Raw genomic sequence first — 144,179 nt, 5'->3', positions numbered from 1 at the left:
GTGATAATAATAACAATATTAAAAGTGACTGAGGTGATAATAATAACAATAATAATAGTGACTGAAGTGATAATAATAACAATAGTAATAGTGACTGAAGTGATAATAATAACAATAGTAATAGTGACTGAGGTGATAATAATAACAATAGTAATAGTGACTGAGGTAATAATAATAACAATAGTAATAGTGACTGAGGTGATAATAATAACAATAGTAATAGTGACTGAAGTGATAATAATAACAATAGTAATAGTGACTGAAGTGATAATAATAACAGTATTAATAGTGACTGAGGTGATAATAATAACAGTATTAATAGTGACTGAGGTGATAGTAATAACAATATTAATAGTGACTGAGGTGATAATAATGTGAGATATTTTGTAAATATCTGAGGCTTCCTAGTGATTAGCCGGTAACAAGCCAGGGCTTTGAAAATCTAGCTTTTCACAGGAAAGCTGATGCATATGAGTGGGATTTGTGATCATGTGCTCCGCAGGTAACTCAAATATAAGTAGGACTGTGAGCATGCGTTCCATTTCTAACTCACATAGGAGGATTGTTTGTGAACATGTGCTCTGTTTATGACTGGTATGTGAGTGAGATCTGTGAGTTTAGTCCCTAAAAAGCTTGATGACCTATCAGTTATACTGCATTAGGCATCCAAAGAGCAACTTTAAACTGTAACTGGAGAAAGCAAGCTACTTCCTGTCAAACCCCTCCCTACAATTTAACATGGAATTGTCTAACCTCAGCACTGGCTAGATGTGGTGACTACTCAATGCAAATGATTGAATTGCTTTATTGTTGATGCTATCACTAAAGATTCACATCACAAACTGTCTAGAAGCCTAGTTGTGATTCATTCATGATTAAGCGAAGGTTTGAATTCAAGTTTGTCTTCCATGCTTTATCTTTATCAAACACAAGAAAAAAAGCATTTGCTTTATTTTAATGATGGAAAAAGTTCAATTCAATCTATTTGAATTAAACAACAGATAATTGCAGACGGTGCACATTTCCACCTTTTCATTTCAAAGCAAAAGGTAGAAAAGCTATATATAATTATATTATATATAGCCATTATGTTATATATCATATATATAATTTATAATTTTGATTTATATGAACTGATAAAAAGAATACGCTCATTAGTTACTTTAATTTTTTTACAAATTTCAACCAGTTGTAACATCTTAATAAAAGTACTAAATTCATAAAAATATAGAGCAGCTTTCTCTCAGCTATAAAATTGATTATTAATAAATCAAACAAATCTAATATGATCAAGGTCAAATAAAGGTCGTTTATATTACTCATAACTTGGGAGACCTTCACTTAGTAAGAAAACCAAGACAGAGTAAACTACGTTTGAATGAGGGTTTAGTGGAATGAACTACTAGTTACTAAGAGCAAATGCTAGTTGTTAGCAGCTGTTAGTAAATGATAGGAACAGTTACTAGTGGGTAGGAATTGTTACTAGCTGGTACTAATAGTTACCAGTTGGTAATAGCAGCAACTAGCTGGTAGTAACTGTTACTACATGTAGTTGATAGTAGTAGTTACTCGTTGATAGTAACAGTTACTAGTGGGTAGTGACAGTACTAGTTGGTAGAAACAGTCACTAGTTAGTAGTAATAGTTACTCGTTGATAGTAGCAGTTGCTAGTTGGTAATGGCAGTTACTAGTTGTTAGTAACAGTCACTACTTAGTAGGAATCGTCGGTAGTAACAGTTACTAGCTGATGGTAATAGTTACTAGCTAGTACAGCTAGTAACTATTAGCTAGAACAGTTATTAGCAGAAGCTGTTGATAGTCAGTAGTGATGAAGAGTGAGTAACTACAAAAACATCGGAGTGAATCTCTCAGTCGAGTAAGCATTCAAGTCAGTGGTTGCAGTATGTTGTTCTGGATACTGAGAGGGCGTCGATGTAGAGGGAGCAGCAGGAGAAGCTTGCATAGTCTGGTTATCTATTATAGGCTGCCTTGCCACATATTGGGAATTGCTAAAAGAGGTAATAGACTCAGAAGGTAAAGAACGATTGTGTGCAGCTCTTGTTGGCTCATCAGAAAATCGCTGATAAGGATTGGGTCTACGGGCACTCCGTAGAGCAATTGTCGCTTCAAGCAGGCAAGACTGAGCTGAAATTCGTCTGTTAAAATATCACATAAGTATTTATTTGCGAGAAAAATGTTTAAATAAAATTTTAATTTGATAATCGAGACGATATGAGCCAATTGAAATCAAGTTTCTTGACCTGAATTCAAAACTAGAAAGTCAGTTAGAATAATTTGGACAGATAACGTACCTGACGGCCAAGCAGTAAACAGTCAGAGTAACTCCTATGATTAGAAAGATGGCTACCACTCCAACACTCGCGCTTACTACAAATATTCATACCAACTTTTATCTCTTAACCAGGAGAGAAGTTAGATGATACACTTTAAGCAGCACAAGTTGCTCATCTCCTTCGACGGAGAGGAGTGGCAAACTACCAACAATCAAATTGATGAGAGTAACTTTAGCTAAACTCCTCTCCTCTATCATTCATCTAGTAGGGCAAAGTACTATAAAGGGAGAGATTAACCAGCGCAGCGTCCCATTCAGTGATGATTAGCTAAAGCCCTAATTACTTATTTAAAAACTTGTTATCTAGCATTTTATTCTTCATCTCGTGAAGTAAGAGGCAGATAGGATGGCTTCTCTGATTGGGTAAGATGGGCAGCGTCAGCTTAAACATGAACTTGCACAAACCTTTTGTAGATTTCATCGAGAAGAATCGATATTTTTTGATCAATTTCGATTGTTTTTGTTGTTTGAGATGATTTGATTGTTATGATGTTTCTAGAATAAAATTAATAAAACTTAATTGCGATTAAAAAACACAGAAAAAAAATAACATGCGAAATAACATCATATGCTGTTATAGTTGTGACAGTTAATATCAACTATCGTGTTCAAGTTAAAGTATTACATGTTTCTATTCTGGTGGTCTCTTTGCAATTATAGATGCCATATCACACTTTCGATTGATCTGAGAATTCTATTTGCAATCAAGAATTGTCAATTTTATCTTAAACCATCCTAGCAGTCAGATTACCTCGAACATCAAAAACAATGGTGAATGATAAAAAATATCGTCGTTTTAATGAAATTTATTAAAATTTCATGCGAGTTCACCTTTAAAGAAGACTAGCAGGAAGTCGGGCAATGCCCGAGGTTTCTTTTATTTTCAATCAGATAGCCTGCAGCTGGGTATTAAAGACCGGGTGGGTTCAAGACAGTCTCAGTAACCAGATGGAGTTTAGAAACCAACTATTTTTGCGACCTGGCGGAAGGCACGTAGCATATGCATGTAAAGTTTTGTCAAAATTGGTACCGAAATGGGAAAATACATAGCGTTTAGGCAGACTAGCAAAAACACGTACGCTCGCAGGCACACACGCGCTCACACGCATACACACTCACGCACACACACACACACGCACATACGCACGCACAAACACACACACACGCACGCACGTACGCACACACAAACACACACACACCAATATACATTGTAGCTTTGGTTCAAACCCATACACCAGCTATTTATAAGACGTCTGTCTGTTTGTCAGCGGAAGGGAATAGAAATGCCCGAGTTTCACAATAATTGTATTTGTTTTGCTAAATCACCGAGTAGATGAAAATGGCCGACTTCTAACAACTCTTATCTTCTTACCCACAATAGTGACTGAACCAGAAATGGCTCCTTTACTTTGGGATTGCGTGCTTCTTCCTCCTCTTGCTGTGAATATAAGACTAGGTGAGAGCTATAATAATAGATGGTTGATTGACAATATGCAGTGTGACAGTACTCCATTTCATTACCTACCCACTCGATTTGGTCTGATCGTGGAAGTGCTAGAATAAGGGTCCAGTGTAGTAGTCAGACAATCCCATGCTGTAATCAGATCCAATAAAACACTTGAAGGCTTGAAAGAAGTGGTATTGCTGATACAGAGCCTCGAAGCATATTACGTTGCTTTTATCCAACTCCATGCGACTGAAGCGATCTCAGAGACAAAGTTATAACAGTATTCAAATAACGCTATAAAATGTATTCATAAATGTATCCATAAAAGTATCTATAAATGTATTCATAAAATTATCCATAAACACTGTAGCTAAGAAGCATTAGAGTTGTAGTCTGATTTAATTTTTGCTGAGCGGATTACGTTTTTGTACTAAATGCTTTGTGGTTTGTTCAACCTTAAACCCATTTCAACTCTCTGCCAACATATTTTTTTAATTGGGACATCATTAATTTTCTGAAACTTTGCTATTTTGGACATGGACCAACATTTTTTTCATTTGAAAAGTATTCGTCTAATATGATAATGATCGGTATATCTTTTCCTACAATATGATCAACAGTTTTATCAGGGCTTTATATCAAGGCTATTATCACCACTGATAAACCACTCTGGTTTGTCAGTTGTAATAATAGCTCTAGTTTTGCTAAAAGTTGAAATAAGAAAATTGAAATTTGCTGTGAAATATTTCACTCCACTTTCCCTTCCACCACAAAATCACAGTCAGCATCTGAATAATCAGATTCACTGCTACTATTACTACTAAATGAAGTCTCAGAGCCAGTATGAGATGAATATTAGCAACAACTTATGCACAAAATTGAGATGTACTCTCTTCGTAATCGGCATCTATCTTTTTGAAAGAAAGCATCGAGTCAGACAATTTTATTTTCACATTTCTAATTTTGAAATGAGCATAACAATTGGTCAGATGAAATACTGTTTTGTTCATTTTTTGGAAACAAAAAATTAAAGGTTTACTCCTATTACAAGTCAAGCGATACAAGTTTTACCATTCTAAAGCGGTTCCTAAAGTGACTAACAGAACTCAACAAATCACCCAACAAGTCACAAAAGTGGTTTTGCTGTATCATAAGAGTTGAATTATTACACTTCTATGGTTTACCGAATTTCCGGTGAGCAAAACACAAAAAATCTAGTGCATACTTACCATCCATATTTCCAATCCAATTTAAAAGACTTTCATCACCTGCCCATAGGAAGGAGCAGTCATACCCTCTTCTTGGTGCCATGACACCACACTTGACAGTTAGTGGTAGTTGTGGTTCTGAAAAGAATTCTTTCCAAGCAAGATTACTTTGCCCACTTGCTTCTGTTTACAAGTCATTGCTATCTTATGTGTTGACAAAAATAAATACTTATTTTAGAATAATTTAAAATAGAAAGATGAAGCAAAATTATAAATGTTATTCAAGTGCTACCAGCAGCGCAGGGTTAACCAGGCAGAAGAAATTTATCTTCAGTTTCACTATACTTAGTAAATTGATTAGAATTGCTTAGTTTATGAGCTGTTAGTTACAGTCGGAGTCTGTAGCCATAACAAGCTGCTAGTTACAGTCAGAGTCTGTAGTCATAATAAGCTGCTAGTTACAGTCAGTGTCTGTATAGCCATAACAAGCTGCTAGTTACAGTCAGAGTCTGTAGTCATAATAAGCTGCTAGTTACAGTCAGAGTCTGTAGTCATAACAAGCTGCTAGTTACAGTCAGAGTCTGTAGTCATAACAAGCTGCTAGTTACAGTCAGAGTCTGTAGTCATAACAAGCTGCATCATTGAATATATTCCTCTATTCTAGTTGTATTATAAAATCATTTTTATTAATTGCAGAACTATTAAGATGGCAAATAAAGTTCACAAATGCAGAAGTCTACAATATGGTGTATTGCGTTTCTCAAATGAAAAATACATGTTTTGCAGACATCACTATTTGTTCTTGTTAAGAAGTTCATTCTAATGCTAGTTAAGATATGACAGAGGTGTCACAAGTTTCAAAAGTGTCAGATGTGTCAGAAGTGTAAGATGTGTCAGAATTTTCAGAAGTGGCAGAGGTATTAGGCCTGTCAGAAGTTTGAAAAGTGTCAGATGTGTCAGATATGTCAGCGGTTTAAAAAGTGTCGGACGTGTCAGAAGTTTCAATAGGGTCTGAAGTGTCAGAAATTCCAGAAAGTGTTAGAAGTTTTGAAGGTGTCAGAAGTGTCAGAAGTTTTGAAGGTGTCAGAAGTGTCAGAAGTTTTGACGGTGTCAGAAGTGTCAGAAGTGTCAGACATGTCAGAAGGAATGATACTTATTGTTGGTTTACATTTTTATCTTATAAGTAGATTTTGAAGAAATAGAAAATATGAAAATTTAAAGTAGACATAAATTACAAATAGATTTAAATGTAAAAAGATTTTGGTTTTATCTGAGTGAACTTTGAGCAAAGCACCATTTGGTGTTTTGTCCTGCAGAGACTTTGTAGTGAAGTTTATAGCCAGCTTTTCACCTGGTAGAAATGTTAGTACTGTTGTATTTGTCAGATTGCACCATTTTTCTACAAATTTTAAAGCATATTTGAGTTGCATGAGTTTAGTAGTAGTAATAATAGTAATAGTAACAGTAATATGAATGTAATAGTAATAACAGTAGTAATAGTTATAATAGTAGTAATTGCAGTTATAATAGTAATAATATATCTAGACTTTGGCTATGCTCAGAACCAGTAATGATCATATTAGCCTCAGTGGTGTGGTCGAACTACACTAATATCGGTTTAGTGCGGTTGTTTTACTTTGAAGGAAAAATCCTAGTAAAAATTTAAGACTAAAGAAGACAACTCTTACTGAAAATCTTAAACTTATAGTCGTTCAAACCATGTAGTAGAATGAACCTCACACAAAAAGACCGCACATATTTTTGATGACTCTCCATACTGAAACACAACTTAATAAAGTGATTTGCTACAAGCATCACCAATATCACCTGGCATCGCTTGTCAGATAAAATGGGATTAAATTAGAAGGAGAGCAGTGTTAGTCACTAACCTCAACATTGGATAGTTTTGTAAAGATTATACAGTAAAATAAACTCTCACTATAATAATAAACTTTTAAAAAGCAGTTTTCCATTACCAATATTTTATGCTCGTTTTGGTTAAAAGACAAGTGAATATAGAGTTTTATCACAATGGAAGTCTTCCAATAAACTTAGGTAAAATTCCGATACATAGGAACTTTAAATGATATGTCAAGAATCACTTGTAAAACCTAGATTAACCAGCCTAATTTTCTAATTTTAATGAGATAGCGGATGTTATCTTCATCGCCGGATTGTGCCAACTTCTGTGGGCCTAAAGCTATGACTAGCTGCAGCGCTACTGCATGTGGGCCTCATCATGCTTTTGTATGTAGAACTTAAGCATTCATTTTCTTTTTCCATTAATTCGATATTGTAACTATATTTATTTTTGAACAATGTTATATTCATAGTAATAGATTAAACAAATCACACACCGCACCACACACCCACCAACACAAACACCTACACACACGCACGCCCACACACACCTCCACCCACCCACACACACATCCACCCACACACTCTCACCCACACACTTTCACCCACACACACACACACACGCAGTCTTGTAAACGCATGCAATTGGGGACGCGATATTTTTACCATCACTTTGAGGACATTTTTCATCTATCATTAAGAGCTTTAAAAAATAACATATTAAAACAGTTTTTGTTGGGTTTACAAATGCACTGATTTTTGGAGCTGTCATCTTATCCATTTTTCAGTTATAGCTCATGAGAATTTAACACTAACTTTGGGGACATCACATCACACACATGTATGAATTTTTTATCTAATAAACGGGGACTTTTGCGTAGAGAAGATAACTCTGGCTTATTTTTGTTTTTTTCAACCATTTTGGAGTTGTCGGTATGTGATACTTTTCCCACACTTTCGTAAATGTACTTGTAAAAGTTATCCATCACTAAATTTTTCCCCAAATGTCAACTTAGAAGTTTAATAGTTCTTTATTAAACCTATTTAAAGTACTAATTCTACACATGTATGGTGCGCAAAGGTTGAATCGACCTTAGACTTTTATGTTTAGTAATAAATTCAGTGTAATCAATTGCTTCACAGAATTTACGGTGATCTGTTCCAGTTAAAGTTTTGAATTGCAAACAGCCAGGCCTGGGTTGCAGGCTGATGTCTATCTAGATTTAAGACTTTTCAACATTTAACGCGAGTATGTTCAAGGTAAACATTTTAACATAGTTTTCATAGAACTCTTAAGCCCTGAATAGGCAACAAATTTAATTACTATAATCGATAAAGTATTTTGCTACATCTCATTTTATCACTACCAAGAGCCGCCATAGGAAAATTTACATTGCGCGATCATGAGTTAACTTTTTTTAACAAAAGTAAAAATAACCAGGCAAGCAAATGTGAGTAATTTCTTTTAAATCAGGAAATAAAATAAATTTGGATACAGTTAATTTTAGTCGTACTTTTCTGTTTGGTTGCACATGATGATTACCACTTTTAATTTAAACTTTTGCGCAATTCCTTTGTTTGTAAGCCATGCATGAAAAGCCAAGCATAGGCAGAGACATATTAGAATCAAGCTTTGGAAATGAAGCATTGGTATCTCCAATATGCCTAATGTAAGCCCAATAACTTTTACCTTATAAAAATATAATTATGTTTAATAAAGCGTGTTATCCGTACCAAAAATTTGCCTTCTATTACATTTTCTTAAAAATATATTGAGTTGCCCATCTTTGCAAAAACCATATATTTAATTGTAATCTATTCAAAAGTTTAATAACAAGATTGACTCAATTTTTAGTGCAGATATGACCAAAAGTATGCAAAATATTTTAACCATTAGCTTGGGAGTGTTAAATAAATACTATCACTGCACACACTGATTTGAGCTATCTCGGTACTATTGAAATAAACTTTGTTTCATTTGAAGGCGTGTACGTCATCCAAATTATGTATGATACTACAGCCAATGTTTTTTGAAGTAATTGGCCAGTTATTGTAACTGCAAACCGTCAAAAATAGTCTCAAATATGTTGTCATACAATTTTTCTGATGTATGATGTAAACATAAAAGAAAAGTGTGTTGGTATCAGTATACAAGTATATTCGTTATTTAGGTACAATTGACAAACTATTACAAGTGCACACGATATCATAAATTCGCTCAATGCTAGTCTAATAGGGAGTCTGTACTTTTTACCATCAACTATTTAGAGGGCAATATGAACACAAAGGAATATTTGGTATTTTAATCAGCAAGTTTGTAACCATTAGTTGAACAAATTAGTAGAAATATTATCATAAAGAGATATCCCCGTATTGGTTGTAGAAAAATTATCGCAGGTGTGTATGATATTTTTATCATTGATTTGGGGACATTGACTGATTATTTTATTTGATATCACAGTCATAAATATTCCTAATACAATTGCTGCAAGATGTTCCAAATTTAATGCCAAAATACCAACCTCGATGAATATGCTTCTTAAGCAGTTTCCTGAGCACATTGAACAATTATAACAAAAGAACACAGTCAGTCATAGAGTATGTCAACACCATTGCAACGATATGTCCCCGATTTGATGGTAAAATTATTCTCACAGGTGTGTATGATATTTTAACCATTGATTTGGGGACATTGACTGATTATCTCATTTGAGATCACAGTCATGATTATTCCTAATACCATTGCTGCAAGATGTTCCAAATTTAATGCCAAAATATCAACCTCGATGAATATGCTTCTTAAGCAGTCTCCTGAGCACATTGAACAATTATAACAAAATAACTCAGTCAGTCATAGAATATGTCAACTCCATTGCAACAATATGTCCCCAATTTGATGGTAAAATTATTCTCACAGATGTGCATGATATTTTAACCATTGATTTGGGGACATTGACTGATTATCTTATTTGATATCACAGTCATGAATATTACTAAAACCATTGCTGCTAGATGTTCCAAATTTAATGCCAAAATACCAACCCAATAAATATGCTTCTTAAGCAGTTTCCTGAGCACATTGACCAATTATAACAAAAGAACACAGTCAGTCATAGAATATGTCAACACCATTGCAACAATATGTCCCCAATTTGATGGTAAAATTATTCTCACAGATGTGCATGATATTTTAACCATTGATTTGGGGACATTGACTGATTATCTTATTTGATATCACAGTCATGAATATTACTAAAACCATTGCTGCTAGATGTTCCAAATTTAATGCCAAAATACCAACCCCAATAAATATGCTTCTTAAGCAGTTTCCTGAGCACATTGACCAATTATAACAAAAGAACACAGTCAGTCATAGAATATGTCAACACCATTGCAACGATATGTCCCCGATTTGATGGTAAAATTATTCTCACAGGTGTGTATGATATTTTAACCATTGATTTGGGGACATTGACTGATTATTTTATTTGAAATCACAGTCATCATCGTTCCTAATACCATTGCTGCTCGATGTTCCAAATTTAATGCCAAAATATCAATCCCAATAATTATGCTTATTAAGCAGTTTCCTGAGCACATTGATCAATTATAACAAAAGAACACAGCCAGTCATAGAATATGTCAACACCATTGCAACGATATGTCCCCAATTTGATGGTAAAATTATTCTCACAGGTGTGTATGATATTTTAACCATTGATTTGGGGACATTGACTGATTATTTTATTTGAAATCACAGTCATCATCGTTCCTAATACCATTGCTGCAAGATGTTCCAAATTTAATGCCAAAATATCAATCCCAATAATTATGCTTATTAAGCAGTTTCCTGAGCACATTGATCAATTATAACAAAAGAACACAGTCAGTCATAGAATATGCCAACACCATTGCAACAATATGTCCCCAATTTGATGGTAAAATTATTCTCACAGGTGTGTATGATATTTTAACCATTGATTTGGGGACATTGACTGATTATTTTATTTGAAATCACAGTCATCATCGTTCCTAATACCATTGCTGCAAGATGTTCCAAATTTAATGCCAAAATATCAATCCCAATAATTATGCTTATTAAGCAGTTTCCTGAGCACATTGATCAATTATAACAAAAGAACACAGTCAGTCATAGACAATATCAACACCATTGCAACAATATGTCCCCAATTTGATGGTAAAATTATTCTCACAGGTGTGTATGATATTTTAACCATTGATTTGGGGACATTGACTGATTATTTTATTTGAAATCACAGTCATCATCGTTCCTAATACCATTGCTGCAAGATGTTCCAAATTTAATGCCAAAATATCAATCCCAATAATTATGCTTATTAAGCAGTTTCCTGAGCACATTGATCAATTATAACAAAAGAACACAGTCAGTCATAGACAATATCAACACCATTGCAACAATATGTCCCCAATTTGATGGTAAAATTATTCTCACAGGTGTGTATGATATTTTAACCATTGATTTGGGGACATTGACTGATTATTTTATTTGAAATCACAGTCATCATCGCTCCTAATACCATTGCTGCAAGATGTTCCAAATTTAATGCCAAAATATCAATCCCAATAATTATGCTTATTAAGCAGTTTCCTGAGCACATTGAACAATTATAACAAAAGAACACAGTCAGTCATAGACAATATCAACACCATTGCAACAATATGTCCCCAATTTGATGGTAAAATTATTCTCACAGGCGTGTATGATATTTTAACCATTAATTTGGGGACATTGACTGATTATTTTATTTGAAATCACAGTCATCATTATTCCTAATACCATTGATGCTCGATGTTCCAAATCTATTGCCAAAATATCAATCCCAATAATTATGCTTCTTAAGCAGTTTCCTGAACACATTGATCAATTATAAAAAAAGAACACAGTAGTCATAGAATATGTCAACACCATTGCAACAATATGTCCCCAATTTGATGGTAAACTTATTCTCACAGGCGTGTATGATATTTTAACCATTAATTTGGGGACATCGACTGATTATTTTATTTGAAATCACAGTCATCATTATTCCTAATACCATTGATGCTCGATGTTCCAAATCTATTGCCAAAATATCAATCCCAATAATTATGCTTCTTAAGCAGTTTCCTGAACACATTGATCAATTATAACAAAAGAACACAGTAGTCATAGAATATGTCAACACCATTGCAACCATATGTCCCCGATTTGTTGGTAAAATTATTCTCACAGGTGTGTATGATATTTTAACCATTGATTTGGGGACATTGACTGATTATTTTATTTGAAATCACAGTCATCATTATTCCTAATACCATTGATGCTCGATGTTCCAAATCTATTGCCAAAATATCAATCCCAATAATTATGCTTCTTAAGCAGTTTCCTGAACACATTGATCAATTATAACAAAAGAACACAGTCAGTCATAGAATATGTCAACACCATTGCAACAATATGTCCCCAATTTGATGGTAAAATTATTCTCACAGATGTGCATGATATTTTAACCATTGATTTGGGGACATTGACTGATTATCTTATTTGATATCACAGTCATGAATATTACTAAAACCATTGCTGCTAGATGTTCCAAATTTAATGCCAAAATACCAACCCCAATAAATATGCTTCTTAAGCAGTTTCCTGAGCACATTGACCAATTATAACAAAAGAACACAGTCAGTCATAGAATATGTCAACACCATTGCAACGATATGTCCCCGATTTGATGGTAAAATTATTCTCACAGGTGTGTATGATATTTTAACCATTGATTTGGGGACATTGACTGATTATTTTATTTGAAATCACAGTCATCATCGTTCCTAATACCATTGCTGCTCGATGTTCCAAATTTAATGCCAAAATATCAATCCCAATAATTATGCTTATTAAGCAGTTTCCTGAGCACATTGATCAATTATAACAAAAGAACACAGTCAGTCATAGAATATGCCAACACCATTGCAACAATATGTCCCCAATTTGATGGTAAAATTATTCTCACAGGTGTGTATGATATTTTAACCATTGATTTGGGGACATTGACTGATTATTTTATTTGAAATCACAGTCATCATCGTTCCTAATACCATTGCTGCAAGATGTTCCAAATTTAATGCCAAAATATCAATCCCAATAATTATGCTTATTAAGCAGTTTCCTGAGCACATTGATCAATTATAACAAAAGAACACAGTCAGTCATAGACAATATCAACACCATTGCAACAATATGTCCCCAATTTGATGGTAAAATTATTCTCACAGGTGTGTATGATATTTTAACCATTGATTTGGGGACATTGACTGATTATTTTATTTGAAATCACAGTCATCATCGTTCCTAATACCATTGCTGCAAGATGTTCCAAATTTAATGCCAAAATATCAATCCCAATAATTATGCTTATTAAGCAGTTTCCTGAGCACATTGATCAATTATAACAAAAGAACACAGTCAGTCATAGACAATATCAACACCATTGCAACAATATGTCCCCAATTTGATGGTAAAATTATTCTCACAGGTGTGTATGATATTTTAACCATTGATTTGGGGACATTGACTGATTATTTTATTTGAAATCACAGTCATCATCGCTCCTAATACCATTGCTGCAAGATGTTCCAAATTTAATGCCAAAATATCAATCCCAATAATTATGCTTATTAAGCAGTTTCCTGAGCACATTGAACAATTATAACAAAAGAACACAGTCAGTCATAGACAATATCAACACCATTGCAACAATATGTCCCCAATTTGATGGTAAAATTATTCTCACAGGCGTGTATGATATTTTAACCATTAATTTGGGGACATTGACTGATTATTTTATTTGAAATCACAGTCATCATTATTCCTAATACCATTGATGCTCGATGTTCCAAATCTATTGCCAAAATATCAATCCCAATAATTATGCTTCTTAAGCAGTTTCCTGAACACATTGATCAATTATAAAAAAAGAACACAGTAGTCATAGAATATGTCAACACCATTGCAACAATATGTCCCCCAATTTGATGGTAAACTTATTCTCACAGGCGTGTATGATATTTTAACCATTAATTTGGGGACATCGACTGATTATTTTATTTGAAATCACAGTCATCATTATTCCTAATACCATTGATGCTCGATGTTCCAAATCTATTGCCAAAATATCAATCCCAATAATTATGCTTCTTAAGCAGTTTCCTGAACACATTGATCAATTATAACAAAAGAACACAGTAGTCATAGAATATGTCAACACCATTGCAACCATATGTCCCCGATTTGTTGGTAAAATTATTCTCACAGGTGTGTATGATATTTTAACCATTGATTTGGGGACATTGACTGATTATTTTATTTGAAATCACAGTCATCATTATTCCTAATACCATTGATGCTCGATGTTCCAAATCTATTGCCAAAATATCAATCCCAATAATTATGCTTCTTAAGCAGTTTCCTGAACACATTGATCAATTATAACAAAAGAACACAGTCAGTCATAGACAATGTCAACACCATTGCAACAATATGTCCCCAATTTGATGGTAAAATTATTTTCACAGGTGTGTATGATATTTTAACCATTAATTTGGGGACATAGAACAATTATTATGTGTGAACTCACAGTCATGAACAATCTAAAAACCGTTGCTGTAAGATGGCCGTTATTTGACAGCCAAATATCTTAGACACGTTTACGCTATTTTAAACATTTGTATGGTCGCGTTAACCAATTATGATAAAATAATGTGCAGTTTTAAGCCATGTAAATTCATCATGCCAAGATGTCTCAATTTGATCACAGAACTATTATCACATATGCATATGACTTTACACATTTTTGTAAGTTCACTTACAGTCACTAATCATTTCAAAGCATCTGGGCTGAGGAAAAATCTCTCTAATTTAATGGCACAAATATCACAGGAAGTTTTAGTTATATTTGAACCATTAGCTTAAAAAAATTGATCTATAATTGTAAGTGCACACTTATTGGCCAACCATCTTAAAGCGAATGTGTGAGAAGACTTCACCAATTTTGTGCTAAAACTAATATTGCAACTGTGAATGATTTTGCTTCCATTAGATTGAAACATTGATCAATTATTACCAATCTACACACAGTGATCAAGCATCTCATAGCTATTGTGACAAGATGTCCCCAAATAGATGCTAAAATAACATCACCAGTGTTTATAATTATGTAACTATTCTGGGAAGTTGGCCAACATGCAACTCCGCTCACAGTCGTAAAACATCTCAAAGTATCTGTAATAAAATGTCCCTAATGCTCGCTTCATTATCTCCACAAAGCTTGTATGATTTTTTAACCATTTGCTCGGGGATATTGAGCAATTATTACAAAAGCAGGTTGAGTGATATAGCATCTCAACGCCATTGTGCTATGTTGTTGCTAATTTGAGGCTTCAAATATAACCACGAGTTTGCATGATCTTTTAACCATTGGTTTGAAATAATTGTCAAAATTTACTGGTGCATACATAGTATTAATTCATATCAAGGATGTTACAAAAAGTTTCCTTCAGTTTGTTGTTACATTTGATGACAAAGAATAAAATACCTCTAATTTGGAAATATGAATACCACAAAAAATACTTATTATATTACAACCATTAGTTTGGAACATTACACAATGATTATAAGAGCACAATTAGTCGCCACAAATCTCAAAACATTTGTAATAAGATGTTCCCAAATTGATGGTAAAAATATCAGTGCATGAACATTTGCTTGTATGGCCATTGGTTTAAAAACATAAAGCAAATATCATAACTGTACATATAGTCATAAAATTTTTCAATTCTGTTTCAATAACTACGAATATTATCAAAACCATTAATTAAAATACAACCATTACTTTTAAAATATTAATGAATAAATTAAGTATACTTTCATCCATAAAAAATTCATGAAACATTGAGAAATTGGAGATGTGTTTGTTGTTTCAACGATTAATTTTGCAAACATTAGTTTAACCAAATAATAGAAATAGCATTGCGATAATATATCCTCATTTCGGTTTTGGAATTATTATCATGGGTGTGTATGTCATTTAACCTATTAGTTTGGGATTTTTACCAATTCTTGTACAAAAATTATTAGGTGTATTAAAAAATATTTATTTTCTTTCAAATATTTGCATGATAAAAACTATTGAGCCCATAATTGGCACACATACACAAGACAACAACACTAATGCAATACAAATATAATATAATTTGTGTACAGCTAAAAGACAATATTGCAACTAAAGGTGATTTGCTGTCCGCTAAGTAGGTATTTGCCAGAATTATTTATCTTCAGAATCTGTGAAACAAAATACAACCTGTCAAACACATTTCACTTGCTATGCCTGTTTGGCTTTTAATTCATATTGAAGTTTTTAAAAATAAAAATAGACAGTAACTATCAAATTCTTTAAGTATTTAATAAATTTTTAAGTATAACATTTCAACGTGAAACCTTCGGCAATATTTAACTAAGTCAGTATTGTTTATGATAATAATCATCTATGTGAGCAACATCCAATAATATGAAATATTTTGAAAAGGTGATTCGTCTTTACCGTTAACTGTTGTTCACTTTACTTTTTCGATTCAAAACACATGGCATAACTCTTTGGCAACTGTGCAGTAAGTTGATGGATTGTGAAAGCTGTTAAGATTGGCAAATATGTACGCATGTCTTTAAAAAAATGGGCATAGTGGAAACCATGTGATATAAAATAAAAGTGAGCATGACTATCTGATGTTGCAAATAAAGTTTAAAATCTTGTGCCTAGGTAGATTTTCGACAAATTATTTGCAGTGTCTGTGAGATTTACAAGCTACCATTTCATTAACAACATGTCTCACTCACTGAATCTGCTTGGTTTTTAGCTAACCATAAAGCCGCGCACAGAATAGAATATTATAGAACTGCGTAGACATAAAATGCTAAGTTCATTTAATATTTGTAAAGCGTCTATGCTATTGAGCACAAACTTTATAAGAGTTTAGGATCTTATTTGTCTTTGATTTAGTGTACAAGCAGAAAATGTTATAATCTTGTCATTGTGCATGAGCAGCGCTGAACTTTACTGATTGCAGTATTGAATAAGTCTCTTTGTTCCCTAAGTTTAATTGATCCTTCTTCAATATTACATAATCATAAGCAGAACAAGACATGTTCAATGTATGACAGGCAAAGTTTCAACAGTCATAAACATGTTGGCTCAGAAAACTCTTAAACAGAGCAGAAAGTTTATCAATGCTGTGAGACTTTTTCAAAGCATTTATTAATAAAAAGGGGTGGCTATATACATGTATGAGCTACGCAAAGTAAAGTGAGATGAGTTTTCCAATCTTTAAAACTATAGGTAAGCTTTTCAACAAAGGTAGTGAATGGCCAGCTATAGAATAATTCTAAAAAAAATGTTTAGTTCAAATTAGCAATCACAATAGAACAATAAGTAGGTTATTGCACTATTGCTATTGATATCTAAAATTATTTTCTTACAATGCAATTTCTAAAAAGACTTGAGTAGTTTTTCAAACAAGATTACAAATTGACAAAACAGGAGTTTTGGCTTGTGACCTTCCTAGAGTAAAAGACCAAAAGTAATAACTTTGTCAGCAGTAATAACAAACAGTTGACAAGGATCTTCAGGCAATTTTGCAAGTGTGCTTTTGCGAATTTTCTACAAGGGATCTACCAGTTGGTAATTATTGGTGCTCAACACAAGTTTTTGTTTAACTTCGTGTCTAAATTATCAGAAATACTTTTGCAAATTGGTATCATTCCTGCAGACTTTTTATTATTGTGAATTTTATAAGCAATTATCAGCCTCTCTTGCTTCATATAAAATTAGCATTGTAATTAAAACCGTTAAATATTTTTAAGTGTAGTATGTTATGGAGAGCATATCTTTAAAGAAAAAATTTCTTCTCTGGATGAGAGACTGTGTATAAGTCGCAAACCATATGATCTTATTATTGCCTGCAAGTAACCGTATTGCATAATTTCCTTTGTTCTATTAATAGATCTTGTTGCTGTTTGATGTTGCATCATGATTACCTGGACCCTTGCTGCTTAATGTTTAGCAGAAAATAAGTGGAAAGTAATAATATTTACTTGGTTCAGGAGATTCTCTACCAACACTGAAAGTATACCAAAACGACGGTATTAAACAAAAATTATTACAAAAACAACGACACTAGAAAACAACTTTGCAATAATCACTCACTATTAAAGTTCTTGCTGTGCAAGCCGGTACATCAACCGAACTATCTAATGTGATGCAAAAGAAAAAAACTTTGGAAGTGTGATATTTCAACAATCAACTTTGAGAATCATGCATTTTGGGTTTAAAAGATTTTTTCCAATTGCAATTTAAATTAAAAACTAAAGCAAGTCAGTAAATACATGACTTCAAACCTTTCGTAGTTAGGGTGATCTAATTCTATTGTCTATCATAATTTTCTTCTGGTATAAGTTGCTCATAGTTAAATTGCATTAAAATTGTCAAAATACTAAATTTCTCTTGAGAAATTGAAAAAGGTTTTATAAGAAATACCCTTCATATTTGTTTTAAAATGTAACTGTTCAACTCTTTGTAAATTTGATAGTCCAATTAAAGAATTAATTCTGTGTTCCTTAAATGGGCTTAGTGAAAATCATGTGATCTGAAATGAACGTGAGCATGACTATCATTAATCCAAAACAAATGTAATATTTCCTGTTTGAGGCTAGCTAGGTGATGTTGCAAATAAAGTTTAAAACCTGGCACCTGGGTAGATTCTTAAAAACTATTTGCAGTGTCTGGGGATTTTGAAGCCACCATAGCATTTACAGCATGTCTCACTTGCTGAGTCTGCTTGCATTTTAGCTAACCATAAAGCTTTGCGCAGAATAGAATACTGTAGAGCAAAGTAGACAGAAAATACTAAATTCATCAAATATTTGTAAATTGTATATGCTAGCAAGAGCAAACTTTATGAGAGTAAACATTTGATTTGTCTTTGATTGGTGTATAAAGCATCAAATGTTATAATCTTGTTATTGTATATGACCAGCAGTACTGAATAAGTTTCTTTGTTCTCCAGATTTAACTCCTGATTCTTCGATATTACATAATCATAAGCAAGACACTACAGGCTCAAGGTATGACAGGCAAAGATTGAGAAGCGATAACATGTTGGGTCAGACAAATCGTAAACAGCATCAAATATTCACTAATGCCGAGAGGCTTTTTCAAAGTAATTATGGGAAAAAGAGCAACTATCAGTAACACAAAGTAGAATTAGATGGGTTTTCCAAACATTGAAACTGTAGATAAAATTTACAACCGAAGTTGTCAATGACCAGTTATAAAATAATTCTCATAAAACTGATTAGTTCAAATTAGCAATCACAATAACAATAGAACAATAAGTAAATTATTGCACTATTGATATCTAAAATTAGTTTGCTACACTGCAATCTATAAAAAATTCTTGCGAATGTCAAATAGGATGTTTCCATGGGAAATATTTGACAACATTGATCTATGTCTGTATAGTTTATGATAACAGTGATCTTTGTGTGCAACATCAATTCAGATGTAATATTTTGAAAATATGATCCGGCTTGATTATTACAGGTGGTTCACTTTATTTTCTCTATATAAAACGTATAACATTACTCTTTGGCGCCTGAGCAGTAATTTGATGCATTTTTAAAACTGTTTATATTGGCAAATAAGTACGCATTTTCTTAAAAAGATTGGCATAGTAAAAACAATGTGATTTAAAGTGAATGTGAACAAGAGTATCATTAATACAAAACAAATACAATTTGTTCTGTTTGAGGCTAACTGGGTGATATTGCAAATGAAGTTCAAAATCTCACGCCTAGGTAAATTATTGACAAATTATTTGCAGTGTCTGTGAAATTTACAAGCTACTATTTTATTAAAAACATGTCTCACTCACTGCATCTGCTTGATTTTAATTAACAATAAAGCCTTGTGCGAATAGAATATTATAGAATGGAGTAAATGGAAAATAATAAACTCATTGAATATTTGTAAATTGCATAGCACAAATTTTATGGAAGTAAACATCTTATTTGTCTTTGATTTGGTGCATAAAGCATCCAATGTTATAATCTTGTTATTACAGATGACCAGCAGTACTGAATAAGTTTCTTTGTTTTCTATATTTAACTTGTGGTTCTGCGATGTTACATAATCATAAGCAAGACACTACAGGCTAAATGTATGACGGGCAAAGGTTGAGAAGCGATAACATGTTGGCTCAAACAAATCTCAAATAGCACGAAAATTTTACCAATGCTGTGAGAGTTTTTTAAAGTAACTGTTAGAAAAACAAGCAACTATGACCAACAAAAAGTTAAATGAGTCGGTTTTTCAAACATTAAAACTGTAGGTAAGCTTTCCAACAGAAGTAGTCAATGGCCCGCTATAGAATAATTCTCATAAAACTGTTTACTTCAAATTAGGAATCACTATAACAACAGCGCCATAATTAGTTTATTGCCCTATCGCTATTGATATCTAAAATTAGTTTGTTACAATGCAATCTATAAAAAATAATTGCAAAGTTTTTGGAACAAAATTAAAAATAGCAAAATAACAAACGTTTACCTGTAAACTTTTTTAATTAAAACAGCGCAAGTAATAACTTTGTCAAGAATAATTAAAAAAACAGTTAACAAGAAATTGCTAGCAGTTTTGCCAGTGTGATTTTGAAAATCTTTGACCAGGGATCTACTATTTGGTATCTTTTGGTGATCAACAGAAGTTTTACTTTCATTTTGTGTTTTAATTATAAAAATGTTTTTCTTTATATTGGTCTAACTTCTTTAGATTTTTTATTGTTGTGAATTTTTACAAATAGGTAGCAGCCTCTCTTGCTTTATATAAAACAAGCAGATTGCCCGATTTTGCACGGGTAATAAAAATGACGGTTTCAAATGAAGGTGTTTTTTTTATCTCTGTGTACTGCATTTATTTCTGTGTACTTTTTATATATTTGTGTAATTTATACTGTGCCTGTTTCAGTTCTACTACAGCTCTCTACTGATTGCAATATTCTTGCTTATCATATCAATCAAGCTTATGAGAGAGTCATGTAAGTTATGCATTGTTATGTTAAAACAATGCATACTTATTATAAATGAACATACAATAAAAGACAAAAAGACACTGATATTTATATATAGATTTTCAGTATGCATTGCTTAAGCGCTGAGACGTTAGCTAAGCGCATTTGGCTTTGTATCGTATAACAAACAAAGTTTCATGCATTCACTGAACCGTATTAGGCTCTTACATATATACACTACTGAAATCCAGCTAAAATTATATATGATGAATACTACAATAAAATTAAAAAAATTTTAATATGTTGCATTCCCATGAATGAAGTAAAAATAAACATTAAAAAATCATTCATGTTGACGATTATTTGCGGTCAGTATTTCACACCCATTTAACACCCCAAAAAATATTTTTATTGTTTGCGAGTATGCAAAAACACTTTGCTTTTTTGTATACTTAATTTTTTGCCAATTTCATGTGCTTGGTGGACAATTTCATGTGCAATCTCATGTGCACACTTTCACAATTATGCTATTAAAAGTTATGCATGACTTCATTTCTACTTCAAACTCAGTTCAAAAGTTCTATAGTTGTCTATGAAATCTTTGTTGAGTAATAAATATACATATTATGACACTTTTTTAATTTACTTTTAGGAACTATTAATGATGATACACATGTATGATGTACAAAGGATAACTCAGCGTTAAGCCATTAGCGATTGACATAAACAGACAACAAATTTAATTACGTTACTGAATTAATTTTGTTGCCGTATCTCATTTTATACTGCTAGCAATGCCAGTCATCAACATATTTACATTGCGTCAGCATGAGTTAACTATTATAAACAAAAGTAAAAAGAACAGGTGAGGTGATGACAAGCACTTTTTCAAAAATCCAAAAGCCAAAAAGAATTAAATATATTCATTAAATGTTGACACTGCTGCTTAGTTTTACACATTGATAACCGCAATTGGTTAAACTAGAAACTTGTATAATTCCATTGTTTTCAAGCCATACATGAAAAGCAAGCATAGGGACATAAGAGTTTAATTACAATCAAGCTTTAGATAAAGAAATTGGTATTGTTAACATACTCAATATAAACTTGATGAAATATATATATTTTCTAAAACAACTATAAGTATTTTCGATGAGGAGCGATAAATGTATGGCAGAATTTTCCATGTAGCTGTTTCATTCTCTAAAGATATACTACCTTGTCAAACAGCAACGAAAGTTTTTTAGTGGAGCTGATGAAAGAATATTACATAGTAAAAAAGTTCAATGATGGACCGTTGGTCTGAGAAAGAAAAAACAGAAAATTTCATTGAATTCTAACAACATACAGATCTCAGATTACAAATTTGCAGAGACACTTGAAATTGGTTTAATAATGTTTGTTTTAAATGTTTTGAACCAAAATTATCAGACATTCAAGTTAACTTTTAAAATATATTTTAAATCAGAATTTTGACCATTATTATTCATAGATATAGAAAAAATGTAAACGAGTTAGAGAAAGCATTGGAGGCTACATGTTTTATTTTAATATTTTATTCAGTCTAAAAATATCAAGGAAAAATGATGTAGTAAAGTTCTTGCAAAGACATACAATGGATCAAGATTTGAAGTCAATAAAGTACATGTACAGAGATCTTATGCTTAAGACTATGTGAAATTAACCTGAGATTTTATGCAGCTATAACTTATGTAAGAAATGTAAGTAATGAGTTCAAACAAATCTTTTGAATAATAAAGCGCAATTTTTTTTTATTGCGTATAAACTACAACCATACTTAAAATAAAAGCTATTAAGTAAAGAAGGATGCATATGTGAGAATATTTGAAAAAGTACAAAAGCTCTCAAGGATTATTAAAGGCCTGAACTATTGAAGGAAGCAAACGAGACACACTTTCAAATGTCTGCTGAGCGTGTATAACTGCTGACCAAATACATTATATTGTAAAAAAAACTCTGCAAATGCTAAACTACAAAATACATTTGTAATGCAGAAGAGCAAATATCGCCTTTAGCTAAACATAAGTTCAAAAATAGTGTAAACGCTCAATTTGCTTCCGAAGCTACATTTAAAAAAAAACTCACAAATATTGTGACTTTTCACTCACAAATATTGTGAGTTTTCATCTCTTGTAATTTCATTCTTGTAGCAACGCGCAAATATTGTGAGTTTTTACAAGGTAGAAATTAGCTCCCCAATAAGATATAATGTCCCCAATTGTTAGGTAAAAAGTTTCTATGAGAAGAAAACTCCGAAAATATTTGCCTACTCACAAATGGAAACAGGTCAAATGTGTGTAAGAATTTAACAAACTTAATGGGGACTTACATATTTTTTCACACACCCACACTCACAGATGTTCTCGTACAATTGCAGGCAATTGGGGACAGTGCTCAGATTTTGTCGGGAGTTGGATTAAACTATATATTTTTTAGTTTTTTATAAGAAAAAAGGGTTTAAAAGATTGGGGACGTCCCCAATTTGTCTGTTAAATTCCGGTGTGAGTCCCCAATTGCATGCATTTACAAGTTCACACTCACTCACACCACCCATACACATGCACACACTATAACAAAGGACTATAATTAGTGCAAGGAGGCGCGTCAGTTGAAGGTGAAAAGGCATAGTCCTATGATAAACGATAACATTTCTTTCCCAGACTTTGCATCTTCTCATTTTACCTGCTATTTTCTTACTATTCTAAATGTTTATTTTATGTTCTTTAAATATTAAACAAAGTGCATACAATATATAATAATCGCTTTGAAAATATCATTGCTAGCTGCTTTAACAATTTTTTACCTAATATCCGCTCTCTTAGCACAGAAAAGTATTTTAAATGCTATATATCAAACTATTTATTCGATTTTAGTGGCTAACTGTTACCCTGTTTTTTCTTTTTCTGTTTTAGTATTGTTGTATAGTTTAATGGTATATGGTATATATAACATATTGTTGTTTGGCATAGTTTGAAAAACATTTTCATTTGAAATGAAATTATTGTCAATAAAGTAATATACTCGTATGTATATACATGTATATATTAGGTATATTATATATAAAATATATAGTACATATTATGTATCTTATATATCTTATATATAATTATTGCCAATAAAATAATATGCCTACAGTAAAATACAACTATATAGCATCAATGATTTTGGAGAGAAAACGATGTCTTAAAATCAACTGAAGACCAACAGAAAAGAGAGGCTAGTCAGAGGTCAACAGAGAAGAGATTCAACAAGAACATAATCTTAACATAAACATGAAGCACTCTTGCTAAACAAGCATCTTACAAGTCTCTTCGATTCGCATCAATAACTAGTAATGATTGATAACAGAGAGTCATTTCTCAAGCCGTTCAAATAATCAAAGAGTCGCCATAGCTTAGTGGTCTAGAACTCCTGACACTGCAAACAACAGGTTGGGGTTCAGTTCCCAAAAAAAACCTCCTGGTGGTGGCAAGAATGACATCTAACCTCAAATTGCTCTCTGGAACTAAGCATGTCTCCAGTCATCGAGGTTTCCTCGTGATTGGACTCTGACACGGCCAGACAAGATCAAGGAGCCAATTTCTGTACAACAATGTTCTTAAAAACACACAGCCTCTGATTGCGGTAAGCTAACCAGACATCATACTCAAACTTCTGGGGATTTCTCACAAAGACTCACCGTTGTTGATGGTTATGGACTGAGGTTGATCACTGCATGGCATTACGTCCTCATTTAGCCAAAGGTAAAGAATGTGAACTTTTAGTAGGATTTCTTCGCCGTATGGCATCACTTCATAGTAGCTAGACACCTTTTGCGGACGGAATTCATTTTGGCCCTGGTGAATGTAGTAGGGAGTTGTAAGGTATAAAGGTTCGACACGCGCCGGCTGGTAGTTGCCTTGGCTCATGTTGTACATGGCACCAGCTGCAACAATACAATAGATGTTAACTCACTATATTAACTGTGGTGTTAAAGCTGTTTTTTTACCCAATGAATTTGAGTAACTTAAACTAGTCTAAATCTTTACTATAATAAGAGCCGTGTCTGCCCGAATCCAGTCAAGAGAGTTAAAAAAGGTTGTCCCGCATGGGAATCGAACTCAAACATTTGAATGCACAGATGTGAAGCCAAGCACACTACTACTAAACAAAGCAGCCATCTTGCAAATAGCAATATGCAAGATAGTTTACAGTAATGGATGACTTGCAATCTTGGAATAATCGTGGATATAATCATTCCACATCATGATCTCTCACAGTGCATAGAGTTGAAAGTATGCGTATCTTAACCAATGACTGTTAACTGGATGTACGAACAATATATACTTGATTTTCTATATAGATTTGCTCGTTCCAATAAAGGCTTTGCATGTGGAGATGACTGTGAGTTGAAGTCTGACTATGTTAGAAAATGATGTTATTTTAAAGGTTTTATATCGATAAGAATGCTGCAACATAAAATGAAAAAAATTACAAATGAATCATATGTTTGTTATAGCAGACTGCAAAGTGATACAGCGTAATAGGTACAGTACAAGTTAAAGATATGCCATAGCATAAAATCCTAGACACGCTCTATAAAGAAGGGATTCGTTTACTAAGCCCAAACAAAGAAGGGAAATCGAATGCACAAATACCATCTGCTTAGAGACTACACAAATTTGTGGTACATGTACATGTAGTTAAACAATATGGTTCAGAAACTGATCTGCCTGGAATCAAGTAAAATTTACTGCAGATATTTGAGCCAACTTTGAAAATCTTTATTGAGTTCCTTACGTTGTGTTCTGACCATTTCAAAAAGTTGTGAAAATCAAGAATAGATACAATGGCTTACAGGATATGCATTGGAATCTGATGACAAACTTTTCATTCTGACATCCTGGCTGACTGCTGTTGCCACAAACATCAAACTTGCAGTTCTCTAGTGCGCCCTCACACTGCTGAAATGCAAGAGATCGTCGACTTAGGCTTATGTTACGACTTGCACCTAAAACAACTAAAAAGGAGGACTTGTACAGTTAATGATAAGTAAAAAATAGATACTGAGGAGTAACTTATGCAGTTAGTGATAGGTGAGAAGTAGGTACCGAGGAGTAACTTATACAGTTAGTGATAGGTGAAAAGTAGTTACAGAGGAGTAACTTATACAGTTAGTGATAGGTGAAAAGTAGGTACCGAGGAGCAACTTATACAGTTAGTGATAGGTCAAAAGGAGTTACCGAGGAGTAACTTATACAGTTAGTGATAGGTGAGAAGTAGTTACAGAAGAGTAACTTATACAGTTAGTGATAGGTGAGAAGTAGTTACAGAGAAGTAACTTATACAGTTAGTGATAGGTAAAAAGGAGTTACCGAAGAGTAACTTATACAGTTAGTGATAGGTAAAAAGGAGTTACCGAGGAGCAACTTATACAGTTAGTGATAGGTAAAAAGGAGTTACCGAGGAGTAACTTATACAGTTAGTGGTAGGTAAAAATGAGTTACCGAGGAGTAACTTATACAGTTAGTGATAGGCAAAAAGTTGTTACAGAGGAGTAACTTGTACAGTTAGTGATAGGTAAAAAGGAGTTACCGAGGAGTAACATGTGCAGTTAGTGATAGGTAAAAAGTAGTTACAGAGGAGCAACTTATACAGTTATTGATAGGTGAGAAGTAGTTACAGAGGAGTAAGTTATACAGTTAGTGATAGGTAAAAAGTAGTTACAGAGGAGTAACTTGTACAGTTAGTGATAGGTGAAAAGTAGTTACAGAGGAGTAACATGTGCAGTTAGTGATAGGTGAGAAGTAGGTACAGAGGAGTAACTTATACAGTTAGTAATAAGTAAAACCACTTCAAAATGACACTGCTCATCGCGGAACATCATTCAAGATTCCTTGTTAGCATAGTTTGAGTTTTAAATCTAAAACTGGAGCTTAAATGTTTATAGCTTGACAAGATTGAGCTAGGGTATATCAAAGATCTATGTACTAGAATTTGTCTCATAATTATTATTGAGAATATATCATCCTAAAATACAACAACAACAATTTCATCTCCAACTCCATCATGCTAGAAACTCCGTTTAAGGCAGGTGTTTAGGGTGAATTTACGCTAAATTTTAGTAGTTTCTATCGAAAAGTATCGACATTTTCCTATCATTGCTGATTGTTTTGGACGTTTTGGGTATCATAATGACATCACTAGTTGCTACCATAATGACATCACCAGTTGCTACCATAATGACATCACTAGTTGCTACCATAATGACATCACTAGTTGCTACCATAATGACATCACTAGTTGCTACCATAATGGCATCACCAGTTGCTACCATAATGACATCACTAGTTGCGACCATAATGACATCACTAGTTGTTACCATAATGACATCACTAGTTGCTACCATAATGACATCACTAGTTGCTATCGATACTACATTGGATATCAGCTAGTGCGTTCATGTTGCATTGTTACGCGTCTCTGATCTGTCGGTTTCTTAGCAACTATAGATGTCATAATCACACTTTCTCTGACCGTTTGAACCCTGATCAAGTTTTGTCGATTTTAATCTTAAAACATCCTGGCAGTTAGATGACCTCAAACATTAAAAACAATCGCAAATGATCGAAAAATGCCGGTACTTTCTGACAGTATCTACTGAAATTTAGTGTGAATTCGTCGTTAAAGCTACTCACCTGGCCCAGTAAAGGTCATACTATCTACATGAATGACATAAGATGAGTATAGACATCTCAACTCGAATGTCCATTCCTGATTCTTTAATAGTGTGGTGTAGTTGTTTAGCTCTGGCTCTCCAGTAACTGCATCAAAATTCACTCATTGTATATAAACTGACAAACTACACAAGGTGCTTGTTAGTCCTGACATAGTGATATGAGTAAATAGAAGATACGGTTGGTACTAAAATAATTCTGTGTGTCAAGACAGCAAATTGAGTTAGAAGTTCCGTTAGAAGGTAGGAGTTATGTTCTCTGATGCATATTCTTAGTACTGCAATATTAACACTATTTGAAATGTTTGTAAAGACAGACACTGACACAAAAACCCCAAAATTAAGCAACTAACACTAAGTTCAACAGCCAAACCAAAATCGCAAATGTAATTTTTATTCTCTCTAAATCATTCCAATAAACTTAAATTTGGTGCCACTCTAAAAAAAATTGCGTTTTTCCATAAAAAAAACCACGCTTAACAAACAAGGTGCAAAACTGTAGGAAAAATTAGACTAGTTTGTAAAAACCAGATTTTGTGATACAATCTGAATCTTAACAACAGATGTGATGATTTATTATGTTCAACCTATAGTTTGCTAGCGGAATTCCTGGCGTTGCACGGGTTTTAATAAGCAGCTTATAAGCAGTGGCAGGTAGTGTAGTTACCTGCCACTTGCAGGTAATGTAGTTACTTGCCCTTTGTCATTAGCCTGGCACATTGCCAATGGCTAATTTGAGCAAGCTTGTATCCCTATTGCTAAACTTAGTAATAAGACCCGTGAGAGCAAGCTTTAGTGACATTGAGTCGAGATGCAATGTAGTCACTGTGCGTATTTTAAGGCAGATAACCACTCATATTGCCCAATGAATCCAATGCATCTCGCGTAGCTCAATTGGTTAGCTAACTGTCTGGTGGAAAGAAGATTCCGAGACCAATTCTTCTGCAATACGGTTTCTTCGTTCCAAGATTTTAATAGCTATAGCCGGACACACAGAATCACTGACCAAGTCATAGACAGACACTGAGACGTATATATATATATATATATATATATATATATATATATATATAGGTAAAGTACTACTGGACTAAGTCAGCACTCATCATCTGCAGAGAAGATTGTGGGAGAAAAATGGCATGCGCCAACGACATGCTTGAGACGCCTCGTATGTTCTGCATCAAAATGAGCTCAGCAATGGAGTTTTCTACAATTTTAAGCACGTTAACAAAGACTTGAATGCTCATTCAATTTAGACTTTGGTGTTAATAATGAACGTCAGCAATAGTATACTCACAGATGATGCCTTTCACCAGAAAGATTTCACTCACTAGTATACAAATGACTCGCAGATAAAACCCCATTGATGCTTCTAATAGCAATCCGTATTCCTCACTCCATTTATGGTTTGTGTCAGCTCTTCTAGTTCCCTCATCGAGTAGGGACACTTGAGTGAGCACCTAAACAATAGTGCTGAATAGAATATGGATAAAAGGCTAAGTGCGATGAAGAAGGCTACAATGCAAAGTGTATAAATAAAGTGGATGAATGGCAATCAATAACAGGTAACATAGCTGACGCTTTGTAATACGTGCTGGCAGTATTACACAATCCATCAGACCTGTGTTTCTATTGTTACTCAAATATTAAAACTCCTTCGCTCTTGTAGTACAGCCATAACCACCCTCTGATATTCTACATGTACTTACTCATTGCATAAATAGGTACAACCGCAGAAGTTCTGGCTATCTTTATTGTAATGCCACAACTCTCAAAATCCCTGACTTGGTTTTTAACAAAATATTGCTACATAGAAACACGCATGAAAATAATCTCTGATTTTCTATTATCTATAAACAAAGGCTGGACCAAGTGGGGCATTTAACTGCTGCTTGCCTAAAAGGCACTTTTTAAACCAATTTTTTATAAATTCTGCAGCATGCTCATGAGTATTACAAAAAATATTTAAAAATATGAACTATTATCTCCCTGAAGAAATATAAACTAACAAGTTAAAATATTGGACGAGCTGAGACAAAGACTATTCTGCTAGTAGCAAATCAAGCTAATGCAAATAGATGCTTTTGAAGTCTCTCATTCATGATTAAAAGAGTTTCATTATAAAACTGGCCACTCTTAGCCCTTACGTTTTTTATTTATGCATGTTTGTAAGTAGCATATACAGTGGAAACACAGCTAGGTGTGCAGCATACCAGGAGCTAATAGAAACACAGCTAGGTGTGCAGCATACCAGCAGCTAATAGAAACACAGCTAGGTGTGCAGCATACCAGCAGCTAATAGAAACACAGCAAGGTGTGCAGCATACCAGCAGCTAATAGAAACACAGCTAGGTGTGCAGCATATCAGCAGCTAATAGAAACACAGCAAGGTGTGCAGCATACCAGCAGCTAATAGAAACACAGCTAGATGTGCAGCATACCAGGAGCTAATAGAAACACAGCTAGGTGCGCAGCATACCAGCAGTTAATAGAAACACAGCTAGGTGTGCAGCATACCAGCAGCTAATAGAAACACAGCTAGGTGTGCAGCATACCAGCAGCTAATAGAAACACAGCTAGGTGTGCAGCATACCAGCAGCTAATAGAAACACAGCTAGGTGTGCAGCATACCAGCAGCTAATAGAAACATTACTAATCATAAGTATCGCTATCAAATCTAGCCTGTTTTTTTCCTGCTAGTTTTCCAAACTCATAGATTACAGACAGAAAATGCAATTTTTATCATAGCCTTTTAGTCATGTCTATTAGAATAAGATAATGCTGTAAAATCAAACTGAACAACAAATCTAACAAGTTGTTGTATGGAAATATCAGCAAAAGTAGATGCTGAAAGGAAGAAGAGCCTTAGTCCAAGAATTGTATGTGATTCGTTCAAACAGTGAAACACCAAAGGATCTGAGGTAAAACCAATCAAGAATATGCAAAGCAAAGCAAGAAACCACCAGAAGTGATAAAAAGGGTTTTTAGAAGACCATTCAAGAAGACTTATTAATGAGTAAACAAAAAGCTGCCAAAATACTTTATCAGTGATGATGCATACACTGCTCAGCCAACCTCTGTTAGACACTGAAATAACATAAACTTATTAATACATTCAACCAGTACATTATATAATGTGATCAAAACAATTTTATTCAGTTACTAACTCTCTACAACATAAGCATATTTTTACAAGCTAACAAAGACATCTACAAGCTAACAAAGACATCTACAAGTAAAACAGCTCCAACAATTCTCTCAATTTAGACGGTCATGATTTTCTATTAACTGTTGAGTTTCATAAACATGTAAGGCTGAGCAAAAGAACATGGGCAACTTTTTATATAAAAGTGTAGCTTTTATTAGCTGTTTCAGCTTTAGTCTTTATTGCTCTAGAATTATGTTTGTTTGAGAAGAAATAAAGGTGTATTCTGGTAAATATTGGTATTGCTCGTAGCTTAGAACCTTCACTCATGTCTGACTTTATGTTAATAAATTAGTGCACAACACATAAGGTAAAGTACACAAACTGAGCATATTAAAAAATCGAATAAGATGACAAAAACGCAAAAGAATGGTTTGTAACACATCCCTCCAAATACACACAATAAAGTTGGCAATCTGATACTGCTGCAGTATCATGTTTGCACTAAAATTTACTTAAGAGTTATTTTTATAATGCTAGTGCGTGGGGTGAAGCTGACATGCAAGCAAACATGTTGTTTCAGGGCTCATTTTTCTTGTCATACACCCTCTGTTAAATAACGTGCAGGTACATACCTTGGTACGACACTGTAGAATAAGCAAGTCCATGAGGTCCTGTGGAGCTTATATGCCAATAGTCCCGGAAAAGCTGATAAAGCCGTGAATAAGCCGTAATAGCTTTAACTCCATTCCAATAGCATCATTGACCTTGACTCCCAGTAGCGTCTCACCATTGCCATAGATACTGTTACGCTACATAAGATCTCAAAGCACGATTACACACCACCCTCCACTTTCTGATTCCCTTCTATATGCCTGTTCAATGTGTGAGAGTTGTTTTACACCGTTCTCTAGTCTCTGAAAAGACTCTTGTATGATGTAAATGTATTATGATATCTTTAATCAAGATACGTACTTAGTTCTATGGAATATGTTGCTGGGGCATAAAACATGATTTAGACTTAGCGCCAAAGATCTTGCAAAGCCATCGAACTACTAACGTGTTGGCTAGTCAGCCACCTTTAAACGCCCTCGGATTTAAACGATACTTTCACCCATTTGAAAGGCTAATCAAGGTTAATCCAATTGGTTGATTTTTTAAACGCTATCGTGGAGCGAAATATGGTTTAGTAAATCTAACAAGCTATTTATAACCCACTGGGAGTATATCAGATAACTAATATATGTACGCCCGAATTTAGCAGCTATAATTAAGGTGAAAGCTTACATAATCTGTGATTATCTACAATTAATAAACGCATATCTCTGGTAGAAAAACAAGAAGAGATGTGCGAATATTTTAGTTGATACTTGTACGAGTCTGATGGTCTCCGCTTCCACCTACGGGTGGTCTAGGGACTCTATTTTGACTTGAACTGGATCTAAGAAACTAATATCGATAGCGATGTCTGGATAAAAAAACTGATATTTGAGGTGCATTGAATGCAATTATCTTATTACTTTACAGTATGAGCATGAAACCATATAAAAGTTTTATTAATCTAGTACGATTTTCTTTTATGGAAGTAACAAACATGTCGAACTACGCTAGGCAATCTTTTTATAGCTGTGGAAACTGGTGAAACACAATTTTGCAAATTGAAACAAAGCTCTGTGTTACTACTATGGCTTACTGGTTTATAGTCCGAACCTCGACTGGTTTGAAACTCGACGAGTTTGTATATCGACAGCGGTTGGTCCAATCTCGACAGCAGTTTTACTATTTTACCATCTTCTATTTTCATAGTAAGTGAGCGATTTATATGTAAAAGATTTATTTGCGCAACAAAATCTTGTGATCCATTTGATGCAGCACTCCCCAGCTTATGTAGGCCTAACAATATTTTGCCCAACCTAAATATAGAACGAATGCTAAAACAAGTAACAATCATAAATATGGTTGACTGTTATGGTAGCAAAATGTTTTATTTGAAGTCTAAACTTCAGTGAGTAGCTTTGATTTTTATTTTTTGAAGTGAGGATAGAACTGCAAAAAGACATTTATTATTTGTTGAAGATTAAATTATTGTAAAACTGCATCAGCCTTTGTTGATGCTCGGATCAACCTTTGTCTAGATTCGGACCAACCTCTGTCGAAATTGGGACTTGTCTAGCTTCGGACTTGTCGATGTTGGGACTGTTTCTCTGGCTTACTTCATACTAACATGACGGCAATTGAGGTTGCTACGTGATCTTAAACAGTGCTGGGATATGTTTTTTTCCTTTAACATCATTGATCAGTACTGTAAAGATTGTTCAATTTGATTTTTCATCGTAATCTCAGTTTTTGTCTTTTATCTGTGAAGGTAGAAAAACAGCAAATCACTTTTAGCTCAAGTTTAATGAATTTGTCTGTCAAAAGCCAAAATTTGTGCCGTTCAGGCTATTTACTACACTTGAATGGATTTCATGTTTACGTTATTTCAACAAATGGCTCATTTAATCGCTCAAACTATTCAATTAGTTGAATCAATGAATGAAATGTGATTTATGCTCAAGTTGTTGTTTGTTTGCATGAAGTGTGAAATTTGCTAAAGTAGAAATTACTGTCAAGACATATTACATGTGGCAAATTAGAATCTCAGCTTATGCTTTGGAAAAAGAGAAAACTGTTTCTGGCATATCTAAGCATCAGGCATATAATCAGACATACTGACAAATAAAGTAGTGACGATTCAAATATCTGTGGAACAGCTTGTAAGAACACAACATCCGCCAATAGCAGCAGATATAATAAGGTCGATCGCTAATTCACAGACTTAGGCCACTTTATGTCGTCATTCATCTCTTTGCTTGAATAGCATCTGTTTGGCATTATCATTGCTGTATTTTGAGTCAAAGGTTTTGTCAATTCACAGTCTCGTATGACTTAGCAACGAATATCTACCAAACAGTTACTAGAAACAGAAAACAGAAAACAGTTACTAGAAACTAGGAAATATAGGTTAGTCATTTTTTTGTACTTTCTATTCGCACCATTAATAAATGTTGAGACATTCCTTGGCCAGTGACTGTTCTGTTTACATTTTTGCATCTCCTGCCTCCGCAATCAGCTGCACGGTGAACTCCCCAAAGATTGGCATGCCATGCACCCGGTATTATTTTTTGAACCCCTAAACTCTTCTGAACCTTGGTCACACCAATACTTTCCATAGCCTTAGTGCTCTTTCTGAAACTCTTCATTATTCTCATTTGTTTCTTTACTATCGCCTCATTTCACACATTTGCTCATTTTTTGTTTTACATTTTTTCTCGCTCACATCACAACCATCATGCAATAACATATTTCTAGTAGTCTAACTAGTATTATAGATTTTTTACTTTTTATAGAAAGTAATAATAAGATTATGTTACTTCGGTGTCTAACAGAGGTTGGCTGAGCTGGGTATGCATCATCACTGATAAAGTATTTTGGCAGCTTTTTATTTACTCATTAATAAGTCTTCTTGAATGGTCTTCTAAAAACCCATTTTATCACTTCTGGTGGTTTCCTGCTTTGCTTTGCATATTCTTGATTGGTTTTATCTCAGATCCTTTGGTGTTTCACTGTTTGAACGAATCACATACAATTCTTGGACTAAGGCTCTTCCTCCTTTCAGCATCTACTTTTGCTGATATTTCCATACAACAACTTGTTAGATTTGTTGTTCAGTTTGATTTTACAGCATTTTCTTATTCTAATAGACATGACTAAAAGGCTATGATAAAAATTGCATTTTCTGTCTGTAATCTATGAGTTTGAAAAACTAGCAGGAAAAAAACATAGGCTAGATTTGATAGCGATACTTATGATTAGTAATGTTTCTATTAGCTGATGGTATGCTGCACACCTAGCTGTGTTTCTATTAACTGCTGGTACGCTGCACACCTAGCTGTGTTTCTATTAGCTGCTGGTATGCTGCACACCTAGCTGTGTTTCTATTAGCTGCTGGTATGCTGCACACCTAGTTGTGTTTCTATTAGATGCTGGTATGCTGCGCACCTAGCTGTGTTTCTATTAGCTGCTGATATGCTGCACACCTAGCTGTGTTTCTATTAGCTGCTGGTATGCTGCGCACCTAGCTGTGTTTCTATTAGCTGCTGGTATGCTGCACACCTAGCTGTGTTTCTATTAGCTGCTGATATGCTGCACACCTAGCTGTGTTTCTATTAGCTCCTGGTATGCTGCACACCTAGCTGTGTTTCTATTAGCTGCTGGTATGCTGCGCACCTAGCTGTGTTTCTATTAGCTGCTGGTATGCTGCACACCTAGCTGTGTTTCTATTAGCTGCTGGTATGCTGCGCACTTAGCTGTGTTTCTATTAGCTGCTGGTGGAAGCAACCTTGTTGTTTGTTTACAAAACGCATCATAATTGTGTTATATCTAACACAATTATGATGCGCTGTCAGACTATAATGTATACACGGTGTTAAAATCTGTAGATAAACCTTATTCACTTTGTATTTGTGAATTTGGCATAACGCCACTAGTTGTCTACTAGTTGGTAAGTTGGGTAGGTAGTATGAAATTCAGCTGAAAATGTAGTCAAAGATGGATCGGCAGTTCTCAATACCAATCTATCGACACGGTTCTCCACTAATCCTTTGTATTCAAGAATTCTTTGTAGTTATTCTTTTGTCCGTTAGTGTCATTGGATAGAAAGATATCAATTGTTCTGAGGTGTGGCCTACGAGTGGCCAAGAATTTTGTTATATTACATCTACATGTAACAGTAATAAGTAACTGAATATTGTATCATGCCCTTCATTGTTCATTATAGATATTTATATACAGTCAAACATGGATAACTCGAACTTCACGGGACCGAGCAAAAGTGTTCGAATTATCAGAGCGTTCAAGTTATCAGAGCACTGTCACAAGTTCATGTATTTACTTATTTATTAGTAGATACATGTACATATACAAACTATAATATAAATCAAAAGCACAAATGGCTTGTTTCAAATTAAATGCTTCTAATGTAAAGTTTAAAACTTTTTTATCAAAAAGTATAGAGATTTTTCTATCACTTGAAATTGGTTTGTTGTTTGAGGTGATGTTATTGCCAGGACGTTTTCTAGATTGACATTGGCAAAACTTGATCGTTGTTGAAATGCTCAAAAGAAAAAACATGTTTTTCTTTTGAGCGTTTTACCCACGATCAATTTTGCCGATTTTTCTTGAAGTTTATGCAAAGATTACCTCACTTTTCCATGCTTCCGAAGGGCGATTGCTAAGCGGATGTTTGTATAAATCAAATTTCACCAAACCTTTAGAAAAGTCGTTGACAAAAAATATTTTGCTGACGGTGGTAATAACGACGCTTATGAATTACGAAAAGTTGAGGTTTACCTCTATGGCTTGGAATAAAGTGATTTTCTAAAGCGATAACAACCGTTTCGGTAGCCGTTGGGCAAAAAACTGTTTGAGTTAGCAGAGTTGAGGTCGAGTTATCTAAAGCAATTTATCATTACGTGGGAACGGACCAAAGAAACCGTTCAAGTTAACCATGTGTTTGAGCTATCTGTGGGCGAGTTATCCATGTTTGACTGTATATATATATTTAAAAATAGTATAATAAATATATATTATAAATATTTATTTATTATATTACTTTTAAATACATTAATGTTTTGAAATATTATATTTACTATATAAATTTATTTATATTATATATACATTATATTCACATTATATTCAATTTTTATGCTAGACAAAATGTACTGAAATTTAAGGATATTAGATGGATTGCATGCAACTTAGAATGGTCTCTGTAGTGGCCTTGGATGTGTTACCGTGCAATCTTTATTTTATTCATACCATAGATGCATTTAGTGGTATAACAACTCCAATACAATGAGTATAGGTGCATAGGCATAGACAACTCCAAATTACTACTTACTAAAACACCTCCCAGTTTTGAAGAAAATGAGCAACTTTATAAGTATTCTGGAATTATGACTAGTAAGAAACACTTAACTATGCAAGACAAAACACAAACAAGATTATAATACTTGATATAATATAATCGCACTAAAATGCAATGTAGTTTGAGATTCTACATCGATTGTCATGAGGGCAGTAGGTCAAATCATGACCTTTTGAGTGATTTCCATATCAGCCCTGAGTCAAATCATGACAACAGTAACATACAACATGAAAGTGTTTCAGGTCTGTTGCAATCAACACGCCAGCCTATGTATCATTCTATTGCTAGCAACATGCTAGTAGCATGTAACATTAATTACTGAAAATACCTATCTACGGCTCATGTCAATATCAGCAAACCGTTTAGGTGGCTGTATATCAGGTCTAGGTCGAAGTTCTATTCGATTACCATTCTCTGTACCATTATCATGATGAACTGATGGCTCAGCGTCTTCACAGTCCATAAAACTGGTGTTGAGATATGAACTACATTGACCTGATTGTTTTAGAACACGTGACTCACCATCATTGTGACTCATGATATTGCTACTCGGCGAGTTACAATCATAAGATTTCAGTAACTGTCTACGAGTTCTGCAAAAACGACGACCTGTTACTGGATCTCTTACTATATAAGATCTCAGTGTGTTGGCTTTACCGATCACCACATGTTTCTGGTCAGATCATTCGCCATCTCTACGAATCCGAACTAGCACACCCGGAGCTAATTCATTCAGAGGTCTTGATAAAGCAGTGTGATCGTAAGCTTGTTTGGTTATTTACTTCATCTTACGATTTGTGTTTTGTACATCTTTGTCGTCTACCAAAACAACAGAATCACAGCATGGAACATTGGTTTGTACTTGACGACTTAGCATGATTTCTTTAGGGCTGTACCCAGTATTAGTTTTCGATTACCTGTACATCATTTAAGCCAGCATTGAGTTTTCAGGGTTTTCAGACCTAAGATTTTTCTTAGCAGTCTGCACTGCCCTCTCTGCAGAGCCATTTACTTGTGGGTAGTATGGGCTGCTCGTGGTATGAGTAATGTCATGCATCCTCAGAAAGTGTTTAAATTCGTCACTTGCATACTGTGTCCCACTGTCAGAAACTAGCTCAACCGGTAAACCCCAGCGGGCAAACATGCTCATCAGCTTCTGGATTACTATATGTGTCTGTATACTAGGCAAGCTAACTACCTCAATGTTCTTGCTATGCTGAACTTGCACAACCAGATAGTTCTTAGCTTCATGATAGAACAAATCAGTAGATATGCGATACCATTTAGAAGGTGGAGGGTCACTTATGATCATTGGCTCACGTCGGTTAGCACTAGCATGTTTATTGCAGTGATCACATAGTTTAGAGATAGTTTCTATATCCTTTGACATGCCTGGCCACCACACCAATTGACCAGCTCTTTCTCTACATCTACCAATACCCCAGTGCCTTTCATGAACAGATGACAGTATATCTTGTCTCATAGTCACAGGTACTACGATGTTACTACGTGTACCATGTACTATGTATCATGTACTATGAGTATCGTAAAGCAACACCCCTCAGCTGCTGAAAGTGACTCCCTTACAGAAAACAGCTTGTGCTGGTTGGGTTCTACATCTTTGATATGCTTTGGCCAGCCATGTGTAGTATACTGCAGCGCTCTAGCAATTACATCGGCAGCCTTAGATGCAATTCTAATCTTATATAGCCTACTCACAGAAGCCGGAAGATTGCCAACCTTAGAACTAGCATAAAATTCAATCTCTTCAGGCTATTTCATCTGCTGTAGCAATATCACTAAGACCCCAAGATAGTGCATCAGGCAAATACATCTTACTACCAGGTACATATACGGCAACTGGGTTATACCTCATTAACCTCATAAATCACCTTTGACATCTAACAGGTGCCTTGTTGATGTCATTCCCATTTATCAATGGAATCAATGGTTCATGATCTGTGTGTAACTTGAACTGTTGCAAATCCTGCACATACTGATCATACTTCTCACCCGCCCAAACCAAAGCAAGCAATTCTCTTTCAATATTAGAGTATCGCTTCTCTGCATCAGTCAGAGTTCTGGAAGCAAAAGACACACTCTTATCACCCTGTATCAATAAACCACCTAGTCTAACAGTAGATGCATCTGCTGCTACAACCACTGGTTTCTTTGGATCATAGTATTGCAAAGTTTGTGCATTCTTGATCTGCTGGGTAATCTTTATCATTGCACTCTGCTGAGCAGGACCCCAACACCACAATTTGTCTTTTTTCAACAGATCATTTGGCGGCGCTGTCGGAGTAGACAAGTTAGGCACAAAGCGCTTCAAGTAGTTTATTGCACCAAGTACCCTACGCAAACTTGTTACATCAGTAAGTCGGCTGAGACTTTCTATTGCTCTAACCTTGTCAGGATCTATGGATATACCTGACTCACTTGATATGTACCTGAGAAACTTTACTGATTGTCCCCTATATTTACATTTGCTTTTGTTCAACGCAAGACCAGATGAGGTTATTATACTCAACACCTGCTTTAGTGTAGCATCATGTTCTTTAATTGTTTTCCAAACATGGCTACATCGTCCTGATAGACAACCACCCCACTCACACCATGCAGCAGTGACTCCATTGCAACCACCCCACTCACACCAGCAGCGACTCCATTGCATGCTGAAACACCTCACTAGCACTTGTAATTTCAAATGGAAGCCGATTGAAGAAAAATCTACTTCTGTGGGCTATAAATGTAATCAACTTGCAATTTTTCATCCAAGCAGATCTGGTGATAACCAGATTTTGCGTCTAGTGTGGAAAAGCGAGTTGCGCCCCCAAACTTAGTTGCTAGCTCGTCGAAGCTTGGAATAAGGTAAAATTCATGTTTTACAGCTCTGTTTACTGTTTTTTCAACCGAAAAAATGTTTGAGCACCATTCTGTTGGCTTAGTTACTGCATGAATCACATTGTCCTCCAGCATGCAATCAATGGCTTGATCAACCCTAGACAACAAAGGAAAAGGAACTCGCCTAGACGTAGATACCGCCACAGGTTTTACATTCTCTATGGTCTGTATATGAGCCACAAATCCTTTTAGCATGCCTAGCTCTCCTACACGGGCTAATAAATGCATGTTGATTGCAGCAAACCTCGACAAAAGGTTGCTGTGACACTTAGCAACATACACTTTGAGACAGTAAAATTTGCTCTGTAGTACAGCATTGACATAACAAAATCCTAATACAACCATTGAACTATTAGCACTACACAACTGTATGTCAGGCGGTTTCAAGTCGGGTTTTACATTCAACAAACCATATGAGTTCTCGGTCATCGCTGTGACATCTGCTCTCGTGTCAATCTTGAATTGGATAAGTAGTAGGTACATCATCAAATTGGAGCTCTACATTCCAAGGCTGATTGTCATTCGTTTGTTGTAGATTCTCTTCAACTTTCACTGTGTCGCAGAAATAATAATAGTCTGTGGGACTGTTGTTGCTAGTAATAGTATGGGTTGCAACCTCGTTGCTGTTCCTATGTTGTTGTTGTCCTTGATTACCGTCATTAAGCTGGGTAAAACAACATGATGCCCAATATCCTTGTTGCATTTATGGGATCGTGAATCGTACGCAGGACACTTCCTTGGTGGATGACTTTTACCACAGCGTTTACACTTGTGATTAGTCGGGTCAGCTTTCTGTTGCTGTAAATGGCCCTTTCTGCCATGTTTACCTTTCCCACCAGTTTTCTATTCATCATTCTCAGCAGGTCTTTGTTGACTTATTGCTGACACTTTCTGCCTGCTCATTTCTGTCTTCACTTGTTCGGTTTGTTTGATCATCATTATAGCTTTATCTAATGTTAGATCAGCCTCTAGTTGTAGCTTTCGAGCTAGTTCTCTGTCCATTATCCCAACCACTATCCTATCTCGTATTTGTTTGTCCTTGTTATCGAATTCTGCATCAGCAGCAAGTCTATACAATTCCCTAATGCAATTCTTGCTCAATTACTGTAGAGTTTGTGACCTCAATTGAAATAGAGATCTTAGATGTATCAAATTCTTCTGTGGAGTAAAAGAACTTTACTTTAGCATAGCTTTTCTTATCTCCAGCTTCATTGAAGGTAAAGCTGCTGAATATCATTTTTGCGTCTCTCCCCTTTACGTACAAGAGCGTCGCCACTTGCACCTCACCATCTTCTTTATTTAGCTTAGAGGCAAGGCGGTGTAAATTAAAAGTGTTCACCCACTCTGTGAACTTACTGACATCAACCAAATCGAAATTAGGAGGATTTAACTTAGACATACTCGATTGCACCGGATTACTTATTACCAATCAGAATTTACAAAATGTTCGCGCTGCCGCCATGTGTTACCGTGCAATCTTTATTTTAATCAAACCATAGATGCATTTAATGGTATGACAACTCCAATACAATACAATGAGTATAATTACATAGGCATAGGCAACTCCAAATTACTACTTACTAAAACAGCCTGTTTTTCTCCATTTGGTTTGGATTACTACACGAAATACTAGAAAAATTTGCTGACTCGAAGAGGGTGGGGGGTGGGGATAATTTACTGGTTATTGATTATTGAGCATATGTCCTAGTAGTAGTTTTTCATGTTTTCATTGAATCATTTGTCAAGTATTATTCCGGTAAACAACTTTTAAGTAGGATACTGTTTAAACTGCAAGCACTTTGCAACACTTGTCAAATCTTCTTAATTTTATATTGTTAACAAATTTAGACCTACTTTACCTGCTATTTTTGTTACAACTCGAGTTCAACTGTGTTTGTAACATTTGGAAAGTAATATTGGGACAGACAGAATTGTGCGATTTTTAGTTAATCTAAGTAAGAATAATTCAAATGGGATAACACGTTGACTTGATTTTTTTGCTGCTCTTCATTTTTCTTTAAATCTGGAAACTTTTTGTCTATTCAAGCAAGCATGTTTCATTGTGTATGTAATCATATCATCAGCAAATGCTCAGTCTGCAGAAGGAAGACAACTCTTAATTTAACTGTAACTAGAACAAAAAGTCAGTTTTTGTACAACTTTTTCTACGAGTAGAACTTTCTCATCAATTTTAGCTAAAACCTTTAAGCTCGAGTATGTAGATTGTAGTATAGAGTATCTACATGTATATCTATAGAATATCTACATGTATATCTATAGAGTATTTATAAAGTATCTATATTGTTTCAGTGTCCTCTGTGCTAGCAATCACACTGCTCAAATGACCTCTTTACGAAAGTGCAAACCACCTATATGGTTAGCATACAGTTACACTCAAGTAGGACACAGAGTGACACAACATTGAATGCCGTGGAGGCTTGCTAACTACTGATTTAAAAAAAGTGATGGAACAAGAAGAGGAGACAGTGCATCTGCAAGGAAGGTGAGAATATCCTGTGAGAACATGCCCATTGTCCAAAATATTCCATTTTTCATCATTTAGAATTAGACAGTTGTTAAGCCTTAGCATGACTGCCACCATTTTCTCCTTTTACATTAGTCCGATTATCCTGGTCTATGGCCACCGGTGTATGCTTCAGGGACTCTACATGAAAGACTTGCTTCTCACACTTCCAATCATGCTTCAATACTATTGGTTCAAGTGACAGTCTAGTTTTGACTTGTTTTATTTATTCCCGAAGGAGTTGTCAGCTCTGTGGGACATTGAGTGCGTTAAGTTATTGCATAACGGAACCTATGTATTTTCAAATTACCAAAGTTTATTGGAAAACTGAATAACATTAAATTGAAGGACATCTTAGTTGAGATACAAAAAAATTGCTGCTGCGATTTTAGATGTTTCCTGATATCAGCTAGGATTTCCTCAAGTTTTTTTGTTTCGATAGCTTTGAAATTAGTTACCTGTCCTACCGCCGAAGTTGTTTGATAGAAATTTGTGGATGTGGTCTTTGAAGATAAAATATCTGCCAAAAGGTATGTTGAGTATAGCCTTTGTTCCATAAAAATAATAGATAACCTTATGATTGACTTTATTTGGCAAATAAAGTATTCAGATAATGCTCAAATCAAACTAGACTTTTTTTAACAGGTGCCATTCATTCGCTTGTATAATGCGCTTTAATAAAATAAGTTCATGATGCTTCTGATAGAATGATCTCTGTTAGCAGATTCATAGGAAGGTGGTCAATGATAGTTATCTGAATAATATATCTTTTGATAATAATAATATCTGATCCTATTATGATCTTATCTGATCTAATTATGTAATCTTTTTTGGTCTCAGAGGCAAATTTGGGAGTCATCTGTTGAGCTTTTTAATTCATCACTCCGTTGGTCTGTGCAAGCCTTTACTAATTTCGTCATTGTCTGGGCTTTCTCTTTTTAATTCATCACTCCGTTGGTCTGTGCAAGCCTTTACTAATTTCGTCATTGTCTGGGCTTTCTCTTTTTAATTCATCTCTCTGTCGGTCTGTGCAAGCCTTTACCAGTTTCGTCATAGTCTGGGCTTTCTCTTTTTAATTCATCTCTCCGTCGGTCTGTGCAAGCCTTTACCAATTTCGTCATAGTCTGGGCTTTCTTTTTTTAATTCATCTCTCCGTCGGTCTGTGCAAGCCTTTATCAATTTCGTCATAGTCTGGGCTTTCTCTTTTTAATTCATCTCTCCGTCGGTCTGTGCAAGCCTTTACCAATTTTGTCATAGCCTGGGCTTTCTCTTTTTAATTCATCTCTCCGTCGGTCTGTGCAAGCCTTTACCAATTTCGTCATAGTCTGGGCTTTCTCTTTTTTAGTTTTACTAGCATAGCTAGACTTCAGCTCTAACTTCACCTCTTTTCTCTATGATTGGCTCAAAAACTTTTTTAGCTGCTTTATCTTCCTCAACTATTTGCATGAGAAAATTATAATTTAAATTCATACTGCAATGCAATCCTAAAATAATCACACTTGAAATATGGCTTACCAACCTAAAAGTAAGAAGACACCAGTGTGTGTATATGAATATCTCTGCCCTCACCTTGTCAAATACAGTGTTTTTTTTGTATTTGTATATACAAAACTAGTGTACTCGGGTAAAGCCTATTGTAGGAAACTGGTGTACTTACTGATTACCTATAATAGAAAAACAAATTCAGTTTTGATTTACTGCTTAGTTCATATTAGCTAAGATTGGTTGGAGGTATACAAAAACCTTCACATAATTTGAAGGGGTGAAGCAAAGGAATAAAATATTTGTAATGTTATTGCTTTATTTTGCGTATTGATCCACGAGAAATTTCATACTCACTCACGCCAAAGTAGTCTAACTCAAAGCTGCCATCTTACTTATGGTTTATTTCGAGCAGAATCCGAAAGCATGAGTAGCTGTTTTGTTGGGTTTTACACATAGGATATACTGAATACTACCAAGGCAAACTCAGATGTGGCCTAGGAAAATTGTTATTGTAAAGGAGTTGTCGTATAATAGAAAGGACAATTTCTCATAATTGTAAATATCACGCGTTTGCTAAACATTCTAACAACTAAATTCGGTTTCGTTAGGTGGCCTTTTAAACCATAACTGTCACGTACAAATTTTAACGTATATACTAGATAAATCAGACACGCTGATTCCGATTTTGTACTCAAAATAAAGATTGGTCCACTAACCTTCAAAGTCATGACGGCTTTTTTAGTGTTTTAAAATCCGTCTCGAAAACAACACAATCGGCACAACAAGCTCCGCCCATAAATATGTGACGTAGCCTAGCTTTTTAGGAATGGAAGTTAGGGATGTTTAGTCTGATTTAGAATGATAGAGATGGTTGTCTTAAAATCCATTATTATCTAAATTCAGCCTGTAAAATAATCTCAGTCTTTTATGAAAGGTAGATAAACTATTTAAAATTGCTTATAGCGTGTTACCTGATGTTTAATAAGCTGAACGCTGAGAAAAATGAGCCCCCAAAAAAGGGCGATTTTATCATAAGCTAGCGTCGTTGTCGCGCTTTTTTGAGCTCATTTTTAAATATGCAATTTTAAATAGCTTATCTACCTTTCAGAAAATACTGAAAGTACTTTGAAGGCTGAATTTAGATAATAATGGGTTTTAAGACAACCATCTTTATCATTTTCAATCGGACTAAACATCCCTAACTTCCGTTCCTAAAAAGCTAACGAACATCACATATTTATGGGCGGAGCTTGTTGTGCCGATGGTGTTGTTTTCGAGGCCGATATTAAAACGCTGTAAAAACACCTTCATTACTCTGAAAGTTAGTGGACCAATCTTTATTTTGAGTACAAAATCGCAATCTGATTGCGTGTCAGTCACGCGATTATACCATATCGCGTGTCTGATTTACCTTGAAAATACGATCAAGGTTGTACGTGGCAGTTATGGTTTAAGTCTTACTCTCTCTGGCTGGTTCAAGATTGCATTTATACACCTGCTTTAATCCAAAAACTGGAAGGTTTTCTATACAGTTCATGAGTTGAACTTATTAGCTTATTGATGACCTTAGATAACTGCTTATAATTCTCTTGGTGTTGTGTCCCTCAGCGTGGTGTTGCATCTGTCAGCGTGGTGTTGCATCTGTCAGCGTGGTGTTGTGTCTCTCAGGGTGGTGTTGTGCCTGTCAACGTGGTGTTGTGTCTGTCAGCATGGTGTTGTGCCTGTCAACGTGGTTTTGTGTCTGTCAGCGTGGTGTTGTGTCTGTCAGCGTGGTGTTATGTCTGTCAGCGACGGCAGGTGGCCATAGGTGGTGTTGTTGACCGAGTCAATTAAATCAAGAGTGAATAAGTTACATTGGTGGAATATTTCTGTCACAAGCCCTTCCGGCACTTGTCACTCCTCACTCGGCGGCAGCACTCGGTTGCAGTGCACATATTTGTTGATGCAGTTGCTGACAGCGGCTACATGAATAGTTTTCCATTCGCTGCTCTTCGGGTATGTGTTGGCATAGCCATTCTGTTGGTTAAATACACAAAACTCCTCAATGCACTATTTGTGCTGGGTAATTGCGAGTGATTTCAATAGTGGCAGTGAGCCCGAATAGAGACGCCTGAGTGATTTTACATCCCGTTATTGTGAGTGCTTGTGGCAGGTCTGAGCGCAGGTAGCTAATGATCATTAGGCAGCGCTGACCGACTCCAGCCATCTCATTGATCATGGACAGCAACTGCTCTGCTCTGTTCTCCGGTAGAGCATGAGTATTGAGTGTTTCCCTATAGCTAAGGTAAGGTGAACAGCCTGGGAGGAAGCAGGTTGATGTAGCAATTGTCTGATCTTAGATAACATCGCCCTTCCTCTCAGCCTCGTAAGGTTGCTTAGAGTTGTAAGCCATAAAGTATATGGTATGGTTGTGACAGTGCGGGCGATCAAATGTTTTGTAAATATTGCTTGATGTGATGTGTGAGAGTTAACACTTCTGTCAGCTTCTTTTGGGCCAGTTCATTATCTTAGTAAATACCAATATTTCAGTAAATTGCCTTGTTTAGGAAGAGGCATTGTATTTTATATATATATATTTTTATTGGGTAGTTCATAAGAATTTCTATAGTAAAATTGTTTTATATATGATGCAACGAAAAATCAATGGATAAAAAGGTATTGTCATGTATATATATATATGGTGTATCGTTATGTCATCGTATTAATCATGAAGTTTTGGTATATCCGTAATTCCAAATTTCATTGTTGATTGATTGTGATTTTATTGAAAATAATTTTACTGTTGATTTTTATTAAAATTACTGAATTGATACTCAAACAATTACAATAGACAGCCGCTGGCCTGGTGTTTCCTAACTAAATCTTGCTCAATTATATAGCATCCACTAATCTATATTATGCCAAGTGGAGAGAACTCCTGGGAACAAAGCACCGGTTACGCTTCCACGATTACATGATGCGGTATAATTCAACAAGCAAACAGGAAACAATAGGCAATTCATTGCACTTCTGAAGAGTCCCCGAGTGTGTACGAAGATGAGTAATAATGTTATGCTAATTACTGTTGATGAGCCTAGTTTAAGGGCTGTCACCTCAGGCACCAAGACAATGCATCCCTGTCTCACATTCACAACATATCAATAATTCCTGAAATCGATTCGGTGTATGCATCTAATCCTAGTAGTAGTCGGTGTCAGTTTTGCCGAGGGAGTGAAAGCAGGCATGCTTGCCTAGCAGGGTAAGGGATATATCTACATATTGCGTTGATAAATCTATCCCAGTATCTACCTTTATCATCTTATTGTGTCGAGGAGTGTGTTGATTTTGACAATGATATTCTGAAAAGTAGGGAAAATGCATAAAAGCTATTGGGAGGCAGCACCCAAAGTAGACAAGATTGTCTCTATAGTCTATCGTAGATGATTCCCTCGGATTATCACAGAGACTCATTTTCATGAATTGTCAGGCCTCCTCGAACCTCAAATTATTACAGACTGTTAATAGATAGATGTGTTATCAGCTGCTATTTTTAACTCTCTCATAAAGTAGTTATAAACCTGTTGGTGTTAATTTATCTTCCATTTGTCACACCTTGACCAAATGCAAGATGACCACAGCCATCCGTATTGCAATTGTGATAAAAACTGTGCTAACATTGTTTAAAATCAAATAATTCAGTTTGATTTACAACCAGTCGCAAATAGTCGAGTCAGTAAATCGATACAGACCCACTGGTGACTGGAGCATTCCTGTTCCACCATGGTGCATATTACATACTATCACGATTGATTATTCCAGACCTGATTTTTGGAACATATGTACAGTATGTAGCTGCCTGCCCAGGGCACCGCTCTTTTAGGTCAAAGTTTAATTTTGGTCAGCCGTTCTCATGTTGAACTTTGTGTTCTAATTAGAGGCGAAACACCTGCTGGTGATTGGCGCTGTGTCTGATGGGCACTCTTTGAGGAAAAACATAAGTTTGTCTCACATTCTATCCTTCATCATTACAAATAGTTGGCTTAAATTTTTATAGAATTGCACCTGGTTCTGCAGGTGCAATGTACCGCGGCCAGACCTTTGGCAAGCTGTGGTGAGTAAAGTAAGCTATCCTGCTAGTTACCGTTGGTTTCTTGTTCACTTTCATCAGCCCCGGTCTCCTTCTACTTTTGCTCTTAGACTCAGTACGATGGGTTTTATCTATAAATCTTTATATGGTCTTCCAGAACAAGCTTCTATCCCTCTAGCAACAATTATATCTATTTCATCATGAGAATGAAGTCTCGTGAATACCGTGGCTTACAGCGTGGGTTATGATGAAGTCTCGTGAATACCGTGGCTTACAGCGGGGTTATGCACCCTTACGAGATGACTAGTGCCTCATAGAGATAGTTTTATTCTAATCTAGTAGCTGCTTTTCAGTATGAGACTGTTGCGACTAGGAATATATCTTGTTTATATCATATTTCGTTCTATTACATTGCATAGAATTGTATATCGTATGATAAGAACCTTGATAATGTTACTAACCTGGTAATACTTGATTAGCCAAGGAGAAGTAATTACACCTCTCATCCAATCCTATCGCTTCTTAATTAATTCTGATTGATTTGATAGTTCTTTCTCAGGTTTTGTGCCAAAAACTGATTAGGTGTGAATACTGGATTGCTTTAACGACAGGAAGCCGATTTCTATACTGAACACTTCTCTTGCCTAATTGTTGACCTCTGTTTCAGCTGTCTTGTAATTCCTAGCTCAATAACTCTGACACTACTTGAATGGTGTCCATTATTGGTCATCATTCACGACAGGAAACATAGGTATAGAAGACGCGTGAGACAGAGAAAATCTTTTGGCTTGGTTGTCAAATGTGAACCATGATAGCAAATGGTGAATTTACAAAGTTCATCTGTAGGAGACTATCGTACACCAGTGTGATGACGATACATGGTGTCTGTTGCAGCATGGACCCGGCTTTACTCCCAGATATTACCACGACATATGAACACATGCAGAAGTCGGATGGCACGCTCGGGTGTAAGTTTACCAAATGTACTCACTGGTCTAGTTACGGTTGCGCCTCTGTGACCAATGCTGTTAGACATCTCAATACGCAGTAGGCCTTCACTCATTTCATCAGCATTATGTTTGGGTTTTACATACATTGCTACAATTGATAGGTAGGTGCTGACCCCCTAGTGAGGGGTGAGTGGAGTGGTGGGTGTTCAAAACCTGTCTCACTCCTTTCAATTTTAATGGGCTCAGCAATAACAGGCGTGCTGCCCCTGTATTGCATAAGAGCTACTTACGCCTGATTGGGCCTCCACTGTCTGAATCCCTACAAATTCCTTTTTAATACAACCTTACAACCTTTATATTTTGTCATTTGATTGAGAGATTGATTGCTTTGGCTGGCTGACCCTATTGCTAGCTACAGTTATTATTAGAGCACTTGTTAGGCTCATGTCAGGCTTGGCACAGCCTGCTATGCGTATTACATAATGTCTGGTTGTAAAAACATTACTGGAAATTGATAAAATCATTCACTGTAACAAGAGTTCAACTAACCAAATGTTAGTAGTTTTATAATAGCATTATTTGAGATAAACTTGCCATCTTTACGCGGAACAGAATTCACGGATTTCTCCCTGAGAATCTAATTCGAAAGTTTTTATATGGTATGGGCCACTCATAAATTTTAAGTAATTTGACTGACTTGGTGGTTTAGAACTATCATAATTCTATGTCAGTTAATGGGCTGGCCTAAAATTTAAAAGTGGCTCTCACTATATAAGAAGGACAACATAGGGTATGACATAATGTTATGTCATATATACATAACATATCATTACGAATCGGTTCACCTTGGCTTGTTTGCTATTGCAATAAAGTAGTGCCATTATTTTAGCTCCCAGAAATCTGGTTTTATGATATTGACGATTAGAAATTGGCATATGGACGTTGACAATACAGCCTTACGGCCTAAAGAGCATGACACGCTTCGGGTCGCGCACAAAACTACGGCACTTCCATAGAAACACGTAAAACAAACTAAGGCATATATCACCTGCAACGCCTTACATTTGTAATATATCTATTATTTTTACACTAGTTGGAAATTTATTAGCGGCTCGCGGCTTTTAAGGTTTTCTTAATTAATAGCGCTGCTGTGTAACAATGTGTGTGTGTGTGTGTGAGGGCGGGCAGGCGTGTGTATTTATTTTCATCAACAGAAACAATACAGAAAAATAAACTGCATATTAGTAAATGCAGTTTATCAGAGAAACTGATGTCATGAGTTCATCATAGAATAGTAGATACACACTTGTCCTAGCCATAAAACATGTGTCAGAGAATAGTAGATACACACTTGTCCTAGCCATAAAACATGTGTCAGAGAATAGTAGATACACACTTGTCCTAGCCATAAAACATGTGTCAGAGAATAGTAGATACACACTTGTCCTAGCCATAAAACATGTGTCAGAGAATAGTAGATACACACTTGTCCTAGCCATAAAACATGTGTCAGAGAATAGTAGATACACACTTGTCCTAGCCATAAAACATGTGTCAGAGAATAGTAGATACACACTTGTCCTAGCCATCAAGCATGTGTCAGAGAATAGTAGATACACACTTGTCCTAGCCATCAAGCATGTGTCAGAGAATAGTAGATACACACTTGTCCTAGCCATAAAACATGTGTCAGAGAATAGTAGATACACACTTGTCCTAGCCATAAAACATGTGTCAGAGAATAGTAGATACACACTTGTCCTAGCCATCAAGCATGTGTCAGAGAATAGTAGATACACACTTGTCCTAGCCATAAAACATGTGTCAGAGAATAGTAGATACACACTTGTCCTAGCCATAAAACATGTGTCAGAGAATAGTAGATACACACTTGTCCTAGCCATAAAACATGTGTCAGAGAATAGTAGATACACACTTGTCCTAGCCATAAAACATGTGTCAGAGAATAGTAGATACACACTTGTCCTAGCCATAAAACATGTGTCAGAGAATAGTAGATACACACTTGTCCTAGCCATAAAACATGTGTCAGAGAATAGTAGATACACACTTGTCCTAGCCATAAAACATGTGTCAGAGAATAGTAGATACACACTTGTCCTAGCCATAAAACATGTGTCAGAGAATAGTAGATACACACTTGTCCTAGCCATAAAACATGTGTCAGAGAATAGTAGATACACACTTGTCCTAGCCATAAAACATGTGTCAGAGAATAGTAGATACACACTTGTCCTAGCCATAAAACATGTGCCAGAGAATAGTAGATACACACTTGTCCTAGCCATAAAACATGTGTCAGAGAATAGTAGATACACACTTGTCCTAGCCATAAAACATGTGTCAGAGAATAGTAGATACACACTTGTCCTAGCCATAAAACATGTGTCAGAGAATAGTAGATACACACTTGTCCTAGCCATAAAACATGTGTCAGAGAATAGTAGATACACACTTGTCCTAGCCATAAAACATGTGTCAGAGAATAGTAGATACACACTTGTCCTAGCCATAAAACATGTGCCAGAGAATAGTAGATACACACTTGTCCTAGCCATCAAGCATGTGTCAGAGAATAGTAGATACACACTTGTCCTAGCCATAAAACATGTGTCAGAGAATAGTAGATACACACTTGTCCTAGCCATAAAACATGTGCCAGAGAATAGTAGATACACACTTGTCCTAGCCATAAAACATGTGTCAGAGAATAGTAGATACACACTTGTCCTAGCCATAAAACATGTGTCAGAGAATAGTAGATACACACTTGTCCTAGCCATAAAACATGTGTCAGAGAATAGTAGATACACACTTGTCCTAGCCATAAAACATGTGTCAGAGAATAGTAGATACACACTTGTCCTAGCCATAAAACATGTGTCAGAGAATAGTAGATACACACTTGTCCTAGCCATCAAGCATGTGTCAGAGAATAGTAGATACACACTTGTCCTAGCCATAAAACATGTGTCAGAGAATAGTAGATACACACTTGTCCTAGCCATCAAGCATGTGTCAGAGAATAGTAGATACACACTTGTCCTAGCCATAAAACATGTGTCAGAGAATAGTAGATACACACTTGTCCTAGCCATCAAGCATGTGTCAGAGAATAGTAGATACACACTTGTCCTAGCCATAAAACATGTGTCAGAGAATAGTAGATACACACTTGTCCTAGCCATAAAACATGTGTCAGAGAATAGTAGATACACACTTGTCCTAGCCATAAAACATGTGTCAGAGAATAGTAGATACACACTTGTCCTAGCCATAAAAAATGTGTCAGAGAATAGTAGATACACACTTGTCCTAGCCATAAAACATGTGTCAGAGAATAGTAGATACACACTTGTCCTAGCCATCAAGCATGTGTCAGAGAATAGTAGATACACACTTGTCCTAGCCATAAAACATGTGTCAGAGAATAGTAGATACACACTTGTCCTAGCCATAAAACATGTGTCAGAGAATAGTAGATACACACTTGTCCTAGCCATAAAACATGTGTCAGAGAATAGTAGATACACACTTGTCCTAGCCATAAAACATGTGTCAGAGAATAGTGGATACACACTTGTCCTAGCCATAAAACATGTGTCAGAGAATAGTAGATACACACTTGTCCTAGCCATAAAACATGTGTCAGAGAATAGTAGATACACACTTGTCCTAGCCATAAAACATGTGTCAGAGAATAGTAGATACACACTTGTCCTAGCCATAAAACATGTGTCAGAGAATAGTAGATACACACTTGTCCTAGCCATAAAACATGTGCCAGAGAATAGTAGATACACACTTGTCCTAGCCATAAAACATGTGTCAGAGAATAGTAGATACACACTTGTCCTAGCCATAAAACATGTGTCAGAGAATAGTAGATACACACTTGTCCTAGCCATAAAACATGTGTCAGAGAATAGTAGATACACACTTGTCCTAGCCATAAAACATGTGTCAGAGAATAGTAGATACACACTTGTCCTAGCCATAAAACATGTGTCAGAGAATAGTAGATACACACTTGTCCTAGCCATAAAACATGTGCCAGAGAATAGTAGATACACACTTGTCCTAGCCATAAAACATGTGTCAGAGAATAGTAGATACACACTTGTCCTAGCCATAAAACATGTGTCAGAGAATAGTAGATACACACTTGTCCTAGCCATAAAACATGTGTCAGAGAATAGTAGATACACACTTGTCCTAGCCATAAAACATGTGTCAGAGAATAGTAGATACACACTTGTCCTAGCCATAAAACATGTGTCAGAGAATAGTAGATACACACTTGTCCTAGCCATAAAACATGTGTCAGAGAATAGTAGATACACACTTGTCCTAGCCATAAAACATGTGTCAGAGAATAGTAGATACACACTTGTCCTAGCCATAAAACATGTGTCAGAGAATAGTAGATACACACTTGTCCTAGCCATAAAGCATGTGTCAGAGAATAGTAGATACACACTTGTCCTAGCCATAAAACATGTGTCAGAGAATAGTAGATACACACTTGTCCTAGCCATAAAACATGTGTCAGAGAATAGTAGATACACACTTGTCCTAGCCATAAAACATGTGTCAGAGAATAGTAGATACACACTTGTCCTAGCCATAAAGCATGTGTCAGAGAATAGTAGATACACACTTGTCCTAGCCATAAAACATGTGTCAGAGAATAGTAGATACACACTTGTCCTAGCCATAAAACATGTGTCAGAGAATAGTAGATACACACTTGTCCTAGCCATAAAACATGTGTCAGAGAATAGTAGATACACACTTGTCCTAGCCATAAAGCATGTGTCAGAGAATAGTAGATACACACTTGTCCTAGCCATAAAACATGTGTCAGAGAATAGTAGATACACACTTGTCCTAGCCATCAAGCATGTGTCAGAGAATAGTAGATACACACTTGTCCTAGCCATAAAACATGTGTCAGAGAATAGTAGATACACACTTGTCCTAGCCATAAAGCATGTGTCAGAGAATAGTAGATACACACTTGTCCTAGCCATAAAACATGTGTCAGAGAATAGTAGATACACACTTGTCCTAGCCATAAAACATGTGTCAGAGAATAGTAGATACACACTTGTCCTAGCCATCAAGCATGTGTTTAAAAACTCAGCTTGTTGTAGTGGTGGAGAAGGCAAGCAGTGGTAGGATGTCTCCTATCAGAAAGAGGTCTGTCAAAGACGTTGAGCAGGTTGGTTTAGTTGGTTAGTTTTGAACTTGCTGATTCTAGACATTTCCTTGAATCTCACACGCTATACATGTATATACTATACATGTAATGTATATACATGTATAGTATATACATGTATAGTATATACATGTATAGTATATACATGTTTAGTATATATGTTTTATATTATATACTATACAGTATAGTATATACTATACATGTTTATATACATATATACACCAGGGCTGGCTCAGTTTAAGCCAGCCGAAAAAACCGGTTGTTATGGTTTTTTCGGTTTTTCATTATTTTTTGTGAAAAACATAATATTTTAAGCTCCTAGTGGTTCATGTGCGATAGAAATGCAATTATATGTAATTATCAACTGTGGAAGTTTATTTAGGACACAGTAGTTAAGTGATGGCAGAGCTCAAGTTGAAACTACATGAAATCCTAGTGAATTTAATTTTCAATTGCTTTTATCAAGTGATATAATGATCTCTTTAATGATGAAATGTAAAAACCATGTGAAATATACTAATCCAATCATCGTCTCTAATAATGAATGAATAATTTCTCAAGTCTGGCCAGTGAGAAAGGATTACTTATAATTAGAAATTAAAGCAATAAAATCCTTTTGGGCAAAAGCTTCAAGTTTGCAAACTAATATTTCATTTATTGGGCGCAAGCCAAAGTAGTTGGATTGTTAGAATTCAGTTTATCAAGTTTTTTGTGTTTTGAAAATTTAAAATTGTGTCTCAAATTTCCAACACGCCTCGCAAACAGGATCCTGTTTGGCAGTTTTTCACTCGAACTGCAAAAGGTAAAGGTTTTACGGCAAAATGTAATAGATGTGCTGTCGTAACGTGAGGTCACGCAGATAGGATTAAAGCTCACGTAGCAAAATGTCAAGCTGAAAACACCAGCTTAGACAGTGATGTTAGTATTCAGGGGATAGAAGTTGAGTCATCTGCCACTGCTCCAAACACAAGCAATGCATCTGCATTATGCTCTGCTCTACACTACCACGCAACTAATCACTTGGATTAAAATTCCTACTTATACATAGAGCTGTATGTAAAATATTCACTTTATGTCTTAAGATTTCTGCTCGGTATTTCATCAATCATGTTTGATTAAAGATTCATTCATTTTCATGTCTTCTCTCTTTTTCCCCATAACAACTCCCACAGTACCATCTTTAATAGATGATATCACATAGGTATGTTCAATGCTCAATCATGCAGCTATAGTAAGTGATGTTAATTAGACTTAAAATTCCAAAAATCTTAGTAAAATTATAAAAACCAGTTTAAACCATAAAAACCGGTTTATACGAAAAACCCTGGTTTTTTCATAAAAACCGTGGTTTTTTCTAACCCTGGCAAACACTCTCCCTTGATTGTAGCGTCCATGTTGTGTGTTCTTCTCATAGCAACTCCTTCAACTAGCCATGAATAAGTGTCTGGAAACAGCTTTGAAATGTTCATATCTTACAGCAAATAGAAAAGCTAGAGAAGGAGAATTTTGACCTCAAGTTGCGAATATACTTCCTCGAGCAGCAGAAGGGCATCAACAAGGATGACACGCTCAAGGTCAACATCGACCTTCGAGTGCAGCTTCAAAGCATCCATGAAGAGTTTCAAAGGAAACAAGACACTTGGGAGCAGATGATGTAAGACATAGTTCTACCTCCCGCTCACTTTCTAAGGCTATCACATTCACGTATATAGTCTGAGAAGGTTGTATATAACCAATATTCATCTATATTAATACCACCTTTATCATTGTCTGTCTGTGAGTCCGCATAAATGCTGTGTGTTTCCACATTTTTTGGCTGAATGTTTGGCTTCAAAGCTTCATCTAGTTCCTAAAAACCCTCCTATCTGATGGAAAATAAAAAAATCATCCGGCATCACATCAGCCTTACTGCTGGTAAATTTTCATCGCTCGTGTCAAGACCAAAATTAGTGTTAGCCACCTTTTACACACTCGTTGGTCTATTTGGGTCGTTCATCGCTACCAGTTTTCAATACAGCGGCTCTCGTTTCACATTATTTATGTTCAGGAGTCTATGTCTATGAGTCTATGTCTGGTACACAATGTATCGCAATACAGTGCACACCCGGGCTACAATGTCCCCGTTATGCGACTTTTTTCGCCGTGTAATGTTTTTTTGTCCTCGTCATTCGACATGTTTTTCGCCATACGATATTGACAAAGATTTTTTCAAAAATTAAAATTTGGCAGTCAGTACGCTGAATACCTCGACATAACGAAGATGCCGATAGGCTATTCACTGAAATCTCTCTCGCAATGCTGGAAAGAAAAACAATGCTCGCTCTCTCTCAGTTCAGTGTTGTTCATTATCAATTATAGTAAAAATGAATTTGAAACGGAAAGTGCTAAAATTTTAGCCTATGACGAAGTCAAAGTTTAGTAAAATATCTACTAAAATTTGGCTTGAAGTAGGGCCTATGTGTTTAGTAAGCTAAATTCCTTCAAACTAAATTCAACGCTCATATTACATGTATATGTCTGACTTAAAGGTAAGAACTCCCAACGGTACGTACTGCACATAGTACGTTGAAATGTTAAATTCTCTTGCAGATCATAACTACTGAATACACTAAGTTACTAAGGTTGACATAATGTTCGGTTACTAATTTTCAATGTATATAAATTTTGATGGTTTTCGCCATGAGGTGTTTCCATCAGATAAGGAATATGGGTTTCTATTCCACTCTATACGAGATTTTCGGCGTACGATGACAAAACCGGAACGAATTGAAGTCATATGACAAGAGTCCACTGTTATGTTGGGGTTGTCCTCTCGCCTATTATTCGTATACTGTGTGAATGCATTAAAGATGGCATCACCGGGGCAACACGGATGTGTTGGGAGTGATGAAAATATTGCAGGACTAATATTTTCTTAATATTTTATTTATTTTTGTTTTAACAGTTTGAAAGGCTCATAGATTCGCGTTTTGTCTTTTGTGTTTCGAACAAGCACTGACCATGTACTGTCACAGCACAAGACCCGCATGGTCAGCGTCCAACAATACATTACGATTTATCTAATGAACATCTTTGCTATTATTTTATTGACTCTATTGAACACACAGGTCTGGATATGAGAACCACATTCAGGAATTAGAGCAGCAGGTTCACAAGGATAGGTCCTCGCAGGTCACTATGGAGTTACACTCTCTTAAGGAAAAGCTCGCCGACTCCCAAAACAGGTGCCAGTTTTATGTCATTTATTCTTTTTCTTTGCCTATTTGGGTGACCTCTTTTCATTCGGGCACTTGATCAACAATACTAAAGATACAAAAAGAAACAAATGAGATTTCTACCAAATAATCACTCGAGTCATGGTTTGGCTGTCAGAGGTGCTGGTTTCTGAAAAAAATCAGGATATCTATAGCGTTTAATATGGGAAGCCTGCAGGCTCAAGTTGACCGAAGATTTTACATACAAATGGAGTTTAGAAGAGGAGTCATGAATACTAACCATCGGGTGTAAAATGCATCCAAGTTAGCTCTGCTAATTTGTAGATATATCTATGTAAACAGTCAAAACCCTTTCCTTGTTCATCTTTTCAACAGCAAGAAAAATGATATAGCTCGCTGATGGGACCAAAACACTTGTTGTGAATGAACCTTACCATTGTAACTTTACCTTTGTAATCTTACCATTGTAGCCTTACCATTGTAACCTTACCATTGTAACCTTACCATTGTAACCTTACCATTGTAACCTTACCATTGTAACCTTACCATTGTAACCTTACCAATGTAACCTTACCAATGTAACCTTTGGGAAGCAGCTAGTTGGTCTATTATGTTTTTCCCAAACCATATATGCAACGTGGAAGGCAAGTTGTAGAATAATCGCTCGCTTATATACTTGCCAGAACAGTTGACGAGTTTGTGTTCTCATTTACATGATTTTAAAATTTTATCAATCGCATTAATCAAGTTGTAGAATTAAAAAAACTGTCATATTAGCGTCATACAAGCATCCAAATAAGATGAGCACTGCTTGATAAGATGAGAACTATGGTGGCAGAATCAGTGTCAGCTGATAGCTGTCATTATCTCACCCTATCCGCCAGCTATACTCACCTGCTTCCAGTTTGTATCATGTCATGCCTAAGTAACACCATATACCCCCATCGCTAACACTCTCAACTACGCTCTACTTGCAGCTATCTCTGTTGTCAGTTTTGTGACCTGTTGCTAGCTGTCACTGCCGGTTATTGACAATGATAGTCAGTTTTCGTTTGTTATGGCCCGTCTGTCACCTGTTACTTCCTGTCACTGTGTCCCTATCTGTCTTAGTTTGCGTGACATGGAGCAGCTGCTCAATGACAAAGCTTTTGAGAGTGAAACACAGCTGCAGGCTGCTAATAGCGAGATTGAAAAGCTCAAAGAAAGACTCGCTGACAGAGAGAGGCAGCTCATGACCTCGCCCTCACAAGGTAGACTTTCATTCACTGCGTTTACCACCTAACTTTTGACATATACATTCATACCACGACATATGAGTGCACCAACATACGAGAAAATCGAGATCCGAGCAGAATTTCAATTAAATTACTGCCTCGTGGTAAAAGAAACTTTAGATACGAGCATATGAGCCAGTTTTTTGATGGCAATTAAATGGCCGCTTGTGAGAACAGCATCGGTCTTTCTCGGCGCATCAGTTTGATAAAGGTTTTAATAAGGTCGGCTAACAAGGTCAGTTCTTCATAGTATTGGAACAGATCAAGCTGTATTTAGTTACTTTATATAAAAACTAGCTGTGCTACCCGGCGTCGCCCGAATATTAAAAACCAGCTTATAAACAATGAGAAGTGATGAGAGTTGCCTGCCACTTGCTATTAGCCTAGCCGATTGACAATGGAAAATTTTAGTAAGCAAACTGATGACAATCACTTACTTACACAATCACCCTGGGTGGTATCAAAGCTGTTGGATATGTGCTACCATATAGTGAGTTATATCGACAAGGGAACAACTCAATCTCTATGGCCGATTGGGTAGGGCGGCGGACTGGCAAATGGTAGAGTCCGAGATCAAATCTTTTTTGGTACGGATTCTTTATTCCAGGATTTTAATAGCTATAGCCGGAATGCAGACAGACATACTTTGATAAATATATATCTAGATATTGCATCAACATACGGGAGCATATGAGCTCGGTCCCAGAACGCGTTAAGCTCGTATGCCAAGGTCTAACTGTATTCTATTGAGTTATTCATATGGAATTATCTCCTCTCTACTACGCTGCTTCTGCGGTAGCATTTCTATGAAAAACAAAAAGGCCACCCAAATTACTTTTTCTTTTTACAGATGTCTCCAAGAATGGTATGTCTCTTCTTTTTGGGCTCCCATGTTTCTGTCAGTCTTATTGGTTCATTGCTATATCGACACTCTATGTTTCTATCACAATGCTGCTTTGCTCTCTGGCACTACAACCTTCAACTAACTAAAAGAAATGCCAAAGTCATATGTAGTCGTCGCTAGACAACACTGTGTAGGTTGTTTTAAGTTAACTGACAACATTTTAAAACCACTTCCAAGTATTTATATCAATATATCAATATTAACATTATATTTCTTTCTATAGCAATTAGTTTGATATTAGAAAAATAAAAAATACTCACCATGCTCCAAACTGTGACAAGTTTTTTTTCTTCAAAAAACAGGTTTAAGATATACAGTTCAAAACACAGACTTATGATATACAATTCAAAAAACAGGCTTAAGATATACAGTTCAAAACACAGACTTATGATATACAATTCAAAACACAAACTCATGATATACAGTTCAAAACACAGACTTATGATATACGATTCAAAACACAGACTCATGATATACAATTCAAAACACAAACTCATGATATACAGTTCAAAACACAGACTTATGATATACGATTCAAAACACAGACTCATGATATACAATTCAAAACACAAACTCATGATATACAGTTCAAAACACAGACTTACGATATACAATTTCGATGCTGGTGATTAGCCAAAGCATGAATGCGACACAAACGCGCTTCTATTGGCCGCATTCTAATACATTTTTCTCCATCTAGTCGCTTGGGGTTTGCGGACTGAATTTCTGATGACTTAATGTCGATGGTCAGTGTTGCCATTCAATGGACCGCTAAAATGATGACATCCAGAAATTTTAGTTTTTGTTTAGTTTCTTCTAGAGTTCAATTCAGGTAAGTATGCACTGTATATTTAAGTAAGTATGCGCTATATATTTTTAATTTACACGAACAACTTATACAGATCAAAGTTTGAAACACAATTAAAAATATTTTAGTGAGTCCTGGATGTTGATTTTGGAGAACAAAAGTTTGTGCTGTTAATTTAGTAAATAAAGTTGAATTAAGAATAAATTGTAAAAAAAAAACAAAGTGGAGAAGAGTATGAAAGTTTCTGGGTATCAACATTTTGACCATAGACATTTGGTCTGTCGATATTTAGTCAAAAGGTATTTCGACCCAACATGATTTGATCACTCATTATAGCAAATAATTATAACGCAAGGTGGAAGTTGATTCCACGAATACAGGATTAATGTATTTATGTGTACTGCATTAACTTTCAACTATTGATTATACTTTTACACCAATTGACTTGTTTGTACATTTTGTGGAGTTCGCCAGCAGAAAATTCTTCTTTCACACAAACAGGTGTATTTGAAGGAGCTTCCATAGAAGCCAGCTAATCTCAGAAGTCATCTGTTTGAAACTTATTAACACACGCTCTACGCTCTACATTCATGAATTAAGGAATTTGAATGGACCATATTTTGCTAATCCGGTTAAAAACAAGAGATTTCACTATAATTATATAGTATATATGTCACAACCGTTTCTGGTCATTATTTTGCGAAGATCGCGAATGTTTCTGTCCATTTACACAGTGTTTATTAAACTTACCATTTTGGTTGAAATCACACAAGAATATTGTTGAAACTCCAATCTGTAATGTCATTGTGATTGTTGATAGAGATCTTACTGGTTTCTATCACTATTAAGAATGGCGGAGAAGTCTTCTCTGCTATTTTACACCTGCTATAATCTGTCGCTAAACTTACTCCCTGGCTGTCAAACCTATCTGTTGTAAGGCTTCATTTTACAGTGTAACACTTGTAGAGGCCAGAATTGTAGCATGCTGTTTATGGATATAGTTCCATAGACACCTAAACACCCAGATATTCGGTTATTCACAGGTTCTTGTGTCTATTTGTATACAAATCTGTAACAACCCCTCCCTTGGCTATAAAATTTGTAGGTCTGTATAAACTGGTCTAGGATTTTATATAGAATTATAATACTATAGTTCTATAACAGTCCTTTCTCTCATTGTTCTGCGAGTCACCTAGTCCGTCATTTATTACATTATAAATATTAGACACGTAGATGTTTGTTACTGCGCAGCGCTTTAGAATATTTATACCTGGTTTATACTGGATGGGAATGAATAATGGTAGCGAGGAGTGGTTTTGTAGCTCTGGAGTTGGAAATGGCAGCAATTCCATTGGTTAAGGTTGTTGGAATATATGGCTCTTTTAGCTATTTCAATCCGAATAACATTTATCATTCAGGCAAAACTTGCATAAAATCATATAAAATATTAGAATGCTTGCATTCCGTAGAAGCAAAGATTTGATAGCAGGACATACATAAGATTTAAACAGAGTAGTTGATCATCCAGGCGCGTTTGAAGTCATCCAGCTTATTCCGTATTCTGTGATGTTTACAGAGGACCTGCTGGCACTCAAGCATGCCCTTGATGAACGGGAGAGTGAACTTGAGGACAAGACTCTTCTACTGCATACAGTTAACCAACAGGTGCACGACCTTGAGCATCAGGTAGTACATCATTCACAGTTGTTGCCTTACGACCTACACACGCCGACAAAATGCATCACCTACGCGTAGTAGCCTATACAGTTTTGCTGTGGCTACAAACACACTGAAGCTACCATTCGATGCGTTGTGTTAACAGATCAATTGACCAATGAGGATTGGCTTTAGTAATGCGAAGCCAATGATGTTCTTGCAGGGTTTTCCATTACCGCTATTAAAATAATTATCATCAATACGCTTCATATCTCAAATGCATCATCAACACATAGCGCTAACAATCATGCTTTTTTTGTAGCTAGTTGCGTTGCTATATTTACGGAATACAAGGATACACATTAATAAAGAACTAGGCAGGGCCACAAGTCATTCGTGTTTAGGAGATTAACCAAACTAGAGTAAAACTTCACTATGTTTAGTGTTTAGGTACCTGAAGTACTCTGAAAGTTTTTATAGGTAGTTCTAATTATTCTAATTTAATCTACTATCCCGACTTTTCCGCTGTACTATTAGATGACCAACTTTTAAAATACGTTTGCTCAACTCACTAAATAATTCCTGATCCTGTCTTTTCACTTTTTTTCTTTTGGCTTGTAACGAAAAAGCCCATTGCCAATAGACTGTTATACATACATATATGTTTCAGTTGCCTTAACATATCGGTTATAAGTATATCCCTGTTCTTAACATATCGGTTATAAGTATATCCCTGTTCTTAACATAAATAATAGTTTGTCCTTAACATATCGGTTATAAGCATATCCCTGTTCTTAATATATCGGTTATAAGTATATCCCTGTTCTTAACATAAATAATAGTTTGTCCTTAACATATCGGTTATAAGCATATCCCTGTTCTTAATATATCGGTTATAAGTATATCCCTGTTCTTAACATATCGGCTACAAGTATATCCCTGTTCTTAACATATCGGTTATAAGTATATCTCTGTTCTTAACATAAATAATAGTTTGTCCTTAACATATCGGTTATAAGTATATCCCTGTTCTTAACATATCGGTTATAAGTATATCCCTGTTCTTAACATATCGGTTATAAGTATATCCCTGTTCTTACATAAATAATAGTTTGTCCTCATTGTCTTCAGAGAGCAAATTTGCTTGGGCTGGATATTTATCACATTTCTCGAGATTTTGTTTGATGGACATAAACTCTTTCAGCGAGTCACATGTTTACCAGTACTTTCTCAATCATTGTGGACCAACATGTTCGTTGACCAACAAGTCATTGCTGACTCCACAAGCGATCACAAGTATCAGTGTTTGTAGCCATCCCTTCCTTCTCAACGAGTTCACTACATGCCTTGTTGACATGCTCTGCTCTGTGTTATATACTTGCAAGCAGTCCTGCTTTCTGTCTTACTTGTGTGCTGACTGTGGTTTGTTTTCTTCTGACTAGCTGAAACAGGTGGCTGAGAAGATGTCAGAGACCTGTCTACTGTTGTCAGAGAGAGACACAGCACTCGCCAATGGAGTTAAGGAATTGAGTGAGAAGGAAAAGGAGCTTCACGCTGTTAGGGATGAGCTGAGGCAAAGAGACTTCTCTCTCAAGAAAGCTCAGATTGACCTGCAGGTAGCCTTCAGCTCTCGACGTCTTATGAAGTCATAGCTATGCTTGGTTATAACACCTAGGCTATTGGCTAGTGGCTGCCTCTTGTGTTTCCTTTTTCACATCTTGTTATTTTAATAGAAGCATTATTAAATCAAATACATATTTTATTAATTTACGAGTCGTTATGAAGTATCGGTTGCTTTGCGCCTCTTAAGTTACAGTGAGTGCTGTGAGATAGAGACTGCAAAAGTTGAGAAGTCTCTTCTGAGCAAATCTCGTTTTTCTTCTCTAGACACTGTACTGTAGGCTGGCTACTTGTACTGTAGGCTGGCTACTTGTACTGTAGGCTGGCTACTTGTATAATTAGAACAATGCATCATAATACTATAATATTTTACTACTTATAGCCCAAGTTATGTTTGGAAACCTAGCTGTCTTTTTAACAAGACACCGCTATGAAAAGGTGGTAGTAAAAAAAAGGTATAGTGAAAGCAGTTCTAGCGATGCTCTTGAGTTCTGACTACTGCTACTACTGACTACTGACTAGTTACGATTATTAGCACACAGACGTTTCAATGCATCTGCCGAATTTATGTGCCAAAAAAATTTGCAAGAGAGCAATACTAAAATGTTCAAGATTGTTTTCATTTTTCTCAATATAAAGCGTAACTGAGTCAAATTGACTGGTAAATTGGCAGCCTCATGTACTTCATGTCGTCTGGTAGGTGACTGAATAGTCCGCTGCATAATCTAATTGCAGCCTTTTGATGTTGCATCGATTAACAGAAATATGTATTATTTTGCAACTCGGTAGGCATTGCAAACGGCTGCTACAAGCAAGAATTCCGATGCAGAGAGGGTTAGAGCCGATCTCACTCGGCAGTTCGCATCCGAGAACAAGTCGATACTCTCGCAGCTCGAAGCAGCCCAGCAGACTATTCATGGGAAAGGTTAGATGATTTCCGCACTATTTATACTCTTTTGGTTTTTGTTTATTGGCAGTGTTCTTTACGCACGAGAGCTTTTATAATGTAGCGGGTAGATACAATGCACTAGTGTATTTCCTAAAATCCAGGAATCTCTCAACAACATACTTATATCCCACGATCAAACACGAGCGAAGCGAGTGTTTTGGAGCTTTATGATAAATGCATTTGTGCACACAACTCCCAAAAAGTATCCATCAACGTGATTTACATTGTCAGCAGTTTCGGTTAGTAGCAGCTGCTGGAGTACATTTAAGGCGTGGTCACACGAGCACCGAACCGACATAGGATCGGTTCGGAGGCTGGTTCGGTTCGTGGCACATGTCACACGGCCACCGAAGTAACTTCGCTTCCTAGATACCATACGTATAGAGACAGGACACGGTTTCATTAGTAGTTGTTATGTATTTGAGTTAGATATTTCTATTGTAAACAAAAAAACTTTGAGGAACAATTATAAATTATAATTAAACAGCAGATTTATCAGAAGATCGTTCGGCTGCTCAAAATAAATCACTCGATACAAATATTTTGCTAACCCTTCCCATCAACATAATTATATTTTTTATTAACATATGAATGTTTTTCTATGCTGAGTACATAACAAACAAAAACAGTCTTTATCATAGTACTGTGGTTTTACATAAATAAATCAGTCAACGATAGTTCATCAGGATGAATATGACACATTACTTATATTCTACACGAAAGAAAATCACAACCATTCCCTTACATTTATGCAAAACTTAAGTGCAACATCTTACATTTATGCAACCCAATCACAAGTCCGGGTGAACCTTGTCGTAAATTGCTTCATGTTGTTTATTTAATGAAATAAAAGTATCGTCCCATTTCTTTTTTAACTTTACTCACACACACGTAAGAAGAAATGTGATGCGTGCTCGCTAGAATTCTAGAATTTTAACCAGCCAATAAGAGCAAGGGTTCGGCACGAAATTTCGAGCAGTACCGAAATAAGTTCGTTTCGGCCAGAAATGTCCTCAGCCGAACTTTTTAGAGCTGAAAACGACGTCGTTTTGCGTCATTTAGTTCGGTTCGGCGCTCGTGTGACCACCCCTTTAGAAGTATTTTCAATGCTCTCCTATAACAGACACTGTTCATATAGAGTATGACTGATTAGATCTGTTATGATCAGTTGATGTCATTGTTAGGACCTCTGGTTGTGTTTTTTGTGCTTAGCATCACGTATGCTACATATGCTGTATATGCTACATGTGATTTGTATATTTTGTCAAGGCCCTACTACAGTACCTTCTTTTGCTTCTATGTATGAAATCATTTTTTGCGCTTTTTATAGAATACCATTTGTACCTAAATAGTGTTCCGTTTGCTTGATGGAGGTTCATGCACCTGTTTGCTTTACGTAGTAACCAAAATGAATGCTCATATGGAAATAATGAGCTTATGCTGATTATTGTGATGAGAAGGAAACTCTTTTGTACATTTGAATCATTTGGACATGTGACCATTTTGGACATGTGACCATTTTGAACATGTGACTATTTTGAACATGGAACCATTTTGAACATGGGACCATTTTGAACATGGGACCATTTTGAACATGGGACCATTTTGAACACGTGACCATTTTGGACATGGGACTATTTTGAACATGTGAGTGTTTTGACCATGTGACTATTTTGAACACGCGACTATTTTGGACATGGGGCCATTTTGAACATGGGACCATTTTGAACATGGGACCATTTTGAACATGGAACCATTTTGAACATGGGAACATTTTGAACATGGGACCATTTTGAACATGGGACCATTTTGAACATATGACCATTTTGAACATGTGACCATTTTGGGCATGCAATCTTTTTGTATATGTGACTTTTTTGAAGATGTACTATGCATGAATTGCCTGAAATCGGAACTGGTAACTTCTCTGAAGCACAATAATAAGCCTGAAACCAAATGGAAAAAGGTGGACAAAGTTACACAATGTTGCAGTTTTAGTAAACACGACATGCACTGTATCTTACCTTATGTCTCAGTATGTTTACAACTTGACTAAACCACTTGTGTGGTCTTTTGCTAGTGTAAGCTTTTTTATGCTTTTTCCTCTGTTTATGGGTGGTCGTGGCTGATAGCTATTTGAGCCTTTGATTCTAAAATATGTAGCTTACAGCTTCTTGCTGATTATGGTATCAGCTGTCATTAACAATCACAGTCTAATAGGAGCACAGCAAGTCTGAGTATTCAGTTGTATTGCAACAGCTTATAGTAAAGATGTCACACAGTGTGCATGTAAAATATTCACTGAGAACTGTTCGTAGGACTGGCCGACCGGCTCCTCCAGATGCCAGTAGCCCAAGTAAGTAGCTTTTTGGTGAAGACCAGCGAATCGTACGATGCAGAAGCGGTAGTGTACATTTCTAATATGGGGTTTTGTGATGCCTACGCGTACAGAAATTTAAGAAATAGTTATTTTTTGATGCCACAAAGTGCGTTGCGGCTTTGGTTTTCATTTTTGTTTGTTCTGGTATGACTTTCATTTCACCAAAATTATTGCAATGACTGTCTTATTGTAGCTACTGCACTGGCGTCTCGGGATGAAGAGTTGTCATCCCGTGATATGGCAATAAAAAATCTCAATAGTGATGTTAACAGTCTGAAACAACAGCTGCAGGTAACGGATTTCACTAAACAATCTAGTTGTTGAGTATACAACGTGATGAAGTACTGCCCAACTTCTGCTCACCCGGGCGTTTAGCTTTAAATGGAACACTAAATATTGGGTATCTGTGTTTCAGTATCACCTTTCTGATATAAACATATAGGGTTAAATTCAAACATTTAAGTCTTATCAACAATTCCAGGCTACATTCTACAGGTTATGACAATGGTGCTTAGAGCCCATACCACAGAGCAGTTGTGTGCAGTGACTGGATCTTGCAGATAACTCTAGTTCTGCAGTTACTCTAGCAAATTTTTGCACTGAAAAGTAACTGACACTATTTGTTGTTAATGACGGATGTATAACATGTTGTAAGTGACAGACGCTAACATGTTGTTGGTGATGGATGCTAACAAGTTGTTAGTGACAATTGCTAACATGTTGTTAGTGACAGATGCTAACGTGTTGTTAGTGACAAATGCTAACATGCTGTTAATGACAGATACTAACTAGTTGTTATTGACAGATGGTAACACATTGTTAGTGACGGATGTTAACACGTTGTTAGTGATGGATGTTAATACATTGGTGGCGAATAGTAACACATTAGTGACATATGCTAACGCGTTGATAGTGAGAAGCTAATGCATTGTTAATGACAGATGCTAACATTTTACTGATGTTTGCACAGGATCAGTGTTAAGTACTTGCATGTGACTATGGACATGAAATGGTTGATTAACCTGGTAGCAAGTGTCGGACACCGTTATGAATTAAAGACATGATCTGTTGCAGTCATACCTTGACAAGTACGAGAAAGATGTGACTAACCTCCAGCAAAAGGTTCATCAACTCCAAGAGGCTCTACACTCTCGAGACCTGGAGATTCAGGTACTCTTCATTCTAGGAATGAATTGTCAGGTTCTGTTAGGTTTAATTTTAGTTTCTTAGCCTATGAGTACAAAACCCGAATAATAGCGAGTATATTTGCATTCATTTTTCATGATCAGGCAAACGTTTTTCTACTTGTGCGTTGTACGCCATTTATTTACCTAAAAGTCTAGTCAAGCACTCAATAGTTTGGAGTAATCACATTCTATTTACTGGTATGAAATAGCTTATGGAGCTTCCTAAACACCAGCTAGTTGATTCAACGAAACAGGCTTGTAGCCTCAGAGTTAACATGCCAATCGGCCGGACATTGTAGCGCACCGGCCAAAATTGCTGAATTATCAAGGTACTATTAGTACCTTGATAGCGATCCTACTGCTATCTATAATAGATAGCAGTAGGATAGTGTTCTGGTAGAGTGGCTGAATTGCCGCAATAACTACAATATAAGGGACTACTAGTCTTTGAATGCTTCTGCATGTCTTCCTGAAGAAGGTGTTGGAAAAGCGCTAGTCAAGAGGAATCTCTACTAGTTCTCTTCCTTCTGTACATGTGCATAGCATAGGTTGTCTGAAATTGATTTTGTCGCTGCCTCCCAGAAATGATGTGATCAACTTAAAACCAAATGAAAGAAGGTGGAACACAGTTGCAGTTTGAGTATTTATGATATATCATACCTTTTGCCTCACCATCCTTTTCTATCTCACCATAGCCACTCTATTTTATGGTGATTGCATGGTTATTAGATTAACATACCATTATTTGTTTTGGTGTTCGGTTGCATCAACCCTTAGAGTTGTATGCTCCTGATTGTTACTTATCTCTTAGTGTACATGTACCTGGTACTAGTAGACAAATTTTAACCAGTTCATGGAACTAATCACCAGTTCTCATCTAGTAAGCGCCCTAAACACAGCACAGGACTACATTGTATCTCGTAAGATGTTTAGTTCTGCCTTGGGGCTTCAGCGATTACTTCAACTTGTGTTAAGGAAGACTGGTGAAATTCTCTAGGGTTGCCAATAGACCATCGTGTCATGTTGATATGACAATGAAATTAGGTGCTTGTTGTTAAGGAATTGTAGTCGATTATAGAGTTAGCATGGATGCAGTAGTAACTTCCATGATAGGAAAATGCTTTCCTAACATGCAAAAAACTAAAAATATTCCTTGCGTAGAATTTGCTTTGAATATCTTGATCTTCACTCATTTTATTTGTACTCTTTGGGAAATAACTGTCGTGGCAGGCTCGTTGCATGTATAACTTTCATGCAGAATTTGGAAGCTGAGCATATGCAGGTTTCTTAGCACCACTATTTGTTTGTTCCTACACCTATAAAATGATTTCCTTAGAATATTCATTGAACTTTACATACGAGCCGGCCTCATGTGATGTTAGGTAAGTCTTTAGTATTGCGAGCATGTACACTGCGCCCTTGCATAATAGGAAATAACTTGTCTTTAACAACCTAAGATCAGGATTGAGAGTTTTTCAAGTATTTACAAAATTTATCGACATTTTAACATTTTTAATTTGATATTTCACTTATGTAGTTTCATGGTTTCGTTTACCGCTGCTATGGAAACATGCAGGTAGCAAAGCTGCACAATGCTGACGAGTTCTGTCGCTATCTAACAGAAAGTTAGCTCGTTTGGTAGCAGTTTAGAAAATGATAAGGTAGTCCACTAGGAATAGAATAATCGTTGTGGCACTGTGCTGACACGGGGCTTGGCCATAATATCAGTGACCTAGTTTATTAATATTAATCAAACATAGGGCTGAAGTTCCTTACTGTGAGTGTTGAATGGCCTTTGGGCTCCCTTATGCATGATGAATTTTAAAGTTTAGACATATTTCGCCTTTATTAACCAATAGCCTTCCTCTTGAACGCCTCCAGTCGCCATAATTAATGTGGCATAACCAATATTACATGTGATTGCACCCTTGACATTCCTCGGTGTCGGCAGCAACTGCTCATATTGCTGCCAGAGTTTATTTAGACCCGCTGGCACTGCTCGAGTTGCTAGGTGAGTAGGCAATGCGTGGAGTTGTCGCTGTTGGTAGTCTATGTGTGCAATTAGATTATCGTCAATAATGCTTTGTAGATACTAGATTTGTTGAATGTACACACTCGTTATCGTTATCGGCGAGCGATGAAATCGATTGAAATGATTGCATTTCTAAAGGTCTTTATATTCGAGTCAAATGTTGTCGGCGTAAATATTTGTTCTGGCCACATTTAAGTTCTGATAAATTACCATCTTCGCTGGTTTGTGTGCTATTCATTTGATGGCTTCTTATCTGTTGTATGCAACGATTCTTCTTTGTTGAGTTGATCGTTATTGGCCCTGTTCTGGTGCTGCCTGGCATGGTTTTTTATTTTATAATATTTTAATTTATAATAATTTGTTTTATAGTATTTTAATTCATGGTTCGCTTATCTCCAGCTTGTTTGCTTTATTCTGCGCTTGTGCTAATAGTCGGCCCTTTGGCCTACTCTAGTTTTTGTTTTGTCGTAGCTTTGAGTCTGACGGAGGAAGTTTTTTTGTCCGAGCGCTGTTGCTTACGTGTGTATTGTAGTTTGAAGGAAACGGTCAATAAATGTAAGTCATACATCACATATGACTGTAGTACTGTCTTAAATTCTTAATGTTGCAAAGAGCTTCAATAGGCTGTGTTTTACCAAGAAGGAAAAAGGTGTAACATTGACTTGCTGATGTAATGTTGTCTCGTCTGGTGGTCGGTTGGTGCCAGCCACTCCTGACACACTGGTAATAGTGCCAGTGATGTTTTGGTACTGCTAGTAACGTTGGACACTGGAGGCCATGTCAGTGGCAGTAATGGTCAGTGGTTGTTTAGACAAGCCGAGGCAAGTTTGATTTCAAACTTAAGCTTAGGTAACTGATCACAAATTTCTGTTGTTGTTTTAAACTTTTCTCTACTTGAGTGGAAGTTTATCTGCATTAAGTTTTTAGCATTTTGAACAATAGCAGCTCGAAAGATGCTGGTTAATAACAAGATCCTCATCATCAACGTTTTTGTTACCATGTCATCATCATTTTGTTGGTTGACCAGTTTTTCTGTTGCTGAGACTTTGAAGGTGGTCCATTGTACCTGTCATTGTAGATAAGATTTTAGGCGACCTCTTTTTCCTCTAGAATGTAGTCATTTATGATCTGGACGATTTATAGCCGATATCCATGTGGAAAAGTTAGCAGTAGTAGCTATTATCAGTAGTTACTGCTTGCTGATAAATATGTTTCTCTTGCGCAGAGTCTTCGTAAACAGTCCGAGTTAGAGGGCAGGAGTGACAAGGAGACACTTCAGCAGCTGAGAGATTCTCTTGCTGAGAAAGATCGTACAATAGCGTCTCTGATAGAGAGTGTACGACAGAAAAACGGTCTGCTTGCAGAGAGGGCTGATCAACCAGACTGCACGAGCAGTCCCCGAGGTATGGTAGCTAGCTAGTGTATGATAGCTAGCTAGTCTATGGTAGCTAGCTACCATAGACTAGCTAGCTGCAATGTAACGGTTTCTATGATAGCTAGACACCATATGCTAGCTAGCTGCACTGTAACGGTTTCGATGATAGCTAGACACCGTATGCTAGCTAGCTAGTATATGGTGTCTAGCTAGTATTTGGTAGTTAACTAATGTATGGTAGCTAGCTAGTCTATGGTAGCTAGCTAGTCTATGGTAGCTAGCTAGTCTATGGTAGCTAGCTAGTGTATGGTAGCTAGCTAGTGTATTCTAGCTAGCTAGTTTATGGTAGCTAGCTAGTTTATGGTAGCTAGCTAGTTTATGGTAGCTAGCTAGTTTATGGTAGCTAGCTAGTCTATGGTAGCTAGCTAGTTTATGGTAACTAGCTAGTCTATGGTAGCTAGCTAGTATTTGGTAGCAAACTAGTATAGCTAGCTGCAATGTAACGGTTTCTATGGTAGCTAGACACCATATGCTAGCTAGCTAGTATATGGTGTCTAGCTAGTATTTGGTAGCTAACTAATGTATGGTAGCTAGCTAGTGTATTCTAGCTAGCTAGTCAATGGTATCTAGCTAGTCTATGGTAGCTAGCTAGTCTATGGTAGCTAGCTAGTATATGGTGTCTAGCTAGTATTTGGTAGCTAACTAATGTATGTAGCTAGCTAGTATATTTTACTGCTTCTGATTCTTCCCATTGAATCTGTAAAACTTATCACTTCAAGAATGACAGGTCAAAGTAGACATGGATTTGTGTTGTACTCGAGGTGATAATTTCTAGCGGAATAGTCGGTAGTCATAGTTCATGAGCAAAACTTATTACTCACAAATTATAGGTGTTCTTCTGTTCCAGTGTCACAATTTTATGCCATTCTCTACTCATCATTTTTGTTGTGCGTCTCACTATCGATTTCCATGTAACATAATAGAATAAAATAAAAATAATGAAGAAAAAAATTGCCAAGTTATAAAAATGTTTTGAATAAAAATAAGAAATAGCATTTGCTTATGCTATTACTAGAACAAAGGTAGTCCCACCTGTTCACAAAGAGCACCTTACCTATCAGTGGGTGTTGGATAGATCTTCTACAGCAGGCATGGGCAACATGCGGCCTTCTTTTTTGGGTGCAGCAATGGGAAGTGCAACAATGGGAAGTGCAGCAATGGGAAGTGCAGCAAAGATTATATAACAGCAAAGTAAATAATAATAATACAGTCATTGTAACAACTGCTTCCATAAATTTCTCAAATTTTATAATGTTAAAGCATTATCTGAATATTCATGCTATGAGCATTGACATTTTGAGAAACGGTGACATAGGGAGGTAAATATTTTTTTGCCTGCCCTGGTCGTTAAAAATTATAGGACATAGGTGACAGTGGCCTTTTATCAAATTACCATCTGAAAGTGGCCTTATGCCCAAAACGGGTGCCCACCCATGCTCTATAGTATCTTTCTTTACTCGATTCCCTTTGATTTCTTACTCTACTAAGATGGTTGCATGCACGTGACCCTGTAGTTTATATCTTGATGGACTTGCGAGAGTATCAAGTTGACGACCTGTTGCTTTTTAGAAAGCACAAATCCAGCCTTGACACATTTGTGTATGGAAATGGAGCAGCTGAGAAAGGAGAATAATGCGCTGAGGGCTGGACGACCAATCGACTTTAGTGGCGATGACATTGACATCGACACTCTGAGCGACTCAAGCGAGGCACGGGATCTCATCCACTCACAGCTAGCCAAGCATAATGTAGGTCTTTTACATCTACTTAATTCAAGCCACTCATTAATAATATAGTGTCCTATCAATAACTAATGTAAGTCTCTCATATTCAACCCTACAGAATGATATTATTCGATGGATTTAAAAATTCACAAATTCGTGGGCAGATAATTCTGCGAATGGTTGAAATCCATGAATAATTAGAAATGTTGATTCTTTTCTTTCCAAAAAGAAAAAGAGAGAATCACTACTACATAAAATTAGAAACTATTCGCTAGGTGTAGTCAGTAAACAGCTGAGTTCCAAACATTTTTTTTAACTATTGTTGGGGGTTAGAATTGCACCCATTGCCAATGCATCACAATTCTTTACCAAATTATTCAAGGTTGTTGCAATTTCTTAGGAATTCAGCATGTCGTCATCAAAAGTTGCTCTTGCGGTTTTTCACTGTGAAATCACTTCCAACTTCTAATACTAAAGTTGGTGAAATCAACAATGATGATTTTGATTTAGACGTTATGGTATATATCTGATTGGATTTGCAGTTTCAATTACAAATAGAATGAAATAGTCATACGTAAAGTTAAACCCATGCTATAAGAATGTGAAGGTTTTTCACTCTATTGCTAGCTAAATTTACGAATTAATTTAGGTATGTGTGTATGCATTTCTCTGTGAATAAAATAGTCCGCTAAAATGCATGAAGAGACAACTTTTGTAAAATATAACTCCGTGAATAATATTTTCCTTTAGGGTATATAGCATCTACCATACCTTATGTTAGGAAGGAATGGTAGATCTACACCTAATATTCCTTCCTAACATAAGTCCGCCGTTGCTACTATACATTGCCAGTATGATCAATATGTGCTTTTTTTAAATCTTCCTCTCAACACAAAAACTCTGGAATTATAACATCTCATGTGTGACAATGATGGGCCTCTGCTTGTACGGATGAGGACCCGAATAGTAAAACTATCACAAGACAGTAGAATTCATGTTTATTCTTCATTTTGACTGAAACTCTCCTTTATCTTAAGTATTGGATCTTTCAGTGGATACACTAAAATGGCTGTTCATTTTGTGTCTGTCCTCTAGGCTAGGGCACAGGTACTACAAGCTAAACTTCTCGAGATGTCCCGTGAGGATGTAGATGGTGGCTCGGAGTCGTCCTCTCTATTGCGAGAGCAGATCTCAGCTCTGATGCGAATGAGAGAATCGGACAAGAAGGTTATTGACGCTTTGAAGAAGCACATCTCTGTTAAGTGAGTTTGTTCTGGGAACCTGACTTCTCATAACTTACTTAGCTGAATATCCGGCGTTGTAGGGGTTCGGCTAATAAAAAAGTTTTTGCACACAAAATATATTTTTAATCAACATATACGACACTCTAACTTTTAAATGACGATGTTTATTTGTGTGTGTTGTTCTATAAGTGTAATCAAGTTTATGCTATACATACATATATTCATAGTAATTTGGGTTAACATTAACAGTTAATGTCAACGTTAACATTAACAGTCTGGGCGTGTATCTTGGTTCCAGTACACTGATAGGCCCATTGAATATTAGCAGGTGTAATAAGTATGTATAAAATTGTTCCATAGTATGGCAAGGTGGATGCATGGCGCAATGGTTTATGCGCTTGTCTGCAAAATTGGTGTTTCCAAGTTAAATTCCACTGCAAATGGGTTTTTTCGTTCCTAGATTTTAATCACTATAAACTGGACATACAACAAACAAACATCCTTATGAACTTGAAATGCAACAAACATGCACGTAGATTTAGTTTAATTATGTTTATGCTAATACTATGTATACAGTAGATACTCCTATAACATAAACCTCTTATAACGTAGTTCCACATAGCGTAAAGCGTTTATGTAAAGTTTTTGCTTACAGAAATTCCATATCGTGTATAGTGTGAAGTCCGGCGCGAGTTCTCAAATTCGATTTGAGTAACTTGTATCTCATGGTTAGAATTAAAAATCTCGCTTTCCCTCTACTAGTACCATGACAGTCTAGTTTGCCATGAGAAATCATCATTTGTGTTGCTAAAGCACAAATAATAAGTAGCTGCGTAATTATTTAGTTAGTGTCGATCTACCAATATGAATGGTACGAGATGGATTATTGTAAAAAGCTATTTTTAATCATAACCTTGAACCTTCTCTCGCCGGATGGACAGATAGACACCGCCCTTATTATGGTAAAGTTGTACATTGTTTTACTTCATTTTAGAGACATGAAACATTTTTATTGTTTTCCTTTAGTGAAATAGACTTTGCTTTCTAAAGTGAAAGAAAAACTCAAGGTAAATGGCATTGAAGGTGTGCGTTCTCCTTAACTCATTGTAAAATCACTGTGATCATGGACCATGAACCTAGGGAAAGTTATAAGAAAAAAATAAAAGATTTTGATACAAACCAATAATACAACAGTTCCTGTACAGTCATTAAATTAAAAGGTTAGGTTTGGTATTTATTTTTTGAAGAACATAAGAGGTGAGTTTAGAGAGATCTTGGAATGGATTAGGCAATTTACATGTGTTTTACTGTTGGTATAACGTAAATTCCCTATAACGTAAACATTTCTGGAACAGATTATTTACATTGTAGCCTGTGGGCGTGTTTACTGTATACAGATTAGAGAGTCGATGCGAATGTTTCTGATTGACCATTACAATTGATTGTATTTCTGAAGATTGCTGGAATAAAACTGGTTATTCAGTTGTTCAAGTTGTGAAATTAATTGAAGTTTTCTCAGAATTATCATAATGCTAAAACTGATGAGAAATCAAATGAGATTAAACACTCAACAAATTCATCACTTCGGTGGTTTACTTTTGTGTTTGCTTTTAATGTAAAGTCGTTTTCGAATGGTTGTGTAGTTTAGACTACACATTCAGCTGAATGTGTAGTTTAGACTACACATTCAGCTTGGCAATGTTTGTTGTAGCTTTTGCTTACCATGGTTTTGCTATTTGAAGCTCTGCAGGTGAGTTTGACCCCGAAGTTGTATCGAATCTCGCGGCGGATGTGCATCGACTTTCCGGCAAAATAAAGGAGATGCACCGAAACGGAATGAGATCAAGTCGATCAACAGGCTCCCAGAAGTCGCATCGTTCAGGCTGCAGCAGCAGCAGTTCGGTGTACAGAGAGGAGATAGAACATCTCAAGAAGGAGCTCGATTCCACTCGTCATGAAGGTGCGCAACAATAGTTATTGTATGTTCATAGAGGTTACACATCTGTCTTTAGTTAGGATTGCTAAGTTTATAGAGGTCACATATCTATCTCATAGAAGGTTCATAGAGGTTACATATGTCTCTAGTCATGATTGATAGTTTCATAGATGTTACATATCTGTCTCAGAAGGTTCATTGAGTGCATATCTGTCTCTAGTCAGGATTGCTAGTTTCATAGAGGCTACATATTTATCTCATAGAAGGTTCATAGAGGTTGCATATCTGTCTTTAGTCAGTATTGCTAGTTTTATAGAGGTTACATATCTGTCTCTAGTCAGGAGTGCTAGGTTCATAGAGGTCATGTATTTGTCTCTAGTCAGTAGTGCTAGGTTCATAAGGTTACATATCTTTGTCTAGTCAGGAGTGCTATGTAGGTTCATAGAAGTTACATATCTATCTCATAGAAAGTTAATAGAGGTTACATATGTCTCTAGTCAGTGATAATAGATTTATAGAGGTTACATAACTTACATATCTGTCTCTAGTCAGGGGTGCTAGGTTCATAGAGGTTAGATATCTGTCTTGTAGAAGGTTCATAGAGGTTACATGTCTGTCTCTAGCAAGGAGTGCTAGTTTCCTAGAGGTTACATATGTCTCTAGTCAGGATTGCTAGGCTCATAGAAGTTACATATCTGTCTCATAGAAGGTTTATAGAGGTTCATATCTGTCTCTAGTCAGGATTGCTAGGTTCATAGAGGTTAGATATCTGTCTCATAGAATGTTCATAGAGGTTGCATATCTGTCTCTAGTCAGGATTGCTAGGTTCATAGAAATTACATATGTCTCTAGTCAGGAGTGCTAGGTTCATAGAAATTACATGTCTCTAGTCAGGATTGCTAGGTCACGAATTTTTTTACCAATGAAAAGGCACCTGCTGCCACTGGTCCAAAATAGGTCAGTGTTGCACAGCTATTCTTAAATAGTGTTTTATTAACATTGGTGCCTGGCAAGTGTCCACTACCAGAAGCTGTTCACAATCGAAAGTTTGCATACAGAATAATGTTTTTCTGTTATGGATTGAACTGGCTTGGCTAATCTGTTCAGTGGAAAGGGCGAGCCTGCACAACTTGAACTAACTACCGTGGATATCTTAATACAAAACATATAATATAATATCTCATCAACATTTAGGCATATACTGGTTTAGGAGTTGATTTTCCATATCTGTGAAAGTGTCTAATGGTTTAGCAACGAACTTGTTTGTATAGCCTCGAAGTCTAAAGCTGAGCTGCACAAATTGAGTGACGAGTCGGCTGTGGTGAGCAAGCTGCAGGCAACCGAAGCTCTCGTACGGCAACAGGCTGAGGAGAAGAAACGTCTGCTTGAACAGCTAGCTTACTATAAGAGTCTTCTGGAGGCAGCGGGTCTCCTCCCCAAGCCTCCTATGATGAGGTACTCGAGTGTAGGTAACCTTGGTCAGCAGACGGAGAGAGAAGAGGAGAGACATGTTAGCAAAAGGGTGAGTGGCTACTACTAGTTCTTTGTCTCTTATTGGCTCATCTTAAATTTGAACTCGGAAAAAATATCTCGCCAGCATTTTTGTGTCCGAATCATTTCTCTATTTTATATGTAGATACAGATCTTAGATTCAACCAACTGCATCAATTGTTAAAACATGGTAAATGTCTGTATCAGACTGTATGATATTTTAGACTTTGGTTACAAATTGTAGACAAGTAGGATACCGAGGCGGACAACATCCATCCCGGGTTCAATAGATAGCTGTGAGGTAAAACTCGCTGTCAAGCGAGAAATTCTTTTGTCCCTGTTTTAGATATGTTATCACTCTAATGTAGACACGTAGCAGGCCTATCTATTTAGCACCAAATATTATTTCATTGTCCCTGATGGCTGAATGTGCAGGAATCTTACCAATGATCGCCTTTTAATTTCTGCAAGGCTTCGTACAGACTGAGACAAGCTTTATCATTGGTGCCTGCATAACACGTTTTCTCCATACCTTCGCTTGCTGTATGTTGTGGTTTATGTTGATGAATCCTAGTTGGTGGTTATACTTGTATGAGTGGGCGGGTTTGAATCAGCAAATACATGCCATGAATAAGTTTCTAAATAGGTATACTTAGAACTAATTAATACGTAATTTTTTAACAATGATAATTTGTGTTATTTCCTTATTTTCTATAGCATACATGGGTTATATTATCATATTATTTTATTTTGTATTATTTTCTTTAGTATATATGGCAGCAGAGTTGTTTAAGTGATTACTACACAATCATGACTTTATTTGGATATAAAAACAATTTTGTGCAACTAGGTAATTCTGTAGGTTAAAAAACTGTTAGCAAGACAACAAGGATGTTGCTGCGCACCACCAAGCTGCTACGATAGCACACTAACCTCCCCATTGCCACCAGCCTTCACCACCACGGCGATACATGCCCACAGCAGAATGCTATCACGAATCTCACGGCAGTCCCTACTGCCAACCTGTAGGCAAATCAAATGAGCAGCTTCGCCCGACCACAACACGAAGATTCATTAATTCAGCTTCGTTGTTGCTCTTCTCACTCATGCTTCTGTCAAGCATGATTCACGTCTGTTTATATAGCGAGAACTGTTAGTCCCTCCGCTTTCCGGTGAAAAGGTAGCTTTTCAAAACCCTGACTTTTCATGAAAGCCAGTGACTGCATCATCGGCTAATCATTGGGAAGCCTCGAATATTTGCATAATATCACACATCTCCCCCAGCGTCTTACAGAGCTCGCAAGCAAGATGCATTGGTCTTGAGTGACTAGCACTCATAGTCATCCAAATACGCAGGACGCTGGCGCACACGCTGCTACTGTCTAGGCGGTTTAGGCTGCTCAGGCAGTTTGTCCGTCTCGACCGCCGGCCTGTCTGTATCAGCCTTAGGTTCGATTTCCTCATCTGGCTGCTGAGCTCTGTCGCCTCCCTGATTCTCTGCTGCCTCGCCATTGGCCTCACCTAAAGGACCAACAGGTAATACACGGTCAGCAGCCATATCCACCGGAGGCATATCTAGGGCAGGTCTTTCAGGAAGTGGTTGCCACCTAAACCCAATGATCTAGGTCAAGTGTCACTGACAAGTTTGTGGCTGACATGGCCAATACCTATGTCGTTGCCATAGCGTCATCGACTGACATCCCTCTCATGCCTAGGCATGCTGTCCACACACACTGTGTGCGTAGAGACTATGCGGGTAACCTGACCTAGCATTCATTGTTTCATGCTTGATGGGGTGTAGTTTTACCCACACCTCATCACCCACACTAAAACAGCTCTCGACATCTTCCTCAGATGCCTTACTGTTTTTATCAAAAGGCACTCGCCATTGGTATCGAGACAGCATATTCGAAGGCACAGAGGTCTTCTCCGGCTCCTTTCGAGGCGTCACATTATACCAAAAAGTCGCCTCCTCCGGGGTGATCCCACCCCTTTTGGCAATCTCTTTGATTGTCCGATGATTTCTTTCAAACTATTCCATTACCGCTGGGGGCATAGGTGTCTCGAAAACGAAGGAAAATTCCCCACCTGTATGCAAACTGATGAACAGCTGCTGACCTGAACATCATTGAGTTGTCCAGCAACAACTCATAACATGGCCCATGCTCAACCTACATGCTACACAGCTGAGTCACTATCTGTGCTGCAGACTTAGTTTGCAGCCTACGTCAGATAAACCGTGACAGGCCACAGTCCACCATTGACAGAGTAGGACTCACCATAATGAGTCACATCAATAGCAACTCAGCACCAGTTTTCCTCTATGGCTAAATCTCCAACGGCCACAATACTCTTGCCCCGCAGGGCAAAGTCAATGCGCTGGCATGCCTCGCAGCCTGCCAGGTTAGTCTTCCCCTGTTCCCGTGACAGATCACTACGAATCTGTCGTGCAAGGTAAAGCGTTCTGTCAACTCTCAGATGGTGCGGCAAATGTGCTGCCTGAATAGCGTCTTCAGGACTTTGGCCGCTGACACCTCAGCTGCTTCACAGTCAGCCTCTCGGTACTCTAGCCAATGCTTTGGTACCCTGGTGATAAGATCATCTTTATTCTTTACAGAAGGAACAAAGTGAACAGACACCGCAAGTCCATACTCGGGTATCGTGTCTAGGATAACCCCCAAACGACGCTTCACAAGCAAATCCACAACGCCCTTCGTTCGGACGCGGTTTTGCCCATCAATGATGTTGGTCAACCGGTTAACAGCTGTAAGCAAATTGATGGCCATCGTGAAAGTTTAAAACCCCCACACAAATGCTAAATTGATCCCCCGACCAACTGCCTCCAACTCGGCAACATTGATAGGCTTATGGTCAGATTCCTTTCAGAGCCATGAAGCATCCTTCACAATGTTGCCATCAACCTACAAGACCACATTCATGTCAAGGAAGCTTGCATCAGTCCACACTAACAGAACCTCGAGGGTTCACCCTCCAAACTCCTTTGACTGGTCCTCGCAGCAGGCTCTCGCCAAAAGCGCGCCAGCCAGGCTGCTGACTGTCTTCCCAACAGGAGAGTCCCAAGCTCCACTGCAGCCCAGCCACTTTAGAGAACTGCAGTGTGAGCGCAGCCACCCTGCCACAGAGTAGTGGACAACCAGTCGAGCACATATTGAAAACAGCTCCCTCTTCATGAGCGTTGATGGCTCAAAATTGTGCTCCAAAAGAGCTGCTTCCCTCGACATCTGTAGATGCATGCTAGAATTTTTCTGCAAAGCAACACCCAGCCACCGACCCTACATCTAGGGCCTCAGGCTCCTTTGTCTCGAGCCTGTGCCTGGCCAAGTGGTCTCTCAACTTTTGAGCATTCCGTATGAACTCCTGAACCACCATATCATCAATATAGTGATCAGTACCATGACGAACAAGTTCATCTAATGACAGAACCGTCTTAAGAATTGAGGTCAATGATTCTTGGTGCACATGACAGGCCAAAACCCAGTCGAGTTAAGGCATAGTGCACACCCTTGGACCTCACGACCTGATACTTCCGCAGGTCCTTGGAAATGTGGATCTGCAGGTATGCGGACTCAAGGTCTACCACCTTCAGCCTCCTCCGCAGCTGCCGCCATGTCCTACTCTTATCAGCGCACACTGCCACGACGTCATCAGCTGTATGACACTTGACAAATGAATTCAGCTCACGGTAATCCATGACTGGGCGCACTTTGTCTTTCGTCGGCTGAACTACTGCCATCAGCGGAATGATGCTTTTTACAGGCCCATGCCACCGCTTCAGCCAGCCTTTCGAGATCCAGCTCTTTAGTTCAGCGCAATAGCGCTCTCACAGCTGAGGTGCCTGAAAACATTTATACTCAGAGATCCTGGTTTGGTGCCCATTAGGTAACTCCCCAGACCACCGCCAACTAACGGTCCTTTGGCAAACTCAGAGACGAACGCTGGGTACTCAATCTGCAGAAAGTCCAAACTGCCACAGGCGGATGGCCCAGGGTCATTCACAACCGTGCTGGCTACACTAACATTGGACTCTCCTTGAAAAGCCCTGCAGCATTCATCTTGATGAGGTTTTCCACACCGGACACTGTATTTCGAATCTAAACCTCTCTTAGCAGTGACACCACTCAAATGATCGATGACATCACTGCCAAGAAGGCAGTCGACCCCGAGATTCATCAACTCAGTTATTACTAGCGCAGTAACACGAATGCACTGTGCCTGCAAACCAATAATGACTCGGCATCGGCTTCTCATTCGAGAAACTTTGCTATTGGCTGTTAGCAAAAGCTGGCCTGGCCTAATAGGAAGCCCGACTACCACCCGCGGACTCACCAATGTCTGCTCAATTCCTTTATCTACAAGATACATGAAATGACTGTTGAGAACAGCCCTAACAACTGGCATGCGGCTACTGCAGATAGTCCCACCAGCTGTCCCAGCCAGTACCAAACTGTCCGACCGCACGCCAGTACAGATTAGTGCTACTCTGTTTTCATGAAAAGGGCGTCATATGCGCCCTCCGCGTAAAAACTCGATTCACCATTAGTAGACCCGGCAGCTATGTCATCACACAATCGCTTCCTAGGACAGCTAGCAACAAGGTGCTCAGGGCTGCCACACCTGAAGCAACCCCTCCTTGAAGAAGCTTCATTTGACTTTTTCCTGCATTGCTCTTGTGCCCAAGTCTGTTGTTGACAGGCTTTTACACGGTGATTACCACCACACCGAAAGCAGCCGAAACTGCTTTCCCGCTGCTTGGAAGCTGCAGCGAGACAAACCCCTTGTCGAGTCTCTACTTGAGCGAGCTCCTGCAGCTTTCCACGAAACCAAGCGATCCCGCACACGGGCCAGCACAGACCCAAAATCAGCCGTGTAAAATGCAACTCATGCACAATGGCCCACTCATTAACGGAAGCTGGGAGTCCCTCATAGAACTTGACTCCAAAGCCAAGATCACTAGAAGACATCCCCAATCTTTTCCTGAATCATTCCAAACGATCCAAATAAATGTCAACTGTTCCCAGCCCCAAGCTGACAGTTGACAAATTGACCCCATGCTTCTTGTCGAGGCATAGCATACTCGGCTACCAGTGCAGCCTTCACAACCTCCCAACTGAAGGCCTCTCCCACCATCATATAACTACATAGCTGGACAGCCTTGCCATGCAGCATATATGGGAGGAGTTACCCAGGTGTGACTCTTTCCAGAGCACAGAATTGCTCATTGTTGGCGATCCATGCAAACAACTCTACAGGCCCATCACCGGTAAACTGTGGCAACTGCCGGTTCAGTCGATCCAAAATTAGCCAACGAGCCTGGTTGAGGATACTGGCCAAAAGGACACCATCTATTCCCATTCTATATCGTGTGCACCTGCTTCTGAAGAACCAGCATCAGCAGGTGCTGGCTTCGGGCCTTCCTGGCCCTTGCTACTTGATGCCATACCCTCGGATACAGCTGCCAACTAATTTATCTACCTGGCTTCCAGAGCCCTGATAAAAGTTGAAATAGCTTGTTAGCAAGACAACAAGGATGTTGCTGCGCAGCACCAAGCTGCTACGACGGCACACCAACCTCTCCTTTGCACCAGCCTTCACAACCACAGCGATACATGCCCACAGCAGAATGCGGTCACGAATTTCACAGCAGTCCCTACTGCCAACCCGTAGGCAAATCAAATAAGCAGCTTCGCTGCTATACAATCAACTCTTAAGCCTGACCACAACACACAGATTACCTGTCACACACCTGTAGATGTTTGTGGAAGTGTTTGAAAAATCCTAGGCTAAATCACACTATTACACAGTTGTATTAGTCATTGTCAGAGAGTCTTAAGACGGGTAGTTCATAGACTGAGTTTCTCTGCTTTTAGGCAAGTTCAGAGGAAAGGAAGCCGAGCAAAACAACTTATTCAGATGAAGGAGCACTTGAGGTTAGTAGAGAGACAACTTATGAACATTGTAGCGTTTAAACATTCCTACATGCATTCGAGCAATACAACACATAGGAGTATGTATATTGGTCCTTCAAATCCTAACCAAAGTTTTGTCAGTCTCGTTCAATAATTAAAGTGGGAGTGATGAAATGGAGCTCTGGGCATTGTGCTGATGAATGTGAGTGCCTTACAGGAGCACATGCAGGGTGTGCTGTTCAGACAACAAAATTTCACCTATGATAAGATTCGTGAGGCGGTAAGTGTTGTGTGCTCATCATTCGAGGGTTTGTATGGCATGCCAGGTGTGACAATGACAATAGTAGCAGTTATCAGAGTAGTGTTGCCTCTTACTTCCAGCTTCTGTTCATCTACTCTCTGTTATTAGCTACTCTCATCTACTTCTCTTGCTTGAATTATTTGAGTTGTCTTTTCATGTTGAAAGTATACATCCACTGACAGTTTTACGTGTACCGTGATGCGTCATCAACGATACATTTCAACAATGTCATTCGTATCCACAAATCACAACCAGCCATGTGCACTTGTGAACTTGTATTACAAGGCCATGATTGTGCTGACACATCGTTCAAACAAAGCTCAAGTTTTTCCTTCGTTATGTCATTTCCTGTAGTCGAGTTAATCTTTGTTTATGATTTTGCAGTTTTTAGTTCTTTGGTTATCGCTGCACCCTGCACTCAGTCCAGAGTGTATCAGCCAAGTGTCTAATATTTGCGCCTTGAATGTCAGTCTGTCATCTGTCTGCTAGATGACAGATTTGGGGATTGAGTTGCAGTAACATCGCCATTAATGGGGTGTTTTAGATGCAGAAACTTGGAAGTGGCAGCCACAACTCTCCCCATCCAAATATACCTGTAGTTAGTAAGTCGGCACCCTCTCATCATTCTCGTATACCGGTACTCAGCCAGTCGGCGGTGAAAGGTGAGGCTTCCCCATCGGCACAACAGAGCACAGCTACAGAATCGACTGAGGACCTTCAATCTATTATTGAGCATTATCGAGAGGAAGTGGAGGCCTTTGGGAGGCAAGTGTTAGATCTATGTTGAAGTACTGAAAAGACTTAGTTCATTGGATTCACCATAAACTGTAATATTGTGATACTACATATGTGTATAAGCTGTAATGACGTAATTGTCTTATGTTTAGACCTGCTGAGTTGAGTCGACAAACAGATGAACTCGGTAGAGAGTTGAGCGAAGTACAGAATGAACTCTCCCAAGCTCTCGAGTCAAACAAGCAGATTAAGGAAAGGTTTGTTAAACGATGTAAAAGATTAAAACTTTCAAAAACATTCTTCAATTTCACTTCTTTTTGTTTCTAAAAATTTGTCATTAGTAACTTTGTTTTGCGGGTGGGACCATTCTTGACAATAACATTATATGTGATTGTTGAAAGATTGTAATAATGTAATAATTCAATTAACTCTCTAGCTTATATGCAACAAATCTCTCCGACTAAATGTACATCACTCCTGGCCATTGTAGCTATGAAGGCAAGCTGGTAGAAAAGGATATTTATATTGACGAATTGGAAGAGAAGATAAGGCAACTCCAGGCGCAGCTGAAAGGTATATCTCTAATATCTTAGGTTTCAGTAGCAACACATGCTTCGAAAGACGTCCAAGAAACTCAGTTACGTTGTTAGAGTTTGTGGTTTACCAAAGACTAAAGCTCAAGGACAGTCTTTGGCACAATTGTGTGCTAGCTGTAGCACAGGTCAAGGTCAAAACACGAAGCTTTGCTGAAGTTATGTGGCAGACTACCTACTTGGCTAATAGTATATTCCTATTGTTATAGGTAAAAGTTGTAAAATTTAATATTAGTTGAATTTTTTTCTCATCAAATTTATTTAAATATTTAGAAAAAAAGCAATATTTGTAAATCCCATTTGTAATTTGGTTGAAAATATCAAACTAATGTATTTTTCGCTCTAGAAACACACATCTATATAAAGTATTGCCTAAGCAGCATTTGATTTCCTCATACAAAGGGCAGACCAAGGGGGGCAACTCTGCAGTTGGTCTTACCATGCCGTAAATCCAAGCAAGGAAGTATTATTAAAGTTTTTATCTTTCCGCTTCTAAAGGTACGGCCACACATGCCACGGAAATCATGAAATGAACGAAAAACAGAATTGTTTGGCCGAAATTCACAGAATTGTCCGAGCTGTGCATGCTTGCATGCACAGCTCTGACAATTTGCGCCAAAATTGTCCGAGCGCCAAAATTGTTCACGAAATGCTTTTAATTGGCTAAACAAACTATTAGCGAGCACGATTCTAGCAGCTTTTGCGATTTTATGTACTCCGAGGCACATAAGGCAACACACAAGAAAAATACTATCACAATTCACCATAGTAAATATGATGCAACTGACTTGATTGCGCTAAAGATAGCAACTCTTTCTACAACGGAACTTGCTGCTAAAAAGAAATTGTTATTATTTTTTTAAATAATGATTTGTAGCCATGGTGTCCGAACGATAAAAAACCAACAATAGCGCAATCTACGCAGTTACATTGTATGTACTATGTATGCACAGCTCTGACAATTCTGTGAATTTCAGTCGAATAATTCTGTGAATTTCGGCCAAATAATTCTGTTTTTCGTTCATTTTGTGATTTCGGTCGAAGCCAATAAAAAATTGGCACATGTGGTACTTAAAAATAGTTTTAGTTTCGATTTAATTTGACAATCTGATAGGTTTTAATTAACTTGTCAAAATTCATTAAAAGTTATATTAATCTTTTAAAAATTCGGCAAAGCTTCCAGTAGGAAATACTAACAATATTAAAATCAATTGCATTGTAACATTCACATTTGTGCTTACTCCACGTAAAGACTGCTTATTTACTGAATGAAAAAGAATAGCACTGCGAATAGCCAGTTCAAGACTCAATGGGACTAAGGCTAGGTTCTGATCCTAGCTCAATGGTAACAAGGTATTTGTTTTCACGGTAGTGCGTGATGACAATTCCGTTATGAGAAAACCTCGTCTGAAAACAATACCTATTCGCTGATTTTCACGGCAAGCTAAACATTATATCATATGCTTTGCTAGCAGTTGAAGTAGCTCCACCCTTTTATCACGTATTCTCTTCTCCCCCGACAGCACTCTACGCTGGCGACATGAGTGGCTCCATGACTTTAGATCTGCCAGGAAGTCGTCCCCCTTCTTCCTTACACTCTGTACCTGCAGAGCGAGCTAGTTCCAGGGTTGTGTCGCTGAATGGAGCAGCGCTGCATGACAGGTAAATAGCTTAGTGTCAGGGTGAGACAGGTGGTTGTATACAGGCTAGTTGGAGTCAAATACTTGGTATAATTAAATAAAGTGTTGCTCGTCTTCTTGGTAATGTCGATCAGCCATATCTTACCAGGTCTACTAGTGGTGTGGTTGCTGATAGAAGCACCCTTTCATTTTCTGGTTCCGCTCATCCCGGCTATGTGTCGCCATTTGAGAATGGAAATGTAACTCTCAACTCATCCTTCAATAAAACTGGAGAAGAGTCGGGTATCTGCAGAGGTGGCTCTCGGCCCTCAACTTGTTCGTCTACCAGGAGTCAAGGAGACCCGCCAGTTCGACATATCTCTACCATCGGAGAAGATGATGCCGGGTCTCGGTCTGCGACATACTTTTCTCAAGATGGTGAGAAGGTCCCTCATTGTTTATCCTTCTGCTTGACAAAGAGGTTTTAGCAGAAGTTTGGGTTTTATTTAAAGGTTCAAGATCTTCTGTAGATTACTTCACATGTCGAATACAATTGTATTTATAAATACCATTATATACATGTACATACCTATGCTAATATACAGGTATGTATCATAACATAGTCTTTGGTCTCATCCAAAGTGAGCTAAGAGAAGTTAATCAAGGATAACAGCAGTTACCATTCTAACTTTTAAACTTCATATCCTGAGCCAAGTGTTTTATGCAGTTCAAATAAATTAACGAAAAAATAAATCAATTGCAAAGATGTTTAAATGTAAAGGTGAAATAATTATTAAGCAATGGCTAAATATAGTCTGTCTTGTTACGATTACAATGAAAAATGATTCGGTACTGATAGAGTTAGTGCGAACTGAAAAAACAAAATAAAAATCATGAATATGTGATAATTAATAATAACGATTAGTGTAGAGAAGTGTGCGTGTATAAAAAAGGTTACTGTTCTACCAAAAGCTATTCATCAAAACTTTGAATATGACGATACTGGTACCTCTCGATACTTGTACAAATGTAAAAGTGAGATATCGTACTGTCTTCATCTGACCGAACGGAGAGAGAATGTGGAGGCAATTACTACTTAAGATAATACAATTGTCCACGTGAAAAGTATTTAGTCTTTACGGATTTAGAGATCAAACCTTGGTTTGATCCAGGTTTGAAACCAGGGAAAACTGGAAATCAAAATTACAAATTAAAAAATACGTAATGGTTAAAAACTTGAAAAATTTAAAACAAATAACAAACTGAAAAGGTAATATTTATTTATTAATGATAAAAAGTGCACATTTACCGTCTGCAATCATGAAAAGGATATACATTATATGATAAGTGCAATGGATGTGATAAGAACGGCTTAGCCTTGTGGTTACACGCACTTGTTTGCAAGCTTGCTGTTGCAATCTTTGTTAGTTTAAATCCAGTTCGAAGTTCATTTTTCGTCTCCAAAACTTCATCGCTATAACCAGACAGATGAAGGACAAACATTAATATTATATATATAAATGTAAATGCACTGTCTGTCTGTCCCTGTTTGTCATTCATCTGTCCAGGTATAGCGATAAAGTTTCAGCAATAAAAGATCACCTTTGTACTGGATTAGAACTCACGGCATTCAAATCACAAGTCCGCTAACAAGTGGGCGTAGCCACAAGGCTAAGCCGTTCGAATTCCACCCATCGCTCTCGCCATATACTGTATATCCTTTTCGTGATTGCACACTCTTTTCGTGATTGCGCATGCTAAATGTGTAGTTTTTATTATTAATTAATAGTGTACCCTCGGGTTACAATGTCCCTGTTAAGATTTTTTGCCTCACTATCTGGAACACGACGTTTTTTTCTCCTACCCATGTGAGGGCAAATTTTTTTTACTTGTTCTTGCCATACGATATCACCAAAAATTTCTCAAAGGTAAAATTTGGCATTCAGTGTACTGATTATGACAAAATAACGAAACTGCCGATAGTAAAATACAAACTAAAACGTTAAAGGTTGACTTGCAACAAAATTCACATTACCGTTAATTTATATGAAAAGATTCACCATGTCTTACTCTGTTGTGTTGTCGGTGCAAAACATGTGGAAAGGTGATTACAAGCTCTTAAAAGCTCAAAAATGAACAGAAAATCGCAGCCACATGAGACCGCCGTAGTTTGGATTCCCTTTCAAAAACAGCTCAAATGTGATGTAGTTGTGAGAGATGGTTTCTGTTTTCACTTTGTTGCAACCTTATTCGTCGGAATATTTTCACAAATATACTTCACGCATTCAATAAAAGTATGTCTATTGTACTTACGCGTCTGTTTTATCGTCATCGTAATGCTGTCACTTTTAGCAGTAATATCTTATAACTTACCATAAAATTTCGTTTAATTTTTTAGCCTTAGCTTGAAGGAGTACATATCATTGTCTGATAATCATGACGAGCCTGTTGGTCACTTGTGATAATCGAAAAGTGCTGCAGAAATTATTTGCGAAGTATTGGGTCACATGATCAGATTACGACTTGCCGATTAGACCAGGTCGAAATAAAACTGTAAAGTAGTGAGCATCTATATTTGATACGGGGTCTTTGGTAAAACCCGAAGTGTTTGTCATAAACTAGTACTACTATAAGTTTTATATTGAGCTTTGTATTGGTCTTTCAATTCACGTGAGAACATATGTGACAAGATGATAACCAAATTTCGTGGCTACGTCATCGAAATGAAGAGATTGCAATGTATGGCGGCTTTTCGTTTTTGAGCTTTTAAGAGCTTGTAATCACATTTCCACATATTTGGCACTTACAACACAACAGAGTAAGACATGGTGAATCTTTTGATACCAAATAACTGTAATATGAATTTTGTTGCAAGTCAACCTTTAACTATGTGTTTAATAAGCTAAATTCATTTAAGTTGAAATAAGCGTTAAATGTTACACACCTGTATGGAAGGTAAGAACTCATCAGGGTACGTACTGCACGTAGTACATTGTTATGTTACATTTTATTGCAGGTCATAACCACTAAATACACTAAAGTTGCAGTAGGTAACTATAGTTACTAAAGTTAACATATTGTTTTGCTACTAATTTTTAATACGTACGGTACGTATATAAGATTTTGATAATTTTCACCAGGAGGTGATTGAGCCATTACTTGCTAATTATTTCACATTTACATTTAAACACCTTTACAGTTGGTTTTTTTTCTCTTAAATTATTTAAATAAAATACTTCTATCATGATTTGAAATTTAAAAGTTACAGTTGTTTGAAAAAGTTTATAGATGAATACAATACACTATCATGCTGCAAACATGGTGTAAATAATTCATTAAAGTTAATTTTATGTTTATCTACCTGGTACCTTTTTGTCTGTAGAAATATCTCCTGTACAAGGTACAGATGGAATGTATGGGAAAACCTTGAGCCCTCTGACAGAGGTCAGCTCTGCTCTGAGCAAAGGATCGGGTAGCTACAGGGACAGTGGGCTCGATACGTCACATCGTACTGACCGCAGCAAGCGGGATGGCATCAGATCGGCCGCGAGTCTTATTGATACGCTAGGTAGGTTTCATTTCTACTCTCTGATTGATGTGAGAGGCTGGCTGGCTACTAGGAATGGTAAATATAGAGTGTAACTGGCCGCTGTATAGATGACTAGTAGAAAAAGGGGAGGGCCTCTTTGATGGGATAAAAAGGGTGTGGCCTTTCAGATGAGGTGAAAGGGGGTCGAGGCCTTTAAGATATGGTAAAAGGAGTGCAACCTTTCACATTAGGTAAAATTGGGCGGTGCCTCTCAGATATTGTAAAAGAGGTAAAAGATACAGTGGAAGGGGTGGGGTCTCTTAAATGAGGTGAAAGGGACGGGGTATCTCAAATGAAGCGAAAAGGGTGGGGTCTCTCAAATGAAGCAAATCGGGCGGGGTCTCTCAATTGAAGTGAAAAGGGTGAGGTCTCTCAAATGAAGCAAATCGGGCGGGGTCTCTCAATTGAAGTGAAAAGGGTGAGGTCTCTCAAATGAAGCAAATCGGGCGGGGTATCTCAAATGAAGCGAAAAGGGTGGGGTCTCTCAAATGAAGCAAATCGGGCGGGGTATCTCAAATGAAGCGAAAAGGGTGGGGTCTCTCAAATGAAGCAAATCGGGCGGGGTCTCTCAATTGAAGTGAAAAGGGTGAGGTCTCTCAAATGAAGCAAATCGGGCGGGGTCTCTCAATTGAAGTGAAAAGGGTGAGGTCTCTCAAATGAAGCAAATCGGGTGAGGTCTCTCAAATGAAGTGATAGGGGTGGGGTCTCTCATAGGAGGTAAAAAAGGGCAGGGACTCTAAGAAGAGGTAAGAGGGGAAGGCGCCTCTCAGATAACGTGATGGAAAAGAACAACAGTATGAAACCTAACAATTTCTTTTAATGCTAGTTTGTATATGAATCTCGTTGTCTGTTTTTCTTTTTGTTATTAGTGTTAATCTTTTTGTTTTAATCTTTGTGTCCAGTTATAGCGATTGAAATCTAGTAATTAAAAATCTGCCGTACAGAGGATTTCAACTCGCGACACTCAAATCACGAGTCTGCTAACAAGTGCCTAATCAATAGGCTAAGCTGTTCTCATCATTACTAATCCTCTTACATATAGGTATATCTTTATCACGGCACATGCTAAATATGCATTTATAGTCTTTATCACGGCATCTGCTGATGTAAAATATTATACTGATTACTTTGGTATCATAATATGTTTCATAGACCGGGCGGGTTAAAAATTATGACAATTATTATGCATCCTCATCAAATATTAGGTTTTACCGCTTGTTTATTTATGTCCTAGCAAAAAATCGATTTGATAGTGAAAGAGTTGAGAATGTTGCAGTCTCAAACAAAATAATAACAGCTGGTAGATACTGCCTGTAGTTTGACACTTGCTACTATTTCAGACGGCACAGCTGAAAGATTGAGAAGAGACGACTCCTTTAGATTGAATGATGCACCAAGTTTGGGTGGAACTCTGCTCCCTACACAGGAAAACCTCCTTAACACCTCCACTGACTCCATTAATAAGCTCGCACTGGAGCATCAAGCTCAGAAGCCTTACAGTGTGGGCAGTCCGCAGAAGGGTCCTGTCCACAGTCCCACAGTATCACGCAGTTCTGATTCTCCTTCCGGCGACACAAGGCAGTGGACTTCGTAAGTCACTTCCTTACAGAACGCTGCACTTTCAGTTTTGCTAACAATGAATGTTGTTAAAATTTTTGGATATTATGATACTGTTGTTTTTGGATGCAAGGTATGATGTCATGTTTGCTGGTTGGCCCAGATATTATTAGAGTGTGCAAATAATGTGTATTTGGATTGCTTAAGCCTGGTTCCCATATACGCCGCAAGCACTGGCGTCAGCACCGCAGGCTATTAGGGGTGAAATGTGAACCTACGCGCCGAGTACCACCGATAGTTGCCGGCCATCAACGCATGAGTTTAGCGCTGTTCAAATTTCGCAAAGAGCCGCAGGCAAAACCTTCTCGAAATGCACTGTACAGGTAAAGGTCAGCATTATCAAAACGGCATGTCGAGTGAACATTTTTATGCGATTATTAGCGGTGCAGCTTTATGTGAACAGAAGCAGCCGAGCTTAGCGCCGCAAGTGTTTTGCTGCGCAAGATTACCACCGGGGTCTCGTAATTGATATGGGAACCAGGCTTTAGTTATTTTAGGGCCCAATTGACTAGCAAGATTAGCGGATAGACATGTGTGATGCTGGGCACTATTGGACGGTTTTTATAACAATCGGCAAGTACAAACATGCTATGCAAAGTGCCTTGTGATCGTTTCACCAATAGCGTTGTGTATATACACTTACTTACAGCCCTTTTTAGGTATCCCAGAGCTGTCATCATCTCACTGTTATGAAAGTCATTATATAATAAGTTTAACTTGTTGCTTAATTTTGGTGTGTGTACAACTTTTAAATAATTTTCATTACTGCTACTTAATATTTATATTATATTAAATAATACATGAAATATTATACTTAATATTTCACGCTGTTAACTCACCGAGGATTGCTTTGACTGCGTGAAACTTAAGTAACAAGTCTAAATTTATTTAAAAAGTAGTACAGTGCACCCCCAGGTTACAATGTCCCTTTATATGACTGTTATTTATGTCGTCTGGCAGGAGTCCACTGTACTGAACACACCAGATTTATCTATAGCCGTACATTATGTAATACTAGAGTAGGCTACTTTTAGCAAGGAAGACATGTTATGGTATGACTCATTCATAATTAGCCATCAACCGGTATGTCATTAGAGTGCCAAACAAGATGTACTAAATGTTATTTTCTATTTTTTATTATTGTAACTGAGTAATATTTAAGAGTATGGATTTTTTGCTGGCTAGTCATCTGACAAATGAAGCTTCTACGATTGGGTGAACAAAATTCTGTTTTTCAAGGTTAAGCTTCCAGTTTCAGTTATTCAGTGAATTCATTTTACCTGTAAAAGATGGTACTTATATAGTGATTATTGATTTGTTATTGATTATTAATTATTTATTTTACATGTAGAAAGATGTTGTTTATAGCAGGACGACGGAAAGATATGAGAAGCGTACATCCCCCAGCCGACAAATCTTCCCAAAAGATGAGCCATCAGCAAGCTGGCAGCTGACAACAGATGAGCGGTTCTCTGGAGATAAACATCTCAGTAGAGGAGACTATGACCAGTCTCAGCGTGTCGGCAGGGATGTGTTGATGGAAAGCACTCAAACAGACACAGACGACTTTAAAGAGCTTGGAGAGAGGCTGGTGCAAGCGTTGAACAAGGAAGACTCTCTGAAAGATAGAAGGAACAATCTTGGTGAGTCAGTTTGCTTGTTGATGTTGACCGTGTCTTCTGTGATACGCAATCAGATTTCTTGTGATCAACAGACTATTTATGATCTGTCTCGGTATTTGACTCTCTACCCGCATTAATGTTCATCATATGATATGCAAAGGTTTGAAGGTGAAAGTAAAAACCTAACAGAAAAGTGATGAAAATTTGTAAAAGTTTTGTTTAAATTTTGTCTATTCTAAGTTTTGAAAGTTGTACTGTGTGTTACCTTCACCTCCAAATCTGCGCTTGGCTGAGTCTGAGGTAAAGTAATAGTTACTCCTTAATTTTATTGCTTATTACTTTTTTGATTTATTCTTTAGTTTTGTTATTGCATGTATTTTAATACTACCAAGTATAATTACCTGGAGTATTTGCTAGACTCTTAGGATGAGGAACAAATTAAATGAGATACAAAGTCCTTTTTGTAAAAGTATTTGCTCCGACATGGGATGATTTTGACATAACGAAGCAGACCTCAGACTGAATCAACTCTATATCTTGAGAGTAAACTGTAAACCAAAGTGTCCTGTTAACTTGTAACAAACCACTTGTTTATCTTCAGCCGATATTCACAAAGAGTATGAAGAAGCGCTTCGGAAGGCACAGGATGAGAGCGAGGAGCTGAGGTGAGTGAGCGGTCATTTCTCTCATATTCTGGTTGCTGAATAAAGACTAGTATTTTTATATGCAGAGTTTAATGAACATAGATATTCAAGAGTAGCACATGCTTTAGAGTTTCCTCTGGTAGTGCATTCGGCACTGTAGTATGGCATGGCAATCTTTTGTCTATCATGGAACATATTTTGTGCGAATGGCAATGTCTCAATTCAAAGTACCTGAGACAGATATCAATATTTTGTGTTGCCTTGTTAATGGTGTTTTTGTTATAAAAAATTTACATACAATATTTATATATTTGTTTGCTAGCGCGTAAAGACCAAAAAAAGCAAAAAATACTCGTTATGTTAGGGAATTTAAGTATTAAGTTGCATTCCTAGTCCTGGATAGTGTCATTATTTTTATCATTGTAAGTGGGAGTTGCGACACATTAACTTCAATAAGTTGCCAGCATCAGAATTCATTACACATTTATCAATGATAAACTGTCAGTCAATTTTATTTATTAGTTTGGTAGGCTAAGGCTCTGATGATCAATAGTGGAGTTGTAAATGATCGTCTGAAGTTTCAGATTCATATAAAGAATATGATATACTTGGACTCTAGGCATAAAAGTACTATCTACTAGTGCAAACATCTCAAAAGCAGAAGCAAAATCGTACTCATAAAATATTTTGTATACATGAATATATTTTTGTCGGGTATACGAGATATATCAAAATATCAAGCCCGGTCAAACTATATTTTTCTGAGTATCGCATGTAAATCTATGTAGAAATTGTACATTAGCGTGAGTTCTGACATGGACCTTTATTATTTTTTGCAGATCTCGTCTTTCTGAGGCTGAGTCTGAGGCAGAGGCTCATCTCACAAAAAGACTCGAGACAGCAGAAATAGCCAATGAGCTGCAACAACAGGTACCGCCTACCGAGACAATTGCATTTCATTCGTATCATTCCATCTTTTCTGCACACCTTTTTATCATTCAGGAATTGTCTTCTTTGTACCAGCCAACACTTGTAATCATCAAAGATGACTTAGCTACTTACTCCTAGAAATGGAAGAACTTGCATAGCTATGTCACTTTTATAGATTTGAGTTGGCATTATGATTTATACATTTTGAAATACGATTATCTGCCCCTGTATAAAATGTTTAGCTGTTGCGATCACGGATGGAAATTAGCACAAAATTGAAGTTAACCCTGTGTAAATATTTTGTTGGCTATACTCAATTTTGTAGTAATTAGTTTGACACCTACTGCAGCTCATCTGATTATGAATAAATAAAATATAGGTTACTTTCTAGGCAGTTAAAGTAAATAATGTTAGCTATCATTTACCACTGTAATCTGATCATTAGCTGACCACTTAATGGAATCGTTTTTCGTAACCTTTTGTGGCAAATATATTCAAGATTTATTTACGATTTTTGCTTTGTTTCAAACAAAAGTCTTTCCTTCTAGTAACCTTCAATTTGTGTTATTGCAGCAAAGCTACCTTGAGTTTCCTGAGAATTACACCGTAAGCGGCGATGTGTGCTCACCATTGTCTAACCATCCTCTTGCTGTGACCTAACTGTTTCAATTTTCAAATCCCGAATCTTTCCTTTATAAGCACCCGAAAGGTCATACAGTAAAAGAACTTGTCATTGGACATGGCCGCCTTCACTGAGCTATTAATCAATGTTGGAATATTTTTTCTTTTTTTGGTTTCTCGCTATTTGACTAACACAAAAGCAGCTGGTTGGGTGTTCAAGAAGTTATACAATACTTGTACACTCGGCATTCCTGAGCATCGTGATAGATTGTAATGAGTAATCAGAATGTGCATAATTGACTTTTTCACTACTAAATTAAATTATTTACCAGGACAAAGTTACGTATTTCGTAAAACCTATGTTTGAAAAGAGCGCGTATAAATCGTCATTAACTTTTGACCCACACGGTCCATAAAAAATATTTTGATACCAAAATAATCGTCATGAAGTTCTACATCAGCCGGTGCCATGAAAAGTATCACAAATGCCATCTTTAATGAGATTGAACACATTTTTGGTGATTTTAGAAAAGGCTGAGAATGTCTGAGCCGGGTGATTTATCGATATTATTACAGTTCACGGTGTTATTATTATTACAGATAAAATAGGAATAATAACTTCTAGTTGTACTAGTATTCAATAAAAATCACCTAAAGTCTATAGATCTAAAATTAGAAAAAATTTGTAGCTGTAATGCGTCTAGCACAACTGGCCATGCTAATAGTGAATTGCAATAAAAAATAAAAGATTTCACAGAGCGAAACTACGTTCAGGATGGGTTGTTAACATGGTTTTATTGGCTCAACGCGTGCAGTTAATTGTTTTCTTTCATTTAAGTACAAGTACAATAGGGTTTTTACTAACTAATCACTAATCATAAACGATTTGTTTGAAGCCCGCTAAAACCGTATCATGCAACTCTTGGCCATACAAAAACGCTTTGCTGAGCCGAACTACACGGCTTGCAAAGCCAAAGAGTTTGTGCCTGTGCACACTATCGCTCAATTCGATGATTAGCTGTGCAGTTGACCGCAACGATGGGCTGCTATGACGTCATTTTGCGATGAGCGGCCAATGTAATTGTTGCTAGTGACGATGCGATGGACTTTCAACAGATATATTAAACTTTGTCACCGATGATCGCAACTGCTAGCATATTTATTGGCTGTTTGTTGGCCACATTGAATACAATTTTAACAGTTGTGAAGATTGGTGTTAACTCATATTATCAAGCATGGCGAAAAACTACGCTCTGTCATAAATTGCATAATCAAATAATTAAAAGATAACAAAAGGACCTACGATATCACTAATGCAATTTCGTAATTTCTAATTTGTTGTTGGTTAGCGATCACCTTTTCGTTGAGGATGATGTAAAAACAGCTAATGGTTGCAGTCCATCGCACAGCTACAGGCTGATTTGCGGATAGTGTGCAGAGGCCTTTAATGAGGGAGGTAAAAGTGGTGATGTGCTAGCTAGAGAGCCTTACGAAAGAAATGGAAATAAAACTGATTTGTAATGCCTTTAATGCTAGAGGTTAAATTGCTAAAACTGACAGACCTATTGCTTCCTTGACAGTTGTTAGAGAAGGCCAACACTCTTCAGATGGTGCGGCAGCGGTATGAGGAGGAACTTGTTGCATCAGCGGATAAAGTCCGGCATTTAACGGAGGAACTCTGTTCAGCAAAGGTAAATTCAGCTTTCCTTATAGTATGGTAAGATGGCTTAGGCAAGATCCTTTGGTAAATCATTCACAGTCTGAGTGGCTGTTGTGGTGGGTCTTTATCCCATTGATGGTAGACTTGAATTTGTTCATTTAAGTTGGAAACAAGGAGAAAGATTCTTAAAGATGTGGTTGCGTCAAATTTGAGTTGATTTTTTAAAAAAGCATTTTTTTTCTCTATCAGTTGATATGTTGTTTGTTGTGTTAGGCGATCTCATTGCCAAGATATTTGAAGATTAAAATCGAAAAAATCTGATCGCGGTAAATATGCTCAGGCCAAAAAAACATGCCCAGACTTGCCCAAAATGATGTCATGCGTGATTTATCTGTCAATATATCTCGTATTCACATCGGCTATTTGCGATAAAAGTCTAGTCCTACGCGGCTCTATTGGCATATATTTTATTTTGTATTTGCTCACGTTAGTTAGAATAAAATTTTAAACCCTGCTACAGATACATTATTATGAATGTTTCAAAGGCCTCAAATAACGAAAATTGAAAATTTGTCTTACTCTCTTTCTCCAAATGCTGTGTAAACATTTGAGTGCCGACTACCAATTCTAATGGTCTGTTCAAGCAGACCGCAATTCTGTCAAGCAAACTATGTAGAATAAGGTCTTTGTATCAGCACAGTTCCGCCGCTACCCACACTAACGATATACAGCCTCCCAAAAGCCCCGCCCACATTATGTCCGTCGCCTATCCTTGGTGCGGGGCTGTATATCATTGCCCACACCGAAAACTAGTTTCTTACTACCGTAAGTAAAATAAGCAAGCTGGGTCTTTGAAAGGAATATACATAGGGATAGAGTTTTAAGGATGAGAAGTCTGCTGCAAACTGGATTTGAATTCACATTCTCCAGTTCTGCGGACATCCATATACCGTATCCAATTCACTACAATATTCTGCAAATAATGTTTTGCATTATCTTCAACAATATAATTTTTACAAGCAAAAAGATTTTCATCTCGGCATAAAGTTTTTATTAAAAATATTCATCAAGTCGTGGCCACTCACATAGTTTTAGCTGATACAATAAGACAAATTCATTTACTGCAACAAACTCAAACAAAACATCATGGTTTATGCAGCACACATTCAAGTCTCTCTTTCCCCTTTTTGGCAGTTTCCACGCTGACAAAGCTGCTTCGGCTGGTGGGACGACATAAACATCCTGTAATCAGTAAAACAAATGCAATAAATATATTTCATTCATAGATATGTCATTCTAAAGCGTATCTACTAAAAGCTTTCAAATTGGGAGTTTGATAGATTGCGAGTGTAATTTTAAAAACGAATAAATGTTTAACAAAGGCACAAGTACGCCAAGCCAACGATTCGAAGCTTTGGTTCTTGAAGCTAAAGATTTGCATTGATCAATCGATTTTCTTCACTTTCTACAAGTGAAAAGTGAACATCTAAAGTCAAATCATGAATCTAATTTACTAGATAAAACTGCCGCAGAAAATTTGAAGCAAATGTAGCTAGGTGAACCGATAAAAAAACATAAAACGATGATTAGTGATAGCAAAAAGTTATAATTTTATTAATTAGTTTATGTATTAATGAGTATTAAAATATTACCTTTAATATATTCATCAATCTAAGCCATTGTATTGCTAAATGCTAAAGATTAAAAAGGAGCCGTCAAGAACTCACTGTACATACGTATCTCGCACACGCAGGAAATTACATTTTAGCCTCAAACAGCGAAATATAATCTGAATGTAAACTCAACAGGAAACTCTATAGGAGACTCATAGTAAAAGATAAATTTATCTCCATTCTCCGATCTTCCTCCGTAGAACTTTAACTACCTGATGCCAAGAAAACTTGGAGTCACCTTCGCAGCAACTTTTACAATTATGTTGTTCGCCAATAAAATGTGTCGATCGAGTAATTCATTAAAGTAATGATGTTAATTAATTTAGTAAATATCAATGCCCATGCGATTTAATAATAGAGTAAAATCCCTAAAATTGAGATCACAGACAACGCGTTTTAGGTGTGATAACATTTATTACGGCCTATATAAAAATTTCGCGCTGATGATTGGCTAAGGAAGCGACCTCATATTTATCGCTCGCGGTTTTTTCAGATGTATTGCTTAAGACGTCACGAAAGAAGCACCCGCTGGAACGTGAGCTTTTTAAAAGAGGGCCTCATTCAAACGCATATCTCTGGACAGGGTTGATCTACAAAGACAAAAATGGCATCAAATTGTAGCTGATACCTTTTATGGGTCTTAATTTCATAAAATCGAATTTTTTGACGCAACCACATCTTTAAAATGGCACAGATAATCTGTCTGTAAAATCAAGCCCCATCAGAAGAAAATATGTAATGTAATGTTCCAAAGGGTTGAGTTTAAGGAGACATGCTGACAAACGCCATTTGAGAGCTATGCAACGGCTTGCTGTATTGTGTTCGCTGTCTCAGGAATGAGATCAACCTACCACCAGCTGTAGTCTATATTATTTTGGTGTTTTATTTATTTACCGTTCTTAGCAATTGTTTCTGCTAGGAATCATCAGGAAAGCTTGATGAAGAGCTGCGAAACTCACAATTGGAACTGAAGAGTGTTAATGAGGCTCTTGCTGAGTCAAGCAGACGATTTAAAGATGTCTCTCAACAACTCAGGTAGTTATAGCTTTCTGCACAGTCCATATGAGTTCTGAGAGCTGTGGTCGTCGTGTATATGCTGAAAGATCACTCTTTATTCAACATGCAACCTCTCGCAAAAGCTATAACAAAAGAGATTTTCTCAACACAAATCTGTCTACAACATCATTGTATGTTTTCTCGGTTCTCTATCACGTGTTCTCCATTGCGCGTTCCATGGTAGCGCATTTTTCGTAACGCGTTCTTCGTAGAGCATTATTGGTAGCGCCTTCTCCGTAGCGCCTTTTCCGTAGCGTGTTTTTCATATCGCCTTCTCCGTCGCACGTAACATTGTTGTCTTTCTACTTTGTTTCGTATTTTCACCACGGATACAATTTGCAACAAAACGATAACATGTATGGTTGGTGTATGCCGTTATTTTTTAAGCTGTAAACTTGCTGCAGGAAGATCAAGGAAGAATTGAGAGAAGCAGAGACTGCCACACATGAGGCCAAGCAGGTTTCTTCCGAGGCCTGCAACGCTCTTGAACAGACACAAAGGGATCTGAGGGCAAGTTGTGCTGAGCTGAGGCTATCTCGAGATGCTCTCGCTGACAAGACTAACGAGTGAGTTTATCTCTATTTGTTCGCAGGTAAACAATTCTGAGCTGACCCAGCCATAAGCTGCTCGTATAAAATTTAGTACTCATTACAGCTATCATGCATTTTATTTGGTTTGCAACAATAAAATTGTGATTGTTACTGTTCCGGTGATTGTTAATGCCTAACGGTACAGTTCCGTTAGGCACTGGGTTGAAAAGCGTCGGTTAATACGGAACAGTGCCTAGCGGCACTGGTCTGTTTTAACCAGCAAAGTTGCTGCCGTGTTAAAAAGCACCGTCATAAGTTCGGCGGCCTATACAAAAGGTGCGGCCTATGTATTGTTTCCTTTTTTTTTTTGAAAATGAAGCGGATGCAGCTTATAGGGGTGCAGTAATAGTCCGAAAAGTTTGATAGAATTATTCAAAGAGCAAGGCATTGGCTAGTCGATGCATTTTAAATAAAACAGAATATTGTTATTGCTATAATGATTATACTGCTTTCTGTCTAAACATGTTTCCCAACACTCTGGTGTTTCAGCCATATATGTCTGAACATACTATCGGCAGGCAAGTTGTGCTGACAAAACAGCTGAGACAAGCAGAGCTGGATAGAGATGAGTTTGCTGACAGAGTTGTTGAGCTGCAAGCCCAAGTTGACGACTATGAGCAGGCACTTCCAGTCATGATGTCTGCCAAGTCCGGCAAAAGGAATAGGTATATTGTCAATTCCCGAGATACAATATTTCATTTTTTAGGTTCGAACTCGAAAATTTGAAAACAATTTTTGATGGCTTTCTTAGTACTCTGAATTTGCCTTCTCTTGCCTGCAAATTAATCGTCTGCTCGAAAAGTGTCTATTCAAATTTCTTTTCTTCGGCTACATCAACATTTATCACTTGCAGCTCGACAGCTCGCGTCCCATCAGTAAAGCGATTGCAGGATGAGATAACTTCTATACTGGACACGAGTGAGCATATCAGGAGTAATCTAGCATCAGCTTTGGAACAGTCGGTGCTGAATGATTCACACGCAGCAGGTTAGTAGGCTACAGGTGACCACTCGCGCAGCAGGTTGGTAGGCTACAGGTGACCACTCACGCAGCAGGTTGCTTGGCTACAGGTGACCACTCACGCAGCATTTTAGTAGGCTACAGGTGACCACTCACGCAGCAGGTTAGTAGGCCATAGGTGACCACTCACGCAGCAGATTTATGGATGTTTGCAGTAATGCCCACGCTAACCTCATCACCAAAGGGTTCATATCTCACTGATGATTCTTCAACTTTGTGTTTCGTTACGCGCGTATGAGGAAAAAATTCCAGTAGCAGATAACACCACGCCAAAGTGAAAAAATTTTTTGGTTCTTTTCATAAAAATGAAGTATGGGAAATAAATCGAAGTAACCTCTGGGGTCTGTTGTCTGCATATTGTGTTTGGCTCTTCCGACTTTAGCATCAGCCTTAATGCAATGCGTCTCTCTTGGACTATGTCTTCTTCTATTGCTGTTTAATGCAGTTTTAAAATATCAGAAATCGAAACGCTGTTCACTCATTGCTTTTTACCATGTTTGCAATATTGCTCAATTGTTAATGGCTGTTTCACTTTTGATGCTCTGCTAGCCTTCACTGCTCTCTCCTTCACGCTCGTGTGTCTTATTTCCTATTTATTGGTTGTTGGCAATGCTAGCCTCACTTCCTCACTTCCACTTCCTTTGCACTGTTTTAAGAGGGTGACCATGCTTCTCTAACAGCAACTCCTAAATCAGGCATGGATGGTAAACTCATCGAGTTGCTCAAACTAAACCTTGTCAGAGTGGAACAACTTAACGAGCGAATCACAGAGCTGCTAGATGTCGAACAGGAAGCTTTGTTGGCTGTTAGATCTGCACAAATTCCGACAGAAAATGGTAACATTTTCTTAAAGAGCTGCCTCAAATGCATTTTATAATCTGTACTGATTGTTGTTGGTTAAGAGTGGCATTAGCTAAGCTAACAATTGGAGAATGTCAACTTTATAGCCAGTCAAACTTCTTTTTGTCCAGACGTTTATGTGTTTATGCTATCGGCAGGACTCTAGTAGCGCTTACTAGTTGCGACTTCTTTCTGCAACTAGCATTAAAGCTTCAGTCCAAGAAGGTACTTACTTTGCTTTTACTCATAGTTCAAAAGTTCAAAAAAGTTCAAAAACAGCAGATTTGCTGTTCAACTAAACGTGATATAAGCTCCAAGAAGTTGCGTAATGCACCAGTAATATGAGCAGTTCATAACATCCAGCTGGAATTAACAAATCTAGAAAATTAAATTGTTAATGTAACTATCAATAAAAAATATTAGATTAGGCTTGCAATGGTACATTTCCTGTACATCGTATGTCTAAAGTTATTATGAAAAGGTTTGGCTGTAGAACCTTTTTATTGAACTTTACATTGTACAAGGAAATACTGTACTTACATTGTACAAGGGAATATTGTACTTACATTGTACAAGGGAATACTGTACTTACATTGTACAAGGGAATACTGTACTTACATTGTACAAGGGAATACTGTACTTACATTGTACAAGGGAATACTGTACTTGCATTGTACAAGGGAATACTGTACTTACATTGTACAAGGAAATATCGTACTTACATTGTACAAGGGAATACTGTACTTACATTGTACAAGGGAATACTGTACTTACATTGTACAAGGGAATACTTTACTTACATTGTACAAGGGAATACTATACTTACATTGTACAAGGCAATACTGTACTTACATTGTACAAGGGAATACTGTACTTACATTGTACAAGGGAATACTTTACTTGCATTGTACAAGGGAATACTGTACTTACATTGTACAAGGGAATACTGTACTTTCATTGTACAAGGGAATACTGTACTTACACTGTACAAGGGAATACTGTACTTACATTGTCAAGGAAATATTGTACTTACATTGTACAAGGGAATACTGTACTTACATTGTACAAGGGAATACTGTACTTACATTGTACAAGGGAATACTGTACTTACATTTTCTATGGGAATACTGCATGTTGGAAGTTTAAAATATGTACCGTGTAAACTATGTAAAGGTTCTACTTCAGAGCCTTATCGTAGTTGTTCTTCGACTGATATGAGTTGGCAATGTCAATTTGTATTTTAGATTTAAAATTCAATTACTTATTTCTGCAAACATGCTCTTTTATACAAGCTGTTAATGATGTTGATAATTGTGGTGTTGTAGCTTTTTTTGCGCTTCAATTAAAAGTGAAACAATTTTAAATGTATTAGAAGCTGTTTTATAGTTGGATGGCTAAAAGTTCTAGAAAGTTCTTTAGCGATGCAATTTGATTTCCTTTCATTTAGTCTCAGGAGAAGCAGTATACCGCCTCCCTAACAAACTCACAGAATCTGATAAGACAACTTCTCGAGGACACATCGAAGGTAAAGCTTTCTAATTGTTCGTATGCAATGCTTTATAGCCTACATCTTACTAAATTCATTTCCAACTAATAACAATATGAGAGCAAATAGATTGCCATCGTAAATGATTACGTACTTGATTGACTTGTCTCGCAACTCGCTTTTCATAAATATACTATGAAAAACCAGCCAACGATGTATGCATCATTGGCCGGCTTTTCATATGCGTATACATCGTTGGCCGGCCAATGCTGTATCCTTTAGCCAGAATGCTCTGAATGCCCGGCGTTGTATGAGTAGAAAAAAACAGCTTATAAAACAGTGGCAGATAATGTGGTTGCTTGCCATTAGCCTGGCACATTGCCCTTGGCTAGTTTGAGTAAGCTAGTACTTGAAGAACTTACTAATAAGAACCGTGAGATCAAGCATAAAATCACATTGCGTCGCGCACGGCGGTATGCGTATTTTCACTGACATAGCGACATATATCGCCTCTAAATTCAGTGCATCTCGTGTAGCTTAACTGGTACGATATTTGCCTGGCAAACGGGAAATTCTGAGATCAAATTCAGCATGAAACGAGTATTTTATTCCTAAACTTTAATAGCTATAGCTAGATAAACCCGAAACACACATATACACACCAACCTTGAGATTTACATATTTAGAGGAGTTAATTACAAATATAAAAAATAATATTTATAGAAACTTTATTTGATGTTGGAAAACTCCTAATTACTGTAGGAATATTGAAAAGACACCTTTACTTGAGAGTCGACCGCTTTCCGGTAGCCCTCCAAAATGGTGAATGCCCTGTTAGCATTAGTATCCGGTCATTCACATCTAATTAGCCTGACTAATAAGTTGCCTCTTAGTTAGACTTATAGCTAGTTTCAGGCTAGGGATGTCCGACACCTTGATGACCCTTTCTCCAGGAATTTATGCACAAAATGCTATGCTTGTGCAGTTCGTTATATATACGGTTTTCGTATGTATCGAAGTGGAACCTCTATTTTCAAATGCCTTTTTTAAAGATTTACAAATCTTTCAAAACATTTGAAAATTAGTAGATGCTTTGAACATGTAGATTGTGTAGCTATTTCTACAATGGACAAATCGTAAAGCCTATCTGATGCTCTTTTCACTTGCAACAAAAGACGCTCTTGACAACGATAATAAATTACATTCTAAAAGTTGTCTGTATTCTTTTTCCATTCCAGGTAGCAGATCAAGAGCTACAGGTGAAAATGTTGCAGTTCATGGTGATGCACCTTTGAATCGATCACAAAATAATGCTGCAGACAGGAGTGTCAGCAATGATATAAGCTTTGCAAGTGATGCAGGTGCTCCGGAAGTACTGACAATCAATGGTGTCACTTATCAGCAGGTGGCAGATAATGTCCAACAATCTCCTACTCACCACCAGTATCCTGTTTACAGTACAGCAGAAGCATTGGAGAGAAGTCTGCCCCAAGATATTCGCGACAACGCAGCCGCCAACTCAGATCTCAAACAAACCCCTACCACTGTCCCAGTTACAACGGGTCCATTTTTGGGTAGCCCTTCAGAGAACTTGCACTACACAAGCCAGAGTTTACCTTCTCAGTTCAGAAATAAAAAGCATCCACCGCCCGTATCTGCGGGATGTTTGCTGGAGGAATATTCTGGTTCACAGCTTGCTGCAGACCCTAGTAAAAGGTTAACCAGCACCCCTTTACAACCTAGTTTTGTCCAATCCTCGCAAACACCTGCCACCACTCATGGCAAGGTTTCACAACCGCTTGTTACTCGGGGCCAATTGTGGCAACCGACAGCTAGCACTCAGAGTTATCCATCACAATCGACTCATGGTCAGCTGCCACCTGTTGTTGCCTTTGATCAAACATTACATCAGCCTGCTGTCATGCATGATAATAGTGGTGACAAATCTGTGAAGAGTTATCCTCAATACAGTGTTAATAGCATGGCACGATCTCATCCATCCAACCTCGACATTCATGACAGTTCTTCACCATTTGTAAACCATACAGCCTATAAAACGCAGCCTGTTCCAACATCTACTCCCCAGCCCGGAAGGCAAGCAGACATGTCAGCTAATACTGGTCCAACCTCAGCGGTGTCAGCCAATGATGTCTCAGCTAGCAGTCAACACGCGATTAACTCTTTGCCTACTTGCACGACTTCTGTGCCTCATTCACCAGGTAAACTACAAGATGGCCGTGTCTCGTATATCGATGTACCAGCTAAAGGCATTGTGCCTAACCAAACCACCACTGGAGGTGTCTCGTATGACCGAGTGGACATTCAGCTGGCACCACATGTTAAACCAACTGCAGGTGGCATGTCAAAAGGTGAGAGACGTGGTAAGGACATTTCACAGGGGCATGTACCTCATCGTAATGTGTCCCCTAACCAGTTTTCTGCTTCTCATCAATCTGATCATATCACCGAGGGTTACACCGAGCCTACGCAGCAGCCAACGGGTCAACAAGATCCACCAATGCGAGTTAATGAACTGTATGAACCGACAGTGTTATCGGAGGTCTATCAATACCAAGCTCCTCCAGCGCTGGAGCGCCAGACAAAAGGTATATATGGTAACGCAATACTAGGTTGGTCTTTTTTATCGTCGTTCAGATTTTAGGGCTATGCGAGCGTGTATTCATAAACTTGGGTATTAACTCTTTGGGCGCTATTTTTGTGTTTCTGCACAAATGCTTAGGTTACCCGAGTGCCATTTTCGCAATTTTGCGATTCTGCAATGATTCAGAATCTCAGAAACTTACCATAAACCCCTAACTGAACACCATGGCACTCTATTTTTCAACACTTCCTCTATGGTGGCGGTCAATTGGAGTCCACAATCAAATAGAGGCTGGTGGTGTATTTTTTAAATGGTTCATCAGAATTTTTGGGGCGATAAATTTAGCCCTATTACGGGTGAGACGAATGTCGCCCATATTTTGCTCTTTTTTCGGTGCAGTGATATTAAACCTTTTGGATGCAATAAAGCTGATAACTTACCTCCGACTTGTCAAAGATCTTGTAATAAATATGCATCGAGAAACCGAGCAATATCTCTACCAGTTAATATCTATTCCTTGCAATTGACCTGCGATGATATAGCCTGTTTCCTTCTTTGCAATTTGTTGGAATTTTCAATTTTTATTTCGTTCTAAATTTTAAAACATATTTTTATATTATATCTATATTTAGCAATGTAGCATAAAAGCTCATTGATATGTTTGCTACAGTTTGCAGCAAGAACTAGCTTTTTATGTGCAATAGAAGTGTAGTTATGAGCATCGATCCGTTGTAAGCCGTGTTAAGATAGCCGCAAAGATGCTATTAGATAACATGCTATAAACCTGCATATTTATAAGTTATAAAATGATAATCTATCAAATGATACAAATATATATTCATGAACAAGTGACACAAATGAATCATACTTTTATTACATGCAGAAACATAAATTAACAATTTTGAAACCAAAATATTTGCATTGTTTGTCCGGATAGCTGCATTCTGATTGTTGCTTTGATTGTTGCTTTGATTGTTGCTGGAACAAGCACTTCTCGTTGTCCAATACCTTCCACAATATATTCTGGCCTCAACCCTTCTTCTGCACTAGTTGATATTAGCGTCCAAACAATTTTTTGGCAGAGCAAAACTTTTACCCTCTGCATTTAGCCTAAATGCAATGCGTTTAGACTAAATGCGTTGGGCCAAAGGTTTCATTTGCTTGCTAATGTAACCTTTGGTCCAAAACTTGCAAACCATTTTGATATGCATGTTTTTCGTAGTATTAAGAGCGCGTTAAAACAGGAACTACTATTAGCCTGAGACCATAATTGATTATTTCTAACGTGTTGCTTTCAAAGTTTTAACAAAAGAAATAGTGAAAAGCTTTGGAGTTGGACAACGCGAGAATTGATTGTTATTAATGTAAACAGTTAATTATTAATACGATTTTGTGGACACTTTTCTACTGATCACTTGATATTATGGGTTCATAAAGATCAAAGACAGTCAAAGTGGCATTCAAATGGAGGTGTCGTGCAAATAGAGGGTGGCGCTCTGTTTTTCAACACAGCTCTCGTAGTCGGTCAAATAGAGGTGGCATTCAAATAGAGGTGGCGTTCAAATAGAGGTGGCGCTCAATTAGAGATGGCGTTCAATTAGAGATGGCATTCAAATAGAGGTTTTACGGTAAGTAACTCAATGTGAATGAGCAAAACATGTTTATAAAATATTTATCAACTTAATGTATTCAGGGTTAAAATGTATTTAGATTGCCTATGAAGCAGTATTTAACAGTTATGACGAGTATTTAATTAATAGTAATAAGAGAAATGCATGACGGCAACATAGTACGCATTTCATTGCAATGTTGGAAACAGTTCCTGAATATTTACCAAGACTTTCAAAATTTTGTGACAACTCTCTTACCTCATTCGCTACCGTAAACCGATGTATCGGCTATCACGGTAATAGAAGTACAGACTATAAGCTGATATATTGGCTTATCAATAGGGTTTCACTTTTCTTTTCATTACGAAGCCTGCGCATTAGCTAGACCAGTCAAATCTTATTTCCAATGAAACAACTTTGTTGCCAATCAAGTGTAACCAATCGAAAAAAAATTTTGTTTTGCAATTTCATATCTAATTATTTTTCAAAACGAGAAAACCAGACCGCTATCATCATGGCGGCAAGAAATTCACTGGGTTCGTTCAATGCAAAGGAAGCGTCAAAAAAATTGCGAGATTGAGATTCACTAAAAAATTTTATACTTATTTTGTAGCGAATTTTGTTATGAATGAGATGCATTTTACAGTAAAAAATATCTGCATTGGTTCGCGAGATATTGCATAAATACTAGCGGCATATCGATTTTTCAAAAATCCATTTTAATTAGTTTAGTCAGAATAGCGAATTAAGCGCAGTAGTGAAAGAGTTAACCCAAGTTCCAACACACTAGTAACCTCTATACATCAGTCACCTAAAACGGATACTATTGGTCATATTCCCTTTTTTAAAACAATTCTAACTATAATTATATCGTTAATTTGGATTAGATAGAACAATAACAAAGAAGGAGCCAAAACAAAATATGTCATATTTTTGAGTGAAAAAAAGTGGCACCAAAGCATTTGGCACAACGAGTAATGCAGCAATCAAAGGGTTAATAAACACATTCTAGCCTTGGTAGAATTCTTACACATTCTTACTATTCTAGAAACATTAAATGTAGTCTTCAACTGAATAGGGGACTACATTTTGTTGCATATAATTATACCAAAATTTGTTCTCATTTGAGATTATCGAATTACTGACTTTGTAATTCTCTCTCGTGTAACTCTTTGGGGTACTATATCCACAGATCTTCCGTCCAGTGATGAATTGCCGTCCACAAGAGGTTCGCTACATGCCGTCAGCAGCCTTGTCAACTATGAACTGCTCAAGAAGCAGAATGAGGAGAGTCTCGTCTTACTCAGTGGCCTTGAGGCTCGCATTCAAGGTCGACTTGACGGCTTCACCTCTGCCTCACCCCTCGAGGTCAGCTTTGTCGGGTGCTCGCATCCGAACTTGAAGTTGTATTGAGTTATTGAAGTTATTGAGCATGCTATTGAACTCTAAAGATGAATAGATGCTATTCATTTAATAGAGTTAAAATTTATTTTAGCATGTTCTGCGTTACTTTCATCTGGGGCCTTTACAAATGTTGAACGAAATGTATCTATGAACATTATCTGTATGATCAAACATTGAAGAAGAGGTGCTTTGGCATTTTCTATGCGTACATTAGAGCGGTGCACAGGAGAAAATGAAACATTGCAAAAATATCGTTAAACATTGAAATATGTTAAATGTTAAATATGTTAAACGTGTTAAATATTGAGAAACACATCAAAAACACATCAATATATGACTTATATGACCAGAGAAGGAAATGAAAGACATTTTTAGCGTACTTCAAGCGTGTTTGTCACAAGGCAAGCAATTTGGTCACCATCACTTACAATTTTATTATTTATAAACATCTCATGCCATGGCTTTTAACGATGTATATTTAATGCTGTATATTTAATGCGTGTTTATCCATTGTCAATGAACGCATCCAATCAATGAAACGCACTACGGTAACCTAACAATTAGTAGGGATGTGTGATTATAATCCAAAAGCTTCACATGTTCGGATCCTATCACCTACCTTGGTTTCCTCATAGGAAACTCAAAAGCATACATGTAAATGCTTCACCAAATTATCATAGAAGCTTGTATTGCTGTTAGTTTGACATTTCACATTTCCGCCATCTGCAACTGACTCGCCTATCAATCGCTTCGTCATAGTCATTTCTGTATCTGTCTTTTAAAGAGACGGCATGGTGCATTATCAGTTATGTTCTTATATCACCCTTATTCTTTTACCACAGAGACGTAAAGTAAGTTACACAACACGGAGAAATGCTCCACTTGTTTGGTGATGGCTATCCCTCCGTACAGCCTGCATTGCATGCCCAGCATTCTGCTGATTTTACCTGCTCTAAACATGCTCCCACTTGTCTACCTACACACATGCTGCTTGAATCTTAGGATTGCATTGTTGGCTGTCTTCGATTCTCTGTATTGAGCCTTTATAATATTTATTCTATAAACCCTTATTTCTTTTACGTATGAGTCTGTTAGAGTCTTTTTGACATCTATTTTTTCTACACTCATCACAGATGGTTATTAACAATCTTTTCCATGATCAGCTTGTGTTTTCTTAGAAAAACAAAAACTGCCCAAAAAATATTAGGATGGCTTATGTGGTTCACCAGAGGTATTAGTAGATGTAAAAGCGTGTAACTGCTTCTAAAGTCCAACATTGGCTTCATCCAGCTGTTCCTTGGCTTATCTCCATTGTTGCTCAACTTAACAGTAGCCTCTGCTCGAACCATACGGGCTGTAGCGGCTACTTCTATATTGGCGCTTGTAGTTACTAGTAAGAGAGGCGGTTGTATTTGCTGTTAATTGTGTTAGCCTCTACTTTCTAGGATATGGAATGGTGCACTCTGAAGGAACTCAAATCTACAGCACAGAATCTTCGAACTACTCTTTTTGCTGAGAAAAAGTATATCACTCAATTTGACATTTTGGAGTTGCCTAGTGTCCATGGAAAGAGGGTAAGAAAAAGCCATCTGCAGCATGTTAATTTTGCTAGGGTTAGCAGCAATAATATAGACATTTTTGTTTCCAGTCTCACTATATCTTTAGGCAGTTGTCTGCCAGTTATAACTGGTCATTAACAATTAAATCACATTACTACAATTTCACTACCTGTCTATTTAGTCACAAAAAATGTCAAAGCAGGTTGCGCGTAACGTTTCACTTCCTGTCTATGGAAATATTACCAACGCTCGAATTTCCTGAGATTTTCTACCCCTGTGCCGATTTGGTAAGCTTTTGCAAACACTCATTGCAGTATGAGGAGATGTTGAGGTCATACAGAAAGCTGGAGTCGCGATACGATTGGGCGAAGGCTCAGTTGATGGAACTGATGAAAGCTACCAAATTTGATGAAGACCTTGTAGCTCAAAGTAAGTTGCTTACTATTATTAGATGGTTTGTATGCCACATTCTAGTTATTTTATAGAGACATATGTGTAAGTTACTGGTACATGTTCCTCGCATGTTCCTCGCAAGCTATCGGGTTTGAAGCTCAGCCAAGGACTTCCAAGGCAATTAACCTTTGGAAAGCAAAGATCGTTGACTCAAGTGAGAGCGCAATGATCACTTAGAAATGACAGAATTATGTATGTTTCACTTTTGCTATATTTTTCCAGTGAAGAGAGTCAAATCCATTTTAAAGGCGAGCAAGGAGAACATCAAGATGAGAACTTATACACCAGAGAGGCTGCGCCAAAAGCCAGTTTAGATACATATTTGTACATTTCCCTAGAAGGTTGTACAAGAACAACAGAAATACAGTCCATCACACTGCACACATTTCTATCGCGATTTTATTTTATTCGCATTGTATTTTAGTTAGCCAGAGAACTCGCTTAACTTGTATCTCTTCTGGATTTTAATAGAAGTTATATCCTAGTTTGAATGATTGTAGTTGGAATGTTTGTACGATCGTTAGCTCAGCCCTCTCCATGCATAATTGCTTGCGTGAAATTCAGTCTATTCAGCTATCTACACACCCTTGAAGCTAATCGTTTAAAGGGCAAAGAGATATAGAGTGATTTATGCTTATACATCATAGTATGAGAGAGTATCTCTGATTGAATCAAAAGTTTTAAGCATGAGTGTAATATATGTACATATAATTGATATAATATTATTTAAATTGTGTTTTGAGAATCAGAGATTTAATGTATTTTATCTATGTCGTTAGGTTTATTGTATTGCAGTGTTCTCTCATTACAGTCAAGAATTTTTTGAATACAAGTGTGGAAATCTGAAAGCTGTCCTAGTTATTTTAATCGAAGTGAACATTTGACATGATCAACAAGAAATCAATTCAATGACATGATGAGACAGTTCTGTGCTTGTAGTTTGGCCATCACTCCAGTTTACCATGCCAAGCATTATTGTGCATGTCTTTCACAGACCACTGTATTAGTTAGTCTTTTTTACATAATTTCGTGGCATAGTGACATTTAAAAAGTGAAAGCAATAGTCTCACAGCGTGAGGTAAAATGGGATAGCATGGGGTGAAATGGAATACAAGGTATTCCATTTTACCCAAAACTCTTAGCTTATAAATTTCATGTGTAAAAAAAGTGAATAAACAATTCCTTTTAAATGCTGTCTGCAGGTAAAAAACTGAGGTTGTTACAGGTTATAAAACTGATAATTTGAGATTTAATGACTAGTCACATGGTCCTTGTTTTTGGAAGAAATTTTGAAAAATGAAAAACTTACCTCAAATTTTCTGATCTTGAAAAAATTAAATATGACCTTGGCATTCAGTTAGCATAGGTCAGTGGTATTCCCCCTGTGTGAGTTAATTTGTTACCTCTTATGTACAAAATATCACACTATCGTATTTCACCCCAATATACCCATTATACCCCACTTCCCCGTAATAATCTAATAATTGCTGCGGAAGGCACAAACTTTCATAATATTTATTGATCCCTTATTTCCAATTTAACAGCGCTCAACCTTCTATTCCTCCCCTCCACAGAAAAAATTATTGTAAATTTATGACTCGCCATTCATTGGGTTTATTGAAAAACTGTTGCTCTTTATTATTCTCGCGTGGCATATTTTGGATAACATTTCTTTTTTATATGAAAATATTGCTAATAACAAAGAATTACAAAACACATTTGGTATAAGATATTGTCATATTTTAGCTGAAGAATAACTGAGAATTTTCTCCTAGAAATTGAATTATTAAATCGAATAATAAAATCAGCAAAAAAACGATTACCTTTTAGTACTTCTACGTTAATTACAGAAATCTTCGGTAATTGGACAATGCCATAGACTTGTGAAAGGTGCACATATTTCTCGTGAAATACGCACGACTTAATGGTTCTACTCCTGGTCGCACGGCTTTATTGACATTTCGTTGGCCGGTCTTAATTTTGATTAAAAAAGGCTTGTCAGGTTTTAATGGCGATTTTAGGCCAAATTAGTCTGTCTAGTTATGTATTATCTGATCAGATGGGTAAGTTTTAGAATATTGTCTCAACTGTTCAAAGACTTGGTAACATATTTAAATAGGTTTATATGTGTTTGTATCATTATTATACTTAAATGACTACACAAAAATTGTTAAATTCTTTGATGGGATTTTTGTACAAGGGTTTGGTCACGGCCGTTGACAGAGTTTCTCGGGAGTTGTGTGCGCATATGCATTCATCATAAAGCTCTCAAACACTCGCTTCGCTCGTGTTTGGTCATGTGATCGAAGTATATAGTGACCAATGGCGTGCAATATGTTACTGTTATTATTTTTCTAAAGATTTTGTTGATATTACGGCTGTGCCCAATATCGCGGTACTGCCAAGCCGTTTTTAATATCTGCAAAATTAAGTAATAGGCCTACATTTTCTTATAGATATACAGCTATCTCTATGACAACCAACTAAAGTCTGTTTAGATTTTTAAATTCAGCATAATTTTTTGGATATGAGTTCAGAAATCTAAATAAACATCACAACTTCTTGATATTGGTTGCTATGACGTTTTGAAATGTAATCAAAATTGTTTATATTTCATTGGTTTTCGTTTCTCAAACTTGAACACCAGTATTCTCAGAACTATGTTTTTGCACTAATGGTAAACATGCATTCAGTTTATTGACCATAAAACCTGCTGTAATTAAGCTGAAATCAAATTTTTTCGCAAAGTAACTGAGAATTTTATTCTTCTGTTAGTGTAGATAACTCTAAATCTCACACACCCGACTTAACCATGGTTTTTGTGATCATGAACCATTTCTTTATTTTGCTCCAGTTTGTAAGAAACTTCCAGACACACGTAAAGGCTAGTGTTTGCTTTCTGTTGCAGATCGCTGTCAAAACCATTCAACACAACCAACTTTAAAACTGTATATTACACAGCAGCCTCCCATTTTACTTCTAATATTGCACTTCTCCTATTGCAGGAGAGAGATACAAACATAATCTTTTCCGTTTATTATTGCTGTTTGTTGTACACAATAACACCCAGTACATTACAGCTACCATTGCAGTTCTCCTATTGCACTGCAGTGCCATTTGACTGCTACTATTTCATTTTTCAACCAGCGGTACCCTTTCTTTTTTTCAATATCACTTTGGTCTAGGGCTGTATGACAAGGGAATTTCTAGTAAAAATATATTTTTGTAGCAGTCGCAACACAATTAAACATAACGGATCATTCATTTGATCATCACTTAACAAGCTTTTTTCCTCCAGTAAGTGTAATGCCTCTCTATATTGATATAATATATTAATGTAATATATTTAATAGTATTATTTTAGTATAAGTTTATATAAATATGTCTACATAGTTAACAATATTTTAAGTTATATACATGTATATTTATTTATAGATATTTATATTTGTAAATAAATATATGTATTTGCAAATGTGTTTACATATTTATCTTGTATCTTATTTTAATAAAATGTACATATTTAGAATAAGTGTTTACACAGACTAACAGACAAACAGACTCACACAAGGACAAAATGGTATTTACTAATGTATTGTAGATATTAGTTTTATGGTTTAGTTCAAATTAGAAAACGTAGCGCTGTGGGTATGATTAAAAGGTCTAGCAAGACACAAGCTGGGCCTACTGAAGACTGGAGTTAGACAAAGGCAAGCACAATGGGAGTTGTCTTAACTTTATGATTAAAGACAAAAAAGAAGGGTCAGATGTTTCTAAAAAACATGCTGGCTTGAAAACTAAATTTTGATTTCAACTTACATCTTTTATTTAGCATGCTATAATGAGCTCAGAGTAAACAGATATATAAACCACAAAACTGGCAAATAAACTATGTATATAACTCTGAGTTATTCAATGAGTTATGTCCTCCTGACTCTTGGTGACTTTGACACAGTCTTAGTAAAACTCATCTCAAGAACCCTCACATTTTTATGCAGTAATCTATACTAAACATTTAAATTATGGCTGGTTTGAGAGTTTAATGTTAATAATATATTAAAAAAGGCAATGTTAGCCATAATGAAGAGAACTGAGTTGTAGTTTCCTTTTATCAACTCAACGTGCAGTCTTCCGACTAGAGACAGTTGGTATACTAATCAACAGTTTTATGTATGCATTAGGTAGATTCCTTCTGTAGTCATCCAAATGAATCTGAAATAAAAGTATATAAACTATAATTCTTAACTAAACAGTTTCAAATCTTATATGATTACAGCATGTACTTACTCAAACTAAGGACTTTATGAACTATACAAGTAGATTATGTGACCAAAGTATTGTTTATTAGACGGAGAGATCAACCTCACAAGTTTGACTAAAATTAAACACAATTACAAAAAATATATATAGATACATCTATATTTTATATATAATTTATATATTATGGTGTATAAATAAACATTAAATATAATCCACATATAATTATATACCATATATATTTTTTTCTTTTACATGTATATTTACTATATATATGTATATATATATTAATATATATATATAAAAGTTGGTCTCTCACCCCGGTTAACGCATATGGGTAGTAATTTCTGCTATAACTCGGGTTTCCTACCAGAAAGTTTGAGGGAGTTAGAGCATTCGCCTCAGGATAGTAGCCGTTTCCAAAACCTAAGTTATATATTTATTATTTATATATATTTATATAATTATATATATTTATATATATATATTTTACTATAGTTATATTTATTATATTTAGTATTTACCTATCATCATTTACTATATATGTAGTAAATATATAGATACAATGTATATATATATCAGCCAGCTAAGAAAAAGAAAAGGTAGAGAAATATCTCCCTCTTGGAGAAGAAATTGAAAAATGCTGGAATGTAAAAACAACTGTAATCCCAGTAGTCATTGGGGCACTGGGCGCAATAGCACCGGCGCATAAAATGTGGCTTGCCCAAATACCAACAACAATCAACTCAGGTGAGTTGCAGAAAAGTGGGCTATTGGGAACAGCTAAGATCTTGAGGCGAGTGCTCAAACTCTCAGGTCTCTAGTAGGAGACCCGAGTTAGAGCAGAATTTACCACCCATACGGGGTATCCGGGGTGAGGAAACAATTTTATATATATATATATATATGTATATATATATATATATAGTAAATGATGATAGGTAAAATTCCCTGCCTAAATCAAGTCAGCTGACCTGCCAGAGTCTTCCTATTTTGTTGATGAAACATCAGAGTCTATCAACCCAGTTTTTCTTATGTTGTGTGAGAGCAGCACAAAGAAATGTGTAAAATTGAGTCATTTCATCACTCCAATCTTCTTCCCAACCATCTTTCATTATGGAGATGAAATGAAATTGAAATGCCTAAAACATTGCATAAAAACACATTTAGTTATAGTAATGTAATGTGGAAAAATAAATTCCTTGGAAGCTGTTAGGAATCGGAACTCACCAGACATCATGACCACTTTTGCAAAATCGACATTCTGAGATGATTGAGGATTGTCTGCCCCTTCCAGTCTAACTAACTCTTGATGTGAGCATTGATCAAAAATATCAATAGTGTAAGTACAACCTTTAGTGCATTATCTTTGAAAATGTTTAAAAAGAAAAATGTTAATTAAAAGTCCTACTCATTCAATGGTAACTTCTCCAAATGTGATTATTCTTTAAATTCGTAAATTCATATTTCAAGTTATCCCACTATTTGCTAAAAGGGATGTTCTATCCTTGGATTTACATAGATTTATAATATAACAAATTAGCATAATAAGTAGGCAACTCTGTATCATTTTGGATGAAAAGAAATTACACTAGTTAGAGCCTGGTTATAGGATTAAGCTCTCATAGTAGCTAATGCCTGTCCATCGCGATTCACTTTATTCTTGCAAAGTACATTCTGAGGATTTTCTGCTCATGAAAAATACAAACCAATATGCGTGCTTAGTTCTATGGACTTTTATCTAGTCATTAAAATGCTTAAAGAGAAAGTAAGTACAATTTACTGATGAAGGCCAACTTTCACCCTATCTGCTTTGTGTAATTTACTGCGTTTAGCCAAATTTAAATTATTTTTACAACAGATAAATACTCGGAATGATATTTTAAAAACAAAAAATGACCGTGCATTCACATATAACTGAGTACAGAGTCTTTTTTCAGCTGCATATTTTGCAAAAATTGGATAGATAACGTCATTACGAAAATGAGTGGGAAACGGACTCGCCACTGGGAACACTGATTCTTAATCAATCATCCAATCACGAGACACGTTGCATTTGACTTGAATCATGATTTAATGTGAGGGCACATTTGTGCCCTAAACAATGTGCACTTTTAGAACACGTCTTTGACCGTCGTTGCTAATACACGTATCGCTAAAATATTTCAACTTAAATCTATTTCTGTCTATTAGAAGCTACCCAATTGATGACGAAGTTGAAGATGGGCAAAGATATAAATATATCAGTGATGAACTATTCAATGAGCGCAAGCGAAACAGACAGTCAGATTTATCATCGTCATGTTCAACAACGAATAGTATAGCAACGACCACAAGCACTACTATTACTACCACTGCTTCAACTACAATTGCTTCACCTACAACTACCTCCACTGACGTCTTACCAACTCCAGATAAATTTTGCAAGTGTGGCTATTGTTCTGACTTGCCGACAGCTATTGAAAAAGTATGTTGCTACACTAAAAATTTGGCTAATACAAACTTCCAGGATGATCAGTATATTCCCGGTATAAATAGCTGCATCCTGCAGTCTAATTTGCTAATACATCAGATATTGGGGAAAGTTGCCATACAACTCTCATGGTTCAAGCATCAAAGGTATCTTGGCTCAAGAGGGGATGCTCTTGTGTTTACTAACATGACTAATTTAAACTACAGACACCATGCTTATAGAAACTATATAGATTTCCTCTACGGGTACCTTGGAAAAAGAAACCGGAAAGTTATTCCTTCATGCGTTGTTGCCTACATACGCACAATGTGGCCTGATCCAAATGCGAGTTATGTAGGCTTCAACAATGTGGAATCGGAAGATGAAGATCAGAATGATGCAGATGAAGTGGAGCTTATTATTATGGATGATGGAAATTAATGTAAGTTCAGTTGTGAGTTGAGCAAAATATGGTTTTTATGAATCTTTTAACTGAATCTGACAGCAACGTTACTTAGCTGATCTTCATGACTTGTACAGTGAATAAGTGAATAATGTATGGTTTGAGAAATAATTATATTTCATTACAACACAATATATATATAATATAATAATAATATATATATAATATATATTTCATGACAACACCACATTTAACAGCTTACGTTACATAAACCTAAATCGTTTTATACAAAGAACTGCATATTATTTATAATTTTAATAACCTGTTATGTTAAATTTATCAACAAATATCTCACATAAAACTAGGGATTGAGTTTAACTTTTATGTAAATCTTGGTCAATGCATTTCTTTCGCTGTGTTATCATCTGGTTTTATAAGATTTTTTGAAAGTGGAGCTGCTCTGTCCTGCAATTCAAATATTTGTATATTACACCCTAATGGTAATTTCAGAATGTTGCATGGTACAGTGTTAGGGTAATTTAAGGCTGCATGTTGACTGTATGTTCATGCATTATTCAGCAGACTGTGTGATAGTGATTAATTGAACCAACATCTTGACGCCAAAATGTGCTTTTATTACATTACAGTTTAGGTATGACTTACTGCATGTACTTTTGAAGTTGATCCAATAGATTTCTTACAGATAAACTTCTAAAGCTCTCTTAGAAATTCAAATCTTTTTCCAGCATATACATTTCTTGTGCAAAAGCCTTTAGCTTCTTTAGAGTAATAGACTGTCATCTTCAGTTCCCCATCGCTATCTTTAATAAATAATTTTATAATAATTAAAATTTAAAGCCAGTTATCAATTGTGTTATTACAATCTCTGCATAAATTTATCTTTAATGTTGTACAAGCTGTAAAAGTTGTATTCTTGCTGAAGAGTAGTATAATCCATGTACAGTTTTATTGCAGATACAACTTACCAGTCAGAACTTCTCTTCCCACAGTCGCGATGTAATCTATCACTGCTAGTTTAACTCTTGTAAAATATCTTGGGGAATCAAAGTCTATTCGCTTTGGTGCATAACTTAATATGAGGCTGTGGAGGTTTTCTAAAGCACCCGTGTGTTGACCATGGTTCAACAGACGCAATGTGTTTAGCAGTCTCGCTTGCCCTAACGCATCACAAAGGACTTTGTGCCCTGCACTTCCTGGAATTAACCATTGCACATTTCTTTCCATTTCTCTGTAAACATCAAATTATTTGCTGTTATTTTTTAAGATATTATAAATCTGCAAAGTTATTGTTTATTCAAATGTCAACTAGCTGCAGAATATTTAACCATTTGTACAATTTCTGTTTACTATTATGCAACAAATGACTACATATTCTTATATCACAAACCAAAGGCATTCTAAGGGATATATAAAATATTATATTACACATCTCCCTGTGCTTTGATATTTCTGAATATATTATTAGATTCAACATACAGCTTTCATGCCAACATTGGGTATAAATAATATATTTTTCATCACTCACAGATCAATTGGTTCATGAGAGCACTGGATGAACTTGTGTCCTGGAAAGCTCCTGTGAATATTAGCGACATGGTTTGTATACTTGCATGGGATGATAGCTAAAATTATAGAGGAAAAAATAAAATCCAACACAAACATTAACAAATTGAGGCCTAATTTAAATCTGCAACTTATAATTATATAATTAGATTGTAAAAATTAGGTTTTCTTTTGATGAAACACCGTTACAAAACAACGCAAATACTACAAATATAATCATGATCTGTAAAGCCTATATTAGTAATGGTAGCATGAATATAACAATAATAATGGAATCTATTCTATTCATATATTTTATGAACAATTAAAGCATTTCTGACAATTCAGACCGAACAAAATTTTTTAATTCCCTTACTAACTTTTACTCAGTTAACCAAGTTAATTCAAGTGAATCAGGTTAACATCAAACGTAGCCTATGCCACTCAGCCTGAGTCTCATTGTCACCCAGTCATACCAAATCATTTCTTTGTACTAATGTACATTACTACATATTTTGACTTCTGATATTTATTAATTTATGTTATATAATAACTATATTTGTTATTAATATTTATTTTAAATTCTTCATAAATTACTTACGGTTGAGGTTTTCCTGTTTGACAATGCTCTCTTGCTGTATGGTACAACACCATTAGGGAATGGAGCCTCCCTCTCTTTCACTCTTAATCTTGTAGTTGTCCGTCCCAAATTGCTCCGAATAAAGCTGGCTCTTATAGAAGTGCCTAATGCACACAACCGCACTAGCAGGTAGTCTGCGAAAAGTTCAGTCGGCACGCTTTGCTTTAGACTGCCATAGTTTTGCTAAATTTGGCGACTGGGAGACAGGAACTCTAAAAAAGGTTATGCTACGACTTCTAGTGTCAGGTTCACAACTATAGCAAAGCGACATCTACCCATCGTAATTAACTGACTGTGATTAAAAGAAAATAAAATGCGTTGAATTACTAACGAATAAGTAAAAAAATCGTTACCGGAAACGGCTTTATTAAGATTCAGTGATGGTCCGACGTAAATGCACCAAAACATATTTTCAACTTTGAACTTGCTAAACTAGTAGAAATATCTGCTAAAATTTTGTTTACTCATTAAATTAACATGGTATCATGCATTACCAATCATATAAAACAATTTTAAAATTATGTGTTTACTTTCACTTTAAAGTGGCTGAATACAACGGGCATACATTGATATGAGATTGGTTATAAAAGGTTGACTGATGCACAGATGTGTCAAACTTCAAAACTCTTTAAGACATTTGCTTTTCACCTTACCATTAGCTATGTTACTTAATTTACCATTAGCTATGTTTCATACCTGTAAGGTTACAGTAAATGTTTAGATACCTTTAGTAGATTGAAGAACCGATCAGCTGAAGTGTACCAGACGCAGTCTATCTATCTATCTATCTCGATAAAATATCTCTTGTGGCCCGATAAGCCTTTAGAGATAAGATGCGACTATAACGATAAAAGAGATCAGATATTCTTGTAAAATCGAGAGTTAAATAAAATCTGCTATTGAGCTTGTTCCATATATATATCAAAACTTCATGACTCGGTTAAAAAATGAGGACTTCATGGCATCTGTATTAATAGTGTGCCTAATATTAGACCCACGAGTAAAATAGGCGGAGTTGCACAGTGTAAACTTTTTAAAATCGACCATAAGGTCTTGATTTAAAATTTTCAGTAAAGTGTTTTTATCCTTAGTGCATCTTCTCTCTTCAAGAGTGTGCCAAGACATGTTTTCCATTGAAGATGTAATACTGTCATACTTTCTAAAACCGTTTGCCCATCTGAACGCTCTTCTGTTTATGGCTTCTAAATCCCTAATGATGTACATAAAATGTGGATTCCACACCTCTGAAGCATACTCCAGTAAAGGACGACATACACTAAAATAAGCCGTTCTCTTAACAGCATGGGAAGTTCCTTTGAGAGTTCGCATAAGCATGTAAAGGGTGGCGTTAGCCTTACGCATAATAAAATTTATATGATCACTAAAATTGAGCGATTTAGAAACCTGTATGCCCAGGTATACAAAGGAATGGGATGAAATAAGCGGAGTGCCTCCATAACTGTATGTATGCAAAAATTTAACCGGCTCCATTGACCTGGATGTGCATTTAGCTACATTAAATTTTAGCTGCCAAGATCCGGCCCACGCAGCAACTCTGCTCAACTGGTCCTGCAATGCTTGGCTGTCGGACACGCAACTAACAGGCCTGTAAAGGATGGCATCATCGGCAAATAAGCGTATAGATGTTGATGGACAGTTTAAAGCATCTGGCAGGTCATTGATGTAAATGAGAAAAAGTAGTGGTCCGAGCACTGAACCCTGAGGCACACCTGAGGTCACCTGGGTCGGCTGAAAAAGACAACCATTAACGATGACCCTGAATGTTCGACCCGAGAGCCAGTCTCGGATCCATGCCACTATGTTTGGATTTAGGCCATTGTATATAAGTTTATGCAATAATTTATTGTGAGGGACTGTATCAAAGGCTTTACTAAAATCTAGAACTAAAACGTCTACTTGAGTATTGTGATTGTTATAAGAAGCTAAATCTGATATTGTATGATGACGAGTCAGTTGCCTGCAGTCAAGATAACGAATGCCCAATCGTGTATATCCGGCTCCTCACATCCGGTTGTCCCCGATAAAGCTAACGCCTTACACCTTTCCCTCAAGCTCCCTCTATGTGGTGTCTTTAAGGTGCCAGCACACCCTCACTGTAACAAATAGCCAACTCTCCGCAGTATCACATCTCCATAGGCGACGCAACACTGCCAACTGCACTCCATACAACCAATCCAATATCCAAACTGTCTCATAAATGCAATAATCTACATACAAGTTTTGTCAGCCGGGTTAATAGTTGAACAGTCAACCAGGATGCCAGCACACCCTTATAGCAACAGTGTTAGTACCAATATTAGTGGTTATATGTGTATATACAAGTCAATAACATAATAAGAAGTACACATATTTTTTTCTCTTTTACTCTTTTTATTTATTTTATTTACATGCCACTTTTCTGCTGTTAATTCTACTGACACGTCGAATTTCTTTTTTTCAGTCTTCACTTACCAAAAAACTGGGATGTAGGCCGTCTCTAAGAAAACGACTTCTGAAAGCATAAGAGTAATGTCTTCTCGTAAATACCCTCTTATGAATGTAAGGAGTTGCATAACCTCCTAACATATTAAGGTTTACAATTCGTTGGTTTTCCACCACCACCAGGCTTCTTATAAGCTCAGTGTCCCTTTTACATTTTGTGGTGGAATTATTGTTATAAGTGTTTAAGCAGATGGGATAAATAGTGCATAATATTACAACAATGTTATTTGCTTGTAACATCCTTCTCCATGGCCTTAATATTTCCTGTGGATTGCCATAAGGAGATTCTATAGGCACACATTGTCTGTCCTCGTCAATTATGGTAAATCTAACAGGACCGATGTGTATGTATGTGATTGAATCCCTAAAAACACCTAAGTTGCTAGATATATGCTGTAACAAACGCACCCAATTTGCTCCCGAAACAGATATCGTCTGCCATGAGGGGTCATTCAACTCCCTTACAATTGAATTGCCCAATACTATAGTCTTCATATCTGGAATACAACAGAAAGGAATCTACTATGTACGTAAAACTGAAATACGAAGTTATAAGTTCAATCTATTGGGTTTTTTAACCTGTCTCCCATATCGGGTCTTTCTTTCTGGAGTTTTTGATGATCTGTTATCATTACTGAGCATGCTGTGCTCCACAGGTTTTGCTACAACTGGACTTTGAAATGGAGGTGTCCTGAGTACGGATTCAGCTCCGTCTTGAGTTACACTCTCATTACTTGCTCTGTAAGTCCTGATATCTATTCTAGGACTGCTTAGTGATTCCGAGTTTGGTATACCTGAGCTATCTTCTAGATCTTTCTCTATGGGTGATCTAGATACGATAGCTCTGTTTCTGCGCAGCAAGTTCCCTGAAGACCCAACAGCCACTATTTCTCTTCCTCGAGTTCCAATAATAGTAGCCGGCATTGGAGATTTGCCTTTCTCTCGAATGACCACCTGTTGTTGAATCCCAATGGGGCTTCTGGGTCGAGCTGCATGCCTACTGTTGTACCATGTAGCCTATTTGTGTCTTTGATCATCCTCAAACTTCTTGAGCCTCTTCACATCTATCTTCTGTTCAGACAGAATGCCCATTGAATTCATTGATCTCCCATTCAACAGCTGTAAGGGCGAGTACCCGTTAGCCAACGGTGTATCTCTATACATAGCTAGAGCCGCTTGTATATCTACATTCTTATGCATGAGACCTTTAACTGTACGGACAGCACGTTCCACTTCTCCATTACTCTGTGGATTGCGAGGAGAACTTGTGACATGCTGTACGTCCCATCTCCTAAGTAGATTCTTGAATTTGTCCGATACAAACTGAGGACCATTATCCGTCAGTATTGTGTTTGGTACGCCTAACAAACAGAAGAGGTCCTTTACTTTGGTACATATTGTCTGTGCGTCTGTAGAGTCATCCAACTCATCGACTGTAATAAAACGACTAAAATAGTCTATTACAATTAGATATGATTTGTGATTCATCTCAAAGAGGTCCATTGCTAGTCTCCACCATGGCCTTTCAGGTAAGGGTGTACAAATTAACGGCTCCCGAGACTTGTGACGGTATTTCTCACACATTGCACAACAGGATACCATATTCTTTGTCTTTTGTCATACCTGGCCACCAGACTACATCTGATGCCCTCCTGATACACTTATTTTCACCCTGATGACCAGTATGAATATCTCTGAGTACCCTTTCTCGTTCCAATTCAGGAACAAATACCCTGCTCATAAAAAAAATCACTCCATCAACCTGAGTCAGATAATCTCTGAACGTATATACATTCTTTACTACCTGAGGCACGTCTCTACTATTTGGCCAACCATTGGTGATGAACTCCAACACGAGTCTTCCAGCCTCATCCTCCAGTGTAGATGCTTTTATTCTATTCAATCGTCCATGTGCTATTGGCAGCTCATCTAGCCTTTCAGACACTCCCAGTGGCTCTACCATCTCCATCACTTCACCCCCATTCATATTGGGAGACCTAGAGAGTGCATCAGCTAATACTAGCTTGTTGCCAAGAGTGTAGATCACCTTGTACGAATATGACATCATCTTCAGACAAAAACGTTGCACTCTTATTGGAAGTTTTGCTAATTCTTTGGTACCTAGAATGGCTAAAAGTGGCTTGTGATCGGTCTCTACGGTTATGTCTTTTCCTGTAATATAAAACGAAAACTTGCTGCAAGCCCAACATATCGCCAATGCCTCTTTCTCAATCTGCGCATAACATTTCTCTGTAGGGGTAAGCGAACGTGATGCGTAGGCCACGGGCTTCCAATCGCCATTTACCCTTTGCAGTAGTGCAGCCCCAAGACCGAACGAAGAGGAGTCAGCACTAATCATAGTTTCTGCAGTTACCGAGTATGGTGTTAAAATAGGTGTTTTAGCCAACAATTCTTTCACCAGCTGGAACTGTTCCACCTGTTTGTGTCCCCAAATCCACTCACTGTCATTTCCTAGTAATTTCCGAAGATGACTAGTAGACTCGCTCAATTTAGGAGAAAACTTTCCCAAATAGTTGACAATGCCAAAGAAACGTCTCAAATCCTTCTTGCTGGATGGTGTTGGAAATTCTATAATTGCTTTGGTCTTTTCAGGGTCCGCTCGAATTCCTCTGCAATCAATTACGTGACCCAAAAATGTGGTTTCCTGTACTCCAAATTCACATTTATCTTCATTTAGTGTTATTCCTGCTTTTCCCAACTTTTCCAATACTTGGCATAATCTGTCATCATGCTGATATCTTGTACTTCCGTGAACCAAGACATCGTCCATTTGACAGACCACCCCTTTCAGGTCCAGTAGTGCTTTTTGCATTTCTCTTTGAAACACCTCGGGAGCACTGCTAATCCCAAATGGAAGTCTCTTACAAAAGAACCTTCCAAATGGGGTAATAAAGGTTGTAAGTTTTTGAGAGTCTTCTTGCAATTTTAATTGCCAATACCCGCAGTTAGCATCTAGTTTGCTAAAATACTTTGAGTTACCCAATTCACTCAAAGTCTCTTCTGCCGTGGGTAGTGGGTGATACTCTCTTTTAACTGCCTTGTTTAGATTAGTAAAGTCGATGCAGACTCTCAGCTTTCCATTCTTCTTAGGAACCACTATACAAGGAGCACACCAAGGAGTCGGTTCTTCAATGCGTTCAATCACACCCAATCTCTCCATTCTGTTCAGCTCCTCCAGCAACAGCTGTATCCTAGCTGCCGCTACCCTTCTAGGAACCGACTGCACAAACGGAGTAACTTGATCATCTATTGTGATTTTTACTTCTGCATCCATCGAACCAAGACCTGTAAATAATTTGGGATACCTCTTGATCCATTCTTTTTTTATGTCAGTCTCAACACTGTCTGTAAAATTAATTAGACCTAACTTTGCAATTGCGGGTTTACCTAGCAGGGGTGTCCCCAGGTTTTTAACAAGATAGATAGTTTCTTGCACTTGAGATTCTGAGGAGCTCAATGTCGCCTCGGCTTGACCTGTCACAATTAACTTATGATTACCCGCTCCCCTTAATATTTTCTTTGGTTGCGTAATATTTTTAACCAGTCTACTCATACTTGAAGGAACAGCTGTTACAGCAGCGCCCGTGTCAATTTTAAACCGTATTGATTCTGAGTTTAATTTTAGATCTACCATCCAAGCTTTTTGAGTCTCAGTGATGTTTTCTACGGTTACTCCGTCTAGTCACTCTGATTCAGAACCCAAGTAAAGACTCCCCAAGTCTTCCGATTCTGGTATGACTTCGTCAGTTTTGTTTTGTCTGTTCAACTTCTTTCCTTTGCATGCTTTGGACCTAGCCCAATGCCCTCTCTCTTTGCACACATAACATGTTGCACCTTTAGCAGGACATCTATCCTTTGGATGAGGCTCCTTGTTGCAAAAGTAACATCTCTCCTTTGTTCTTTGATCCTTTCTCCACTCCTTTGCCGAACTTGACTGCCTTACGTAATCCAGGTTGTCGTCAGGTTGTTCTCCAACTAATTTTGATGCTTGGGCATGATGAGAAACATATTGTTTGGCTTTTCTAATGCATGCGGCTAAATTTAAGTCTTCAATATCAATCAGTTGCTCCCTCAACTTATTGTCACTAACCCCAACAACAATTCTGTCTCTTATTAGCTGATCCCTCATGTTACCATAGTCACAGTTGTCAGCTTGCGTATGTACTTGGGTTATAAATTGATGAATTGACATGCTACTTTGCCTTAGACTATTGAACTTAACTCGTTCGCAAATTATATTTCGCACTGGCTCGAAGTGCGCATCAAACATCCTTATCACATTGTTCAAAGTCCTCGTCCTTCCTTCCTCAGTAGCGTGAAACAGAAATTGGTCATAAATGGGAACACTGTCAGGCCCCATCAACATTAAAAGATTTGCGATCTGTTCCTCATCCTCCATGTCCCCATATTTTTTTGCTATTTTTAGTATATTGAACCGTCTTTTAAATGTTTGCCAACTGACTGCCAGGTTTTCGTCTTTAAAGTCGAGACGTTGCACAAAACTCTCCTCTTTATGGCATTTTGATTCCGCCATCGCTAACCTGGTTATGCTCCTATAGTAGTATGTACCTTCGTTGATACAGGATTCGTCCAAACCCTCCCAAACAATTTTTTTTTATATTTCCTCTACTCTTATTATCGAACTTATTTCCCTGACAAATACTTAATTACTTAAGCCCTTGCTATATTGTTAATAGTAGTATAGAATAGGATTCTTCCAAATCCTCACCCACTCTATACGTATACCCCACGCAAGTCTCAGGCCTACAGTAATATCACAATATTGTCTATATCGTTCAGTTACCGGCATGTAGTTTTACTTCAGACACCATGTAAGGTTACAGTAAATGTTTAGATACCTTTAGTAGATTGAAGAACCGATCAGCTGAAGTGTACCAGACGCAGTCAAGATGACGAATGCTCAATCGTGTATATCCGGCTCCTCACATCCGGTTGTCCCCGATAAAGCTAACGCCTTACAATACCTTACCATTAGCTATGTTACTTACCCTACCATATGAAGTTGTCAAGACCGCAATAGCTATGTGATAGTAGATATAATGAGTCAAAAGTTGTAAAAGTTAAAAGTTTGAATAAGTTGTAGACTCATTCTGACAATACAAAGCCTTAGTTTTTTTTCGAAAAGCAAGCGCTACCTATATTTTACTTACTTCTACAGTTGACTCGCTGCAAGGCAGGCCTTGATCTTTTGAATCTCGTACTATTTGTAGCATCTTAGCTTCACCCTCTATGCAATGAACTAGTCTCCTTACAAGGTTCAGAATGCTGAGTCCATGTATTGAAATTTCTGCAAATGTGTAATCTTGGAAAGACGTATTCGTGGTTCTAACCAGCGACAGGGCTTCTTTTTCTACCACTTCTGCACCCAATAAATTACATATAGAACAATTCGTTCGAACGACATAAAAACACAAAATAAACTGGTTGCTAAATGGAACAAAGGCAGTGAATCCCTCAAATAGCTACTGAACACTACTGCTTGACAAAAACTATTTATAAGCACTTATCTCCACTTGCTTGGTACACAAAAACTTCACTCATTTTATGAGGCTTTAAAAAAACTGGACTGTTTCATTTACAGACGGTTCCCAACCTACGAACGCGTTACGTTCCGAACGATTGTTCGTAAGGTGAATTTGTTCGTAAGTTGCTTCAGTGCTATATTTTGTATTATAATTTATGTTTAAGGCCTATATAAGTATATTGAAGGTTTATATAATTATTTTTAAGGCTTGTTTAATTAACCTGTATTGGTTTGTACTAAAAAAAATATTTAATAAAATGGAAATAATACTTTGGTGGACGCCGGGCCATGATACTGCATTTCTTATTTATTGTCCTTTCTATTATAATGTTGTTTTAATCGTTATGCTATCACTTATCGTTGTTGTCTTATTTTTTGTATGTGTTGTCCGTCTATTATGTCGTTGTTTCACTCGTTATGCTATTGTTATATCTGATATACCGTCATAACACCATCACTTATCATCACTTAGATTGTTGTCATACCAACGCGCTAGCGGTCCTATTCATTCACCTTGTTAGCCAGTGTTCTTGCCGTTAGCCGGAACGGTTGATATTATTGTATATAACTGAGTGCGCTCATTTAGTTGAGCAGAGCAAATAGCCGTATGCTCCTCGGCTGGTGAAATTTCCTTCGCTAATTAAAAGCTGAATGAAACTACATGCACTCTCTTATCTTTATTTATTAGTAGAGATCTTGCCAAGTAAAGGCCGGCAAATCTCTTTACAATACGTATGTAAAGTTCAAACAAAGTTCAAACAAATAATTCGAAAGTTAATCGAGTTACGAACAACGTACATGCATTCGTATGTACTGTTGTTCGTAACTCGAATGTTCGTAAGTAGGGAACCGTCTGTATAGCGAGTTTTTGGCTGCCAAATTTCATAATCTGAAAATTGGAATCTTATGATTCCAAAAGAGAGTTTACTGAATTGAATCCGGCTTCAGCAGTTCACGAACCGGAGTGAAAGTTCTTCATACATATTGTGGCAGCAGTTAGTATAAATCTACAGTAGTGTAAGTAATAACCAAGGGTGAAATAACTAGAAACCCTAGTTAGGCTAGCAACTGTGCAACAATCTGCAGTTTCTAGTTCTTGGAAAGATAGTGATGGAGGCTGATGTCAGCTCGAAGAGAACCAGAACTAAAAACAGTCAGCCATCTTCACAAGCTGGTAACTTTTTCCTGTGTTTGTGGATTAGTAAATGATTGCTTCCCAGGCCATCCATCATGCTACATACTTAGAAGACTATCTGTGATTGGCTGGTGCTCCAGTAGTGTAAAACTCTGGCAGTACAGTACGGATGTCTTTTCTGGATGCAAGAATGCTTTTGCTATTTCCTGTGTTAGCCGTGATGGCAGAATGTCTTTGCTAAGGTAGCACTGAAGGCCAGTGCAAGCCCTGTAATAGACTCACTATTTATAAAATAACTAAAAGTATGTAAAAATGCAAAACACTATAAGAAAGAAGTTAAATAATTAAAAGTGCTGATTCAGGTCAGTGTTACCGAAGAAGTGAAAGGAAGAAATTTCCACAAAGCTCGCATGTACACAGCCGCCTATAGTTAAAAATATTTTGTTAAAAACATCCCAAAGGACTTGAACATACAATTACTAAGTACAGTTAAACTTCCTTGATCTCTTTAAAATCTGAATCAATGTTGATAAAAAACAAACCTACCATGCCACAGCCAGGGATTGTCTGTTCAGCAACCGTGTTCCTTTGTTACCATTCGGTAGACCGCTGATTTCTCCTCCCATTGCTGCTTTATCGCCAAAATGAATTTGTACCAGCACTATAAAAGCTTGCTGTAAGAAAAGTGTGTTGCTTTACCAAACTTCAAATAGTACTGCTGTCCTTTCAAGGAAGTTTATATACTAATATGTCCTACTACTAATAACAAGCGAGGCATGGTGAGCTCTGTAATTAATACTTATGTAAACCAAATGCGAAGGTCTATATGTAAACCAAATACAAAACATGACGTGGAGCTAGATGTATTTCTGAGAGCTAGTATATATAATTATTTTTGCGTTAGCAAATAAATTCTTAGGAAGGTAAGGAAGCCATTTATAAGCAACCAGCTACAATGTTTTTGGTCAAAACCATTGATATCTTCAGGTTTTACACCCACACCTTCACTGTTTGTATCAGAATCCATGATATCTTCAGGTTGTTTATTCACACCTTCACAGTTTGTATCAGAACCAATGAGATCTTCAGGTTTACTCACACCTTCACAGTTTGTATCAGAACTAATGATATCTTCAGGTTGTATACTCACACTTCCACAGTTTGTATCAGAACCAATGAGATCTTCAGACTGTTTACTCACACCTTCACAGTTTGTATCAGAACCAATGATATCTTCAGGTTGTATACTCACACCTTTACAGTTTGTATCAGAACCAATGATATCTTCAGGTTGTTACTCATACCTTCACAGTTTGTATCAGAACCAATGAGATCTTCAGGTTTACTCCCACCTTCACTGTTTGTATCAGAACCAATGAGATTTTCAGGTTGTCACTCACACCTTCACAGTTTGTATCAGAACCAATGATATCTTCAGTTTGTACACTCACACCTTCACAGTTTGTATCAGAACCAATGAGATCTTCAGGTTTACTCCCACCTTCACTGTTTGTTTCAGAGCCAACGATATCTTCAGATTGTATTTTCACAGCTTCATTGTTTGAAACTAAACCTCTGCTATGTTCAGGTTGTTTTTCTAGATTGTTGGTGCAACCATGACAATGAAATTTGTACAATGACAATTACACAGACAGAATTGGAGAATAAGATCCAAGATAGAAAGCTAAACAAGCCAACATGAAAGCGTCTACCTAGCCCACATGTATCGTTGGCATCATTAGGTACAGCTTTCAACTGTAAGACTAGATCACACAGTTGTCATATCTGGTTTAGTTATAGAACCTACAGAAGAGTGATATAGCATTCAGTAAATGGTACTGGTTTTCAAGAACTTAATTTATGACCAATATTGTTGTCAGAGGAAGTGTTGTCATACATAGATTTTCTTAGTCTTCCACTCCTTTCGCACTGGTTGTCATGTTGAGAAAGTGAGAGGGTCTGATAGAACCAGTTTTTACTTTAATTATTGTCTACATATAACTTGTGAAGCTATGAGAAATATTGACATAAAATCAAACAAGTTCAAATGCAATATGAAGCTGATTAATAAATCAGTAGTAAATACAATGACTGTCACCTCAACTATACAACACTCCTTAGTAGAACTAAACATGATAATATAAATTAATCCCTCAAAAAATCCCACAGGCTGAGTTATCCCATTGCTGCCCCAAAGGTTTCCATAGAAATTGCTGCTTTTCTCAGTTGTTTTATTGCAAGCTTGATCATAATGTTACATGTAACAACCAATGAAGTTTCTTGTTACGTGCCTAAAACTGCCTATCACAGTATCTGTACACTTTTAGTGTACCAGTGTTGAATTAAGGAAATATTTTTAGAATATGTCCAAAAAAACATAGCACTCGAGTTAAAGTAGACGGGAGAGTTGTACGGTGAAATGGACTCCTAATAATCTGTATCTATTACACAGTAATTCTATCATTTATTACACACCTTCACCCCAAACAGATAGACATTACCCATGGTTTCTTTACATCATGTAGAATGGAATTTTGTGGCTGAATTCAACTACATTGTCATCCTATAAAACATGTGTGATAAAAGAGTTTCCGACAGAAGTGAAACTGTCTAGCATTTCTCTATATCAAGCATAGAAAGGTCAACAGACATTCAGAAAATGCTCTGATCGGAAAATAAGTTGATAAGTAGATCAGTTAATAAAGAGGTCACTGCTAGGTAGGTCAGTTGATAAAGAGGTAACTGACAAGTGGGGCAGTTGATATGGAGGTCACTTATAAGGAAGTAGATTGATTAGGTTAGTTGATTAGGTCACTGATAAAGAGATTACTGATAAGTAGGTCATTTGATAAGTAGGTCATTTGATAAGGGGTTCAGCTGATAAAGAGGTCAGCTGATAAAGAGGTCAGCTAATAAAAAGGTTGGTAGATAAAAAGGTTGGTAGATAAAAAGGCCAGTGATAAGTAGACCAGTTAATATGAAGGTCAGCTGATAAATTATATACGTATGTAGTATATTTATGGTAAATGTGGTATATATGGTATATTTATATACCATGTATATGGCATATATACTTACCCGAGACAATATATACCATATATATACCATATATATGGTACATATATGTGGTATATATATACCATATATATACCATAAATATGGTATATATATGTGGTATATATATACCATATATATGGTAAATATATATATGTTTGTTTCACGTCAGAAACTCACTTTTATTGTTTATTCAGATATTTGATTTTAGAAATTAATTTTTTTGTCAAAACCAGAATTTACTCAATTGTTATTACACACAATATAAGATTTGTACGTACAATGTAGACGTGATTGTAAGTTGAGGTTTTACTTCATGACACACACAACATAGTTTAGGAGTTGAGACTTTTAGCGTTAGTCAAGTACCAGTGCTTTAAAATTTCAACAAGACATGGATGACAAAATTAATTTAATGTTGCGATCAATTTAAATAAAAAGAAAATTTGACCAGACTTTTAAACTAGTAAGCAACTTGGATCGTTTAAGGATCACGGCATAAGAATAAACTTCAGGTTCCTCCAGATGAAAACTTCCCAACTCGACCTGTCAACTCAATCGTTGACACCTGTCAACTCATTTGTTGGCAGATAGTTGACTCTATACATAAAACCGTTTAGGAAACCAATCCATAACAAAAATGTGAGAAACTGGTCTGATATTGACTTGTTTGATAACACCACCATGATATAGGCTTCTATAAAAGTTATCACAAAGGAGACAGGACATCATATTTATAAATAATATACTTCGATATGTCAAGAACATTTATATAGTAAATACCAATTGACATCACGTGTTGCTTTGCAGGTAATGCAAAAATACATGTATGTCTGCCATCTCGGCATTGTTAGGGTGGCACCTGGTGTGTGTATATTATGACATATAACAAGACATCGTGATGTTTGTGACTATCTATTATTGTGTAATGACATCTAGTAATATATAAAAATAGACAACAAGACTAAATGTGCCATCACAGCATTGTTAGGTGGCACCTGGTGTATATTATGATATAAAACAAGACATTGTGATGTGTGTGAATATATATTATAGTGGAATGATATCCAGTCATATATAAGAATTGACAACAAGAGTAAATGTTTCATGCTAGTATTCATAGGACTAACTGAAGCAGGTGATAATAGAGTTACAATATCAACATTAGCATGCTATAATGATCACAGAATAAACAGATATATAAACCACAAAACTGGCAAATAAACTATGTATATAACTCTGAGTTATTCAATGAGTTATGTCCTCCTGACTCTTGGTGACTTTGACACAGCCTTAGTAAAACTCATCTCAAGAACCTTCACATTTTCATGCAGTAATCTATACTAAACACTTAAATTATGGCTGGTTTGAGAGTTTAATGTTAATAATATATTAAAAAAGGCAATGTTATCCATAATGAAAAGAACTGAAGTGTAGTTTCCTTTAATCAACTTCAACATGCAGTCTTCTAACTAGAGACAGTAAATATACTGATCAACAGTTTTTATGTATGCATTAGGTAGATTCCTTCTGGTGTCATCCAGATGAGTCTGCAATAAAAATATATAAACAACAACTATTAACTAAACAGTTTAAAGTCTTAGATGATTACAGCGTGTGCCTGCTCAGACTAAGGACTTCATGAACTATACAAATAGAATATGTGACTGAGGGAGGTGAACCTCACAAGTCTGACTAAAATTAAACACAATTACAGACAATATATATTATATATATATATATATATATATCTTGTATATTATATGAAAAATTTATATGTAATATATATGATATATTGTGTATATATACATATAATATATAATATACAAATATAAATATATTTGTATATATATATAAAATTATAACATAAGTTTTACTATATTATAAGTTAATACAGTGAAGTAATACTAAAATAAAGTATAAACAAAAAGTATACTTATAATATGTACATATATAGATAATGAAAAAAGCTGCTAAATATATATATATATATATATATATATATATATATATATATATATATATATATATATATATATTATTGGAATATTTCTGCTCTAACTCGGGTCTCCTACCAGAGACCTGGAAGTTTGAGCACTCGCCTCAAGATCTTAGCTGTTCCCAACAGCTAAAAAATATATTTATTTATATATATTTATATATCTATTTATATATATTTGTATAATTATATATAAATTTACTATATACAGTCAAACATGGATAACTCGAACTTCAAGGGACCGAGCAAAAGTGTTCGAATTATCAGAGCATTCAAGTTATCAGAGCACTGTCACAAGTCCATGTATTTACTTATTTATTAGTAGATACATGTACATATGCAAACTATAATATAAATCAAAAGCACAAATGGCTTGTTTCGAATTAAATGCTTCTAATGTAAAGTTTAAAACGTTTTTATCAAAAAGTATAGAGATTTTTCTATCACTTGAGATTGGTTTGTTGTTTGAGGTGATGTTATTGCCAGGACGTTTTTTTAGATTGACATTGGCAAAACTTGATCGTTGTTGAAATGCTCAAAAGAAAAAACATCTTTTTCTTTTGAGCGTTTTACCCACGATCAATTTTGCCGAGTTTTCTTGAAGTTTATGCAACTTCAAGAAAAAGTTACCAAAGAAAAATCCCTTACTTTACCTGGGATTCGTTAAGAGCAACACTCCGAGGCAGTTCAATTAGAAGTTTTACGAGGTTTTACGGTACATTCTATATCACTCACGCTTTTTTAATAGATACTTATTGAATGTACACACGTATTCTGTGTTTAGGTCAAACGATGAATAGTTTTTTGTAGCTCAGACAACGTATACGTTTAATTACAACATTTTTTAAGACGTTTTAAACATTCAACATTCCGACGTTGATTCAACACGGAATCAACGTCGGAAAACTATTCGTCACGGGCTAGCCGGGTCACGCACTCAAGGATTTTCGCCACGCACATACAAAACAACATGCTGTTTTTGTTTTGTATGTGCGTGGCGAAAATCCTTGCGCACGTGACCCGGCAAGCCCATGCTATTAATCGTATAGCAGTATAAATCAAATTTGACCAAACCTTTAGAAAAGTCGTTGACAAAATTATTTTGCCGATGGTGGTAATAACAACGCTTATGAATTACGAAAAGATGAGGTTTACCTCTATGGCTTTGAATAAAGTGATTTTCTAAAGCGATAACAACCGTTTCGGTAGCCGTTGGGCAAAAAACAGTTCGAATTAACAGTGTTGAGTTCGAGTTATCTAAAGCAATTTATCATTACGTGGGAACGGACCAAAGAAACCGTTCGAATTAACCATGTTTTCGAGCTATCCGTGGCCGAGTTATCCATGTTTGACTGTATATTTACTATATATATATTTACTATATAAATAGTACATGATGATAGGTAAAAGTTCCTGCCCAAATCAAGTCAGCTGACCTACCAGAATCTTTCTATTTTGTTGATGAGCCATCAGAGTCAATCATCCCAGTTTTTTTCATGATGTGTGAGAGCAGCGCGAAGAAATGTGTGAAGGCTTGAGTGATTTCATTACTCCAGTCTTCTTCCCAACCATCTTTCATTACGGAGAAGAAATGAAATTGAAATGCCTAAAACATGGCATAAAAATACATCTAGTTATGGTAATGGAAAGTAAGAAAATACATTCCTTAGAAGCTGTGATGAATTAGAATTCACCAGACAGTATGATCGCCTTTTAAAAGGCGACATTCTGATATGATTGGGGATTGTCTGCCCTTTCTAGTTACACTAAAATTTTGATGTAAGCTTGCATTGATCAAAAATATCAACATTTTAAGTAAAATATTAGTGCATTATCTTTGAAAAGCAAAATGTTAACAAAATGTGACACTCATTCAATGATAAGTTCTCAAATTTTGTCTATTCATTAAATTTGTAAATTTATATGTCAAGTTATCCCACTATTTGGTAAAAGGAATCTTTTACCATTGGACTTACATAGATTTAGAGTAAAACGATGTAGCATAATGAGTAGGCAACTCCGCATGACTTTAGATGAAAAGAAATTACAGTAGTTAGAGCCTGGTTATAGGATTGAGCTTTTATAATAGTTAATGCCTGACGATTGCAATTCACTTTAATTCTTGCAAAGTACATTCTGAGGATTTTCTGCTCATGAAAAATATAAACCAATGTGCGTGCTCGTTAGTTCTATGGAATTTTTTTAGTGATTAAAATACTTGTTGTTAAATCTATGTTACATGTACTTACCTTACCATTAGCTACATATGTTACTTACCTTACTGCTAGCTATGTTAGTTGCCTTACCATAAGCTATGTTACTTACTCTACCATTAGCTATGTTACTTACCTTACCATTAGCTATGCTACTTATCTTACCATAAGCTATGTTGCTTACCTTACCATGAGCTATGTTGCTTACCTTGTGAACAGTTATGTTACTTAGCTTACTATAAACCACGTTACGTATCTTACCCATATCATGAACCATGTTACTTATTTTGCCATAATCTATGTTACTTACCTAACTATTAGCTATGTTACTTACCTTACTATGAAGTTGTCAAAATTGTTATAGCTACGTGAGAGTAGAAATAATGAGCCAAAAGTTTTAAAATATAAAAAGTTTAATAGGGTGTAGACTCATTCTGACAATACATAGCCTTAGTTCTTTTAGAAAAGCAAGCGGTACCTATATTTTACTTACTTCTACAGTTGACTCGCTGCAAGGCAGGCCTTGATCTTTTGAATCTCGTACTACTTGTAGCATCTTAGCCTCATCCTCTATGCAATGAACAAGTTTCCTCACAAGGTTCAGAATGCTGAGCACGTGCATTGAAATTTCTGCAGATGTGTAATCTTGAAAAGATGTATTCGTGGTTTTAACCGGTAGCAGAGCTTCCTTTTCTACCACTTCTGCACCCAATAAACTACATATAGAACAATTCATTCGAATGACATTAAAACAGAAAACAAACTGCTTGGCAAATGGTATCAAGGCAGTTAATCCTCAAGTAGTTCATGAGCACAATTGTTTGACAAAAACTATTTGTAAGCATTTATCTCCCTTGGTTTCGTACATTAAAGTTTCATTCATTTCATGAAGCTTTTAAAAAAATTGGATTTTCTTATTTATAGCGAGTTTTTGGTTGCTAAGTTCCATATTCTGAAAATTAAAATTTTATTTTTCATAAGGAGAGTTTACTGAATTGAATCCAACTTGAGCAGTTCACGAATCGGAGGGAAAGTTCTTCATACTTGTTGTGGCAGCAGTTATTATAAATCTACAGCAGTGTAGGTAATAACCTAGGGTGAAATGACTGAAAAGCCTAGTTATGCTAGCCACTGTGAAACAATCTGCACTTTCTATTTCTTGGAGAGATGGTGGGGTGGTTGACATCAGCTCGAAGAAAACTTCAACTAAAAACAGTCAGCCATCTTCACAAGCTGGTAACTTTTTCCTGTGTTTGTTAGTTGGTTAACTCTTGCTTCCCAGGTCATCCATCATGCTATGTACTTAGAAGAGTATCTGTAATTGGCTGGTGCTTCTTTGATGTAAAGCTCCGGCAGTACAGTAAGGATGTCTTTTTTGGATACAAGAATGCTTTTGCTATTTCCTGTGTTAGCCGTGATGGCAAAATCTCTTTGCTAAGGTAACACTGAAGACCAATGCAAGCCCTGTAATAGACTCACTACTTATACAATAACCAAAAGTATCTAAAAGTGCAAAATACTACAAAAGAGAAGAAAAAATATAAATAATCAAATTTGCTGATTCATGTGAGTGTTACCGAGGAAGTGATGGGCTGAATTAAACATTAAGCTTGTACACAGCCACCTATAATCGGACATATTGTGTTAAAAACATCCTAAAAGACTTGAACACACAATCACTCATATCCAATATACCAATTGGTTATTTTACAATAATTAATTGGTAGAGACAAACAATTCCTTCCTCACAAGCAATTATCTTCAAAGTTACACGCATATACCAGACGTAGATCTTGACATCTTCATAAAAAGCATAGCAGAGATCATCAAAGCCTTCTTATCAAAAGCACCGCTGTTGCAATCTCAGCTGTTTAAACCATGTTTAGCTTAACATTTTAATCTAGAATGCTCAGGATTACTAACTGCAATACAACATGGTAAACAGATTTTAGTAAAAAAATTGAAAGTAAAAAATAATGAAAATTGGCCCACTTGAAGTAGGTGAGGGGGCCAATCAGCTGAATCTCCAACTCTATCTCCAGCCATGTGTTTTTTACCAGAGTCTTCTCAGAGATAGAGAGAGATAGCGGACTGCGTCGATCCAAAATGTTGGATACACCTTTCTTTGACCGTCTTTCACTTTGCTTTTCTTGTAGACCATACTGTAACTTCCAAGTTTTCCTTGTAACAAAACGTAATGAAATATAGCAAATGTGTTCAAGTTGGAAGGCTTCAGCTAGCCTTTAGTTGTAGTTGTGTGCTCAGTGGCAAGTAACCATTATTTTGTTTGGTAAATATATCGAAGTCAATTTACATAAAAACGCTTTATTCCAATGATTTTGGTTATTTAGAGCTGTATGCTTGTTTTTGTTAAAAAAGATTATGACAAACGAAATAAAAAAATTAATTGTAAGTTTGTTCCGCATTTCGTTGTTGTCTCGAGATAAACTAGCTAGCATTGCAACCGAGTTTACTTGATCCGTATAACTTGGTCTGCTCTGAATTTCCTTGATCTCTTTAAAATTTGAATCGAGTTTATAAAATACAAAACCTACCGTGCCACGGCCAGGGATTGTCTCGTCAGCAACCGTGTTCTTTTGTTACCATTCGGTAGACAGCTGACTTCTCCACCCATTGCTATTTTTGCACCAAAATGATTTTGTACTAACACAAAAAAAGTTGGCTGTAAGAAAAGTGTGTTGCTTTACCAAACTGCAAATAGAACTGCTGTCTTTTCAAGGGAGCTTATATAGTGATATATCCCAGTCCTAATAACAAGCAGGGCATGGGGAGCTCTGTAATTAATATCTATATATAAACCAAATGCAAAGGATGACATGGGTCTAGATGTATTTCTGAGAGCTGGTATATATAATTATTTTGGCGTTGGTGATTACATTGTTAGCAAGGTAACAAACCATCCTTAGACGAACAGCTAGTGTTATTTTTTGTCATTGTCAAAATCAATGATATCTTCAGGTTGTTTGCTCACACCTTCACTGTTTGTATCAGAACCAATGAGATCTTCAAGCTGTTACTCAAAAGTCATGGCGTAGGCTATTATCAAGGCAGTGACCCCTCCCTAGTCATGAATAGCTAAGAATACTTTGACTCATTCTAATTTCTCACGCAGGAATTTTTAAATATGGGTCTTACAAAACTATGCAATCCTTGATAAAGAAGCTAAAATATTCGCAGCTGCCACTGTTCATGGCTCTTTTGTAACCATAAAATACTAACATTAGAAGGGCCATACAAAAATTTACTGTAAGAATATCAGCTATTGGCTGGAGTCAGAATAGAAGATTACATAATGTCGTTAAACAGATAAACGGTGAATAATACAGGTTGAGTACCAAGTTTTCTCCATCCTGACATACAGAAAAAAGAGAAACAATATAAAACAATACAAAGTAGGATTTACCAGGTGAACACACAAGCATATCACATCACTTACATGCATCACTAATCAGCTACAAGGTGCTGACTTGATAATATTATCAAACCAAGGAACTATTTCCACTGTTTTGGCATCCGGCATCAGTAGGCTACGTGTTTTTTAATTTGAATTGACTCGGTAAATTGAAATGCAATCGTGTCTGCTACTGTACCATTGCCCATGTCTGTGAAAAAACTGATATGGTATGATGTTAGACGCTTGACTGGGTTTCAACCCACAAAACAGCTTGGAATAAACAGTCTACAGAAATACTCAGCAATACACAGACAGAACCGGAAAACCGCTGGGAATAATCAGTCTATGGAAATACTTAACAATCTCGATGATAAGAACACAGCAGACAGACAGAGTAAGATTCAAGATAACAGGTTAAACATGCAAACACGAAAGGGCCTACATACGGGGATATCTACGTACCTAAGGGTACATATGTATGCACGGACTTTTATACGTATGTGCATACATATGTATGTACGTAAATATGTTCATACATACACACGTACATACATATGTATGTATGTACAAATGTATGTATGTGTGTATGTATGTACATACGTATGTATGTACGTACGTATGTATGTACGTACGTATGTACGTACGTACATATGTATGTATGTACATACGTATGTACATATGTATGTACGTACGTATGTACATACGTATGTACGTACATATGTACATATGTATATACGTATGTATGTATGTACGTATGTACATATTTAGGTACGTATGTATGTACGTATGTACAAATGTACGTATGTATTTATGTATGTATGTATGTATGTATGTATGTATGTATGTATGTATGTATGTATGTATGTATGTATGTACGTATGTATCTATGCATGTTGCCAACTCCCTTGTTGACAGATAGTTGACTCATTCGTTGGCAGATAGCTGACTCCATAGATAAGACAGTTGAGGAAACAAATTAATAGCAAACATGAAAAACTGGAAATATTTCATTGATTTATGAGAATATTTTTGGCAGAGAAGCTATGCAATTGGCAATGTGAAGTGACAAGCTGTGTGTTCATGTCTTTTTAAAAATTCTATAGCAAACAGATAATTCCTGAAACTAAGTTAAAGCCGCCTTCAAGGAACAATTTTAATCTGAATTAAAGCTTTTCTTTCCAACCGAAGGTGAAACCCGATACAGTGTTGTTTGACAGTCCTAGAATAAACCCTGTGGAGAGACTGATCATGGAAATAACTATATTCATTGCTTTTGCAGTGGAAAAGGCTACTTTTATTGTATGTTTAGCACTTTGAAAACTGTTGTTTAATAACACCACCATGATATTGGCTTCTACAAAGGTTGTCGCAAGGAAAACAAGACATCATATTTTTGATTACTCCTTCAATATGTCAAGAACCTTTGTATAGTGAATACCACTTGACATCACGCAATGCTTCGCAGATATTGTATCAATATGTCTGCCATCACGGCATTGTTAGAGTGGCACCAGATGTATATTATGACATATAACAAGTCATTGGGATGTTTGTAAATATCTATTATTGCAGAATGATATCTAGTCATATATATAGAAATTGACAACAAGAGTAAATGTTTCATGACTACGCGCTTGCATTCGTAAGACTAGCTGAAGCAGATGATAATAGAGTTACAATATCAACATTAGCATGCTATAATAAACACAGAGTAAACAGATATATAAACCACAAAACTGGCAAATAAACTATGTATATAACTCTGAGTTACTCAATGAGTTATGTCCTCCTGACTCTTGGTGACTTTGACACAGTCTTAGTAAAACTCATCTCAAATACGCTCACATTTTCATGCAGTAATTTATACTAAACACTTAAATTATGACTGGTTTGAGAGTTTAATGTTAATAATATATTAAAAAAGGCAATGTTAGCCATAATGAAAAGAACTGAAGTGTAGTTTCCTTTAATCAACTTCAACACGCAGTCTTATTACTAGAGACAGTAAGTATACAGATCAACAGTTTTTATGTATTCATTAGGTAGATTCCTTCTGTAGTCATCCAGATGAGTCTGCAATAGAAATATATAAACTATAACTCTTAACTAAACACTGTAAATCTTATATGATTACAGCATGTACTTACTTAGACTAACAACTTCATGAACTATACAAGTAGAATATGTGACCAAAGTATTGTTTATCAGAGGGATAGATGAACCTCACAAGTCTGACTAAAATTAAACACAATTACAGAAAAAATATATATATTTATAATTTATATATAATTTATATATTATATTGTATATATAGACATTGAATATAATGCACATATAAATATATACCATATAAATATATAAATACAGTAAACTTGTGAAACTGAAATCAGAGTGCTCAATGCATAAAGCAGAGCTAAAACTAAAATATTACAGGAAAAACATGTGTCCGAGTTCAAATCAATTTATTACTAAATAGTTTCATGCCTCTGTGAAGCAATCATCAGATAAAATGACTTTACTCAATAAAAGCAGTAATTATACACAGGGTGTAGTATAAAGCATTCAGGTCAGTTTAAGACCCGATACAACAATCATACTGCATCCTTTCGAAACGAGGCAAGAAAGCTGAGCACTGAACTCAGTAAATATATTTGGCAGCTGAAAAACACTAACACCCATTACTCTATTAAGTGGAAGCTACTGAAACAAGCCAATGCATACAGCAGTGCAACTAATAAATGCAATCTATGTATATAGGAAAAGTTTTTCATATTATGCAAGCCTGACATGTCGTCTCTAAATAAGCGGAATGAACTTGTCTCTACATGTAGACACGCGGTCAAATACCTGCTTAAGAACAGTAGTGTAACTTAGCTCTTACCAGCTTTTCTGCCTAATTCAGATTTAGTTTTAATCTGTATGCTTGTGACTACACCCTGTGTATAATTACTGC

General features: G+C 36.7%; 3 protein-coding genes and 1 long non-coding RNA gene across 4 annotated transcripts; 1 reads left to right on the top strand and 3 right to left on the bottom strand.

Moving 5' to 3' along the window:
* The first annotated feature begins 42,240 nt into the window (after positions 1-42,240).
* LOC137408122 (putative leucine-rich repeat-containing protein DDB_G0290503) lies at positions 42,241-112,871 on the top strand. Its single transcript, XM_068094512.1, has 39 exons — positions 42,241-42,260; positions 48,727-48,800; positions 53,960-54,027; positions 55,503-55,678; positions 57,132-57,248; positions 58,350-58,489; positions 61,802-61,911; positions 63,324-63,497; positions 64,291-64,426; positions 67,024-67,121; positions 67,905-68,000; positions 71,275-71,452; positions 73,054-73,232; positions 74,304-74,470; positions 76,195-76,412; positions 77,660-77,910; positions 83,768-83,827; positions 84,652-84,872; positions 84,995-85,099; positions 85,333-85,415; positions 86,959-87,097; positions 87,224-87,492; positions 90,437-90,622; positions 91,984-92,233; positions 93,629-93,903; positions 94,484-94,547; positions 95,366-95,456; positions 97,658-97,768; positions 100,330-100,445; positions 100,871-101,032; positions 101,575-101,721; positions 101,910-102,043; positions 102,733-102,912; positions 104,364-104,441; positions 105,641-107,008; positions 109,807-109,991; positions 111,464-111,592; positions 111,892-112,006; positions 112,253-112,871. Exons 2-39 carry the CDS (start codon positions 48,728-48,730, stop codon positions 112,342-112,344), a joined length of 6,741 nt encoding a protein of 2,246 aa, XP_067950613.1. The 5' UTR covers positions 42,241-42,260; position 48,727; the 3' UTR covers positions 112,345-112,871.
* A 6,631-nt stretch (positions 112,872-119,502) lies between these two features.
* On the bottom strand, positions 119,503-120,382 carry LOC137408826 (uncharacterized). The gene is made up of 3 exons (XR_010980145.1): positions 120,126-120,382; positions 119,803-119,960; positions 119,503-119,604 (listed from the first exon to the last, which is right to left on the bottom strand). It is a non-coding gene; the product is annotated as an uncharacterized lncRNA (long non-coding RNA).
* A 7,165-nt stretch (positions 120,383-127,547) lies between these two features.
* LOC137408121 (uncharacterized) lies at positions 127,548-128,399 on the bottom strand. The gene has a single exon (XM_068094511.1). The coding sequence runs from the start codon at positions 128,397-128,399 to the stop codon at positions 127,548-127,550; it is 852 nt and encodes a 283-aa protein (XP_067950612.1).
* Positions 128,400-137,048: 8,649 nt separating this feature from the next.
* LOC137408120 (uncharacterized) lies at positions 137,049-140,446 on the bottom strand. Its single transcript, XM_068094510.1, has 4 exons — positions 140,367-140,446; positions 139,804-139,992; positions 138,305-138,527; positions 137,049-137,204 (listed from the first exon to the last, which is right to left on the bottom strand). Exons 1-4 carry the CDS (start codon positions 140,444-140,446, stop codon positions 137,049-137,051), a joined length of 648 nt encoding a protein of 215 aa, XP_067950611.1.
* Positions 140,447-144,179: the final 3,733 nt, after the last annotated feature.

This window comes from Watersipora subatra, chromosome 11, assembly GCF_963576615.1.
Source record: "Watersipora subatra chromosome 11, tzWatSuba1.1, whole genome shotgun sequence".
Classification (NCBI taxonomy): Eukaryota; Metazoa; Bryozoa; class Gymnolaemata; order Cheilostomatida; family Watersiporidae; genus Watersipora; species Watersipora subatra.
Note: the sequence above shows the minus strand (reverse complement) of the source record. Positions and strands in the feature narration are given on the sequence as shown.

What these genes read in the sequence shown, in the direction of transcription:
- LOC137408121 (XM_068094511.1), bottom strand. Translation starts at nt 128,399, where the DNA reads ATGGCGGAATCAAAATGCCATAAAGAGGAGAGTTTTGTGCAACGTCTC.
- LOC137408120 (XM_068094510.1), bottom strand. Translation starts at nt 140,446, where the DNA reads ATGGGTGGAGAAGTCAGCTGTCTACCGAATGGTAACAAAAGAACACGG. An exon ending in GGCCCCCTCACCTACTTCAA is followed by an intron (nt 138,528 to 139,803) that starts GTGGGCCAATTT and finishes TTCTATATGTAG; the next exon opens with TTTATTGGGTGCAGAAGTGG. An exon ending in GCAGCGAGTCAACTGTAGAA is followed by an intron (nt 137,205 to 138,304) that starts GTAAGTAAAATA and finishes GCCATGTTTTAG; the next exon opens with GCATTTCAATTTCATTTCTT.
- LOC137408122 (XM_068094512.1), top strand. Translation starts at nt 48,728, where the DNA reads ATGGACCCGGCTTTACTCCCAGATATTACCACGACATATGAACACATG. An exon ending in CATGACCTCGCCCTCACAAG is followed by an intron (nt 58,490 to 61,801) that starts GTAGACTTTCAT and finishes TGATGTTTACAG; the next exon opens with AGGACCTGCTGGCACTCAAG. An exon ending in CACAGCTAGCCAAGCATAAT is followed by an intron (nt 73,233 to 74,303) that starts GTAGGTCTTTTA and finishes TCTGTCCTCTAG; the next exon opens with GCTAGGGCACAGGTACTACA.